Source organism: Talpa europaea, assembly GCF_964194135.1.
Source record: "Talpa europaea genome assembly, chromosome: 10".
Taxonomy (NCBI): Eukaryota; Metazoa; Chordata; class Mammalia; order Eulipotyphla; family Talpidae; genus Talpa; species Talpa europaea.
This window is the reverse complement of record NC_140077.1, coordinates 41,552,981-41,670,286: the sequence shown is the minus strand read 5'-3', so window position 1 is coordinate 41,670,286 and position 117,306 is coordinate 41,552,981. Positions and strand designations below refer to the sequence as shown.

Genomic DNA, 117,306 nt, shown 5'->3' with positions numbered 1-117,306 from the left:
GAGTCTCCACTAGCAGCCAGGACTAAGTGGGAGAGACCTTGGAGGGTCTCCTGAGGCCAGCTGGTGGGGAGGCTTGGGGAGAAATGAGAGTTTGAAAGTATCTACTCCAGAGAAGCCTAAGCTGGATCATCTCCACCTGGCAGTGAGCTGTTCCATGCATGGTCGGCCCAAGCTCTAGAAGATAACTGTCTCCTGTCTCCATTCTACCCCACACAGGCTCTGGATTGAAAAGATCTTTGTTGGGGGTGGCGTGTGGGTTGGGGGGTAAGGCCTCAGCACCATGTGTGTAAAGAGCCTGGGGCTGCCTTGGTGGGCTGGGTCAGTGGAGCCCTGATTCCCCACTCTGCCAGGGTTGGTGGGACGCAAGGCGTGGGCCTGGGGAGCCTGACCATTTGAACCTCCTCTATCCTCCAGACCCTCCCAGGACCCATCTAGACCACAGGCAGAGGACATACAGGAAGTCTCCTCTAGACTTGAAAACCTGCCAAGAACCACTTGGCTCTGCCCTTGCGTGCCCGGCCCAGCCCTCTACCTTTTCACGGCCGCTACTTGTTCTGCAGTGTAGCTTTTGGTGCTCTCTCCACCTCCAGCTTCACCGTTGGCTGAGGGGGCATCAGTCCCACCTACTTTCCTACGGGTTGTGTGGGTCTCCTCTGTGGGTTGGGACTTGTCACCAGCAGGCTGTGGTTTCTGGTTGAGAGACTCGATCAGGGCTGTGTGAGGCAAGAAAATCATTTAGGGCTCCTGCTCCAGCAAGGCCACATGCCATAGCTGAGAGGCTTGCTGACCTGTGGAGAGGCCAGGGTCCCCCAAACCCAATCTGCTTGTTCAGACGGCAAAGCCACTAGCTCCCTCTCTGACTAGGGCCTTGGGAGCTAGTGGGATAGTGGCCCATTCTCTTACAACCCAAAGGCCTCAGCACTCAGCAGGGTATATAGATCATTAAAAAACTCAACATAAAAACAATTAATCCTTCAGATTTTTTAAAATTCCAAAGTAGTGTGTTCAATAGATATCCTCTGCTGAGTGCTGACATGGTGAATGGGTTCCCCCACTTAGCAGGACCATCTGATTCAGCTGGTCAGAAAGGCTTCCTGGAGGCCTCTGCTTCACCATGTAGAGGAAAAGGGGTAATGAGTGTGCCCAGAGGGCCAAGAGTAGTGCAAGACTTAGGATAAATATCTGCTATGCATACTACTTGCTATTTTTTTTAACATTTTCAAATGGCTGGCCATGTCAAATTGCTTCAATGTTCAGAGTCCATTAAGGGCATTAGCTGTCACCCTCAGACAGATCATGATTATTTAAACCCAAGTCCTTGGTTCCTGTTGTTGAGGAAGGGCCCAGACTTCTGGCAGAAATCCCCTGTGCCCAGGCACAAAATGAGTTTTGAAACTCCAGTGAAGTTTCTGCTGAAGGTCAGCAGCATGGCCAGCTGGTCCCCAGTTCCCTTCAAATGGACCAGGAGTTTGCCAGACTCAGGTGTTGTGCTGGGTGTTAGACACTCCTACTGCGGCATACCTGGGTCTCACCCAAAGGGCCTGCAGCAGGGCTCATGGGGAGCTAAACACTGGCATGCAAGTGGACCCTGTGCCCTGAGTTACTGCTGTCTTATTTGCAGCAAACTCATGTACTCCACTAAGTCAGCAGCTGGAAAATCCAAATGCAGGAGCGGACAGTCTTATCACAACCATTCCCATTATAAGGAAGAAGCTGTGTGTCTGATGAATGGACAAGCTGGGTGGTCAGCATTTAAATTCTAGGTTGTCTAACTCACAGGACCGTGCTCTTAACTCTGCTGCTACACTGGACCACTCAGGTCAGGCAAGGGGAGCCCCTTTTAAGACAGTCATTCCAAGTATAGAAGTTAAATTCAGAAAGCCCCATGTTTCAAATCTTAGCTTGGCCACTTCCTAGCAGCATGACCCTGGCTGATCTATGAAATCTCTCTGAACTTCAGTTTCCTCAAAAGGGGGCATAAGAATGAAATGAGATAATGTGGGTAAGCACCTGGCATGAACCCTGACAGAGTACTCAAAGTGAGTAGCTGCTAATAATATGACCTGGGTCGATGAACTGACTGGCAGGGAGTCTGATGACCAGGGAGGGGGGGATCCCCAAGATGGTGGGGGCTGAAGTGCTCCAGGCTTAGGAATGCAGTCTCAGCATACAGTAGGCTTTGGATCAAGTGGTAGCCATGAAATCTGAGGTCATCCCAAACTCCAGGCCTAAGCCAAGCATCAATGGAATGGCAATGGAAGAAACCAACAGATGAAGAGATGCTGATCAAGATGGGACAGTGGGTGGAATTAGCTTGCTGGTTTCCGAGGGCTTTAAATGAAGTTTATTTCCATTTCTCTGGTCCAGGTTGAGCTGACAAACATGAAGGACACAATGACCAGCGATCCAATTGCCATGGAAACCCAGGAGCATCAGTCAAGGGATGAGCCAATTCTCCTCAGTACTACCTAGGGAAGATTCTGGAAGCTTCTCAGGACAGTTACATGGAGTCAGGCACTCTTAATTTCCCTGCAGAAAGCCTAAAGGGGAGAAGTTGTGCTGCTGGTGACACAGAAGGTTCCTGCTTGAGTTGGCGATGAACAATTTCTGGTTGCTGATAAGTAGGTCTCTCTTGAGGTCTGGACACCCCCTCTGCCAGGGTTGGATGTGACTTGCTCATTGTGACTCACTGTTCTATCCCTCATGGCACAGTGACTGTTAGGCAAATGTCACAAAAGAGTAGGAGCTACAACAGTTTAATGTGGCTCTGGAGTTAGACAGACATAATTGGGTTCAAATTCTGACCCTTCTTCCCAGAAATGTCAGCAGACATTTAAAAAGAAGGCAAGGGTCTCCCTTGTGGCACAAGGGGTTAAGACCCAGCACTATAAAGCTATCTGCAACTACTGCAGCACGAGTTTGATCCCTGCCCAGGGAGGTGACCCACATGGTGCAGCAGACCTCTTCTGTCTCACCTGCTGTTCCCCTCAGCAGTGTATTTCAGTGGATCCACCTGTTCTGCTGCCCACTCTGTCTCTGGTGAATCCTCTCACACCTCGCACCTCTGTTCTATAACCCAGTTCTTGTATGCATAAATAAATAAATTTAAAAAAAAAAAAAAAAAAAGGAAAGCAAATCGCAGAAGAGACCAAAGCTGGGGTGGGAGATGGGGCACCTGAGAGAGAGTGAGAGCATTTCCATGACCCAAGCCACCACAGTGGCCCCTCCTCAAACTCAAACTGGAGGGTAAGACTACCTGGATTCAAAACTGGCTCTGCTGCTTGCTGGTAGGGTCATTTTGGACAAGGTAACTTAGCTTCTCCATGTAAAACTGTTCTCCCTCGGGCCTCCCCGGTGGCGCAGCGGTTGAGCGCTGGGTTGCGAAGCTGCCCGCAGCCTCTGCAGCGCCGGTTCGCTCCCTGGCTGCTCCCTGGCCACCGGAGGAGGGTCCCACATGGTGCGCAGACCTCTCCTGCCGCCCACTGCTCCCCTCAGCAGTGTACTTCGGTCCTTCTGCCTGCTCTGCTCCCTACTCTGTCTCTGGTGAATTCTCTAACCCTCCTGCGCTTCTGACTGTACCCAGTGCTTGTATGTATAAATAAATAAATAAATATTTAAAAAAAAAAAAAAAAAGAACTGTTCTCCCTCAAAAAGGATGAAAAGTAAACGAGTAAATGCATATAAAGGACTTAACACAATGCCCAGCAAATGCTAAGTGCTGTTACTGTTATGTTTGTTTCTTGGCACTCTATATATTCGGGTGCTCAGCATGAGCCAGGAAGGGGAGGCCAGAGTAGGGAAAGGGCCTGGATAGGAGTTAGAAAGTCTGGTCCCTTTGCTAATAAGTCATGTGATCCTGTCAAGTAATCTTATTCCTTAGAGAAGACATGATCCCTGCCCTCAGAGGGTTCTTCTGAAGGGTAAATAAGATTGAAGGAAAAAAGGTGAACGGAGGGTTGAGCACATAATGTAAGGCTGACTTGAACACATAACCCCACTCTGGCCCTCACTAGCACTAGGACACTCTCACTCCTGCTCTGAATGCCCCAATCTCTCAGCAGCTCCTCTCTCTCCTGTGCTGGCCTTCCCAGTTTGGCCTTCTTGACTTAGCCTGGAGCCCAGAGTCAGTCACTCTCAGAAACTTATGCAATCTGAGTTGCCAGATCATCCAGGTCAACCCTCTCTTTGTATGCTGGGGAAACTGAGGCCTATGGCTGTTCTCATCAGCTCCCTGGAAAACTTGGAACATTTTACTGTTGTTGCTAAGCCTCACATTAAGTCAGTTGCTACAAGGCTGCTAGGCTTTGAATAGAAACTCCTAGAAAGAGACTGACTGGCTCCACTAACCTGGCTTTGTGACCTCTAGGCTTAGGGCCTGGCTACTGCTCCATAGTACAATGTCCAGCCCTTGGGGCTTCTCTGTTCCACTTCCTGCAGCACAAGTTTTAGTCCCCTCACATCCTTTACATTGTTAGGACCTTAAACCCTTCAAGGTTACTCTGAGCTTCCTCCCTAACCCTTCCCTCTGTCTGTCCTTCCACTTATTTACGACCTATGCTCTGGATCCTTCCCCTTTCTTTTCTCAATTTGTCATTTTCCCACATGGCCTCTGCAGCAACTAACGTGCTCCATGGCTACCTGGCCACTACGACCTCCTGGGACTGCCTCTTCCTGTTAACGCTCCACCTCACTCTGTTGCTTCCTGTCTTTGCCCATTGACTAAGGACGGATGTGGTTCATGGTTGTACCTGCAGTAACATTCTCTACATGTCTCACATTTCCCACAGTGACTTCAGCCACACACAACTCCAATGAACTTCATGCTGACAATTCCTCTGGACCATCCCCCTGGCACCTTGTGCTCTGTCCATCTCTTCCCATCCACATTCTTCAGTCTCTTTGTGGTCACATGGCTTGGATTCTGTATTCTCATTTCTCTTCAGTATCCCTCACACAATGCTTGGTACCTCCTCTCTGATGACATTATCTTCATTCATACTGCCTTATCTCACACTTGAATAACGCCTAACCTACTCAATGCAATTGTCTCCCAAGTGGTTTCCGACCTGAGTCTCTCTTTCCTCTCAATAACCTTTCATGCTATTCTTTAAGAATAGTATCCTGGGTCTCCCCTGGTGGCGCAGCGGTTGAGCGCTGGGCTGTGAAGCTGCCCACAGCATCTGCAGCACTGGTTCGATCCCTGGCCACTGGCGAGGGTCCCACATGGCGCACAGACCTCTCCTGCCGTGCCCGCTGCTCCCCTCAGCAGTGTACTTCAGTCCTCTGCCTGTTCTGTTCCCCGCTCTGGCTCTGGTGAATTCTTTCACCCTCCCGTGCTTCTGACTGTACCCAGTGCTTGTATAAATAAATAAATCTTTAAAAAAAAAAAAAAAGAGAATAGTATCCTTATCTTCTTCCTGCTATCAAATTGTTTTTTCACTAACTACAGAATAAAGAATATACTGGCCTGGCAGGAAAGGATTTCCACAATCTGGCCTCATTTACTTTCCAATATTAATCCTCTCTATACTCAAATTGCTACCTGGGCAGCCTCCAAATCTTGCCACACTCAATCTCCTTGTCCAAAACTCTTACAAATTTTAGACTCCATGTCTATTCCCCATGTCTATTTCTCCAGCTCCCCCATTTTCCTTGAAAGCAGAGATCATACGCTGCCTCCTGTCCTATTCATTTATACCTTCCTTCACTGTGATCTACCACTACTTTTATGTTCTTGCTATGGCCATGATTATACAGCTTATAATGTTCAAGACTGTCCTCTAACCTTCCACCTCCAGCACTCCAACACCTTACCAAATTGTGAGCCTAAGTCTATCCTCACATCGTTGGCACCTTTAATCACAGTTATTGTCCTATGGCTTGAGGTATTACTTCTTCTGTAATTTTGTCTCCTACTAGACTGTCAACTTCTTGAGGTGAAGGATTTGTCTCACCAATGCTACTATATCTGCAACTGCTACTATATCTTAGGACTGAGCAAGAGGACCGTTTAAGCAAAACAGTCTGTTGCATCAAACAAGTACTCTATAAAGTGCTCAAACCTCAAATATCAAGTGCAGACAACTACCTAATATTTTAAAGCAAGATTTCCTAACCTGAGGCCTAATTAACCCCAAATCCTTCTCAACTTAGTGAAGGGCTGCAGATGGTACAAGGTGAAGTTTACAGAGAAATAAGGTATATACTCTCTCCAGAAGAGCATGAAGATGACAAATATGTACAGATGGCTGCTCTGCCTGAGCAAATTCCAGTGCTTGAGCTCCAGGAATGACACCCATCGAAACCCTATTTCAGCATATGACTTAGTTCATAGGGAAACCCCCAAGCAGGTTACCTCCTGCCAAATACAAACTGAAACCCTCTCTAAGAAGCAAATGTGCCAAAGACCAATCTGTAGAGTCCAAAGGGAAGATCATTCAGGGGTTCTAGGCTTCTGTCAGTGTTCTCCTGTGTCAATTTCATAATATGTCAAGGAAAGCTAGTAAGGTGACTGTTCAGAGTCAGAGAACTTCCAGTTTCTAATGTGTAATCCTGGGCAAGTCCTTGCTTCGAGGCTATTTCCTCATTTTTTTTTTTTTTTTTTTAATAGAGGCATGCTTTTATTTATTTATTTATTATATTTGTTTGTTTTGTTTATACATGCACTGGGTACAGTCAGAAGCGCGGGAGGGTGAGAGAATTCACCAGAGCCAGAGTGGGGAGCAGAGCAGGCAGAAGGACCGAAGTACACTGCTGAGGGGAGCAGCGGGTGGCAGGAGAGGTCTGCGCACCATGTGGGATCCTCCTCCGGTGGCCGGGGAGCAGCCGGGGATCGAACCGGCGCCGCAGAGGCCGCGGGCAGCTTCGCAACCCAGCGCTCAACCGCTGCGCCACCGGGGAGGCCCTATTTCCTCATTTATAGAACAATGATAATGATCTTTGCTCTGCCTCCTGATAGGGCAGGTCAAGTAAGAAAATGGATTTGAAAGAACTCCTACACTGAAAATTCCAGTGAGTATTATTGTTATTCATGTTATCTGCGGCAATCCTCTAGTTCTGCAGACAAGCTCAGAAAAGATTCTGTGGCAGCAGTCAGGATGAAAGTCAGCCTTTTGATTCTGAGCACCTGTTATAGGCCAGATAACTTGCCAGGTGGTAACTGCTGGCATAAATCTTGTATGTAATGGACTACCTCTCTTCCCCCTCCAACTTGTAGTAAGAAAAAATTCTTTAATCAAAGTCGTTATTTCTCTCAGAACAAAAAACATTGCTTTGAAGACTTGGGTAAAAGAAAAAAATTCCTGGGCAGAGTAAGATGATAGCTCACTATTCCCTCCCTGGTCTGTAAGTGTTCAGTTGAGAGCTGCTTAGCAACCTAATGCTGTTCAGCAGCCCATATGGCCTAACACTGATGGGCTTTAGGGGGCTAGGATAGGTGGGAGTGTTTAATGTCAGTCTCCAACAAGGCCATCCGCTCCGAAATCTCACAAACTGGTGAAAAGGCTCCAGGAGAGTGGGAGCAGCCAGGTGCGAGAACAGACCGTCCAAGGTGATGTGGAGTGGTGGTAAAGATAGGGTCTAGTCTCTAGCGGGTGGCCCCTGACCAACTCAGGGGAACGTGTGAGGGAGTGAAGCGGTGGAGACACCTTTCCTGTCAGTCCGAAGGTCGGGACTTTTCTTTCCCTCTCTAGAACTTATTACTCCATCTGAGGAGTTATGTTTATTTTCTTGAACTATAATTTTTCCCAGGCCGGCAACTGACCCTGGGCGACCGAATGGCCCCTTGGGAAAAGTAGTTCAATTTCTCTTCCACATAAATTCCCCTTGTTCCGACCACTAATCCTTCTCATTCTCGGGAACCCCAAATCTCAGAGGGGGCTGGGAATCACCCACGAAACTTAAGTAGTGACCGCCGGGGTCACCAGACGCCCAACATCCCGGAGAGGCGTGCGAGCGAAAGACTACATCTCCCAGCAGTCACCGCGCACCTCAGTGCGCAGGCGTAGCCGCGCCTCGCCACCCCTCCCCCTCCTCCAACTGCTCCCGTCGGTCCGTTCCCGTATTCCCCCCATCAGTTCTAATGTCCCTTCTGTCTCTCCGGTACTTATCACTCACTGCGAGCTCGCGGCGTCGGATACAGCCGCTGCGCCTTGTCCAGGAAGCGGAGCGCCCTTTCGGTCTGGTTGCTCTCGATGGCTTTGATGGCGATGCTAATACAGCGCTCGGCTTCATCCTTGTTAGATTCCATGGCGGAACCAGAGCGCGGAGCCAGGGAGGGGGAGGCCGGGCGAGCGAAAGGCTGCGCCAGCCGCCGGCGCGTCGCGGGGCAGGCGAGCGCAGGCTGATGACATAAAACCCTCCGCCCCTCCTTTCCCGAGATCGAGCGGAGGTGAAAGCACTACCGTATGTCTTCTAAAAGACGGACATCAAAGAGCTGGTAGTAAGGATGGGTGCATGCCCACGTTCCTGAATCCCAAAGGGTCATGTTAAGGGTTCTTAAAGTTGATTAGACTTGCAGGTTCTTGTTAAAACTCTTCTATGTTTGAGACGAAGATAATCTATTTAGTCAAAAGATATTTATTGGGCCTCCCCGGTGGCGCAGCGGTTGAGCGCTGGGTTGCGAAGCTGGCTGTGGCCTCTGTGGCGCCGGTTCGATCCCCGGGTGCTCCCCGGCCACCGGAGGAGGGTCCCACATGGCGTGCAGACCTCTCCTGCCGCCCGCTGCTCCCCTCATCAGTGTCATTCGGTACTTCTGCCTGTTCTGCTCCCCGCTCTGGCTCTGGTGAATTCTCTCACCCTCCCGCGCTTCTGATTGTACCCAGTGCTTGTATATTTAAATAAATAAATATTAAAAAAAGATATTTATTAATTACCCACTACTTGTCAGTCAGTGGGGATATGGGTGGTGAACAAAACAAAGCCCTTGCCCTCATGGAGTTTACATTTTAGAGCACATAGGGAGATATCCAATAAACAGATATATTCAGATAGGTATACACGCTATGAAAATAAAGGAAGGAAAAAAAAAAGAGTGGGAGGTGCTATTTTAAATAGCCTGATAAATCTCTCAGAAGCTTTTATTTTAATTCTGAATTCTGGAGAGATAGTAGATATTCCAGATGTATCTATCTGGAGGAAGGGTTGCTCAGACAGAAGGAAGAGCAAATGCAAATGCTCTGAAATGGAAATTTTCTTGGTGAGACAGGATCAACACGGAGAATACACCATAGAGAGCGTGTAGGAGTCCACTGTGGAGTGGAGTTTAGTTCTGTCTAGCTTTCATGTCTGCCACTCCTGAGAAAGCAACCTTGTAAAGTTTGCAAATGGCCCACATTGCCAAATCAGTTGGTCATTTAAAAAAAAGATTTATTTATTTATTTATGCATACAAGAACTGGGGTACAGGCCAGAGGTGCTGGGGTGAGAGGATTCACCAGAGACAGAGAGTGAGGAGCAGAACAGGCAGAGTGACTGAAATACACTGCTGAGGGGAGCAGTAGTCTCAGGAGAGGTCTGCTGTGCTATGTGGGTAGCTCCCTGGCTGCATGGGGATCGAACTTGTGCTGCAGAGGCTGAGGATAGCTTCACAGTGCTGGGCTTAATCCCTTGCACCACAAGGGAACTCCTCATTTGGTGGCCTCTCAAGTGAGAGTTAGGGGGCTACTTCTATAAGTCATGTGAGAATTAATGATAACTTGGATAAGGGTGGTGGTGGAGGTAGTGTCCATCATCCCCTTTTCCCTTAGGTATGCTGAGGCCTACAATTCCATTTCCTATCATGAGACCTCCCTCTTCTCTGGCTGACCACAGGTATGTTACTTTATGAAGAGAGTATAAAATAAGGCCTGTAATTTCTTTATGTTAAGGAACTGAACTGTGATTTTCTAGCTCCTGGCTGGTGAGCCCTCCTTTCCTGCAATGCATATAAATGACAAGATCTTATTTAAATTGTGAATATGCAGCCAGTCATTTGGCTAGATTGGCAGGGTCTAGAGCTTTAGGCATCTGGAGAGGCTGGTATGGAGAGGAGTGGGGAGGGAGAAAGGGGAGAAGGGAAAGGGTGGGGGGCAGGGGAGGAGAGAGAGAGAGAGAGAGAGAGAGAGAGAGAGAGAGGATGTGGGTGTGGTATGACCTCTCTATGCCTTATTTTTGCATTCTTTCTTTGTCTCCACTCTATTGCTGATCTGGGTCCCTGAACAATTTCAGTTTAAAAGGCTTTGTTGTTTCAGAAGGGATTACATACTAAGCCTGAATGCTGGTTTAACCCAGTCTCCATGTTACCACTCCCTACCTTTCTTATAGATTGTAGTCAAGCCGGGGGTCTTCTTTATTGTCTAGAGACATTTTGACTTTCTTTGGGTTCTTCTAAGTCCTAAGACCAGGAGGAGAGCCACACTCCTGCTCCGGTCATGTTAGACATTATGGCTCTTGGTCTTAAGAATTTGCTAGAATATGGAACTGGCATGTCAGGAATGACCTGATATTATAGTTTCTGAAGTTCTTATGTTATAGGGCAGCCCCGATATTGAATGGGTTGCCTGGCTGTGGGTTCTCACCTGCGCGCTTAAAAGGGACTTATTAATACTCCACTACAGGCACACACAAAGAATTAGCTTTAGGACATCCTTTCCCCCCTAACACTTATAAGATGTCATGATTTTCATCTCATGAAAAAATCAGAAATTTCTGAAACAGAATCCTTAGTTGCCACCAGGGAAATCTAGAAATCACAGGGAAAATGAATCTCCACATGAATTTCAATATTTTCCTCCTAGAGATGAAACCACCCTTGTCTTAGGTGATCATCAGCTTTCAGATCTCTCTCCTTTTGGTGATATCAAGAATTCAGACTTACTTTAACATACTTGAATGTCCCATTGTCCCCTCCCTATTTAGATGCCTACCTTCCTCTTTTCTCCTCTTATCTTTTCTGTCTGTCCAAGTTTAACTTGTTCTTCAGGACTCAGCTTAAACTCTATGTCCTCTGTGAAGAGGAGATATGAATGTAATAGTCAGATAGCTATACTGAAAGGAAGGCACTGTGTAGAGCTGTAGGGATTCAGAGGTGCAACATGGATAAAAGATAGGACCTTACATTTGGGAGCTCACAGTCTAGTACTGGTATAGATACTAAAGGAATTAGGGAGCAGTGTGGTTAACTACTGATAGAACAATGGTGATTGTGTGTAAGTTCCAGAGGAGGCTCAGAAGAGAAAGCTGTTAGTTGCGTGTGAAGGATTGGAAAGGATTTCTGGGCGAGGTGACATTCAAGCTAGAGTCTGAGGCTAAGTTCCATGACCTTTCTCTCCCTGCATTAAATTCCCTTTTATAGCCCTTAAGCCTGGCCCTTCCATCAATATACCCACTTTTACTCTCTGCACAGTTGGTGCCCTTGATTTGTTAATCTGTTTACCTCCTGTCTTCTGCTAAACCAAGATGGAGATCTTGCCCTCATGTGAGGTTCCTTGTGGCCTACGCAGAAGGCCTAATGCCTAATATGGGCTCAATACATATTTGTCAAATGAGTAGAGTAAATGAAGCCCAGAGACAGGTTTTTCTTTCCCAAACTCTATATCCAGAGTTTTCCCGAGCTGGCCAGATGGATAGATTCCTTCCTAAGACTTAAGGAAAAATTGCCAAGCCAATGGAGTATACTCCACTTTCTGTCCTTTACTCTTTTACTCCCTGCCTCCGAGTATGACCCAGCTCCAGGCTCTAGAATCTCTCCCTGAAGAAATTACCCTATTGATTAAACTATGGTACATAATGGAACACTATCCAGCTGTGGGTTGGGAATGGGCTTTCCAATTAATGCCTTTTTATTGTAAGTTTGATTTTGGAACCATGTGAATGTGTACCTATTGAAAAAAAAGCTTTCACATTAAGGATGAATATTCTAGAGTGTGAGTGACTAGTAGGTAATTGAATTCTCAATTTGAGATTCAATAATAGATTATTTGTTGAAAAAGCACATTGCATATTTCTCCTTAGTAGCTCTAGATCTCCTCTCTCTATATACCCCTCTCTCCCTTACCCCCCACCCCCAAGAAGGAGCCCTTGACAGTTCGGCAGGGCCAGAGGCTGGGAGCTGGAAAGGGCTTGCAGTCATTTCTACCAAACATGTCTGTTTCATGATATCCCACCAAATACAGGTTCTCTGATTCAGTCTTTTCACTTTGTTGGTCTCCATTCTCAGTTCCCCATTGGGGAAGAGATACAACTGGTCTATATTTTATCCAGATTGAAAATTTTCAGCATTTTATAGTTGGGAAACTGATTCAGATTTTATGTGTTCATGGCTAGTTAAAATTGGGAGAACCGAAGTTTTCAAGGAGATTCCCAAACATATCTTCACCCTCTATCCCTTTCGTGGGTCCAAATTCATCTAATTACCTACTAGATAATTCCACCGGATGTCTCTCCAGCACTCATCAACCTCTGCCCAAACCTAGTTCTCTTCAGACTCCCAATCCCATTGAAGAGAACCACTATACACCATTACCCAAACAGAAATCTTGAGTTTCATCCTTAATTATTCCTTCTCCCTTATCCTTATTTGGTTTATGCACCCACTTTTATATGCACCCACTTTTACCCTTCATGCTTGAGATAAACATCTTTTAAATCTGTTCACCACTCCAACTCTGAAGCCTTTCTCCTGACCTGGGCTTCCAGCACCTGTTAACTAAATTATTTCAGTCTCCAACGTGTATCTCAATTCATCTATGATATTGAAGGCAAAGTCATTTTTCCAAAAGCGCATCATTTGCCTGCTTAAAACCCTTCGGTGGCTCTTAATTTATTGGCATAAAGTTGTTCACAATATTATTTTTAAAACTGCTACATTATTTAGTTATATGCACTGTCAGTTCCTAATAATTATTTTTGCTCTTTTTTTTTTTTTGGCTTGGGTTTTAAACTATTGTTCTTTTTCCAGCTACTGAGCACATGCTTATCTTATTGTCAGCGCATCTTCTAGAAATAATTATGGAGTTGTTAAGTTTATAAGTTCCTTAGCTGAGTCCCACACATTTTAAAATTTAAAATTATCACATTCAGTTTTAAGTATTTAAAAATTTGCACCATGATTTTCTACAACCTATGAGTTATATTTTAAAATGTCCAAATTTTTTTTTTTGTCATTTTTTTTAAAGTGTATGTGTGAATGAGTGCTAGCTTCAGTAATTTTTGAGTCACAAAAATTATTTCCTGGGCCTCCCCGGTGGCGCAGCGGTTGAGCGCTGGGTTGCAAAGCTGCCCGCGGCCTCTGCGGCGCCGGTTCGATCCCCGGCTGCTCCCCGGCCACGGAGGAGGGTCCCACATGGCGTGCAGACCGCTCCTGCCGCCCGCTGCTCCCCTCAGCAGTGTACTTCAGTCCTTCTGCCTGCTCTGCTCCCCGCTCTGGCTCTGGTGAATTCTCTCACCCTCCCGCGCTTCTGACTGTATCCAGTGCATGTATAAACAAAACAAACAAACAAACCAGCAAACAAATAAATAAAGCATGCCTCTATTAAAAAAAAAAAAAAAAGAAAAGAAAAAAAAATTATTTCCTAATCTATACTGGCTACTCCCTAGAATTTCAGTTCCCAGAAGCATGCTTTTGACCCTTGGAACTTTGCACACTTTGGTACCTTCTGCCTGGAAACTTGCCCTTCCCTCCCAAGCCCTCATTGTCAACTCCTACTCAACACTCAGGACTCAGGTTTTTGTTTTTTTTTTTATTAAAAAGAAGTCACTTCTTGGGCCTCCCCGGTGGCGCAGCGGTTGAGCGCTGGGTTGCGAAGCTGCCCGCGGCCTCTGCGGTGCCGGTTCGATCCCCGGCTTCTTCCCGGCCACCAGAGGAGGGTCCCACATGGCGCGCAGACCTCTCCTGCCGCCCGCTGCTCCCCTCAGCAGTGTACCTCGGTCCTTCTGCCTGCTCTGCTCCCTGCTCTGGCTCTGGTGAATTCTCTCACCCTCCCGCGCTTCTGACTGTACCCAGTGCATGTATAAACAAAACAAACAAACAAACAAATAAAGAAAGAAAGAAAACATGCCTCTATAAAAAAAAAAAAATTAAAAAAAAAAAAAAGAAGTCACTTCTTTTCTAAGTCTGCCTTGAACTTCCAAATTTGATTATCCCTTTAGGACTTTGCTCAGTACCTGGCACATAGCAAGTGATTCGCAGAGTTGTAGAATGAACATAGTGATGCATTGCATACCCTCTCACTTGCTGGTAAAAATTCCCATTTTCTTAATTAGAGTCAAATATATAGTGTTTCTCTTTATGGTCATGGCCCATCTCTAGCTGTTCATCCCACCCTGCCCCCTGCCATCCAACTCCCTGGGAGCAAGACTGGGGCTAGGCTGAACTCACGCAGCTTCTCTGGCTCTACTCCAGGCTTGTGAGCTTTCTTGCCAGCAGGTGGCACCTGAAGCCTGAAACTAAACCACTGCTCCTGCCTTTTCTGAGCTGTTTGTTGGGGGCACATAACCCTGCTTGGGCTGTGCTAAGGTTGGCGAGGAGGCTCTGACTGGAGGGCTAAGGTTGGAGAGGAGGCTCTGACTGGCTCCCAAGTTGCTGCACCTTCCTCCTTGTCTGATAGTGGTGATTCCTGGACTTCTCCTTTGTCACAGAGTATGATTTGGTTCAATGTTCCAACCAGAGCTAAAACTGTGTGGAGTACTAAAAGCTATTAGGATGATGTTTTTGAAAATTATGCATGTTCGTCAGCCCCCCGCACCCTGTTTTAAAAAAAAGATTATTTATACATACAAGAACTGGTGTATAGGCCAGAGGTGTGGGGGATGAGAGGATTCACCAGAGACAGAGTGGGGAACAGAACAGGCGGATTGACTGAAATACACTGCTGAGGGGAGCAGCGGGCGAGTCAGGAGAGATCTGATGCTCCATGTGGGTAGCTCCCAGGCCTGGTATTGAACTCATGCTGCAGTGCCTGCGGATAGCTTCATAGGTTGCATCTTAACCTCTTCCACCACCAGGGAGGCCCCCTTTTACTCTAGGTCATATTTTCCCTGCTCGTCTTCTTGGATGATGCTGAGCCCAAGGTCAAGAGGTTTGAACAGTCTGGGTCCTGAGTTTCTTCCCCTTCCTGTAGCCGAATGGGCTAGAACTGGAGTAATTTTTGCGTAAAGCAGTAGACAACAAAAGTAGAGAAAAACTAAAGGTATGTGGGGATAATTTATGGAGGTACCGCTAGTATTACTTTTATATTGTCCAAGAATTATTTTTATTTTATTTTTTAAAAAGATTTATTTATTTATTTATTTATTTATACAAGCACTGGGTATAGTCAGAAGCTTGGGAGGGTGAGAGAATTCACCAGATCCAGAGTGGGGAACAGAAGAGGCAGACCAACACTGCTGAGGGGAGCAGTGGGCATGGCAGGAGAGGTCTGTCGCGCCATGTGGGCCCCTCACTGGTGGCGGGTGCCGCGGACCAGCACAGCAGTAGACGATGAGGCCACCTCAGGGTTGAGAGAAGCGTGCAGGGTGGTCAGGGCGTCGGTGAAAGAAATGACAAACAGACACATTTCAAGAGTGAAAATCTGAGTGTAATTTTCTTTGAGTTTGTGACCAATATATATACGTTTTCCAAAAGCACAGGGACAATGAATATCAATGAAATCAGCTTGCTCATGGGCTCAGTCTATCACCATCAGGGAGGTGATCTACATAACAAGCAATGACTTTTATAGAAGAAAGAAGGAAGTTTAGAAAGACAACAAGGGATTAAAGTTTGTAGTTCTAAAAAGACGGGATAAGATTTTTAGCATTCTTGTAGTGGTTCCTGGTGGTCCTTATCTTTTGATAAGCTTCTGTCTTTTCAGGGAACTTCCGCTGTACTTCCTCTGCTTCAGGGTGTTATGCTGTTCTCCCCCTGCATGCTGGTTGCCCAGCCGGACCTAGGGACCATGGTGAAAGCCATTCCTAAAGGTCACTGCAGGGGGAGGTGCAGCAGGTATGTAGGGTTTTGCTGTTCTCCCCCTGCGCGCTGGTTGCCCAGCCGGACCTAGGGACGGTTAGCCCTAAAGGTCACTGCAGGGGGAGGTGCAGCAGGCGGGGATCGAACCGGCGCTGCAGACACTGCAGGCAGCTGCGCAGCCCAGCGCTCAACCGCTGGGCCACCAGGGGAGGCCCCCAAGAATTATTTTTAAATAACCTTTTGGTGGTAGACTGTTCATTGCTTGGTCTGAAGCAATGAAAAGCAGTGTCACAAAAAATTACAATGAGTAACTAAAGTGTTGTTATGGGTGGGCAAGTGGGCCTTGGAAGACAAAAGCGGGGCTACTACTCTTGTCTGGAAGACCAAGGGGATGGTTTCAGTCTTGAAGTAGGAAGGGAAGATTTTTTTATCTAGATAGAAGAAACAATTTGAATAAAATGCACAAAGCAGCCATTTATATTTCCAAATCACCCCAGCCTACCCCCGAACCCCGCCCACTAAAATCCTCTCTAACCTACTCATACGCTATCTTGCTCAAGGACTTCCTTGGGGGACCCTGGCCTACTCTGGGTGACTTAGCATGTACCCACACCTGTATACTTACTCTAGTGTGCCGGTGTGACCCTCTTGTTTTCTTGAGTACCTGTTCTTCCTGTACTTCCTCTGGAACACCTAGAGGCTCAGCTGGAATTCCATGTGAAAGGTATCCTTGTCCCTAGGTTTCAAGATGTAGTAGGTAAGCTCCTTACTCTATCATGCTATGCTCTTTCAGCGTCAGTGAACCCAGACCAATCAACAGATCTCTTCTTGCACAGGAATGGATGTGCCACAAAGGCTGTGAATGGGACTTCTCTTTTAGGCTAAAGAACAAGGATCAGGGAAGAGAGAGATTTTCGAATTCTGGGTCAGTCAAATTCAAGAAAAGCTCGCATATTGCTAATCCGAAGAACTACAGCAGTGAGCAAGCACAGGTACCAGGAATATAATCCCAAGAGTGAAAGATTGATGAGGTAGGTGAGGGGCAAACTCCTGTCACAGAGAACCCAGTTTGCTCCCAGGAAGGATGTTAGAAGTGAGTTTGTTACCTTGCGCTGGAGACAATGCTGGGGTTGACACGGTCCCTGTGGAGCCACAGGTACAGATCCAGGCTTGTGCTCTGCTCTGGCCAAAAAGCATTTCTTACCAACCTTTCAGGGAGCACTGAGTTTTTGGTGTGATGGTTCCATTATATCAGCCTCAAAACACTGTCATGCCAAGGAGTGTTACCTAGAGGTTCTGGAAGAGAACTGAAGGAGAGGCTTTTGGGCCTGGACAAAAACCTAGACTCCATTAATCTCAACCCTATAATGTCATTTTACAACTGAGGAAACAGATGGGAAATTACTCCTTTGCTCAAGGCCACACTGACTGTGGCAGAGTTGGGTTTATCATATAACAATGATTGTTAAAAAAGGTCCATCATACCAGATGATTCCTCATATACCCCACTACTCCATCTTATCATGGAGCATGAGGAATCAAGGACTAAGCACCTACACCTAGGATGGAATGTAACCTAAACTGCACCGGGACAACCCCAGCACTAACCTCTAAATGCCCTTTTTGTTTGTGCCTAAAGGCCTTTCAATGGGAAGAACCAGACTCTGGTAAAAAGAAAACAGATTTGCTGCTAGGAGGACCACAACCCACTGGAGAAGTGAAAGGAAAAGGGCCCAGAGGATCTGAAAATAAAGGAGACAAGAGTCTTTGGGAGGGTTTATTGCAAACTGTTATAATTAAAGTGATATTTTACAAGTGTTTAAGCAGAGGGCAGAAAGACTCTGAGCCAGGTCTCTGCTTCAGAGGCACACCCCTGGAGGGGACGTGGCACTTGCAGGGAACATAAACTCAATCACTGGTGCTCATTAAGCACAGAGTTGAGATGGAATCTTCTGAGGGAGCCTGAGAGTAAGAGATGAATAGAAAGAGCCATGGAGCAGCTGCTTTAAATTCCCATCTTGTTCTGTTTCCATTGTGCACATCACTTTCCCAGAGCCAGACTCAGAGCCACCCTGGGGAAGGACACACATCCTTCCTCTTGCCCAGGCTTCCTGCCAGCTCAGGGTGCCTGGGTCATTCTCATTATCATTCATCACAGACTTCCTCTTGCCTGCCAGAGGTTTTCCCAACTTGTAGCTTGAAAACACCAGCAGCAGGAAAAGCAAGAAATGTTCTTAATAAATCCAGAGCAAAAATGAGTTGAGAACTGGATGTTTCCCAGGGTTGGCTTGTCTGTGGATAGTTCCCTGAATTCTTTATCCACAGGGTGCTTCAGTGTGAAATGCTGCTGCAGGTGCCAGCTTTTAGGAATTGTTCGTATTTTTGAGATGCAATGGAGATAATCAATGGGCAGAATCAGAACCTAGCAGAACACTGGAACAGGGCAAGGGTGGAGAAGGGAAACTGGGGGGAGCCTGAGACCATTCCCAGGGGAAGTGAGCATTATTTTTCAAAGTAGCAGCAGGAAAGGATGTGCCAAGTCTCTGCTCAAGGGGCAGGGTGCTTGGGGTTGAGAAGGCGGCCCCTCTTGCAGTTCTGGGTTAATGTTTGGGCAAAGCAAAGTCCCAGGCGGTTTCCTGTGCACATTTCCACATGGCTTGCATGAGGCGGGTGAAGCCCATGTCTTTGGGCTTCTCCAGGCCTCTCATTAGTCGTTGCTTCATGATGGAAACAAATTCTTTATTGCTCAGCTCCCCATTGCCTAGAGGAGGACAAAAAAAAAAAAAAAAAAAAAAAAAAAAAAGAAAAAGAAAAAACAAAAACAAAAACAGGGATAAATGAAGATCTTGGAACAAAGACAATGAGAACATTTCATTGCACCTACAATGTGGGCTCCATAGTCCAGAGAGCTCTTTCACAGCCAAATTCAATTCTCTTGTTTTAAAATGGACTGCTTTTCTCTTTCCATGATGTTTCTGACTGTAAATCAGTGACAGTTTAGTTGAGTATGATGAAAGTTGAATGAGAATGTAGTATATGTCAGATCTTGTAGTAGGTATTGAGAATAAAGAGAGAAATAAGACTTGGTCCTTTGGAATTTTCCCAGATGAGAGGAGAGACAAGTCCATTATTTCAACAGTGTGGTAGTGCCATAGTGGGATAAACAGAGGATGCTATTCAGGCACATAACCCACACTGGGGGTCGTACAAGTACATATCAGTAAAGGCTTCCTGGAGGTGACACTTAAGTTGAATATTAAAGGATGAGCAGGAATTGGCCAAGAAAAAGGGATGTAAGATGGGGGAGGCATTCCAGGCAGTGGTAGTAGCATAAGCAAAGGTACAGGCAGGAAGCAGCACAGCTACGGGCGAACTACAAGTGGTTAGGTGTTGCTGGACATACAGAAATGGGATCATGGCAAGTAAACTAAGGAGGTAAGCAGGAGACAGATTCCCAAAGATCTTATATTCTCCATAAGGGTTTGCGCCTTTTCTTTTAGGTAGTGAAACACCAAGATGTAGTTAAAGTTCGATTTCAGACATACTTCTCTTGCAGGATATATATGGATGGAGAGTAGTACAACTGGAGTATGGCGCCAGTTAGAAAACGAAAATAAAAAATCTGGCTCTAGATTAAGGCCATTTTCTCATGGTTTCCCATCCTCCCTCTTCAAGACTCTTGGATCTTGAAGAGAAATTGAAGAAGGTCTGGTTTAACCAAAGGTTATCTCTCAAGTAACCACACCAGCAGTAGAGGATAGTTACCCTTTGACCATATGCCCAGGAGTAAATGGTAGCTATTACTGGGGGTGCATAGACCTCTACTAATGACAGGATTTGGCAGAGAATGGAAAAAGAATAATTAACTTCTATGGAAAGTACTTAAAAACCCAATAGTCCATGTTTTCTAGCAAAAAAAGAAAATGGGCAGCCCCAGAGATCTTCCACAGCAAGATCAAAACAAACAAACAAACAAGCAAACCAACAAACAAACCCCTTCTCCCCCTTGTAAAACTACCCTATGTTACTATAAGTCAAGCAAGTGGCTATCCTTGGGAGAGAAAGGGTATGGAAGGCAGCATGAGGGGGACCCTGTGGTCTGATAATAAGATGTTTCTGGATAACCCTGGCTACAGAGCATTCAGTTTTTAAGGGTAGTTACAAGTTTATTAACGTTTTAAAAGTTCATAAAATGGTACACTGGCTGAGCTGAAAAGCAGTTAATCATATGGCTTACTAAGAATGTGATTAAAGGAATGAAAAAGGTCTCAAGGTTTTCAGTATTTTGTATAAAAAGAAGCTTAAGATGAAAAATCTAAGGTCATTCACTCAGACTATTATGAGAGTTGTTTCCTGCTGCTGCAAGGCCAGAGCTGACTAGTCTGAACAGCTTCTGTTACCTACAAACTGGGAATATAACAGACTGTCGTTCGTGTGCATGTGTGATCTTGAGTACAACTCTAAATTCTGTGATGAACAAGTCTGTTTTAAAATCAGAATTCTTTTTTTTTTAAAAAAAGATTTATTTTTTTATTTACACAATAGCAGGGGTAAGGCCAGAGGCACGGGAGGGTGAGAGGAGTCACCAGAGAAGAGTGGGGAGCAGAACAGGCAGACAGACTGAAAGCTGAGGGGAGCAGCAGGCACGACAGGAGAGGACTGCCATGCTATGTGGGAACTTCCCCGACCGGCCAGGAATCGAACCCACGCTGCAGAGGCTGCGGACAGCGTCACAGCGCTGCGCTCAACCACTGCGCCTGAAAATCAGAATTCTCTGTCCCTTGCAGTCTGACCTAAGATCCGGCATTGGTAGAAATAACAATGGCTTTTACATTTAATATATACTTCCTTTCTCTATAGATTAAAAAATAATAAGATGTTAAATGATTTTCTAAAGGTGACAGATCCTCCTTCTAAAAGACTGGAAAATCAAATAGTTCTTAGGATTACCTAGAGAAAAGGAGAACTGTGAAGCTGGTTGCCTTTATTCCCAATTTTATTTCACAGATCCCTGTAGCATACTAGTTTCAAAAATTATAAAAATAAATGCTTCGTGGAAAAACTCAAAATAACCCACCCCATCTGTGAATGAAGGCCATCTCTATGTCCTAGATCTGAAGTCTCTTTTGATTCAGACCTTGGTTTGTAGGGGTGGGCTGGAGATTTAAATACTCAAATTCAACTTAACTCAAGTAAGTTAATGAACACCTGTTATGTGCAAAGTACTATCCAAGGTCTTCTGTGTGAGGGTGGGGGGGGGTGCACGGGGGAGGGTGGTGGTCCAAAGGTGAATAGGACTTGTAACTACCCTTACAAAGCTCACCATTTGGGAGGTTAAATCACACACACGGAGAGAGAGTGTAAATTAGCAACACAGACATATTTAACTAAGTTAAGGAATGAAAAAAACACTGATTAATTATTCTGAGAACAAAATAGACAGTTTCATATAGATGAGAGATTTTCAGCTGGTTCCTGGAGGAAGATGAACAGTGAATCCTGGTTCTGAGACTAATACAGAGGAAGTCAGCATAGTCCTGGTTCAAATCCTAGTTTTGTCATCTTCGACTCCCTTTGTGATCCTGGAAAAATTACTTAACCTCCCTGAGTTTCATTTCCTTGTGTGGAAAATGTGGTTAATAATAATTTCTGTATCAGAGGAATAAACAAGCAGCTTAACATAGTGCCTGGTTTATAGTATAATAGGAATAAAAATATGTGAGCCTTCATTGATAATAATAACAATGATTATTAGTATTCATCAACTAGATATTATTATTATTATTGTATCAGTTAACATAGCTGGGAAATAATGCCAGAGCACAACCAAGATCTCTTAAAATGGGCAAAACTACAGTGATCACAGACACAATAGATCACTGTGTGGAGCTGGAATGCTAACAAGGAATGTGAGTGATTAAAATGTGTCTTGGAAGGTGGCAATATCAGTACCATGCTCTGAGACATTCAAATATTCAAGTGCTTTTTCAAAGCAGCAGGCTGAGTTTAATACTTTTGTTTCCATTTTTAAGGTCCTTATGGTTATAAATTATTTTAGGCCTACAGGCAAACTGGAATTCCAAGAAGAAATGGAAAACACAGACCAGGACCCAGGAGTATACTTCTACATGTCGTGATGCTGAGGGTTGAGCTATTGATACAGAAAAGGGGTAAGCTGAAGTGGTAGAGGCTAGTACACTGGAGCTGTCTGTAAGCCTCCATTATAAACAATGTCTACCTCAAGAAAAGTAAGACTTTGCTTTCCTGTCTGATTCCAGAGGGTCCCACTCACCGTCACAGTCAAAGAGCGCAAACACCACATCACACACGTGGTCTGAGAGTTCCACTTTAGCTACTGTCCTGGCCACCTGCTGCATGGTCACTGAAAGAAAGAAAGATATTGAATTAGCACAGGACTTTCATTTTGGGAAGGCTAGATAAAACTACTCAGTCACAATAAAAGCTTTCAATTGTATTTAAGTCATATTTCAGAAATTGTATTAAGTCATATTTAAGAAAATGATAATTTAATTTTTAGTCCTTTTCTACTTCAGGTTCCATTCTATTTTTTTTTTTAACTGTGGCTATACTTTAGGAGGTAGCTATAGTTAATTAAGAATGACTGATATCAAGTTCATAGAGACAGAAAGTATACTGGAGGTTATCAGGGTGGGAGGAGGAGGAGTGTGTGGGGGTGGTTAGTGGTTAATGGACATAGATTTTCTGTTTAGAGTGATGGAAAAGTTTGGAAATAGTGTGACGGTTGTACAGCACTGAAAATAAATAAAGCCACTGACTTGCACACTTAAAAACAGATAAATAACATATTTTATGTTATAGATATTTTAGCACAATAAAATATTATAGAGTTTAGCACAATAAAATATTATTATATATTATAATACATAATAAATATTATATAATATATAGGCTTTTGTGTAGAGTATGTGGTGGGGACTTCTCTAATAAATCATTACCAGAAGAGTGCCTTAAAGAAATAAAGAAAGCCTGATATTACAATAGTCCTGGCATTTCCGCCCACTGGAAAGAATATGATAATAAAATGTCAAAGAATTAATCAGGCAATAAGAGGAAGGGGAGGTAGGAAACAAGGAGGCCTGTCTGAGTACATTAAAGCTTCATGAGTCAGTTACCGATTGACAGATAAACATACACAGATGAGTTTCTTGCCCCTCCTTCCTACAGATTTCTCACAGGCCACTTGTTTTTTTTCCAGTTGTGCCCCAGAGGATCAGCAGGTCCCCATATCTTACTAGCTCAGTGTGCAGTCTTTTTGTTTTTCTTATCACAGCAGAAAAATCTCTCTCCTGCCATTTTTCTCTTTCTCTGCATTTACTGCAATCATTCGAGAACTGGGTTCTCAAGAAAAACAGGTCAGGAAGGGCTAAGCAATTTCTATGGTCTCTCTCCCAACTGTCCTCAAATCTGATCTAGCTACATCTGTAATGTATGATACTGCTCATAGACATTCTCTTAGGTGAGGTAAAACTCAGAGGAAAGAAAAGAATTTCTATTTTTAGTTAGCAATGAATTGTTCTCTGTAAACATTAAACTAGATTCATCTAGAAGCAATGTGAACTCAGAGTGCCTTCTCTGTTTATGTCACACCTATAACCTCAGTTCTTTCTTGTCATTTTTTCTGTATTTGATTTTTCACTTCACCTCTGTCATCTCAGTGCCCCAATATCAGCAGATATAAATACCAGAGCAACGCAGAGAAACAAGGTGGAGCAGTAGAAAAACTGAAATCACATGACTGGAATTCTTATCCTGATTCCATAACCAATTTGCTAAGTGACCCTGATAGAGTCACTTAATCTCTTTAGATTTAATTTTCACAGATTCAGATGAAGGGGCACCACAAGATAACAGAGGATACTTATTAGTATAAAGAACAGTTTATTGGTGTTTTCTAGAATCTGAGAAATAGTTGAGGATCTTGTGTGACAAAGGGTAGAGGAAAGGTTTATTTACTACAGGCTGAGCTATGCGTTATAGTTCAAAGTCTCTGAATTAACATTCATGCCACCTTTTTCCCCAGGATATGAGTTAGGATAAAGCAGGAATCAACATTCCTTGGAAATAAAAGATTTGAGCAAAAGAGATTATTGTGGTGGATGGTCATGAAATGTCTGCTGCTGGAAGGAGAGCTGGGGAATTTATAAGGTTGTTGAAGTTCTAGGTTTTGGAAACTTAGCCTCATAGGTCCAGACACTTGATTTTCTCAGTTGATTCAGGAAGAATTGATTCCTCCTACTAAATTGCCCTAGGAAAGGTACAAAAATCAGAAGGCCGATTTACAACAAGAATAATACAGGCATACCTTGTTTTTTTTGCACTTTGCAGATATTGCATCTTTCACAAATGGATACAATTACTTCATGTCTGTGTCACATTTAACTAAGGTATGTATGTTGGGTTTTTAAAAAAGATACAATGCTATTATACACTTAATAGACTACAGATGGGTTAAATTTAACTCATATATACACTGGGAAATTTAAAGAATTCATGTGACTTGCTTTATCACAATATTTGCTTTATTTGTAGTAGTCTAGAACTGAACTCACAAAACCTCTGAGGTGTACCTGTAATTGCTAAGAGAAATAAGGTGATAACGGATGGCTATTACACTTCTCAGTAGGAAAATCTACTAAGGAAACTCACTTCACCTCAGAAGACTGCAGCAAAAATAGAATTGATTAGAAGAAACTGAATGCTCTCAAACTGTGATTGCCTCCTGGACTGACCTTTGTGACCATAGAAATATGTCCTGAGAAGTGGATCAAAACCTGTTTACAGTACTAGATAAATAGGAATGATTTTTGTTAACTATTCCTTTTCCTGCATTTCACATCAACCCCACACTTCTGTTATAACTAAAAACAAAGCCCTTTTTCTTACCCCAGTTCTTCCATTCTCTAAGGGCAAAGTGCCTATTGACAATTCCTCTTGATGTTCTAAGTGCCCATCCTTCTCCACATAAAGAGAAGCCCTTCCTCTAGATAAACCGTGAACTAATATAATATCTAAGGATGTCAGTGAAAGCTCTTCACAATTTTTAAAAAAAGCTCTTAAAGTGGTTTTTAAGAGATTGTTGAATAGGGACCCCTGGAGGCCATTAGCAGGAATGGCCTCATTACAAATGGACAGAACAATTACAGTTATGTTCCATTTCACACAGAGGACTCTACAGGAAGAAAAACCAGGGCTGCTAAGTCATTGTTTCTCAAATCACTGGGATGTTACCAGCTGATAAACAGTCTCGCTGGGGTGCTCTTTCAAGTCCAAGATCCTCAGATAGGTTCCCAGGGTATGAATCATAGGAGTGGAAGAAAACATTTAACTATTGATAGTTGGTGAGCTGTCAATCTAGGAGTGCTTGGGGCAAGTGGGATGACAGTGGATTACAAACCAACTGCTTGACAGCTGGTCTGAGAACTGGCTCATTCATATTGCTTCCACATTGCTGAATCACAGTATCATAATTATAGCAAGCAGAATACTGCCCCCGTGGCCCTATCTACCCTGCCCCCCATTTTGACTTTTCTCCATGTAGACCAGTTGTTGTTCCTGGAATTTGAGCCTCCCCTATTGAAGGTTAGGAAGTTGTATTTTTTTTTTTTAACATGAAAGATGTGTAATCTAGGGCAATGACATCACCCTAGAGAAGACCCAGGTTTTCAAGGCTTATGTATTCCTTTTGTATGAATCTGGTCCAGCTGCCTGAACAGAAGATGGACATGAAATTGGAATTTCTACTAAATTGGAATAGGGAAGAATGTGTACAAGTGGGCTCAATTGGCATTGAGAAATATGGTACCATCTGGTTTTTTGAAAAGTCCAGGCAAAATCTGTGCTGTGCCAGGGCCTCAAATTACTCTCTGGCAGCATAGCCCATAAATGGATAATTCAACAGTAGAAGGAATCAGATACTGAGTTTGTGTGACTATGATGTCGCAAGTTGCATAAACTCTATTTACCACAGTATTTGAACAGAAGATAAGGAGAGTTCTGGAGTGATAGAAGCTCAGATATCCACTTGGAATCAGAAAATCTTTTTTTATTTTTTTTTATAGAGGCATGTTTTATTTATTTATCTGTTTGTTTGTTTGTTTGTTTTGTTTATACATGCACTGGGTACAGTCAGAAGAGCGGGAGGGTGAGAGAATTCACCAGAGCCAGAGCGGGGAGCAGAGCAGGCAGAAGGACCAAGGTACACTGCTGAGGGGAGCAGCGGGCGGCAGGAGAGGTCTGCGCGCCATGTGGGACCCTCCTCTGGTGGCCGGGGAGCAACCGGGGATCAAACCAGCGCCGCAGAGGCTGCGGGCAGTCTCGCAACCCAGCGCTCAACCGCTGCGCCACCGGGGAGGCCCAGAATCAGAAAATCTTAAAACTGGAAGAGACCTCAGAGGAAATGTGAAATTCAGAGAAGTTAAATAACCTGTCCTGGGCCACACAGCTAGCTGTAGTGGAGCTAAGTCTAGAATCTAGGTCTCCTGACTGCCATCCCCAATGTTCCTTCCCTATATGCACTGGGTCCACTTGATCCCATATGTGGATAACACTAGTTCCCCCATGAGCCTGTCACTGTAAATAAAAGAGCTTAGTTGGAAAAAAAAAAAGTTAAATTGTGGAATACTCAATATTAGTGGGGTGTGGAATACTCAATATTAGTGGGGAGAGATGAGTAGTTAACTGAATAGTTTGGGGTATGAGCAGAGAGCATTATAGTTGTCTTTTTTTTTAAAGATTTATTTATTTATTTATTTATTTATTTATACAAGCACTGGGTACAGTCAGAAGCGCGGGAGGGTGAGAGAATTCACCAGAGTCAGAGTGGGGAGCAGAGCAGGCAGAAGGACCGAAGTACACTGCTGAGGGGAGCAGCGGGCGGCAGGAGAGGTTTGTGCGCCATGTGGGACCCTCCTCCGGTGGCCGGAGAGCAGCCGGGGATCGAACCGGCGCTGCAGAGGCTGTGGGCAGCTTCGCAACCCAGAGCTCAACTGCTGCGCCACGGGGGAGACCCAGAGAGCATTATAGTTAGACCACAGATCTTACTGCCCTAAACAGTGGGAGACGTTAGCACTCCCTTGGAACTTATACTGATAATTTCAGGGACAACTTTATTTTTTTGTGGGACCCTTGCCGGTGGCTGGGGATTGAACTGGCGCTGCAGAGGCTGTGGGCAGCCTTGCAACCCAGCGCTCAACCGCTGCGCCACAAGGGGAGGCCCTTCAGGGGACAACTTTAAAGGTTTATTAAACCAGTGAAAAGCATATGAAACAAAGGTGGCCCAAGCTGCATTTCCCCAGTTTCCTCAGCTACACAGAAATAGTCACGAACAAGGTGACCCAGTTTGAATCTGTCTCTTCCTCTTGCAAAGGTGTTTGGAAAGGTGATATACCAAGTTGGGTCGACAGTCTCTAGCTGTGTGATCATGTGATTATTCTTGCCTTGCAGGATTGTAATGGAGAAAATCAAAAGCTGGCTTGTCTGCCAAGGTTAAGTGGGGGAGACATTTCTGTTTCAGCCCTAGAAAGGTTGTGATACAGATGTCTTAGTTTCTTAAATCCATCCCTAAATAGCTTTGGGGGAAAGGTTGGCCATGGGGAAGGATTTTTTCTTAAAAAATACCTGTCTTTTCTTTTTTATCTTCTTCCAAGATACTTTGACTAATATATTTCTTTTTTTTTAAAGATTTATTTATTTATTTATTTATGCATACGCGAATGGGGTACAGGGCAGAGGTGCGAGAGGTGAGAGGATTCACCAGAGACAGAGTGGGGAACAGAACAGGCAGACTGACTGAAATACACTGCTGAGGGGAGCAGCAGGCGAGACAGGAGAGGTCTGCTGTGCCATGTGTGCAGCTTCCTGGCCGGCCGGCTTCATAGTGCTGTGCTTAACCCCTTGCGCCACTAGGGAGGCCCCTTGACTAATAAATATATTTCAACCTGATTCTCAGGTGTGAGTGGGTGGAGAGGGAAAAGGACTGCATTCAGGAGAATCAGCAATTTAAGGAGCTGAGAGGAATGCAGTATACTAACAATAAAAATGAAAACAATTCCTTGCTCAGAAGCACGATGCTTCTGAGCCAAAGGTAGGCTGACTCCCTTTATGTGTTCAGGCTGCCTGACATTGTTGGTTCTGGTGCCTAAACCTGGTACATGCCTAAATGCTCCGAGAAGCCACAGAGAAAAACATAGTCGGGGGTTCTGAACTTTAGAACATCATACCAGATGAATGCTTTAGTGGATTTATGTGCTTGATCTAGTACAAACTGACTTATAGTAAGATTTACTGTCATCACCCTGTACTGTATATAGCTTTATTAAAAATCCTCATCACATATTGCCCACAAAGGGCAAGCATTCTTTTTCTTTCCTTTTTTTATGCTGTGCTTTTACTGCTTTGTGACCCGTGGCAATAGACTAAAACTTTTTTTTCCTTTCAGAGTTTGCTTTCTATTTTATTCTATTTTTTTCAACATGTCAAATGACTTTACCATATATTTTTTTCCTTAACACCATCCCTTACATCCCCTTGTTCCTTTCCCTTCCCCCTCCTTTTTTTACTTCAGCACCCTCACGGTATTGATTGATGTCCGCTGAATTCTGAAAGTGTTCTACGTTATTGAATTGTCTACTGTGTAAGTGTCCAGTATTTGTTTTTCTTGTTCTGACTTGCTTTACTACACAATTCTCTCAAACTCCCTCCACTTTGTTGAACATGGCTGCATTTCATTCTTTCTAATGACTACATAGTGTGGATTTACTATGTCTTCTGGATCGAATCTAATCGTCTTTCGATGGGACATTTAGGCTGCTTCTAAGTCCTAGTTATTATAAATAATGCTGTTATGAACACTATGGAAAATATGGATTTTTGTGTTGATGGTTTCATATTCTTTCCACATATGAAAGGGCAAGCATTTCTACATGCACTGTTAGGCAATCAGTGATTTCAGCTGACATACCAGAGGGTGATCACAATTTAGTAGGGAAGCCATGTAAACCATTAAGACTGAGAAATATAGACATGTTAATAAATACATGCGGACTGCAATGGAACAATCTGTATTTGGTGGGAGGTACACATTGGATCTGAATTCTAAAGGATTAAAGAGACAGACTGCTCCACGCATGTGAATCTAAGATAATGGGTGATGTGGATGGGGGTGGAGGAATGAGTTTGAATAATGTGCTGAAAGCAGGAAGGGATGCTAATGCCTGATTAGACAGCTAGAACAGAAGGTACAGGGCGGGAGTGGGGTAGGGAGAATGAGAACACCAGGATAGATTTCATAGCGGGCTAGGTCTCCTGCAAGGAGACCCTTTGTAACAATGTCACGTCTCATTTGGAGACCAATTTACTATATTAACTTGCTTTTTCCTCCTGGACTTTAATGTTTCCTTTTTTTTTTAATTTTAAGAAGTTATTTTTCATCTGTTTAAAAATTCAAATGGTATAAAAGAGCTTAAATGGTATAAAAATTCAAATATGAATAAAAGGGCTCTCCCTGCCAACCTATCCCCCAGTCACCTAGCTGTCCTGGGGCAACCAGTAGCTCCGGAAATATTTATGGATATAAAGTAAAATATTCCTCACTTCTTCTCACAAAATGGTAGTATGCTAAATATGTTTTTGCTTTACTCATTTATCAACATATCTCAGAAATAATTCCATACCAGTACATTAACAGTTCCTTTTTAATAGTTGTATAGTGTTCCACTGATAGGATATACCATTATTTAATCAGTTCTTCATCTAGTCTAACCTCAATTTGTTAACTTTTTTTTTAAATGGAAAGGAACTTTAATACAATTAGTGTGCAACAAAGAGAAGGGAAATGTTTATTTTTTACAGAAGTAATGTATTATAAGAATCAATATGTATACATACTACATTAAGTTCATTGGTAAAAGTATAATTTTATTCTTCACCAATCCATAACCTCACTTCTGAGGAGACACTTCCTTTTATTCCCCCTTTCACAAAATAACTTCTTTGGTGGTCTATAGTTATCAGCTTCAACAGAGTCTGCATCTCTGATTGCTAAAGTGAGAGCAACTGATATATTTAAACTTTGCTTGCTGACATTATAGGAAAGACTAAATATTCTCTACCTTTACAACGGTCTTATGAAACCATCAGAGACTTCTAAAGGTAGTAAACCTTGAAGCTTCGCCCCAACTCCCACCCCAAAGTAGCAGAGCTTGCAATAATTTCTTCAGTTAGTCTAATTCTTTTCTAATCCTTTTCTCAGCAGGATGTAACATTGGTTGATTTTGTCCTTGTTTATCTATTTATGTGGATGTTTTGGTGGTTTATCTTATGCTCACCCTCCTTTCTCTCTCAATGGTAATCATGACTCCCTAAAGCAGCACTCTTCTCCTTGGGGCACTTTTATAATTTTATGAACTCATAGTACATTCAAAGCAAAGCAGTTAGGTCAGAACCAATCTTTAGAACTGCTAAGTGACTTAACACTTGAAAAGATAAATCAGGTCTCTGCAGAAAGAGTACCTCATAAAGCAAATATTTATTTCAGAATTCGAGCTGCTATGCCTACATCATGAATAATTTTACTTTAAAAATTGATGACTATCTTAAATGAATGGACTCTTGGCCAACACTCCTCTTTATATATATATGTTATTACAAAAATGCAATGATGAAAAAAAATACACTGATGAAGTGTAGGGGTTTCCCTCTCACAAACTTAAAAAATTCACAAAATAGGAGCTGTTATCTACCATAAGCGCCTCTCCACATCTTTTTTTTTTTTAATTAATTTATTTATGTGTATAAGAGCTGGGGTACAGGCCAGAGATACAGGGGATGAGAGGATTCACCAGAGACAGAGTGGGGAACAGAACAGGCAGACTGACTGAAATACACTGCTGAGGGGAGCAGCAGGCGAGACAGGAGAGGTCTGCTGAGCCATGTGGGTTACCTCCTTGGCTGGGGCGAGGGGGGGTTGGGGGGGTGGGGGAGTGGCTCTAACTTGTGGTACAGTGGCTGCAGATAGCTTCATAGTGCTGACGCTTAACTCCTTGTGCCACCAGGGAGGCCCCTCCTCACATCTTTGTAACATTCCTATCTTCTCCTTTCATGCTATGGCTGGCTGGGGGCTACTGGCCCATAATTCTTACTGTGAATGTCCCCCTTTTTTGCCCTCACATACTAACTCTGAGTCCCCTTATACAAATCTCTTGGTCTTTCTAGCAGCAGAGGGTTCTAAAGAGAACAGTAGTATGGAAATCAGTGAACCTGAATCTCTGGTCTTGTTTTTGTGTCACACTGGCTGTGATTTGAGCAAGTGATTTTCCTTCATGTGTAAATGAAGTAGGAAAAAACAATGAAGTAAGGGTTTTTTAAAAAATGATTCATAAGATCCCTTTCAGCCCTAACATTTTATGATTGCCATGTTGTTAGTTTTTAAAATAAAATGGCTTAGCTCAGTTAAAATGTTCATATCTTCAGAATTCCTCAAAGAATAAATCTAAACGTGAGAGTTTCTGGAATTACGGCTATTGTGGGCAGAATTCTGAGGAAGTCCCCAACATTCCCACCCTCTGGTATAGACACCAGGCATATATCTGGTATATAATATCCTCTCCTTGAGTGTTTGACAACCGGCAAGAAAGAAGACCTCAGTCCTACAACTAAAGGAAACTGAATTCGGCCAAGAATCTAAATAGAGCTTGGAAGGGGACCCTGAACACCAGATAAGAATGCTAATCTGCTGACACCTTCATTTTGCCTTGTTAAGCTTGTAAGCAGAGAACCCAGCTATTCTGTGCCCAGACTGACTTAAAGAAATTGAGATTATAAATAGGTGTTATTTTAAGTTGCTAAATTTGTAGTAATTTGTTGTGCAGTAAGAAAACTAAGAAAGGAAATTATTGAGGGTTGGGGGAATCCATATGGGCTTCCTCAAATCATACTTTATATAGAGCTGTGCTCATTTTAGCTGTATCTCACAGAACCATCATCCTTCTGCAACTACTGTACCAGGCTCCATAAATTAGATCTTACAGAGGCACTAGGCAAGGTCTAATTAAGTTTTAAATTTCCTAACAAGAAAATAAATTAAAACTGTCACCCTTCTTTTGGGAATTTAACCACCTTATTCTGATTTCAAATGTATCTGATAATTTTAAGTTCAGTTCATTTCCACACAGATTTAGATATAACGTTAAGCTATAATATGTCCCTCAAAACTCTATGTTCAGTAAAAAACTGACTTATTTATAGACACAGAATTTCAAATCTGGAAGAACCCGTGGAGAATTCTAACCTGGGGGGTCAGAGAGATAGTGACTTGCCCATGGTGTCAAGGAAATTAGTAGCATGGGATAGTGTTACAGTCCTATCATTCTCCCTCTGCTCCTAGGCTTTTGTTAGAGCATTTCACCATTCCTCTGAGATGTGACAATGCTTAGAATTAACCCACTCATTTATTTAACATTAACTGAACATCTACCATAAATAAGGACTTGTTTTAGGCTTTGAGAAGGACACAGCGATGTGGAATACATGGTTCATATCCTTGAGAATTTACAGTCTAGTAGAAAATGTGAGTGCTGAGGATACTTGAGGTACCAACAGTGGCTAGATATTTTTAGGAGCAAAGAACTTAAATAATGATAACAACTTCTGAAAGCAATGATCCCAAGAGTTCTTGAATGCATGATGAAATTTAGGAGAAATTAAAAGTTCCTATTCTGTGCATTAATAAGTATAAATAAGTAATAAATAGCATAAGCTGAAATCTTCTAATAAGAATCTCAAAAGTGACTAAAAAAAGTGGGTATTATTTCCTAAGAGAACAAAAAGCAAGCTTCACCATATCCTAGGATGACTTTTAAAAAAATAACTTTTTGTGGGTTTCCATATTGACATGGTTGTTTCCAATCCACTTAACAAAATAAGTAGGAACAGGAAAGTCAGTACCTAAGGGTGAAAACCAGAACAGACAACTGGGTATGGGTATAATTTCAGTGTAGAATATTAATATAGTATTATCTCATTTAATTTTCACAATAACCCTGAAGCAAGTATTCTATTATTTCTACAGATCAGGAAATTGAGGCTTTGGGAACTTAAGTAATTCGTTTAAAGTGATAAAGCCAGTGAGTTGCAGGGATTAACACTCAGGTTTGAATTTAAAACCAAAATTTATGCTTACACATTTTTACAGTGTAGCAACTTGTCAAAGATGATTATTTGGAATCGGAGTGTTTGTTGTATGCTAGAAGTGACCCCATCACTAATTTTGGATTCCTCCAACAGCCCAATAGGGACCCAAATGCCAAAATACAGAGATTCCTCTGTTCATTCAAAATTATCAAACTCAAATAATTTGAAAGCCACAAAGGTTTTTAGAGGTTATCCATGTCATTCACGTCATTCCGGAGATAAAGGAAAACTGAGATCATTTGATGATATCACTGGTGGTTCAGAAAAAGTACTTGAGGTTGCAGACAGCATCCTGTAGGCATTGCCACATATTTTATTTTTTAATCTTTTGGCTTGGCAGGTAAATTGCACATATAGAATGACTATAAATAATTAAAGACAACGATATCATAAATAATGATCTTCAATGTAAGTAGGTTTATGCTGGGGTGTGAGTACTAAAAACTATGGACTATATTTTGTGATTATCTTTCTATATTGTAGTTCAAAGTAAATGGAAGACACAGGGGACTACAAGTTTATCAGTCTATAATACCTTGAGGTGCTTTACAATGGGCCTTTACTATACCTAGATTCCTTTTGCTCTCTTGGCAGAAATAACACAGTTAAACAAGTCAGAGCTCATTCTAGAATTCCAACTCAAATAATTCTAACTTTGATGTCATCAGGGAAAGAGTTGTGCTAAATTTTCCATTACCTCCTTCAGCAGACTAGGTAAATCATTCAGACAGCCCTTGAGAGGTTATATATCTAGTTTTATGCCCTGTTTGTGTATAAAAACCAAGAGAATCAATCAATTCTTAAGAGCTAAACAAAAGAGATGATCTATAGTAGAATATACAGTGTTTCATGGGGAAATATTGTTTTAACAAATGATTGGAATTCACCTAGGACATTTCATTCTTGCCTAAGATTAGAGCTGTCATTCTCACATGGACTAAAGAAATATCCTTAGCTTGGCATTTTTACTCTGCAGGGGTTGGATCATGTTGTAATATGGCAAATCTGCAGTTGCTACTTGTCTGGCTTCTCAAACTGTTCTAAGGAACATTAGCTCTGTAAGTTGCTAAAAGATGTTTTGGTACAAACCAAGTTTGGGAACTATACTGCTCTCTTGGAGATTAATAATGCACATTAGCTTATTAAAAAGTTGGCAGGAATAGTGCTGCAGGAAGAAATTTTATAACTTGGCACTTTCCAACTTGAACTTTTTTTTTTTTTTAACCCACAGATCCATTAACATATTGCATTATACTGTTTTCTTCACAATGCTTTTTGGGAAATTCTGTGCTAACTTGTGTCTAAAGACAGGTTTGTGAACTCTGAAATAGCCAAGGAAGAAATAGTGCCAGGGCCTCTAAAAGGTGCCAATTTCTGATGGTCTTTTTGGTAAAAAAAATGAAGACAGCTGAGACTAAGAACAGCTAAGACTAAGAGAAGAAAGCAGACTTTACTCCTACCCTACTTTTTCCTTGCCCCAATATGGCAAGGAAATGTTTAATCAGTACTTAACACACAACACTTGAACAGCTTGTATAATCATATTTCTCCCACATTAAACTGTGAGCTTCTTGATGGTAGAACCCTGTGCCCAGCAGGGTACCTAGGCTACTGGCTAAGTAAAATGGAGGAACCACAATGAAACAGATTTATATCATCAACTTCATAATGGAAAGAGCTGACATTTATTAAGCATCCACTGCATGCTTGATACAAGGTTAAAAGCTTTATGTAGATTTATTCTTACAATAACCCTATGAATATTATCCTCATTTAAAAAACATAGATGTAAAATTCAGATGTTTCCCAAGGCTAATCAAATAACAAATGAAGCTAAGATTCAAATTCAGATAATATGACTTCAGAACCACTGCACTTTAATTCCTCTCTTCAAGATTCATCTCAGTAGTAAAATTCCATCATTCTGTGGCCAAAAAATTTATACAGGACTCAAGCAAAAATCACTACATTTCAACTGTCAGGATGAGGAATACTTAAGAGCAAACCAACTCTTTGTTTCACTGATCTTTTTGTATAGTCCTTTTGATCTCTATTTTGTTTATTTCCACTCTTTATTTCTGTTTGTTTACTAACTTAGAATCTTTGAGGAACTAACTTGTTTGTTCCTCTTTTTTTTTTTTTTAATTATTATTATTTTTTTTTCAAGACCATGTCTCTCCTCGGGGAGGCACAGCACTAGCAAGTGCGCGCTGCATCCCGTGGAGAGGGTCAATTTTCGGTCACAGCGTCAAGAGCTCCTGGTTTGAGTCCCAAAAGCCCTCTTTGAAATGACCCGTGTTTGTTCCTCTTTTTCAAATTGCTTTAAGTGTAGCATTAATTTGTTATTTGGGATTTTTCCTGCTTTTTATTTTTATTTTTTTAAAATTTATTTATGCATGCAAGAACTGGGGTACAGGTCAGAGGTGAGGGGGATGAGAGGATTCACAAGATAGGGTGGGGAACAGAAGAGGCAGATTGACTGAAATACACTGTTGAGGGGAGCAGCGGACGAGACAGGAGGGGTCTGCTGGGCCATGTGGTAGCTCCCTGGGGGGGCTGGGATCGAACTCCTGCTGCAGAGGCTGCGGATTGCTTCATAGGTTGCGTCTTAACCCCTTGCGCCACCAGGAAGGCCCTTTTCCTGCTTTTTAATGTGGGCCTTTAAACAATATGTTCCCTCTTTTTCTTTTTTAAAGATTTATTTATTTATGCATAGAAGAACTGAGGTATGTAGGTGGTAAGAGGATTCACCAGAGATAAAGTGGGGAACAGAACAGGCATATCTACTGAAATACACTGCTAAGGGGAGCAGTGGGTGAGACAAGAGAGGTCTGCTGCACCAGATGTGGGTTAGCTCCCTGGCTGAGGATCGAACTCATGCCACGGCTGTGATAGCCTGATAGCACTGACTTAACCTCTATGCCACCAGGGAGGTCCTGTAACATGTTCCCTCTTAAGACTGCTTTTGCTGTATCTCACAGATCTGGTAGCTTATTTCCTCATTTTCATTACTCTTAAGGTATTTTAAAATTTAATTTCCTCTTTCATCCAATGGTTATTAAGCATATTGGATATTAATATTCATGTATTTAGGGTTTTGTTCTTGTTTCTTTTTTTTTACTCTTTATTTATTTATTTATGCAAGCACTGGGTACAGTCAGAAGCGCGGGAGGGTGAGAGAATTCACCAGAGCCAGAGCGGGGAACAGAACAGGCAGACTGACAAAATACACTGCTGAGGGGAGCAGCGGGCAGCAGGAGAGGTCTGCACGCCATGTGGGACCCTCCTCTGGTGGCCGGGGAGCAGCCGGGGATCAAACCGGCGCTGCAGAGGCTGCGGGCAGCTTCGCAACCCAGCACTCAACTGCTGCGCCACCGGGGAGGTCCTCTTGTTTCATTTTTTAATAGTTGATTTCCAGTTTATTCTACCATGGTCAGAAAGAGTGTATCATTTGGGCCTCCCCATTGGCGCAGCGGTTGAGCGCTGGGTTGCGAAGCTGCCTGTAGCCTCTGCGGCGCCGGTTCGATCCCCGGCTGCTCCCCGGCCACCAGAGGAGGGTCCCACATGGCGCGCAGACCCCTCCTGCCGCCCGCTGCTCCCCTCAGCAGTGTCCTTCGGTCCTTCTGCCTGCTCTGCTCCCCGCTCTGGCTCGGGTGAATTCTCTCACCCTCCCGCGCTTCTGACTGTGCCCCGTGCTTGTATAAAAAAATAAAAAAATAAAAAAATCTTTAAAAAAAAAAAAAAAAAAAAGAAAGAGTGTATCATTTGACTCTGATTTTGTAGTTTTACTGCTAACTGACTTGTGTCCCAACATATGGTGTATTTTTGAAAATCTTCCACGGGGACTTGAAAAAAAATGTGTACGGAGCTATTTGGTTTAGTATCTCTTTTTAAGGCTACTGTTTCTTATTTATTCTCTTGGTGATCTGTCCACAAGTGGAGTAATAAAATCCCTCCATATTAATTTGTTGTAGTTAATATTTTTACAACCTTTTTAAATTGGAAATCTATTTTATCTGATATACATATAGTTGTTTTTGACTTTTTTTTGATTGCCATTTGCTTGTAGAATTGTCTTCTAACCTTGTACTCTGTCTTTGTTGGTAAGATGTGTTTCCTGTAAACAGCAGAAGGTTCAATTTGTTTTGAAATCCATTCAGCCACACTATACCTGTTAACTGGTGAATTTAGAACTTTTGTATTTAAAGTGATTATTGAGACTTTTTAAGTTTGTCATTGTCTTTTTTTTCCATCTTCATTTTATGTTTCACTTAGATTCCATTTCCACTCTCCTGCCATTCTCTTTTTGCCTATCCAGTTTCTACCAAAAAAAAAAAAAAAAAAAAACCCCAAAAAACAGTGGACAGTTTAACTGGTGTTTCCTTATAGGTTACTTTTTTTTCTTCAATGTTTTTAATATTCAGGAGTTTTATTATAAAGCATCATGGAGTATATCTGTCTTGTATCATTTTGTTTGGAACTCTTTGGATCTCTTGGGTCATATGGTTTGTTTCTCAGGTTGAGATGGTCTTCAGCCAAGTATTTATATAAATAAATTTTCTTTCACAGATCCTCTGGGACCCCCATGATATGTCATTTTTCTTTAGGTTATTCCAAAATGTTCCTGTACTATTTTCATTTTTTAAAATTCTTTTTTCTCTTTGTTGCTCTACTTGTGTATTCGTTGACATTGCACTTTCAAGTTCACTAATTCTCTCCATTTCTTGTGTTTGTCTACTGTTGAGGCCCCCTATTTTATATATATATATATTTTTTTTTTTAATTCAGTTAGGATATAGTTTAGATTCATTAGTTCTAGTTGTAACAGGCTTGTATTTTCTCAGTCTTTATTCTGTTCCTAGTTTACATCATTTTTTTTTAATTCAGCAAGCACTATTATAACTGTTACCTTACATCCCTCTTCAAGCATATTCTGCTAAATTAAGAGTTCTCATGGGCTTTTAATTTTTTCTTCAGCATTTGTGATACATTTTCTGTCTCTTCATAGTTTTGTTGGGTTGTAATAGGGATAAACTTTCAGACTTCTGTCTTTGCACCTATTGAGAAGGGCAGAGAACTGGCATCGGCAAGGGGGTAAGACGCAAAAGGAACTTGGGCAATAGAGCACCTGAGGGACGGCCTCCAGTGAGCAACAAGGATTTAAGCTTTCTACTACGCTTTGGGCATCAGAGTTGTTGGTCATGGGGATCCATAGGATTATTTCCCCCAGACAACTCCTTGGACTAAATAACTCATATAGCCTTGTGCCAGCCTCAACCTCTAGGCTATGGGAGTACTAGCTGCAGCAATGGGTGTGAATTGTAGTTGAGAAAGGAAACAAGACAGGAGCTGTTCTCTTTGCTTTCAGTACAGAGACTTACCCTGTGGTGCTTGCTCCTGTTGTTAAGATCCAGGTGCTTAAACAGCATTCAGCTGTTGTCTTGGTTTTGGCTTGGGTGGCTGTAAGGCAGTTATTTAGAATATCACAGCCTCAGGCAGGAAATAATAGCCTATACTATGAGGATTCCTAAGTGGTTCATGCTGGCTCCAACTGTTCTATATTGGGAGCCTCAGGCTCAAGTAATTATCACTCTGCACCCCTATTCCTACAGTGCACCCTCTATCCTGTATGCAAATTCTCTATACCCCTCATCTAGTATAGTGCTGGGTCTCCAAAGTCCCAGATGTGGATATGTGCCCCTGCATCAACAACTCTAAGGGGGGGCTCCTTCCCACTGAGTTGTACTGCCGTCACTGCAAACAAGTTCAATTACAGTTTTTTCTACCTTCTGGGCCATTGCTCTTGTTGCATGGTTTCTTTTTTGTTTGTTTATTTCTTTTTGCAGGTGGGGAGCTGATTTCACTTTATTGCATTTTAGTTATGCATATATGGAGATGAGTCCCCCAGAATTGTCACTCTGCTACCATTTTACTGGACTCTTTAAAATTATAAGTGCTACAGGTAGCAGGGTTTTGTTTGTTTGTTTTTTTTTTAATAATGATGTGATTAAGAATCTTAGGATGATATCTGGGATAAGAATTACCCAAGAGGGTCCTAAATCCAATGATAAATGTCCTCACAAGAGAGATACAGATGAAAGAAACAAAGAAAGGTGAGGAAGGTCATGTGACAACAGATGCAATGATTGGAATTAAGCAATGACTAGATCCACCAGAAGCTAGAAGAATAAGGGCGCTGTCTCCCCTAGGGCATTTAGAGGCAGAGGTTTGTGGCCTTCCGAACTGTGAGACAATAAACTTCTGTTGTTTTAAATCACCAAGTTTGTGGTAATTTGTTAGAATAGCCCTAGGAAATGAATACGCTTACTTCGCTCTATTACTTTGCAGGGATCCAGGCTAGTTTCCTCTACATGTCTATCATTTACACTCAGGGAATCCAAAGTTACACAGATAAACAACATTCAAAGAAGTCAAAACAAATGCCAAATAGCATATATCTCAAAGCCAAACACATTTTTTGATATCAGCTATGACTATATAATTTGTGCCACTGCCTCTATTAGCAAGGATAATGAGGCATGGACGATATGGACAGTAAACATCCCGGAAAATGGCCTGAAGCTATATAAAAGACACTGTATCTTTTTAACAGCTAGGTTGCACTTTGCTACTACTACCCTGAAACATTCTATTTCTTAAACCCTATAATTTTAACACAGATAGTTGAGTCATCCTATATAATTATTCTTTAAGGAAATTCTAATATCTTTAGCTGGACTTTTCAAAAAAGAAAAGGTATGATAGTATAAAAAAGAGCTTATTAATTTTACTAAATAATGACTTCAAATATTTGATCTTTGGATCCACAGATGCCATCAAATCTTGTTTGAGGAACAGAGTGATATAATCAAAGTGTTCTGGAGAAATGACCTTGTGGTGCTACACACACATATATATCATCTCCATGGTATCATCAATTTTTTTCAAAGGATTCTATAAAGGTTAGAGGAGGTATTTCTTTTTTCTCATTAAACTTTATTTTAATGAATCTCAAAATGTGACAAATTTCTGGTCATTGTTTCCACTAAAAAGTACTGATTTTAAAAATTAATAACTTAAAACTGCCACACATACGAAAAAACAAATGGCTCACAAAACATTCTCCTTTCTTTCTAAAGGTTTGATGATGCAGTACTATCATTATCTAGTCTTTTACTATTAAACTTAAAGGATCAATTGAGACTAAGAGTTCTGAGACTGTTCTTCCACCATTTTTAAAACTGGGATGTCAGGTATTGAGGGTAACATTCATTCAGCCTCTGAGCTTCCCGGGCAGTCTTGGCGACCCTGCCAGCTCCAGCTGCCTTCTTTATCCTCTGCTTTGATAACTTCCATAGCAAGCGACTATCTCATATCATGAACAGCAAAACAATCCAGAAAAGGGTGGTCAGAGAAGTTCTTAACACACATGGGCTTGCCAGGAATCATATCAATTATGGTAGCATTACCATATTTCAAGGAATTGGGGCCATTATTCTAATTTTTTTTCCTGGAATGATCCATCTCCTTCAGCTTAGCAAACTTGTAAGCAATATGAGTGGTGTGACAATCCAGCACAGGTGCATATTCAGCAATTATTTGGCATGGAAGGTTCAGAATAATCACCTGAGCCAACTGCTTCCATTGGTATATCACTTTTGCTGTGAGCAAGTCATACTGACATGATGAACATACATAAGTTGCATACATAAGTGCACTATGCCCTAAATACTTTTAGCAAGACTCTATTCTAAAGTTCAGTATCTGTTTTCTTCTCTCAGTCCCTTCACAGTCAGTTTCTGCCTACTCACCCTCAAGAGGCAACCTTAATTCTGGTATTTTTTCACCATAATTTTATTTGTTCTAGAATGGAATTATACAGTGTACATGCCTTTCAAAGTTTCTCTCAGCTTTTTTGAAACCATTCATTTGTTGCATGTATTCCTTTTTTTGAGCAGGAATCTATTATAGTAATCCTCCACAATTTATACATTTTTCTGTTGGATACTAGCTGTTTCCACTTATTGGCTATCGTGAATAAAGCTGCTATGAAGATTCTTGTGTTAGTCTTTGAGGACATGTATTTTCATTTCTCATGGATAAATCATTAGGAGCGAGTTGTTCTGAAGCTTTATCACAAGAAAATACATCTGCTGAGCTTGGCCTCCCAGGGTGAAATGTGAAAGCTCATAAAATGTCAACAGAGCAAAATAAATCAAAAAACAATGTCATGAAAAACTCACATACTGTTAAGGAGATGTAGATACTCAATAGTTTACAGATTCAATGTTTACACCTTCAAGAAAAAAATTTTGGGGTTTCATTACCTTTATCAAGAGATGCCCCAGCCATATGGTAGAAGCTCAATGCAGTGTCCACATCATTAATATTCTTTAGGAAAGTAAAGAAGTTCTCCACCTCCTGAAAGGTCAGACCCTAAAAGAAGAGCAACAGCAAGGTAAAGTAGGAACCTGTAATAAAAAGCAGCACAAAATGCAGAAAACCAGGCAGTTATTTATGCATATAAATGAGATATTATTTATGCTTTGTCTAGAACAGAGACTGAATCAATTAGTTAAGGAACATCAAATTTATACATAACAGGGTTACCCTAAGTTGGCTAAATGTTTCCCCTCACATGTAAAATTTGACAGTGATGGCTAGATATCTTTTTTTTTTTTAAAAAGATTTATTTTTTATTTATACAATAGCTGGGGTATAGGCCAGAGGTGCAGGAGGGTGAGAGGATTCACCAGAGACAGAGCAGGGAGCAGAATGGGCAGACAGACTAAAAGCTCTGCTGAGGGGAGCAGCAGGCAAGACAGGAGAGGTGTGCTGCGCCATGTGGGAATCTCCCTGACCGGCCAGGAATCGAACCCATGCTGCAAAGGCTGCAGACAGCTTCACAGCGCTGTGCTCAACCTGCTGCGCCACCGGGAGGCCTGACGGCTAGATATCTTTAACAAAAATATTTCTAACAAGGCCCTTTAATTAGGTCATGAAATAGACTATCATCAGCATCCCAGAAGCCTCCCTTCCTTTGGCAACATGGTCCTTTCCAATCACTATCTCTTCTTCCCCCCAGTAGTAATCACTCCTTTAAATTTGAGGGGATTCATTTCCTTGCTTTCAAAAAAATAGCATTACTTTCTACCTATATATCTTTAAACACAAACAGTAACTTAATTATGTCTGCTTTTGAACTTCATAAATATAAACATGCATTCTATTATATGTAGTGTCTTTCTAAGATCTGTTCACATTTTTATGTATGTCTTAATTCATTTTTATTGTTATATATATATATCCATTGTGTGAATATAACACAATTTAATTATTCCTTCTACTTGGGTTTTTTCCAGTTTTTGGCAATTATGTAGAACAGTGCATCTATAAGCATTCATTGATAACTACTATGTAACAAATTCTGTAATTATAGGCAGTGAACTGGAAGTCCTATATTAAATAACTTTCCCTTAACTTGAGGTTATCCTCTTGACCTTGCCTTAGAGCATCCAGAAGTGACACTCATTCCTTATAAAGATGCTCTAGTATGCTTTCTAATGTAAGCACTAGGGTAGAATCAACCTTAAGAGGACAATCCCACTGGGCCAGAAGAACAGGTTCTACAATATCACCTGCTTGTAGATAGATACAATAATATCATCTTCCCTTGCCTTCCATCAGAGAACATGCAAAGCTGTAAACAACTCAAGTATTCATTGACAGATGAAAAGATAACAAAATGAGGCATATATATAATGGACTATTATCAAGCCTTTAAAAAGAAAGAATTACTGACACGAAATACAACATGACTAAACCTTATGCCAAGTGAAATAAGCAAGTCACAAAAGGACAAATACAGTATTTATATGAAGTACCTAGAATAAATTCAGAGACAGAAAGTAGAATGATGGTGCAGAAAGAAGGGGAGAATGGGAAATTATTGTTTAACGGATACAGAGTTTCATTTTTGGAAGATGAAAAAAGTTCTGGAGAAGGAAGGAGGTGATGACTGTACAACACTGTGAATACAACAATGCCGCTGAACAATAAAAAATGATAAGATGATAAATTTATGTTATATATTTTTAAATCAAATTAAAAAAATGTGAAAGGTTATTTACATTGTTTTTAAGGTCTGGATTTCAATAGGCAAAGGGAAGCATACAGATCTGAGTTATTCAAAGGGTTTTAAAAGACTAAAATGTTAATGTAAATTTCATAAAACAGAAAGGCATGGCAGAGGAAATGCTTCCTTTCCTGATAAACAATATCCATATTTGTTAAATTATCATGAAACATCAAATGCTACAGTTCAAGACTAGTGTGCTTATGCTGGAAATTATTTAAGCACACAGAGAGAAAAGGATTTGAATGGGTCTAGTCATTCGATCATTGAGAAAAATAGTGAAATACAAGTCATATTATGTCATTATTAAATCAAACTATGAACACTTTGCTTCTACTACAGAGACATAATAAAAATATTTATTGAACATTTACTAAACCACTCAGCGCTATGCCAGGAACAATGAGGTAAATAAAACTGTACTGGATTTGAGCCTTGCTATTATAGAGCTTTCTAATTTAGATAGACCTTATTTAAAGAAGTCAGCCACAATATTCTTATTTCTTGGTAACTACCTTGTTAAAAAATCCAGAAGGTTATAATTAGAATAAAGCTAGAAGAAGATTTAACATGAGGTTGTGCTGGTAAAATGGAAAATGAAAGGAAGGACATACTTATTGCAAGTTGAATCATTCAGACTAGAAGCTGGAGCTTATGCACAACCTGTTTACAGGTGACTTGACCTACACCACAGGAGTCAAAAGGAACTATTCGTCTCTTAGGCGTGGAATTGACATAGATGGAGAGATTGGAAAAAGAGGAGTCATTTTATTCTGTAACCAACTGTGCAACAAACTGGTTATCTACTGTACCTTTGGAAAGATGAGCTTATATAAAACTAGGTTCTAGATAACTAAAAATGAAGATAAAATTAATAATGCTTTGTGGACAGTAGAATCATTTCATGTTCTTAAAAATGAATTTAATATTAGGAATTTGTTAAACAAGGAAACAGAACTGTCTTTCAAATTGAAAAGCAAACGATAAAATGTTGAGGGGAAAAACACCCATTACCTTGGGTGAGGCAACAGACTCTTAGGTAAAAACACAAAATGCACAATTTATAAAAGAAAAATACTGATAAATGAAACCTTAGCAAAATTGAAAACTTTAGTTGCTGCACCTCCCCCTGCAGTGACCCTTAGGGCTAATGGCTTGCGCCACGGCCCCTAGGTCCAGCTGGGCAACCAGCACGCAGGGGGAGAACAGCAAAACCCCCTGAAGACATACCTGCTGCACCTCCCCCTGCAGTGACCTCTAGAAATCCCTAGGTCCGGCTGGGCAAGGAACCAGCGGGCAGGGGGAGAACAGCAAACTCCCTGAAGACATAGATAAGACGGAAGCCTGTTGAAAGATAACGACCACCAGGAGCCACTACAGGAATGCTGTCCGCATGGAAACTTATCTCGCCTTCTCAAGGCCCACAAACTTTATTCTAATACAACTGTCTCTCTAAAATCTTTTCTCTTTCTAAAATCTTTTCTCTTTCTCTGTCTATAAAGGTCATTGATTGCTAAATTAAAGAAACATATGAAATCTAGTAACAAGGATGACTCAAATGAAACACCACTAAACCTTGTGTAACAACAAAATTGTTAGTTCAACAATTGCTGTTATATGTTAAAATTCCTTAGCTTTGATCCTTAATGAAAAAGTGTTATTACATAAAAATAAGTGCACCTGTTATAATTAATAATAATTAGTGAATTTAGTGGTTAGCTAAGAGAAAATTTAATTATATAAAACAAAAGACAAAACCAATGGTCTGACTGCTTAGGAATGTGCCTAGATCCAAATGTAACTCTGGACATAAATCACTGCCTTGTCATTGATAAGTAAACCTATGAGCCAACTGGTTTAGTTCACTGATAACCGATCCTATGCCTTTAGAAAAACATATATATACTGGTCACCAACTTAAATAAAATTACACTCAGATTTTCACTCTTGAAGTGTGTCTGTTTGTCATTTCTTTAACCGAATCCCTGACCACCCTGCGCAGTCTCTCAACCCTGAGACGGCCCTCATCGTTCACTGCTGTGCAAGTCTGCGGCATTTAGTGCTTAAGGAAACTGAGAAAACAGACAAATCAGAGATGGACAAAATATTAAAAATCACATTATCTGGTAAAGGATTTTTAAAAATTAAAAAGATATTTCAGTCGACACTACCAACAAGATACATGAATGGCTAACTATATGAATGATGCTCGGGATTATCAGTCATTAGGAAAAAAGCAAACTAAAATAATGAGATACCACTACACAACTGTTAGAGTAAATGTAATAAAAAAGACAATAACAAATGGTGAAGATGTGGAGAAAATGGAACTCTCATATACTGCTGTGGAAATGTATGCTTTCATTCTTATTGTGCTACCCGCACTATGGAAAAGCAGTTTGGCAGGAATCTCAAGAGGAATGAAAACATAGGTCCACATAAAGACTTGTGTGCAAATTTCATTGTAGTATTATAACCACCAAAAATTGGAAACAATTCAAATGCTCATCCACTGGGGAATGAGTAAACAAAATGTAGTATATCCATACAAGGGAATATTTACCATTCAGCAATAAACAGTAATATACTCTCAACATAAGTATTAGTAAGCAACAACATATGCTACAAGTAAAAAGAAAATCAGACACAAAAGATGATATTATCATATGATTGCATTTATATATAATGTCTGGCAAGGAAAATCTACAGAGAAAGATTTATGGTTGTCTGGGGCTAGGGCAGAAATGGGAACTGACTGCAAACTAAGATGAGGAATCTTTTGGGGTAATGAAGATGTTGTAAAACTGAATTGCAGTGATGATCACAACTATAAATTTACTCAAAATCATTCAATTGTACACTTAAAAAGGGGGAATTTTATGGTATATAAATTCTGCCTCAATAAATCTGTTAAAAAATAAAAAGCAGTTGGAGTAGATGAGAAAGGGGTAAGGGAAATTTAGCTTCCTCTAGAGTCAGATGTAAAGTCAGATATCTAGTGCTGGCAGGCCATGGATGGGAGCAAAACACTGTAATGAATGAGCCCTTTGCTTGTTTTTCATAGCAAATCCCTCTGCAAATCCCTCAGGACTCCTATTGCTTGAGTTCTTTCTATGGCCCACTGAAAAGATAAAATAGTCTCCTTCTTTTCTTCCTTATATGCTGTGCTTCTCACCAATCTTATCTATCATCTGCACAATCTCCTGTTTAGTTTTTTAGAAGTTTTAATTATTTTTACACCTGGTAACATATGAATATGGTACAAAGTGTTATACAGTATAATGCACTTGTTCCTTTACTCTTCCTTCTAGTCTCCCTTCCTACATGTAGTCACAGTCATCAATTTCCTGCGTAGTTTTTCAGAGGTGTTACTATGCCTGTCCTGCTCCAAAAAAGCATTTTCCCATTGCAAACCCCAGACTTCTCTTCAACTGGTATCTGGCAGCAGGGAGAAAATTAGATTAATTTCCATTCATACATTTCTACAAGTATCTAATCTTCCTGCTCACAAAATAAATATCACTGAGTTTCCACTGTCAACTGTACAGATCCCAAACTTCTTAGTCTAGTATTCAAAGGCCTCCCAACTTTGCTTTCACAATTTACCTTTCCAGTTATCTTCTTAAGAACCTATAGACTAGAGGGCCTCCCCGGTGGCGCAGCGGTTGAGCACTGGGTTGTGAAGCTGCCCGCAGCCTCTGCCACGCCGGTTCGATCCCCGGCTGCTCCCCGGCCACCGGAGGAGGGTCCCACATGGCGCGCAGACCTCTCCTGCCGCCCGCTGCTCCCCTCAGCAGTGTGCTTTGGTCCTTCTGCCTGCTCTGCTCCCCGCTCTGGCTCTGGTGAATTCTCTCACCCTCCTGCACTTCTGACTGTACCCAGTGCATGTATAAACAAAAACAAACAAACAAACAAACAAATAAATAAAACATGCCTCTAAAATAAATAAATAAATATTTAAAAAAAAAAAAAAAGAACCTATAGACTAGAGTCTAGCAACACTGGTCTTCTTGTTTCCCCAAAAACCTGTGTGCTTATTCAAATCATGGGTAAAAGGAGTGGCAATAAAAAGACTCTTTACTAGGAAGATTGGGGACTTTGGGATGAGACAGATCCGTCTTAGAATACTGGTGCTTCTTTCTGTGTGATCTCTTGCAAATAACTAAGCTCAGAAAAGCAGTTTTCATTTGAAAAAATGGTGATACCTCCCACCATGCATGAAGTGATGATTAGGGAGAAGATAAGTGAAATGTGTAATAGATAGAAGGTACTCAGTAAGTGCCATGTCGATGCCCTAAGTGAGTTGGCAGACTTGTTACTACAGAACCAGTGGTAATGAATTTATTTGATTTAGCTCTGAAATATACTTTCCATTTCTGTATGTGTAGGGCATTAAGGGATAGGAAATAAAGGAAAGGTTAGGTATATGAAATTCATTGTGAAGAAAAACAAAATAGGGGAAAAATAACCACAAAATTAAATTTCTTCATAGTAATTCATAGGTGAGTACTCCTTTGGGGGAATGCAGGTTTCAATGCTTATCAGTAAAACAAATTTAATCAGTCTTTTTAGTTTAATGGCCACACCTCACTATATGACATAGTGACTTTGGTGGGCACTTAATAATTGGAGTTGAGAGTTTTTTGAAAGATATGCTAGCAATGTTTCTAAATCTGATATTCCATGATGACCACAATGTGGTTCAATTCTCAAGTATCTGGAAGATTAAGCCCACATGAACATTATCCACAGGTAATATTAAAAGTTAATAATCAAATAGTTTTAACTATTTGATAAGTAGTAACCCTACTTAATGGTTAGCTGCAGTACTGACAGGTAATGATATATACAGCAAGTTATGGGGGCTAGGGCTATAAGTGAAACCATGTACAAAAGCAAATATCTATAACCTCTACTTGTCAAAAATCCTACTCTACTTATAAGGCCTAGTTCAGATTATACCTCCTCCAGGAATTCTTTGTTACTTCCAATCCTTTTCACTGGTGGTCCCCAAAGATTTCACATCTTTAGTTTAGACTTTATATAGAGTTGAGTGACTTGCCTTACATTATAGTTATCTGTTTAATATCTATCTCCCTCCACTATCAATGTTAAGTTCTATGAGGGCAGAGACTTAGTTTTGCTCATTACTGTATTTCCAATATTTACAAGAGTGCTTGGCACATAGTGGGTTTTCAATATATACTGACTATGAATATGAAATTATATAGTTCATGGCATACTTTTTTTTCTTACTAGACTACTACAGTCTATGTATTTCTTGAAGCTAGGTGATGGGGTTTTGGTTTATCTCTTATTTTTCTCAGCATACAGTTTAGTCTTGCACATAGCATTGTTTATCATTGAACTGCACTGTAATTTTCAATTCATCCTTAAAGGGACTTGCTAAATTATTAAAATTAGCAGCTTCTGTATTCTTTATCATAGAGGATCACCACTGTGAATTACATTTAAGAAGCCTCAGAAAACTGTTTTTTGGTAGTTTTTTAAAAAATTTTTTTTAAGATTTATTTATTTATACAAGCACTGGGTACAGTCAGAAGCATGGGAGGGTGAGAGAATTCACCAGAGCCAGAGCGGGTAGCAGAGCAGGCAGAAGGACCGAAGTACACTGCTGAGGGGAGCAGCGGGCGGCAGGAGAGGTCTGCGCGCCATGTGGGACCCTCGCCCGGCAGCCGGGGATCGAACCGGCACTGCAGAGGTTGCGGGCAGCTTCGCAACCCAGCGCTCAACCGCTGCGCCACCGGGGAGGCCCTGTAGTTTGTTTTTGTTTTTGTTTTTTAATACAAGAACTGGGATACAGGCCAGATGTGCAGGAGGGTGAGAGGATTCACCAGAGACAAAGTGGGGAACACAAGAGGCAGACTGACGAAATACACTGCTGAGGGGAGCAGCCGGCAAGACACAAGAGGTCTGCTGCGCCATGTGGGTTTCTCTGTGGCCGGCTGGGATCGAACCTGCACTACTACAGAGGCTGCGGACAGCTTCACAGTGCAGCGCTCAACCACCCGCGCCACCAGGGAGGCCCAAAACTGTCTTTCTTTTAATAGGGAGAAGCCTACCATTTGATGAATGGAAGGTAAGGAAATTTTAAAGTTGAGTCAGATTTGGTCTACAAGAATTCACAGAAGAAAAGATATTGGGGGGGAAGATGGAGAAAATATGGTAGAGGTTAGGGATGTTTAAAATAAAGCCAAAACAGGGTGCAATAGTGGTGCAAGGGGGTAAGTCTCAGCACTATAAAGGTATTGGTAGTCACTTCAACACAAGTTTGACCCAGGCCAGTGAGCTGAACCACATGTCACAGCAGACCTCTCCTGTCTCGCCCACTGCTCCCCTCAGCTGGACATTTTAGTCAATTGGCCTGTCCTGCTCCCCAATCTGTCTCTGGTGAATCCTCTCACCCCCTGCACCTCTGGCCTACACCCCAGCTCTTGTATGCATAAATAAATAAATCTTTTAAAAAATAAAGCCAAAATAAACATGTTCCCCATTAAAAAGAAAAGAAAACTGTCTTTGCCAATAAGAAAAATGGCAGTTACAGCATGGATTATGGATTATTTTTCCAGGCTTGGTGAATTCCCCAATTCTTCAAGCTATTACTAAGGGACAAAATTGCAAGGGACACTGATGAAACATGGTTCATCCAGAGCCATAGCTTATGAGCTTAACTGTACATTAGAATTCCGTGGGGAGCTCTTTAAGAAATAGTGATGCCTGGATCTATCCAGTAAGCTTCTGATTTAATTTGAAGAGAGTTCTAACAATCACATTTCTTAAAAAGTCCCCAAGTGATCCTACTGAGTGACCCAGGTTGAGAAGAACTGCTTTAGAGTAAGTGTATAGTAAGTGAAATAGCACTTTGCTATGGAAAAGGCAAAATCTGGAATAGAGCCTTGAATTGTAGTCCAGACTGGGTGTACCACTAATTTCTCTTTCTGTCTGATTCTATCTTCTCAAAAGCAAAATGAGATCTAACAAGCTGTTAGAAAGACAGAAAAAGAAAAATGGCCACAAAGCATTGCCTGGGCATTAAATAATATGTAAATATTTATTTAATACCTTCACTAGGAAGGATCTTCAGTCTTCTAGGTCTAGTTTGATATCTTGACAGAACCCCACACAGAAATTGATTAACATGGGTGAAATGAAAACTTATATTTTCATTTAACAAATCCAAAGTGGAATAAAAGAAGCAATTAGAAAGCAGCTGGTGATTCCCCTTTAATGAGAAATTGTCCTGGGCCTCCCCAGTGGCACAGCAGGTTGAGCACAGCGCTGTGAAGCTGTTGGCAGCCTCAGCAATGCCAGTTCGATTCCTGGCTGGCCAGGGAGAAATCCACGTGGTGAGACAGACCTCTCCTGCCTCACCCGCTACTCCCCTCAGCAGTGTCTTCAGTCTGTCTGCCTGTTCTGCTCCCTGCTCTGACTCTGGTGAATCCTCTCACCCTCCCACACCTCTGGCCTGTACCCCAGCTCTTGTATAAATCAATCAATCAATCAATCACAAATAAAAAAATAAAAGAGGAAAGTGCTCAAGACAAGGGTTGTCTGTTTACATTTAAAAAAAATAAATGAGAAATGGTCCTAAAGAGATGGACTGGCCACCTTAGGAGGAAGGCCCTTGATTAACTCTCATTTTAGTTAATTGCTATGTTCACAAACTATTTAATCAACATGAGAGGACAATCAATCTCAATCTCCTTGCTATAACAGGCCAGAAATTCTGGGCGAGAAGTAATTAAGCTCTCTAGATTTTTTATCATCTGACAAAATTTGTCCTTTCACTTTAGTGTTCCTTCAAATCCTAAATTAATTCCTGCCAATGCTAAAATATTCCTTCAAGGAATACAGAATGTCTCCTACACTCAATTTGTTGTTTTTAAATATAAGTTTACAATATACATGAGTTAGCCTATCATGATAATTATTTTAAGGTCAAATCTATGTCTGAACCAAACTTCAAAAATAAGTATGATCTAGGTAAAAAAAGACAAAACTAGTAGGCAACTATAAGTTAGAGACATTCAGCAAGGGAGGGAGAGAGAAAGGGATTAAAATAAGGGTGGGGAGAGCACAAGAGACTATGGTGATGGTGCATGGGTGACTTGGTGGTGGGAACTTTATGGGGACTACACCTGAGAGGATAAATCAAACATTGTACAAAAATGAACAATGATGTAAAAAATATATATGTAAATAAATATTAAAAAAACCTCTAATCTAAAGAAAGGAATGTTTCTTAATATAAACACTATACTTGCAGCACAGGAGTTAAAAATCTACCTAAATATTTGCAATTAATTTTTTGAAATTATAATTTCCAACAGATAAGCTGGGTACCAGGTAGTACTGTCAAAGTGCTCTCTGGGAGAGAAATAATGTCCTCTGTCACTCTCAACTAATGATGAGTTGCCCTTACAACTAAGGGAACACCTTGTGGGGAGCAGCTAGACTGAGTTCAGCAAAGACGCCACTTTCTCCCAGAGTACAGCCTGCCCTCACTTAGAGCTCACAGCTTGGTTCAACTTGCATGAACAAGAAATCTGGGGTGATCTGGACTTTGCCCTTTTCCTCACGTACTGCTCCTTTTTTTTCTTTTCAGGTACCAGAAATGAATTAGTTATAATCCTTAGTTCATTATATATTCTTTGTAATAACTTTAAGTTCCCATAGTTTCTTTTCTTCCTTTGGTAAAGATATTTACCTTTCCATCTTTGAAGTGCTTCTTTAGCTGCTTCTGCATGGCAGTCAACTTCTTGGACTGCACCCCACTGTATGCCAACAGCATGCCACCAAACTGCCTCTCAGTAATTCTCCCATCCACAGGGTCATGGCGTTCAAACTGGAAAGGAAACAGAAAGAGTGTTCTTGGAATAAAATGGAAAGTATTTTCACATGAAATGTAGAATAATCAACTGTGTTAGATGGTAAAACATAGTTGATAGGATTGTATTTTCAAACTACAATTTTCAGCAAGATTTGAAAAAATTAATCAGAAATAGAAGGCCTAAGTTTTTATTTGAGCTCTGCCACTAACTACTTATGACATCAGGAAGTTACCCAATTATTCTGGGCCTCACTTTCCACATGAATAAAACAGAGCTTCTATAACTTATGTATGTTCCAAGCCAATGTTAAAGATCCACTCAAATCCATGAGTAATAATTATTAATATGTGCTTTCTGGACCATCCATATCCCCTTTACTCAGAGAAAACGTAAAAGCTAATTATTATCAATTTGATCAATCATACATATGTAAAGTCAAATCAGTTCTTTAATCTGTACTTAGTATTTGTTATACATTCAGATCTTTAAGGATGTGAAAGAGTATGGCATTTTCAAGTTTTCTCCAACAGTTAACTAAGTTCTAGACCATCAATAGAACTTGAAAAAAATGCGTAGTTACCACAAAAACTACTGGAAAATCATTAAATATATTTAAATATGCAGATGGAAAGGTTAAGCATAAAGACCTCTAGTTAATCTAAATAATCCAGAAAACCAAGATTTTCATTTAAAAATGGAGACAAGAAAGTTATCTCATTCCTAGCTGCAGTGTTAATGATACTTACAAATACATAAATAATAAAATGACTAAAAATTAGCCCAGAAACCAATTAGAAAGCAAAATGATTTGAAGATAAAACTTCTTTATGGATTTAATGGAAAATAACAGAAAACTTAGATTTCTACATGGAGTATATATAGATGTGAGACATTGCTAAGTAAGGTCAAAACAATAAACGTTTCCTGAATGTCTATCAGTTATCTGGCACTGTGTTAGTCATTGTGGGGTAAGGGAAAGAAGGAGAAGATTCCATTTCGATCCTCAGGGCCTTCACCTTCTAGTAGGGGATAAGACTGTCTTTTTTTTTTTTTTTTTAAAGATTTATTTATTTTATTTATACAAGCACTGGGTACAGTCAGAAGTGCGGGAGGGTGAGAGAATTCACCAGAGCCAGAGCAGGAAGCAGAGCAGGCAGAAGGACCAAAGTACACTGCTAAGGGGAGCAGTGGGTGGCAGGAGAGGTCTGCGCGCCATGTGGGACCCTCCTCCGGTGGCCGGGGAGCAGCCGGGGTTTGAACCGGCGCCGCAAAGGCTGCAGGCAGCTTCGCAACCCAGCGCTCAACCTCTGCGCCACCAGGGAGGCCCGGGATAAGACTGTCTTAAGGCAAAAAATAAGGATGCATTCAATAGAAAAAATTTTTTTTTCCAATTTTCATTTCCTAAGTCAGTGTGATAAATCGATATACACCTTAACTTGTTTTCTCACTGGTGAGATTCAAGAACTATATTTTAACAACAGCAACCATCAACTGAGCATGTAATATGGGTCAGATACTTCACTCATAAATTTTTTCATTTAATCACTATTACAACCCTACGGAGCAGATATTATTAGTTTAATTTTATAGGTGAGAAAACTAAGGCAACTTGAAGTTACATGAGGCAGAGCTGGGATTCAAATTCAGCTCTCTCTGGATCCATTGAAATATATTTCAATTTCACTTTCATCCTATAAGAGAGTACTGCATTATTTTGGATACTTATACAGTCACTGGACTTAGTCATATTTAAGTGAGAAGCAAAACTATTTCCAAAGAAATCAGCATCATCAATTTTAAGTGAAGGCCTCTTTTTAAACTTCAACCACTCAGCATGTTTGCCAAGCATCACTTTTACAGAGCTGATTAATTTTTGACAGTACCAAAAGTTTTCAGGATTCAATTTAAATTTGATTTATGGTTCAATTTACCATCCTGAAATAAAATGGAAGACTGATAAAAGTTTTGCAAACTTTTTTGGGCATACTTTCTGCAATGTTTAAATCAGATTTTTACTGAAATGTGGGGAAAAGCTGGTGATGCCTAGTTTGTCTGTGGGCTTCCTCAAGGCAGGCAAAACAAAACTGATCCTTGCTCTTCATGCTAGGCTTTAATAATTTAGCACATTCATTTTACTGTTATCCTGGAGATTTCACAGGTACAGAGAAATCCCATGTATTTGAATTAGATGAGTTTTAAGTGATATCCTACAAGACAGATTCAATTTCTCTTCATAATGTAGGCAGCAGCAGCAGCAGCAGCTAGCTCAGGACTTGGGAAACGTCTGTATTCCTCTGTTCTCCACAGGGGCTTAAAACCCACTTCTGTTCTTCTGTTATATATTTTAAAGATAGTAGAGACAATTTCTAATGGAGATCCCCAAAGTAACAATTCCAGTGTTCAAATTAGCATTTTTACTAATGGTGTTTGAAAACATACTTTTTTTGGTAATGTGTTCTATTATTGTTGTTATTATTTTGATGTGAGTGGAACCTGAAAGGGCTTAAAAATGATGAAATTGAGCACTATGCAGCATGACCCACTTTAACCTTTACTACTAACTGTAATTTGCACCTCTGGTTCTTCTGCGGTAAGCTGCTTTATTTCTGAGGTCTTTAACATGATTGGAAGAGGAAGGGGAGAGTTGTCTCTCTCAATACAAAAATGCTAATGGAAACCCACTTGAACTAATGTGTCATTCACTCAACACTTATTAATTGACAACCAACTATGCTAAGGTTAGGGAGCTTCATAGTTTCTCAAGGACCTGTATTGGAGACGAATTTTCAAGGGTAATAATTAGACATCATGTGTCCCTAGAGCTGAAGTGTGACACCCACAAAACCCAGTGGGTATGTTAATGTGTGAATGAAAACCTCACTGTCCTAAGTGGTGTTTTTTTTTTTTTGGAGGTGGTATGGGGGAAAACATAATTCATTACGAAATTAATACAATGCAGAAAGCTTTTAATGGGATGTCTGGAAACAATTCAAGTGACTGACTTGCATTTTATCTAGCCAAACACTGTCCTACTTCAATGACAATTAAGAAATTCCATTCTATTTGATCCTGTGCCACAGAAATGTGTGCATTTCCACACACTGCATTTCTACCATTTGCATCGCTTTTGTGTCTAGGAGGACAGCTGAGAGGCCCAGCATTTTCTTTTCTGCAGCCATTGCCACTTTTTCAAATGTACACAAGCTGCTGGCTTCCTGTTGTTCCCCAGGAGGCTGCAGGACAGGCAAAGGTGGGCCAGAGAAAAGGAGCCAAAAAACTGTAAGATTTTTCCTGCCTTTCTGTTAATACAGCACCTCTTGTTCCCACTCCTACTCCTCATAGAGAGAAGGAATAGCCTTTGGAAGGACAGATGGTCTACCTATAGACCATGATTTAAGGAAGTTGAAAGCCAGGAGGAGAAGATAACGTGTTTCATGACCAGAAGCCAAAATGTGATCAGAAAAATAGTAAAAGGAAAAAGAAATCAGTGTTTGCAAGTGGGCCCTGATTTATTAAGACTTTGGAGGTTAATATATATCAATAAATGCAAACTTCAACCTCTCTTTCATAACAATTGTCTTTCAGGAGACTTTTTCTATCATCTAGAATAAATTCTCCCCTTATGCAAGTATTTCAGCATGATCATTTCCCTGACAGGATTTTTCTAGTTTCTTAACTTTACAATGCAAGTAAGCATAGTATTCTCAAGCCACTGAGCTGAACACACCTATGGCAGCATGTGGTTTTGGGGATCTTAATCATACCACTGCTACTACTACCACAAGACTTAGAACAACTGTCTATTATGCTCATACAAAAAGAAAAACAACTATAGGCAAAGTTCTCTAGGGCAAGCCCACCTAATATTTATGACATACTCAGTTCATAGTTTAAATATGGATTCCATGCTTCTACAATTGGCATGGGGCATCCAAGAGTCTCAGGTTAAAGTGACTGGAGCTTGAATTTTCTTTTCTTTTCTTTTTTTAAGATTATTTATGCATTCAAGATCTGGGGTACAGGCCAGAGGTGTGGGGGGTGAGAGCATTCACCAGAGACAGAGTGGGGAACAGAACAGGCAGATTGACTAAAATACACTGCTGGGGGGAGCAGTAGGCAAGTCAGGAGAGGTCTGCTGCACCGTGTGGGTAGCTCCCTGGCTGGGGATCGAACTCATGCTGTAGTGGCTGCAGATAGCTTCATAGGTTACATCTTAACCCCTTGCATCACCAGGGAGGCCCCAGAAGCTTGAATTTTCTTGCTTGTTAAATATCAGATACATCTTCACTGTCCACACTAACATGGTTGTATTTTTACCAACTGGTGAGCTGATGATGGTTCAAAAATTGGAAAGAAGGCTACATAGCTTGGTGCCCTTGGCTGGAGGCAAAATAATCACTTATGTCTAGGACCACAAGATTATACATTACCAAACTAAACTGCTAGACTTCTACTTCAAATCCAAGATTTCTTTCTATTTTAAAATTGCTTTTAAGGAAGTTCAGGTTGGTGATCAAATTAAGTGAGTAGGCTAACTTTCCATTCTGATAGTCAAAACTCTGAAAATTACAAGGTTGATACATGAACATACCATAGGATAAAAAATCATGGTATATTTAATTGAGAATACTGGATAGAAAATCTTTAGATCTAAGTAAAGGGTTTGGTAAGTTTTAGTTTGACTTCATGGAAGATATTAAAGTGAATAAGAATACTGGCTTTAGATTAGCAAGGTTGGGTTAGAATTTTGGCCTGAACATATATTTGCTGCCTCTATCTCTCTCTCAAAATATTATACACTTTTTGAAGGAAGAATCTATGCTTTGCATTTTTTGCTGCATAATACACAGAGCTGGAATACAGCATGTGAACAGTAAATAATCTTGGTTTACAGACCAAACAAATGCCTCATTTATAACTCACCTACCAATTTCATATTTACAACCTAGTAGGAGCATATAACACTTTCCAGCCCACACTCTTGAATACCAAAAGAGTGCCATCTTTAGAATTGGCAATTATTCCCAGCGGAGAGGAAAATCCCAGTTACCCCTAGAATTTCAAGGATATTAGCTGTGGGCTCTGCTATGAAGCTCCATTTGCTCCTTTACATGAGTTATAAACAAAATTTCTCAATTTGCATAACTAAGAGAAATAATAAAAATAGATAATCAACAAGCACATAGGAGGATGCAAGCAAGATAGGCAATGCTAGATGGCCAAAACAATTTGTACTCAAAATCTGAACTATTCTGGAGTGATAAATGAGGTGAGAATGGCAGGTATATATACTCTTGCATGTAAAAACCACAAAAATCCATCAGTAAAGTTCCCCTTCTTCTGTCATTTGGTATAAGAAAACTACCATATCATCAATTTCCATAAAATTCAAGTCATGGTAGATGTCAAAAAATCATTATAGTCTCACTTTAGTCCATTAGGAAAATGAGAATATTTTGATCAAGATGCAGAGATCCATCTATCTTGATTAGAAGTCTGAATGGTAGGATCTATAGCCATCTGAAGATATTTGTAGGAGTCTTTTGTTGGTCTTCACTCACGAAAATTCTAACATGGTAGCCTATGAAAAATTCTTTATGTAGCACCATACATAGTCTCTGTTCTGTCTCTGAAAGGATTAGGGTATTGTCCCTGCCTCTGTATCAGAAATCTTGATTATTTAGGGAATATAAATGAAGTCAGTATAGTACAGTAGCAAGAATGTAGGATTTGGAATCAGATTGACTTGGGTTTGATTTTTCTTGGCAACTTACCAAATGCAAACACTTGGAGACTTTATTTGCCTTTTCCAAATCTTCTTTCCCTCATTAGTAAAATAGGTATAATAACAACAGTACTTTCCTCTGGAAACTACTGTGAAGGTTAAGTTAGATATTGCACATGAAGCAATCACCCTAATTAATCTTTTCTAAGGTGTGTATAATTTTTACATTTTAGTGATTCTAAAATCAATATGCTTTTTAAAATTGCTGTCAGCTTGAGCAGCAGTTATGAGGGCAACACTGCCTTTACAACTACATCAAAGCTTCCCAATCAGTGACTTGGAAGAAATTCCAGAAAACAGTATATTCCTTTAAGAAATACTCTTGATGGCTCAAGAACAAGACAGTGTGGAAAAATACAGATGTTCATGATTCTGAGTCAAAAATAAATTCAGAAAAGTTGTAACCTGAATGTGAAGAACTTATTTTGCTTATAATCTCTTATGTATGTACAAAAATGACTTTTAATAGAAATCTAAGCCCAAAGGAGTATTTTAATAGGTATTAACTAAATATTTTTATAAAGAAAGTATTTTGTCATGGTTTACTTAAAAGCATCTTTTCTTTCTGTGTGATACATAAAATAATGGTGTATCTTACCAAAGTCTGTGTTTTAGATCCAATTAAATATGGCAGTACAATCCCTGGCACATACTAAGTGCTTAGTAAATATTACGTGTTCCTAATAATGTTATTACTAGTAACAATAAACACTGCCTATAAATAATAATAATTTGGGAGTAAAACTTGCTCTTGTAACTTTAGCTCTCTTTAAAAAGAAACAAATTTTTTAAGGGGGTTGCAATTGTATGGGGAATATAAAAATAAAATTTATTTAAAAAAATAAAAAGAAACAAATATTTTGTCCTCTACAATGACAATGCACAATTAAAAATTGAGAAAGGAAAGAAAAAATACAACTAAGTAATTCTCTTGTTTCCTCTACTCGTCACAAGAACATTTTGCAGGTTTATGAGAAGAGACAAAAGGAACCAGGCACAAATGGAACTATATACAGGACATGGAAGATTGGATTATAAACTCTCTTTCCCTATAAAAACTGGAGATCTGCAAAAATTTATGGAAAATGGTGCTGTACAAATAAACTATACACCCTGAAGTTACTACATGTGGGTCACAAATAAACAGTTGGGTTGAGGAATAATAATGGTCAAAATATTTGTATTTATTCACTGTTGAGTCCCATAATTACTTTTGAAATAGGTGTAATAGCTATTATTTTCATTTATATCTGAGGAACCTGAGATTTGAAGTGCTAATGGAACAATGCCAATACCACAACACAATCTGGTAGGTTTGAAAATTACTTTACATGGATGTGTATTACTGGCATAATTACAGCCATAATAAAATTGCACAATATTTTTTTTACAGTTAGTAATTTAACAAGTTCATGACTAGAGGCTGATTTTAAAGATCATGTAAGTATGTATAGTCCTAATAAATGTGAAAAATAAAAAGAAAAGATAGGTAATTACAAAATACACGCTAATTTATAGTCTGGAGAAGACAGCTTTGTTAAAAATAATTATTGCTTGATGTTTTCTACAAGAACAATGTCATATATACAAGGTACAAAAATATCAACTGTGGTTTAGTTAGAAAAAGAGATGTGTTCAAGGAATCCATCATGACAACTCTATGCTTCACAAAAGCTAGATTAACAGAGAAACATGGTGGTAAAACTGGAACAATAAAACAGTTAAGTTCATAACTCTTTGGACCCATAACTGAGGTAAAAATCAAGTTGCGTATTTTCAAATTTCTAGCTTATTTGCAAAACTTTAAAAATCTGTATTTTGAGGGACTATTTGTAAAATCAGTAACACACTATTTTTTTGGTCTTCAAACCTCAAATCTCAGTTTATCTCACTTCTTTAAATGACAGCTCTGTTTTTCTTTCTTTCTTTCTTTCTTTTAAATTTATACAAGAGCTGGGGTACAGGCCAGAGGTGCGGGAGGGTGAGAGGATTCACCAGAGTCAAAGCGGGGAACAGAACAGGCAGACGGACTAAAACACACTGCTGAGGGGAGCAGTAGGCGAGACAGGAGGGGTCTGCTGCACTATGTGGGTATCTCCCTGGCTGGCCTGGAATCGAACCTGCACTGTAGTGGACAGCTTCACAGCACTGCAGTGGACAGCTTCACAGAACTGTGTTCAACCAGCTGTGCCACCGGGGAGGCTGCTCCTTTTTTGATTGGCTTAATCTTATTACCCATTTTATTTCTGACCATTCAGAAAGCCACTGCATAGGCAATGGCTCATGCTTATTAGTTGCGATGGAATTCGTTAATATTTTTCAATATGTGAAAATTATATTGGAAACTGCCAATTTTTAGAGCAGAAAAGAGTGAAAAACAACACACAGAAATTAGAAGTTAGATTAATATGACTAAACAAATAAAAGGAGTATCAGGAGATTGAAGCTTAGCAATATGTGGCTCACCAAAGCTTTAATATAGAAAGTGGAAAGGAGTCTAAACACAGGGAGGTAAAAAGCAAAGTACCTAGCAGGCAAGACCTATTAGCATCATTCTCCTTCCTTCATTAAAAAAACAAAAAAAGATTCCCCCCCACCCAGAATAGGAAAATGGAAAAAAGTCATCAAGTTCTTTTATAATGGCATTTGTGAAAAATAGAAAGAGAACTTGTGTTCAAGGTTGAAAATCAAAAATAGCTGTCCCTGACTGCCCAATTAAGTTTTTTCGTGTATCACTGAATGAGAGTATGTGTTAAATCCCTCGGCATTGAAGTTTTTTTTAAGTCATCAAGCAAATTAATATTGTTCTTAAATGCAACCTTTTTATTTTATTTTATTCTTTAGAGTAACTTGAGAGACAAAGAAAATTCATTTCAACTATAAGGTACCTTCTCATTAGGAATGTTTCATGCTTAATTATATGGGTTTCTTCAACATGGTAGTTAATCAGAATAACCTAAACTATAATACTCTGAAAGTCATCCGAAGTTCATTCATTTTCCATGAGTTCAGTGTTCACACAGTTTTTTCTATAAAGTCTGGGCATGTTTTCAGGTCATTATTTTTAGGTTTTTTTTTCTATTGGTTTTAATGTTAATGAAGGTAATCGAAAGTGCCTGAAGGAGGAGGCTGGTTGCTAGGAAGTCAACATGAATGGGGTGGGGGTGGAGGGGGAAACCTTTCAGTCTCTTCAATCAATTGCCAAGGCAAATGAATTAATCATGCCTAAGTAATAGAGCCTCCATAAAAGCACAAAAGTAGGGGCAGAGAGATCCTGGTTTGATGAACTTGTTAAGATGTGGGGAGAGTGGTGCACCTGGAGAGGGCATGGAAGAACTGCCTTTTGTCCAATGCATCTCTTTCAACAGGTTGATCTTGAGTTATATTCTTTGTAATAAATCAGTGATGTAGGGGGTAAACTGGCTTCCAGAATTCTGTAAGCAGCTCTAGTAAATTAATTGAGCTTGGAAATCTCTGATCTATAGCCAGTCAACAGAAACACAGGTAACAGTCTGGGCTTGTGGCTGACATCTGACGTGGCGGGTGGCCTTTGGGGATTGAGCCCTCTACCTGTAGAATATGATGTTACCTCCTGGTAGATAGTGTTAGAATTGAGCTTAATCAAGTTGAATTCTCTGACACCTTGCTGGTATCTGAAGATTGCTTGTTGGTGTGGAGAAGCACACACACTCACAGTAGAAGTGGGTCCAGAGAAACTCAAGGGAAATGGATTTAAAGACTAGATATAATACTGAAAACAAAGATATTATTAATTAGTCATTCTCAATTCCATCCCTTTACTACAATTCAAATACCCAGCTTTTTCTTTCTGGCTGCCATGTAGCTGGGCGGCAATAAAAGACTCAGATTATCTCAGATTATACATGCTATCCACAGCTTTGTAATACCAGAGAGCAGTGACACAAACATAATCAGTAGGTTAAAATTATCCTAGCATTGTCAGTATAAATGAAGAGGGGAAGTTAATCAGTATATTAAATGAGAGTCAACCTACTGAATAACACTAAAATTATGCTACCATGATAACATAATAGGAAAATCACACATTTTCTGTCATATTTACCAGCAAATATTGGCAAAGAGAGGTAGGTATCTCAAATATTTGAAATTATCTAGTAACTAGGATTTGATATATACTAATTACATTAATTTACTAAAATCATGTAACTTTTACTCTACTCAGAAGATCTGTCCCATTGAGCCCTCTGGCAGATTGACATGATGACTACTGGAAATTAATTAGGTTTCACTAGGCAGAGTAGGCTCCTGGGCATAGACAAAAAGTATGTATAAAATATGATAGTTTTGGTGAGTTAATGATTGCATATTCAAATAAATGAATTTAGTGCATTCATTGGAACAACCAAAGATGCACACTTTACTATTTTTCTTTGGCAGAAATTGAATGCAAAACCACATTAACATCACATTTGAGGTTACACATACTCACACATGAGGAAAACCAAAGAGATCCCCCCCAGCTACCGGTTATTATAACTTTGTCAGAGCATAAAGATATACACTAAACATAACTATAAAACTTAATTCAGGGGGCCTCCCCGGTGGCGCAGCGGTTGAGCGCTGGGTTGCGACGCTGCCCGCGGCCTCTGCGGCGCTGGTTCGATCCCCAGCTGCTCCCCGGCCACCCGAGAAGGGTCCCACATGGCGCGCAGACCTCTCCTGCCGCCCGCTGCTCCCCTCAGCAGTGTATTTCGGTCCCTCTGCCTGCTCTGCTCCCCGCTCTGGCTCCGGTGAATTCTCTCACCCTCCCGCGCTTCTGACTGTGCCCAGTGCATGTATAAACAAAACAAACAAACAAACAAACAAATAAATAAAAAAAAATGCCTCTATTAAAAAAAAAAAACTTAATTCAAATCTGTAGTTAGCATGAAAATAAACCACAATATTCTTTAAGACAAGCTGTGGAGATATTATACTAGAAGAGTTTAATTAACCTTTTTTTATTTAAATATTTTATTTTATATAACTCTTACATCTTTTTCCATCTTTGCGCAATGTATGCATTTTCATTTTGGTTATATTCCCCATACAATTGCACCCCCCCCCCTTATTTTGACTCTAGTCCTTCCTTTCCCCACCCCTCCCCCTCACCCCCCATAGTGTGTCTTTGGTTTATAGTTGCTTGTTGATTTTGATTTTTACTTTGTATTGATTAGTCTTTTTCCTGGTCTCTTATTTAGGTTTTCTAAATTCCTGCTATGAGTGAGACCATCCGGTATTTTTCTTTTTCTTTCTGACTTATTTTGCTGAGCATGTTCCCTTCTAGCTCCATCCATGTTGCTGCAAACTGCATGTGTTTATCTTTTTTGAATGCTGAGTAATATTCCACTGTGTATATGTACCACATCTTCTTGATCCAGTCATCTATTTTTGGGCATTTGGGTTGTTTCCATAGCTTAACTATTGTAAATAGTGCTGCTATAAACATAGGGGTGCAGGTGCCCTTTTCAGTTAATGTTTCTGTGTCCTTTGGGTAAATACCTAGGAGTGGAATTGCTGGATCATATGGATAATTAACATTTCTTGGTAAAGAAAAAGCTTTCATGGATTCTTTGAATTAAGAATAAGGCGAAGGGCCTCCCCGGTGGCGCAGCTGTTGAGTGCTGGGCTGCGAAGCTGCCCGCAGGCCTCTGCAGCGCTGGTTCGTTCCCCGGCCACCGGTGAGGGTCCCACAGATCTCTCCTGCTGTGCCCGCTGCTCCCCTCAGCAGTGTGTTTCATCAGTCTGCCTGTTCTGTTCCCCGCTCTGGCTCTGGTGAATTCTCTTACCCTCCCGTGCTTCTGACTGTACCCAGTGCTTGTATAAATAAATAAATAAATCTTCAAAAAAAAAAAAAAAAAGAATAAGGCAAAATCATCAGTGCAATTTCCTAAATGTTAGAAAAAGTACAGCATTACTTTAGATCCAAATTTAAAAATTAGTCTCAATCAAAGTCAATGTGATACACATGCTTCATAAATGAACCTATATGGAAGTTTGAAAAAATATTATATTAAACATCACATTGAGAAATATCTTTCCACTCCAGCACAATGCATTCAATGTGCATCATGTATTTTTTAGTAGATATACTAGAAATCACTGATTTGGGGTTTATATAATCTAATCAACACAATTGTGAAGTTGGCAGTCTTCTGGAATCTTTTAAAGACTGCAAAGAATATCAATAGACCACGGGACAGAGATGTCAGAAAGCTCAAGTTCACTGACTCTTCCCTCACTTCCTTTTCTGATAGCTAAGGTGCAGGAGACACCAGCAATCTCTAGGAAGGTGCTCTTCGAAGCAGTTCAACTCTAAGCACCAAAACAAACAGGCACTAAAATGAGCAAACAAATGAAAAAAATCTTCTAGAGTGCATAATGTGTGCCAGGCCTTGGATAGGGTGCTTTCTTAGGAAGTCCTTACACCTCTGTAAGGCAGATATATACCATTTGTAGATAATCAATTAAGGATCCTAAGGTCAGAGGTAAAATATAAATATGGATCAACTTTTAACAAATCCACATAACATTATTGTATTCTAATAATTCTTTTTACCAATATTTATTGTGTATCTGCTCTGCAAATACCTCCATCACTGTATTTTATTTTTTAACTATACTGTGTATTAACTAACTCCCCAGTTAGAGTGTAACTTCTTAAATTCAGTATTCAGGGTCTATTTGCTTCTATATATCCATTATCAAACATAATGCCTAGCACATATCTAAGTACTCACAAATTTTCATTTTTTATCTTTGAAAAATGACTAAATTTTACATTTTTGGTTTTATTTACTTGTCTGTTAGGTAGGCTACAAGATTTTAAGGAAAGACTGGATAAAAGGAAAGCCCCAAAATGAATTCTTGGCATTATTTTATGTTTTTTTTAATGCTAAAAGGTTATTGAAGTAGTTTAGATTTAATTAATCCAAGTGGCTTTAATAAGAAAAATAATTCATGATAATGTTGTAGTTAGATGGATATGTAAGACATAAAGAACGTGGGTGGGGAAGGAGAGAAGACATTCTATTATAAGAAAAAAGAATGAGAAATGAAAAAGATTTGACCAAAAAAAAATTATTTCTGTGCTTCAATTGAATTCAGAAGATAAAATCCTGATATATGACCCTCTACAGTGACATTTGCTCAGAGCCTGAGTTCAATAGGCTGTAATGCATTATTTATTCACAAATTACTGCAAAGTTGGCTCTGGTTCCTAAGGCTTTGTCTAGACTGCCCATACTCCTGTAAGGCTGCATGGCAGGCTAGAGTCCATTTTTATTTTTTTAGATTTATTTATTCATACATACAAGAACCAGGGTACAGGTCAGACGTGTAGGAGGGTGAGAGGATTCACCAGAGACAGAGTGGAAAACAGAACAGGCAAACTGACTGAAATACACTGCTGAGGCCCATTTAATCAATTCTTTTAATGATTTTGGAATATTCAAGTTGAAAACCTTTAAAGATGGAAGAAGAAACTATATATTTATTACCATACGTATTCTGTGTTATAGAGGCAAAAGTGAAAGAATAAAAGTAAAGGAAATCCCACTGGACATTTCATTTCATTTCCTAATTAATTTTTAATTGAGGTAATATTTGAATACTCCCATCAGGTATCACCACCACATTGCACCCACCACCAAATCACCCATTGTCCCCCACCATAGTCCACTGCATGTCCTTCCCTCTTTATTTTTACCCTTCACCTCATTTCATTTCTCTGATTTAATAAAATGGAGAGTCAACTCTCAGCTCATCTTTGAGTTTACATAATAAAAATCAGTCTCCTCCTCCCAAATATCCCTGACTAGTAGGATAAAAAGAAATCTGCTTGCCAAGAGTGCTCTAGTTCCAGCAAGTATTTGACAGAAAAGCCTTCTTGCCTTCTGGTCTCCTGTTGACCAGGAAAAGAGCAAGTGCTTGTCTCTCTATATGGTTGTCTACATCGCAATAAGACATTTAATTTTACTTCAGCACTTTAAAGACATGAAGATGTCTGTAAAGGGTAGGTGATTCTAGGATATCTTTAGGAACTTTTAATTATGTGGTTGTAGTTATAATTTTTTTAAGGTTCCTTTAACTTAAATATAATCCTCTTATTTTATTTTTTTAATTTTTTTTAAATAATAAATTTTATTTTTATATTCCCCCATACAATTGCAAACCCCCCATTCTGACTCCAATCCCTCTTATTTTCTTTAAACCTCTACTCTTATTGGCAGGTGAGAATAATTAGCATAGCTCTTTTGAAATGTCTCCACATAATCTTTCTTCTTGACTGAACAAATCTAGTTAGCTCCAATAATTTTTCTTGAAGATTGGGAATACAAGATAGTCCTGCTCTCTTTTGAACTACATCTAATTTGCCTTCAGATAATTGATATTTATACCTTCATAAAGTGTAATAATCTGATTGGTTATTCGACAAGCACTCAAACCCCAACACTTATAAAAAAAGTCATAGCACAGATAGGAATTCTATTAGATGATACTCTTTCAGTTTCCTTATTGTATATTCTAGAAAAGGTTTTTTGTTCTTGTATTTCTTTTTTGCTTTTCTTTCACATAATGGCAGTTCTTTTTTCCTATTCCCCCAAATTAAAATTAAACAATCTTTCAAATAATTCTCTATTACCTTTCATTTTTGACTGACATCCTATTTGCTATAGTCTTCAAGAAATCAGTGAATATATTAACTGGAATTAGATTTGACACCTGTCTCCACAGAATTCAACTTGATAGGTCTTGGTAGTCTTAGATGGCATTTTTAATAACTTCAAAAGAGATTTTTTAAAAAAAAAACCAAGTGCATATTTTAAGTCATTACCTCAAATTCATGCTTTTTAGGTTCTCAAATATAGACACAAGCATAGAATAAAAGAAAGTATGACCACAGCTAAGAGCATTAAATCATTTAAAAGTAACTAACAAGGATTCTTAAAAAGAGAAATTAAATAGCTAGTTTAGGCAGGCTCATCCTATAAATACAAAAGACAGCAACAACAGTGTATTTCTTCTAGTCCTAAGATTAAACATGAGGAACAAAGGAAAAACATCATGCAAAAGAAGTTACACTGCAAATATTCAAGAAGTTCAGTCTTTTTCAGTTCTTAAAATTTAGAACATTTTGTTTTTCTGTAGACTCCAAATAATTCAGATACAGAAACCTCATCTCAGATTAAAAGTAGTAATATAGATAAAGAATAGAAATAGTTCAGCATAAAGACAGAGTTGGATCTTGATTCTACTACCATTATATAGCTCTCTAACTTTTATCTTTTTGAGTTTCAGTTTCTACATCTTCAGCACAGGTATTACATATCATTAAACCCAACTGGATTGGTGAGAGTTAAAACAAAAAAGGCATGTGACACATCAAATTTCTGGCTCACAGTAGGCAATCAATGAATGTTCATGGTCTACGTTCCTTCTTTCCCTTCTCCAAATTAAATTTGACAGTGTTGTTTTCACTCTCAGAGCTACTGTGGTGAGAGAAAGAAGCATCTCAATGGAGTAAGTCTTTCAGATATGAAATTGTGAAATAAGTAAGTAAAGATATAAAATTGGCATGAGAGAGAGAAAGACACTTATGAAACCCACAAGAAAGTTAAGATACTATTAATCATTTCTATTTTTTCTTGGCTATGATGATGAGATTATATTTCATACTCAGTGAGGTGAGGAATTATTGAAACTTTGAAAAAATGAAATTAAAAGTGTTTCATAAAAATGAAAATTGCTTCCACCTTCCAGGTGTTTTATCAGAACACTGTTTCACAATGAAAGGTCTCTCAATCATTCATTCTATTATTATTATTATTATTTTAAGATTTATTTATTTATACAAGCACTGGGCACAGTCAGAAGCGCAGGAGGGTGAGAGAATTCACCAGAGCCAGAGGAGGGAGCAGAACAGGCAGACTGACAAAGTACACTGCTGAGGGGAGCAGTGGGCGGCAGGAGAGGTCTTCGCGCCATGTGAGGCCATGTGGGACCCTCCTCGGGTGGCCGGGGAGCAGCCGGGGATGGAACCGGTGCTGCAGAGGCTGCGGGCAGCTTCGCAACCCAGCGCTCAACCGCTGTGCCACCGGGGAAGCCCTCAATCATTCATTCTAGAGGACCTGTTTAAGTGCCTGCTATATGCCAATTGCCATATTGAGTGGCAGAGGGTATGCAAGAGAAGGTAGAAGAATACGCATTAAAGGCATCATACATAATAGGTGGTGTTAGGTATATACTATCATATTAGTTTGCTAGGGTTACCCCAACAAATACCAACTGGGTGATTTTAGCAGATATTAATTTTTTCACAGTTATGGAGGTTGGAGATGCAAGATCAAGGTGCAGGCAGAACAGGTTCCTCTGAGGCTTTTTTCCTTGGCTTGCATTTGGTTGCCCTCTTACTGCCTCTTTACATAGTTTTCTTTTTGTGCATGAGTACCTCTGGTGTTTGTGTGTCCAAATTTCCTCTTCTTATAAGGAAACAGTAAGAATGGATCAGGGTCTATCATAATGGGATGACCTCATTTAAATTAATCACCTCTTTAAAAGACTTGTTTCCAAATACAGCCCATTCCAAAGTGCTAAGGGTCAGAGTTTCAGCAAATTATTCTGGGGGAACACAGTTGAACCCATAAGAAACATAATTTCTCTCAAACATTACCACTATTTTACAAATGAGGAATAAGGCTCTGAGAGAACCTTACTCTGAGAGAACAACTCATCAAATGTCACCTATAGAAAATGGGAAAAAATTCTAACCAAGGTTTCATTATGAAAATAGTAAAGCCTTTGCTCTTCCTACCATTTGAAAAACTACCTACCTAGTTCAGAAGACACAATGCTGATTCATAGAACATTAAATATGGGGCTACTGATAGTATAAGTAGGGACTTACTCACTGGACTTGTATCATTATATGGTCTCTGGATTTATAAACATTGATAGAAAACTTATTACACATTAGGCTAGGTTCTTCCACAAGAGTCTATTGGTTCTTTTATGTGAGGAATTGATGACTGGCAAACAGGAAGAGTCTTAGTGTACTTGGTCCAAAAGATGAGCCGAAGCTGAAGTCAAATAAAAGAGGACTTTTTTGAATAAATTTCTTAGGCACAACTTTTGTATTATGGGTACAGTCTATATACTGATATTCCACATATGAAATCCCTAATCTGCTTTAGTTTTTTATTGTATAGTTTTTTTTTTTTTTAAGATTTATTCATTTTATTTATGCATACAAGAACCGGGGCACAGGCCAGATGTATGGGAGGGTGAGAGGATTCACCAGAGACAGAGTGAGGAAGAGAACAGGCAGACTGACTGAAATACACTACTGAGGGGACCAGCGGGTGAGACAGGAGAGGTCTGCCACGCCACGTGGGTATCTCCCCAGCCCGCTGGGATCGAACCTGCACTGCAGAGGTGGCACAGTTTCACAGCGCTGTGCTCTACAACCTGCACCACCAGGGAGGTCCTTTATTGTATAGTTTTTAATTGAAGTAATTTTGGGATACCCCCAGCAGATAATTACCACCATAGTGCACCAACTACCAACTCGCTCTTTTTCCACCACTACAGACCATTGTGCTTCCTATCCTCTGTTTTTCTCCCTCTCCTATCCTCTCCCCCATTTGGTGCTTCAGTTCTATGATCAGCTATCAAGGGTTAGTTATTTTTTTAAATTTTATTATTTTTTATTATTATTTTAGATTTTTTTTATATCATTCATTTTATATCATCTTCATTTTTATACAATGTATGCTTTCTCATCTCAGGTATAGTCCTTGTGAAATTCCCACCACCAATTCACCCATGTACCATCACCATAGTCCCTTGTGCTCTTCCCACGCCTGTTTTGATCCTACTTCCTCCTCCCCCCCTCCCCTGCAGAAGGTCTCTAGTTTATAGCTGCCAGTTGATTTTGATTTTTACTTTATTATAATTACTTTTTGTTCCTGATCCAAGGGTTAGTTTTTAAGTTTGTCTTCATCTGACTATTAGCTTAGTTATTTTATATTCCACATAATAGTGCTTCATAATTTTCTATCTCATTGGCAACATATACAATACATCAGTGGGCTTTCAGTTTTATGGCATCTCAGGATGGACTAGAAAAGCCCCATGCTCTGTATCATGACATTCTAATTTGTGTGTCCAGGAATGAGTGTTAGGTTAGACTGTGGTAAGGCTGGCACCTGCTGTGCTATGGATGACTCTGTATTGTTATTGAAAGGTTGTTAAAAGTACCTTTTTATCTTGTGCTTTATGTTGTAGTCTATATTGTGTTAAACTGTTATTATATTAGTTAAATAACTGCATTCCCAGACTATGTTACAATATTTCCAAAAAAACTTCACTCCAGGTCTATATACCAGGAACCAAGGCATATTTTAGAACCTTAGAATATATATACCAAACCTTATAAAAAATTGTTGGATTCCTGAAAGCAGGAGATAAAACTCTCATGTGAAAGATATCTGCCCTATGCCAGGGGGAAATAAACCAGAGAGTCAATTGTGGAAAAGTAAAATATATAAGGAGACTAAAGGAAGGTAAGAATTGTTTTAACAAGGTCTGCTTGAACAGATTTCTTCTTCTTTTTTTAAAGATTTATTTATTGATACAAGCACTGGGTACAGTCAGAAGCGCGGGAGGGTGAGAGAATTCACCAGAGCCAGAGTGGAGAGCAGAGCAGGCAGAAGAACCGAAGTACACTGCTGAGGGGAGCAGCGGGCGGCAGGAGAGGTCTGCGCGCCATGTGGGACCCTCACCCGGCGGCCGGGGATCGAACCAGCGCTGCAGAGGCTGTGGGAAGCTTTGCAACCCAGAGCTCAACCGCTGCGCCACCTGGGAGGCCCTACAGATTTCTTTTGACCTTATTCTACTCTGGTGATAATACAAACTCCATAAAGGTAAGCTGTCTCTCTGTTCAACTTAGTATAAAAACACTTAGCCCTAGTCACTTTTTTGGGTCTTCATTTTCCTATAGGGGTTCCCAAGTCTACACAAAAATAAATATATAAGCCTTCCTGCTATTAATCTGTTGTAGGTTAATTTTTAATTCCATGCTTAACCAGAGACCCTAGGAGAGTACAGGAAAAGTTTTACCTCCCCTATACTATATAAATCCTATACATACACATACGTACATACATACATACATATGTCTAAAACACCACTTTATTATGGGGGTGAGGAAAGCCTTCTTAAGAGGCTGAATTGTGGATATACATGACTGTTTCTTTAAATTCTCTGAATATCAATTACACCATTCAAAAAACTCAGTCATCTGATTTTTAGTATTTTCTGTACGTCTAAAGTATGAACATTAAAAAGCATTCTTATCACTAACGAGAATTCAGTTGTGATTTTTCAAGCTGTCTCAATTGAGTTAAGTGGGTGGAAGAGGTGGGAGTAGTGTATTAGAATCCTGAGAAAAAACTTGAGTGCAGATAAAGTGCTTTGTTTCTCCTATACTTTTATGAATTTTTAGTCATAGTATTAAATGTTTTGAAATTTAAAATAATATTAAAATAAACATATGCTTTAAAAAAGAGGTTGGAAAAGTCCAGTGTAAAAGAACTCTTTAAGAATCTGAAGAATTTCATAGTTTATTTCCAGACAAAAGGCATTTGATGAATGTTTTGAATTGAACAGAATCAACAGACAACTCAAAATGCTTTTAATTTAGTAAATATACACACAGAAACAGTTATGTTCTTACAGAATTGTGTTGAGGAACTGAACAGTATGATGGTCTAAAATTTAAGTAGAAAAGTAAATCCTGAAACTCTGAGCACATGTAATTTTATTCTGACATTTTGTGTTTCCTGATCTTATCACCTTTGTAAATATCCATAGAAATAGAGTTAACTTATCGTCCCTCCTCATTTCCGCTTCCTGGTATCTTCTATACTGTAAATATAAAACTGGGGATACACGCTCAGATCGGGGACCGCTCTGACTACTGAATTTCTTTCTCCTCAAGCTGGTTATCCAAAGACAACTAGATTTTCAATCTAGACTTTTTGGCTTTCAGTCCCAGAACAACCATACTCCAACACATTTTCAGAGAACCATTATTTTCCTACCTGCTATAAGGTGGTAGCTCACCGAGAAGGTTCAAACCATTCAATTTTCACAGTTGGAGGCAGACTGAAAGAATGCTTACAGTGCAGGCCCTCCCAATCCAGAGGCTCTGTGTATATGTGATGGACATTGTCCCACTCCCCTGAAGTCCAAGGAATACTTACCTCTAGCTTCAGAACATCATGCTGAAGTTTACGCTGAAATTCAAGGAAGTTTTTGATTGTCAGTTTTCCTTTAAGATCAGCTCCAAAAAAGTAGGTTGTGAGGGCCGAACACAAGCCTGACTTCAGGGTGTTACCAGTAGTAGGCCGATCTCTGTGACGCATACCCATACTGGTTTGGGAGCGAATGATGCTTTGAACCTAATAGAAAAGTAAACCCCTATCAGGAAAAACATTCATAGTGGAAAGATATAGAAGAGTAAGAACAGTAACTGACTACTGACTGTTTACTATTTATCTATACTCTTTTCATGCTTTCAGTAATCCTATAAGATAAATGTTATGATCATTCTCATTTTACATATGCAGAATTAGAGACATGTGAGTTAAAAGACTTGCTCAAGGTCAAGTAGCAAGCAACAGAACCAGCATTCTAACACAGACACCTGACACCTTTAAAATTGGGATGCTGTTTAAAATCTCTTTAGAAAATATGTTAAGACTCAAAATCTTTCTTACAAAGATAATTATCAATTTCAAAGTAAAACCTTCCATATCTCAAGAGACTTTAAAAAATTTCACACTTTTCACTGATGTCCAATTGTGACAAGAAGGCAATATACATAAAGGTAAATACTTTATAGCTAAAAGAGAGAACACATTTATAGGAATGGTACATGAAATAAATAGTTGGAATGAAATAATTTCCCAAGAAAATTACTAGTTCAACCTTTGAGAAGTCTTCAATGAACTCTCTGAAAAAGGATAATTTTTAGGACTAGCAATTGTGGCCTAACTATTTAAGTGAGGTTTTTGAGGTGTATCTGTGATTGCTATAGCTTAAAAAAAACCTAGTTCCTGCAGACTGTTTGTTTTTACCACTTTACAAGTCAAAAAAAAAAACAAAACAAAAACCCAGAAAAACCAAAAAAACTATTCAGAATAATTAAAATTGGGATATGTAAATTATAAAGGTATGTTACATAAACAATAATATAGTCTTGTGGATCATGATTTTGAATTGCCAAATTAGAAAAACATAATATATCAAAACCTAAAATTTGTAATAATGGATTTACCTTATGCCCTTTTTTTTTCTTTTTTAAATTGAGGCAACTTCAGTTTATAACATTGTATTAGTTTTAGGAGTACAGTTTTATACTTCGAGACCTGTATATACTGTACTGTGATCACCACCAAGTAAATGTCTTTTACTTGTTATTTGTGGCCATAAAAACATTTATTTGAGATAACTTAAAAGTCTCTGGCTCTATAAAGAGTAGAATAGTATAATGGAATACAGATGGCAAGACAGGAAACATGGGGTCTGATTCTGTTGCTCTGTAGTGAAAGCAATAATGAGGCAGATCATTTAACCTCTTCAAGCCTTACATTTTTCATTGGAAAAGTTCAGGATTAAAGCTCATTATTCATAAGTGTGCTTATAATTCTACGTTAGTATCAGAAGTTTGCTTTGATTATGATTTTTTTCTGAGTGCATGTTTTATCATCCAAATAGGATTTGCTGATGTCTGTTTCTCATACACATGAAACCTTGAAAGACAGGTATATAATTATTTAAGTTGCAATTTTTTAAACTTTAAATGGACATACAAGATAATTAGAAGAATGTTTCATCTGTTTAAATGCAATACACAATGCATAGGTGTGAGAATTAATGGATTTTCTTTTTTTAAAAAAAATAAAGTTTATTTGTGAAGAAGAACTGGGGTATAGGTCAGAGGTGGGGGGGAGAGGTGAGAAGATTCACTACAGAGTGGGGAGCAGAAAAGGCAGATTTACTGAAATACACTGCTAAGGGCAGCAGCCAGCAAGACAGGAGAGGCAGCTGTGCAACAAGTGGGTTAGCTCCGTGGCGGGGGATTGAACTCAGGCTAACTCAGGCCATAGTGGTGATAGCACTGAGACTTTAACCCCTAGGTTGCCAGAGAGGCCAAAAAGGAGTGTTTTTAGAGAATATTAATGCTATAGATATTCATTAATAATTAATAATAGCACAATCCAAATGTCTCATTTATGTGTAAACTAAATTTAAAAACTTCTAAAATTATATATCATGACATTCTGTGTATATGTGGGAGGCAGATTGTTTTCTTAGATTTTTGTCATTTGGGAAATATTTCCTTAATATATTTTTATTTAGACAACTTGTTAAGGGTGTAAAGTAGGAATCAATCAAAAATATCAATTCAATATTAAGTGAATACCATATACTACAAATTGTAGAGAAAATCAAGAGAAATACAAAATATGATCTCTGAAATAAAATTTCATTCTTTTTCTTTTTTCACTTCTCATTATTTCATAGTATGGCCTTGAGAATGCAGTCCAAGAAGGTATGAGATTTCAAAAATATATATTTTGCTAGGTTAGTTCTGTTTCTGACCCACTATAAAATGGGCTTAAAATAAGTGTTATAGGAAGTTGATTAATGCTTTTTTAGTAATTTGTGTTGATGCATGATCAAAGTAATTTCAGAAAAAGATGAATAAAAGAGTAATATCAGCTATTATATTGCTTCATGAAACATTAACTTTGAAGATAAATGTTGATGAAGTGTATGAGGTCCTCATATTGGTTCTATTTAACTTTTAAAAATAAGCTTGACAAATGCAATGTCAAAGAAACAACTCTTTCACCAGGGAAATCAGAGCAAGTTCAAATGTCTGAAAGCCTAGCGTATACTTTCAACTTAATTGTAATTTTTTAACAAGAATGAACAATGTAAAAAGATGAAGCAGAGAAATTTATGATGAGGGCAGTTCACTAAAAAAAAGCTTCTTCCTACATATATATTTTTTCCTTTTTTGAAAACACTTCTGACAATCATAACAATTTTATCTGCAGAGGTACCATGGCTTCCAATTACAGAAAGTTTATGTAAATGTATTTTCTACCTAGGATTCAGAAGAAACTATATATCCATGACTGCAACCCTACTATAGTCAAAGGCATGGCTTCTCTTATGGAAATCTTTTCGAAACAAATGTCATTCATCCTTACATTCTGCTAGATATGAAGTATCTGTATGATAAATTTAATTTCTTACATTTAGAATAAAAAAACAAAAATCCCCCAGCTGTTAAAAAGTGGAGAGATTTTGAAAAATGATACATCATATACATCAAAAATTGGATAGCACCTAGCATCTGAATATATGGAGCAAAGTAACTCCAAGGCACGTGACAATACTAATGTATTAAAAGGAATCCTTCAGGATGACTTGCCTGCTCAAACTCTTCCATGTCTACTTCTCCATCACCATTCAAGTCAAACATCTTAAAGGCAATTTCAAAATTTCTCTGAGGAGCTGCAAGTAGATAGGGAGGAATAAAGAAAGAAAGGAAGGACAAAAAAAAAAATTTAGAATTTTTAGTCCTTATTTAGGCCTTGACCAAAAATTAAAAAATTATTCAAGAAAAATAGATGATTAAATATTAAAATGTAATATCAAGTCACCGAAAGCCTCCGTATTTAACAAGGTCAACTTTTACCATGATCAGTAAAGAGCATTTGTCTATTTTTGTTTCAACACTCTCTCTCTTAAGTACTTCAGCTTTGCTTTCTTAGACACCATCATCTTTTTTTTTTTTAAGCTTCACCCTTTGTAGTTTGCTTAACATTTAAATATTTAAATTAGCTCTCTTATTTTTCTTTAGGTGAAAAGAATTCCTTGCCTGTTTTTTTTTTACATTTTTTTAAATAATAAATTTTATTTTTATATTCCCCATACAATTGCAACCCCCTTATTTTGACCCCAATCCCTCCCCTCCCGCCCCCGCCCCCCTAAAAGTGTCTCTGGTTCATAGTTTTTTGTTGATTTTGATTTTCACTTTCTTATAGTTATTCATTTTCCTGGTCCCTTATTTAAGTTTTCTAGATTCCTGCTATGAGTGAGACCATCTGGTATTTTTCTTTTTCTTTCTGGCTTATTTCGCTGAGCATGATCCCTTCCAGCTCCATCCATGTTGCTGCAAATTGCATGTGTTTATCTTTTTTGAATGCTGAGTAATATTCCATGGTATATATGTACCACATCTTCTTGATCCAGTCATCTATTTTTGGGCATTTGGGTTGTTTCCAAAGCTTAGCTATTGTAAATAGTGCTGCTATAAACATAGGGGTGCAGGTGCTCTTTGGAATTGATGTTTCTGTGTCCTTTGGGTAAATACCTAGGAGTGGAATTGCTGGATCATATGGAAGCTCTATGTTTAGTAGGTCCAGAAATCTCCACACAGCTCTCCATAGTGGTTGGACCAGTTTGCACTCCCACCAACAGTGCAGAAGAGTTCCTTTTTCTCCACACCCTCGCCAACATTTGTTGTTGCTAGTTTTTTTAATATGACACCATCATCTTAACTGTAGAATATTAATGTTGTTCTGTTACTTAAATACACCGTTATTTATTCAAGATGAAAATCAACCTGAGGTGAGACATGATGTTGCAAAGTAAGAAGCTGAAATTCTAAGTCTTTGTCTTGCCTTTTAAAAACAAGCTAGCTTTCTACTTGTTCTTTCTAATCTCTCCATTTTAAGTAGAGCCAGGAATTCTGTGGATGCTGTTATGCCAACAGATTATTAATTATACTAGTTTACTCATTAGCATTACTGCCTTGTTGTAAGGTAGAAAAAGCATACTGTTAGCTACTCAGACTCCTATTTCAACCATGTCAGCAAGGTACACAAATTACTAAGCAAGATATACTTAAATGTTAAAACAGAGCTTAACTGTAAAGGCAAACAAACAAACTAAAAAATGGAAAACTTGAGAAGATTTTTTTCCCTTAAGTAAATGATGAAAGTTTGTCAAGCCTTCTTTAATATTCTGAGATCAAGCAAAACATAATTAATATACCTGTGCATTAGAGTAAAACATAAAAGAAATAGCTCTCTTTCCTTATCTTGCAGAATATTCTGGTAATAAAAACTAAAAAAGCCTCCATTGGAGCTTCGATTTGTGTAGCTATAAATTGATGTAATGTATGTAGAGAATAAACCAAAATAAAATATCCCTTATATTGTAATACTATTGAATTAAATTTTCAGTTTAATTCATTTTCAGCTAGTTAGCTAGGCTGGTAAGCACCTGGTTTTGAGTTCACTGAGTGAATCATGTGCCTATCAGTTTCCAATTGTCTGCCACATTTGATATTGGCTTTTAACAGATGCTCTTCTTTAAGCCAAAAGTACAATAGCTGGGAAGGATGCAGTCGGGGAATTAGATTTTTGTATCTTTATTGCCACTTCTTACATTTTTCCTGTCTAGGTGTTACCTTTTACTGATTAATTACTATGTGCCAACTACTGAGCTAGGTAATTTAAAGCTGCTGATTATTTGATTTTGTACTCTCAATTCTGAAAGTTTTCATTTCTTAGTTTTTTAAATCAGGAGAAAATTGAGGCTCAAAATCATTAAGAATAGGTGAAAATCACACAGTTAATATGTGGCAGAACTGGTAAATGAACCTAGATAAATGCTGACTCAAAGTCCATATACTTTTCATTATGCTCCACAGCCTATAATATGAAGACAGAGGTACCTACAATAAAGAACACATACACTCTATTCTGATGTTTTGACCTAGAAATAAAACAAAATATGACTCACTGGTTACATCATTCTCTGCAATAACTGAGAGTTCCAAGTTGTGCATCTTAAGGACATAGCTGACATCAAAGAAATACTGCATATGCCATGCTCAGTGGTTTAGATTCGACTCTACTGACTGGAGATCTATAGACAACTGGAGATCTAGATTCACTAAAAGTTTTATGTACGGCAATGATACAATCAAATAGGCATTCATAAAGTAATGCTCTGGCTACACCATGAAGGATGAGTTGGAAAACAAGAATTAGCTTCAGATTTTCAGATCAAATCACATGTCATATGTTTTTAAAAATTCAGAATATTCAGGAATGCATTCTCCTATTCTCCCACAAGTCTCATACTTGGTTACTTCACTTATATGTATTATTTGCCTATTCCTTGTAAAGACTTGAGACCGTAATAGGTACGCCCTGAAAGTTTTAAGTAGGGGAATGACACAATCAAATAGGCATTCATAAAGTACTATTCTGGTTACACCAACATGGATGAACTGGAAAACAAGAATTAGCTTCAGAGAAGATAACAGATGCTCTTGTTGAAAGTGCAGGATAGTGACAGGCGATAGAGCCAAATCGTGGTCCACAAGGAGCTGGGAAGGCCTTGGCTATTGGCACACACTTCTGTGGCTGCAGGGTCTTGCCAACGGTATGCATATGGCAGTGGAACTTCTGCTTTGGTGAGTAAGCAACTGAGTCCCCGTTCATCTTTAAAGAAGCTTCTGTGGCTTAATCATCAAGTCATATTCTTAGTTTTTTTTAAGATTTATTTAGTTATACAAGAACCAGGGTACAAGCCAGATGCGCAGGAGGGTGAGAGGATCCACCAGAGACAGAGTGGGGAACAGAACAGGCAGAACAACCAAAATACACTGCTGAGGGGAGTAGCGGGCGAGACAGGAGAGGTCTGCCCCACCATGTGGGTTGCTCCGCGGCCGGCGGGAATCGAAAAGGCACTGCAGAGGCTGTGGACAGCCTCACAGCGCTGCACTCACCTGCCTGTGCCACCAGGGAGGCCCCATATTCCTATTTTCAAGGACCTTATACTACTACTACTATATGTGGTGAGGTTCATGCAATTCATATAATCTATGTGTCAACTTATGCTTCATTACTGGAAAGACAAGGGAGCCAAGCAAAAAACTGAATTATAAGCAGGATTAGTCCTATAAAATGTCAAGGAAAGATTTCGTGATGAGTTTAAGATAAAACAAGATGATGACCTCATCTTTGAGAATAATGGTATAAAGATGCAACAATAATCTGATAAACACTGACAAAGTTTAAAAAATGTCAATAATGTATGTTTTCACCAATATTACATATAGTCAATTAAATTTAAGTGTCATCTCAATAGCTAATTTTGAGGCACAAATAGTTTTGGGTAGACTATAGATTTGGTAGTCAAATGAGAGAATGAACAATAAATTGCCCCTTCAAAAGAAATAATCAACTATTGGGTTGTCAGAAAAGTCATGATGTAAAAAAAAAGTGTCGTGACTTTACGCCAACCCAATATTATCTTTATTGAATTTTCTTAGAGTACTTTATACCTTTGAGAATGGTATAATATTAGGAAAGACTTGACCTCATTAACCACAGGGCCAACCTGGGGGAAAGATATCCCAGATGCAACGTACAGTCATAATGCCTACACTCTGTACAGCACCTATACAAACCCATAAACTGATTGACCAGTCTGTAGTGAGTTATAGGGTATCCAGACCCCACTAAAATAGGAGAGGAGAGGAGTTAAGTTGCTATTCCTAAAAGCACTTATTGGAAGGATCCAGTTAGAAATTCTGTCCATAAAGAAAAAAAGTTAGAAACTTAATGCATATTCTTAGAAAAGACTTGAATTCATATTGACTTACTTTTGCTTTTATTTGCAAGATACTAAGATAATAAAATTGTAAGAAAATCACTGTGAGCTTATTACCATTAGATATAGGCTCTGCAATGGCAACAGAGAGCTCTTTATTCTTTGTTGTATAGCAACTGGCAAGGCTTTAGTTGTACAGACACTCCTTACTATTGCTTTTCTACCGTTTGCATTTTTTTCTAGAAAATATATTTGAGCCCTGATTCTAAAATAAAAAAGATCTATAATTTCACACTTAAATGAAATAGTTGATGTCTCTAGTTCACAGAACATAGCTTTTGAGCTGTATCTCAGCCTTAGCTACTAAATGACCTTCAGAGAGCTGCCAGAAGCAGTCTTTCATATAAATTGCTCTTCCTTACACTGTTATTTGACAGTTGTGCTACAGGAAGGGTATTAAGTGCCAGAGATGTCAAAAAGCTTGGATTCCCCAAGTGTTCCTGGGAGATTCTAAAGGCATACATCCTAGTGCATTATCCTTGCATTAAGGTCACTTCCCCCCATAGGAATATATTTTCTTTAAATGCACATTACTATTTTTATGCCCAAATTACATATGTCCATATGATAGGACCCCTGAACTTCTGTCTTCAGAGATCTTTTTAAAAAATCACCTGCCTGATATTCACTTCATTATACTGGTTTTTCATTCCATCCCATGTGCTCAATAATAGCTAAAGTGGAAGCTTATGTCAAAATATTGCGTTTTCATAGATAATTAGAACTAGCAGCTTTAATAAAGAGAATGGATTTTTGTTACTTAATCCATGCTGATCTGAAAGACTCTCTTAACATGTGACTAGGTTTGGTATGCACCTGAAAGTTGTTTTTCAATTTAATAATCAAATGGAAAAAAAGTAGCTTATTCTAATAACTTTTCTAGTTTTCATTGTGTATTGTATTATTATTGTTATGGTTTTCTAAAAGATTTAGTGATTAGATTTAGTGACCAAAGACACTGCTGAGGGGAGCAGTGAGCAAGGCAGGAGAGGTCTGCCGTGCCATGTGGTTTTCTCCCTGGCTGGACGGGAATCGAACCCCCGCTGCAGAGGTTGCGGACAGCTTCACAGCACTGTGCTCAACCCGCTGCACCACCCGGGAGGCCCTTATTATTTTTAAACAGTTTTAAAGACTAGGCAGGATGTACAAGGTACCTGGAGCACTATAAAATTTTAGGATGTATTATAAGTAACTATTCAGAAAAATTCTTAGATATTTATTTAGCCAACAAATATACACTGAGTACTTATTATATCAGATACTGTGCTGTATTGCTTCTCCAGAAGGGGCAGTGATTAGGTGAACCATGCCATGACAACCACTATTTCTTGCCTTGATTTCCTTTTTTGCACCCTCAAATTCCCCAGAACAAGTATTTTCTAAAATTGTTCTAGAAAAGGTAAGCAACACATGATGAACCCTAAGCATAACCAAATACTATTAATTTGTGAGTTTTATGGAGAGGTCAGCTATATGTAGATTTTTTTGTCTATCTTATTCTAGTCCAGTTTGTAAGACGTAAACAATGTGGAAAAAAAAAACAAAACAGGGCTTAGAGACCACAAGATTTTTAAACACCACCAATTATTGAGGACTGAATTTCTACAAGCATCCACAAAACAAGAACAGGACAGGGTTGGGCCTGAGAAGGAAAAGGACATATCTGGGTCAGACGAATTAAAATATTTTTAGAGCAGCACTGTTACTTGGATACAATGTTAGGTACTTTGGGGATAACAAGTCAAATGACAGTTTCTATTTAAAGGTATTTAGTGATATTGTATCTACTGCCTAAACATTCATCAATTAGAAATTCTTTTTTTTTTTTAATAGAGGCATGTTTTTATTTATTTATTTATTTATTTGTTTGTTTTGTTTATACATGCACTGGGTACAGTCAGAGGCACGGGAGGGTGAGAGAATTCACCAGAGACAGAGTGGGGAGCAGAGCAGGCAGAAGGACCGAAGTCCACTGCTGAGGGGAGCAGCGGGCGGCAGGAGAGGTCTGCGCGCCATGCGGGACCCTCCTCTGGTGGCCGGGGAGCAGCCAGGGATCAAACCGGCGCCGCAGAGGCTGCGGGCAGCGTTGCAACCCAGCACTCAACCGCTGCGCCACCGGGGAGGCCCCTAGAAATTCTTTTGAATTAACAAGTATTTTCCTGCAAATATATCCTTATTAATTCTTTATTTAATTAATTTAAAATAATTTAATTAATTCCTTATTTCCACAAAAATGTGATTTCCCCCTTCAATTAATTTAACTCTTTTTATATTCCTATATACCCCCTATAAACATGTGCAAGAAAAAGTTTAACCCTAAATTATATAGTTGTACGTTATTACCACAATCAAAAATATGATTTTAAAAAGTAGACAAAATGACAACACAATTATAACAAAAAAGTGTATACTTACTAGAAAGAACAGTTGTAAGGAAAATGTAGTCTGAAAAGGAAATGAGTCCACATTCTCCGAGGGTGTAAAAGATACTGCCTTCATCAGCAAATTTTTCTCGTTCCTGGGCAATTTTCTATTAAATGTACGGGTTTCACCAAAAGATAAAGAGGAGATATAATAGTGAATAAATATTAGAGATGAACCATCATTTACCTGATAGTTTTATGTTATTTCTCATAAGCAATTCTCTGATGGCCATTCCAAATTAATGGATCCTTTACAGTTTATAAGATGAGGAAAATAGTAAGACAAAGACTTTGTTCCAGCACTGTCATATAAACATTGGAAACTAACTTCAATTTTATGACTTCCCGACATTTAACATATACAAGCCTACTTCAGGGCTGGTTATGTTTTGTAGTTTTAAAAACAATCCTTCTTCTATAGAGGCATATAAAGTAGAAAATATTTCAAAGTAAAGAAATGAAAAACTAAAATGAAGTCAGCTCTAATTGCCCAAGGAAAACATACTGCTAATGATCAAAATGAAGAAGTAACTATTTCTAAGGCCCACACAAAAGCTCAGAAAACTAATTTCTGGAATACTATTTTAAATTTTATTTTATGATCCCAACAAGTTTAGTTTGGGAATGAAGAACAGCTTGCAGAGTAAACATCTCTGAAATATCATGGCAAATCAGATATACATGCTAGGCAAAATTTCAGCTATTTGAGGAAACTATACAAACATTTAGCTTTTACTCTAAGTATATATTCATTTTCTTTGCTCTGTAAAGTTCACAGAGAGAGTAAATTCTCAGCTTCAGTAATCGCCTATCTGGTAAATAGGTGTTTAGGCAACTAATCCTGTATTTTGAAACCTTTGCTAGACTATAAACTTAGTGGTGATATGATATTGAAGATATTATAAAAACTGAAAAGGATCCACCAAAGAGCTAGACTTGCAACTAATTTCTGTAAGTTCTGAGCCAATAAAAGATATTCAAGGAGTTACTGTGAGTACCAAAAGAAGAAACAGAGGTTTTAAGAACCCAAACCAGCAAAGCTCAAAGTAATAATGTCATGCAAGCACAAAAAAGCTGCATTGCAAGCATAACCTCCATAGGAGTATCAAGAAAACTAAATCAACAAGCACCACAACAGCATCCAGGTATACACAACTATCCAATAGGTTACCTCTGTCTGATGGAAATCCCATCATATACCACAAAGGAAAGAAAATTGGTTAACCAATTAAAAACACAAGTACCAAATGAATCATCATGATCACCTTAGTAAACCAATGCAAAATAGCCTCTACTAGATATTTGCTTGTTTGGATAATACAATAACCATGGAAATGTAAAAATCCACAGATGGTCAAAAAGCAGTACTATGAATTTGAGAGCAGGTTCTACTTAGGAAAGGGCTTGTCTGACTTAACCTATGGCAGACCAAAGGAATGGTCCTGCTTGACAGCATTTGGAGATTACTTTTTTTGAGCTGACAACAGAAATAAACACATAGTCTGATATATTCAGATTAAGGTTAAATAGATCCTATACCAAACTTAATCTTCTATCAAGAGATTAAAAAAAAATTTCAGGGAAAAAAGCTATCAGATGATAACTATAACAGCAGTGTTTTTCACTGGGAAGTTAATGTTTTAATTTCTCAAAGTAAGAGAACAAGTGGCTACATTTTTAAAATTACCCAAGATACTGTAAAAGCAAAGCATATGAATAGGAAAAAATACACAAAATAAGAACAGGCTCCCAATGGCACAGCACTACTAGCCAGAAAAATAAATGTGTAGAGAAGTTGAGTACTTATATTTATATAAGTACTTAAAACGACAGAGTAACATTATGGGGAGATTACTGATAAAATAGTATTTATTTTGTAAAGAAATAAAATAAATAATGTATTGGGTGCCAAAGATTGAAAAACAATCTAGGGACTGAGTGAAATGACACAGCTAAGTCAAAGAAGAATATGTAACATTTTATTTCCTATGAACAGACATTTTCTTACATACCACAGTAAAAATTCAATAGTACTTAATAGACAGTAATATATAAACTACTGTCTAATCTACAGTCTTTTTAAATAAACTGATTTCTTTTTTTTAAAAGATGTATTTATTTATTTATGCATACACGAGTTGGGGTACAGGCCAGAGATGTGAGGGGTGAGAGGATTCACCAGAGACAGAGTAGAGAACAGAATAGGCAGAGTGACTGAATACACTGCTGAGGGGAGCAGCAGGCAAGACAGGAGGGGTCTGCCTCACCATGTGGGTTGTTCCCTGGCCAAGGATCGAATTCGTGCTGCAGAGGCTACAGATTGCTTCATAGTGCGGTGCTCATGCCCTTGCACCATCAGGGAGGCCCTAAAACTGATTTCTTTTATAGGCATTTTCCCCCTACTTCAGGATGTAACCCACAATCATAAATGGCATTTGACTGTCAAATTTCTTTAGTCTCCATTAATCCAAAATAGCTTTGTTTGCCCTTATTTTTTCCTTTTGCAGTTTATTATTTTCAATTGTGGTAAAATTCACATAAAAAACCCACCATTTTAACCATTTAATTATATAATATGCCTTTAGGTTTGACTTTTTTCACATAACATAATGTTTTCTAGGTTCATCCACTTGTAGCATAAATCAGTACCTTATTCTTTTTTATTGTCAAATAATATTCCATTGTATATATACCACAATTTTTGCATCTAGTCATACACTGAAGGATGTTTGGGTTGTTTCCATCTTTCATCTTTTGTGAATAGTGCTAGTATGCAAATATATGTACAAGGAATTGGTTTAGTATCTTTTACCAATTCTTTTGGTACCTAGGAATGGAGTTGCTGGTTCATGTAGTAATTCCATGTATACGCTTTTGAGAATCAACCAAACTGGTAAGCAAACACCATTTCTGAACTTCAGGAGCGATGTGGAGGCATATTCCAAGTAAAATGTAATCTTCCTTAATTGATAGTAATGTTCATTTTCTCTGTCTCAGAGAAAATGTTGTTTTCACTAATATTTATGTTAACATGTATTCTGCTATGAAAATTTATTGTAAGGATTTGTGTTTAATTTGAGCAATAAAGTCAATATAAATAATATAATAAATTAAAACAAAAAATTCCCTATATACAAGTTAAAAGAAATAGAATATATTCCATTTCTATCCTAAGGGCAAATAATGTGAGATTAAGTAATATATTAAAATATCCATTTGGTAAAAAAATTTATATTTAAGGGCCTAAGAGAAAACTTGTTTTATATTAAAGTTCCTACACTAAGATCTAGCAATACTTCAGTATATATGCTGAAATTTAAACAAAACTGGTTATTTTAAAAAGAGACTGCGGGCCTCCCTGGTGGCACAGGGGGTTAAGACACAGCCTGTGAAGCTGTCTACAACCACTATGGCATGAGTTTGATCCCCGGCCAGCCAGGAAGCTACCCACATGGCGCAGCAGACCTCTCCCAGCTCGCCCGCTGCTCCCCTCAGCAGTGTGTTTCAGTCAGTCTGCCTGTTCTGTTTCCCACTCTGTCTCTGGTGAATCCTCTCATCCCCACACCTCTGGCCTGTACCCCAGTTCTTCTACAAATAAAAAAAAAAGAGACTGCAATTGTTGATACCTTACCAAATATTATGCTATTTTTGCATCACATAGGTTACCTATCAAACTCTAGTGCATCACTTGAATCTTTGAAATTAAGGCTGTGAAAGCAAATGCAGATCCAAAGATCAAAATAGCACTTTTATTCAATTTACTGACAAGGGTTACCTCTTTTTGGAAAACAAAACAATGCAAAATATTTCAAAGCAATGTGTCACTGAGTTAAATGAATTAATTTTAAATTGTTTCACCGTTTAATTGCATGGTCTAGTTCTAGATCTTATTTGCTACAAAGTTTAAAACATAGCTAGCTATACCTTCACTATTACTAATCTATTCAAATGATTGACCTCAATGAAAGGCAATACCTTTTACTTGAAGTAAATACCTTCATAAGGATTATGATATTGATTTCAATTGTACCATATCCTGAAAATTTTTTATTTTAGATAAGTAGACTTAAAAATAAGCAGATAAATACTTAAAAATAATCCTGTACATGTGTAATTGATATACTTCTCAGTGAGTTTAAAACCTGAATTGTTTTTAACAGAATGGCTTTGTGCTAATGTACTCTCACTGGTTATTGACCACTCACATAAATGTACAAAACATATGGCTAAAGTTGCAGGTGCCATCAGGAGCCCTGGAATTGGATGTGATTCAAACTCAAACAGACTTAAAACAGATACAATTCAAACACATTTGTACTCACTGTGCTCAAACAGCAAATGCTAACTGTTGTAGGACTGACCTAAATAGGTCTAATAATTTTACCTTCTAGTGCTCAACTGGATATAGTCAAAGTGAAAAATCCTATCTAGGAATTTAATGTCACTATTTATTCTAGTTAGGACCACTTCTCAAATTCTAACTTTTGAAATGAACCTTATCTACCAAACAGAAGTCGATGGACTATGCTGGCAAAATAGATGCTTGTATATCGTCCAGAACTTCAAGACATCTTAGAATATAGAAAATCTGACAAAGAACATGCCTTTATTATTTAAATTAAGGTACCATCTTTTATGAAATGGAAATAATTGCATTTTTTTAGTGTTAACATTTCTCTATACTGCTGAAATACATTTTAAAGTCTATTAAAATCTTTCAAATAATAATTGAAGTAGTATTTGAAAAAGCAAATTATAATAACATGCTTCTTCCAGAAAGTGAAATTTTGCTAAATCATTTCTACCTAGGGAGGGGGTTAGGGGAGGTGGGAATGTTAGGGAAGGTGAGAACGTTAGAAGAAAAGAGAAAATTCAGCAATTTCCCCATGCAATTAATCCTTACATTTCATTGTTTAGTTGTTGCATAGATAGATGCCAAAGCTTTGGTAAGAAATCAATCTTAAACAGTCACACTATTCCCAATGAAACAGAAAATGCTGCACAGTTTAAATATGAGCTATTTTTCTTCCCTCATGCCTAGTTGAATTTGCAAAAAGGTAAAAATTTGGTGCTATGTCAGATAAAAATTAAATAGTTTCTTAATTTATGATTTCTTCTCCTGACTCAGAGTTTCCAAATTTTTCAAAGGCAATATTGCATTTGAGACAAACAAAAACATAAATTACTGCGCAACAAACTGTGGGAGGTGAATGCTTAAGATACTGTAAACTTCACTCTGCCAAAAAGCAATTCTCTTTTCAGTCCCAATTCTAACCACCTTAACTCTGAGAACAACTCCAAATACCTAAAATGCAAATGTTTTTCTATTTCATTAACTAGATGTCTATAGAGAAAATGAATACAAATGGAGATGCTTAAAAAAAAAGTGGCAGATTTGATTAAAGAAATGATAAAAAATTCAAATCCCACAGAAGTAGCATTAAGCTCAAGGAACTGATACAACTTTATTGAAATGATTTATTTCAGTCCTCAGTAATTGATGAGGTGTTATCAAAACCCTAGAAGGGGAAATCTTCAATTCTATTATTCTTGATCACATTATGCATGTACACTTGCTTGCAAGCAACTCTGGGTGGATCTGTGTTTTACCATTATTCACTACCTGCTACCTAAATATAAAAATTTAGTGTTTAATTTTGACCACTCAAATAAACAGATGCTGAAAAAACTGTCTTGAAAAGAACTGTTTCAGGCAGCAGTCTTGATTTTGGTCACAGAGGTTATAAAAGATTTCCCTGTCAGTTCATGAAAAACAAGTTCATGTACAAATTATGAAAAATAAGTTGCTATATTATTTCACCCTCTTCCATTTGAAAAAAATTATTTAAAAAAAATCACATCATAAGAAAAAGAGTTTTCACTCTGAGGATCACTGTTCACATCCTTGATTTACCCATTTTTAATAACTGTCATCTCCCAGGAAACTCTTTAGGTGATGAATTTTAAATTATTTTTAAAATGGACTATTTATATGTATCCCTTGAACTCCACTGACCATTAAAGACATAGCAAGAATTAAGAAATTGTAGTTTGCATATTCTATGCCAGTCATTGTGTAACTCTATGGTTAGATTAATATGTAATTGGGGAATTTTTTACTTAAATTTAGAATTTGAAAAACATGCATTATGGCAAAACAAATATGCAAAGAAAGAACTATCTCACATATTATCTGTAACCAAAGATCATCAACAGATGTGTAGGCTAGTTGAGAACCCATTTTTATCAGAAATAAATTGTTTTGAGCAGTTTTATAGAATGTTATTTGTGTAAACTAAAACATGGTAGGTGCTTGTGCTAAAACAACAAAAAAAAGCAAGTTAGTCTGGAACCAAGGCCTCACATGTCAAAATGGATTTTAAATCTTGTTTCAAGAAGGGAATGCTAAACATGAAGGTGTTAATAAATGTAATGGTTAATCATGTTTATGCTTTCAAATCAACAATGATTTGACCCCAAATTCAAACACAACAGAATCTAAAATAAAAAAATGTAAAGACATCTTAATATAAGTTTAAATATTTGGGAAAACTAAGCAAACTAAATCCTTCTGGAGAATACTTAATGAAAATACCACTTCTTTCTTCAATCTGAATAATCAAGCATATAGGTTAAAGCAACAGACTTTAACAGTGGTGGAAGTCAGAGACTGGAAAGAGATATTATGGGTACTCCCCACAGCAATATAATAAGTATTTGATACTATTCCCAAGCTGCATCTGAAGAACAGCATTCTATGCTACCAGAAAAACAATATTAATCCAGCCTTTCCACAAATAATAGGAAATTAGCATGCAAAGGATAAATCCTTGTAAGGATGCAAGCAAGAACGTCGTCTTCTATAAAGCGGTTGCTTACTGACCCTTGGAAGCTTAAAGCATTTATACTAGTGTCACCAAAATGAGTGATATTTATAGAACTCAATATAGACAATTCCCTCAGAACCTATTCTAAGGAAAAAAAGAGCTTATTGCTTTTAATATAAAAGCTATTATTAACAAGATAGCCTTAAGAATACAGTAACATTCAATTTTGAATCTGATCAAGAATGGCTATTACCTTCCACAAAGTCTAAAGAACACTGATGCTCTTTTGTCAAATATGGTGGTTGACAACTCAACACTGCAAATTCCAGAGACTTCCAAGCATTTACCAATTCCTATATCTTTACTTAGTTCTTTAGTAGGACATTTATCCAAGGCAGGTAATTTTAAATTTTTAAGCCATACAATTAAAAGGTTGAGAAAGAGTTTTTGGCTGCCTCCTGCAAATTGTCCTGCCGTAATTAGGGAACTGGAAATAGTTTTTCTCAATCACAGGTGTTATCATCTCATATGATTTACTTTTCTGAGCACCCTGTATGACGCTATGTTATAACTATCCCAAAACAGAATCTCCAGCTTCAGAAACACTGATAATTGGATTATAAATGAATTATTTTGACAAAGTTATTTAAGTATCTGTTGGTTTATATCAGAATGCAGTTAAAGACAAAGGTAATATAATCTATAGTAACAATAATAGGATGATTGGTTTAAGGGTTTGCTAAGGAGACTACTAAAAATATATCCCATTTAAAAAACAAGGAAGTACAGAAAAAAATTTCTATAAAGTGCACCCTGTGATTTTCATTAAATGTCATTAATTATTTTAAATAAAAAGATGTTTCCTCATCTTATAGCTTACTAATTTATATTTTTATTAGGAAATGTAAAAGCAGTACTAATTTAAGCCTTTGAATTTAAAAAGTACTTCTTAGATGTGCCCTTGAAATTCTCCTTTGCCTACCTACAATCTTTCTAAATGTTCTCCTTTCCCCTTTAGTCATTTTATTGAACAAAGTGCAACCAAATAATTGCCTAAATGTATTTATTAAGAAATTTATTAAGAAAAAAAGGTTGTTATTCACTTGAAGTTACTGTTGTTTCACCGTTGCTGTTACAGTTCAACAAGTAATGTGACATCCCAAATAACACTATTTAAATGACCCAATTAACTAACTATCCTTTATACAATATAGCGATTAAAAAAGTTTATTTTGCATGACACATAATACTAAAACTTCCTTTTAAATATTGGTGGGTACTATATTCTCAAGGACTTGTGCAGTTTTCAAATTGTCATATTAAAGATAAAGTATGTTAATTTAAAGTGACAGGAACTGAATCATTCTTACGGGAGCAAAGGAAGGACATGAGCATGCACTGAACCTTTGTCCCTGAAGCATTTCTATGTATTATGGAACATTAGTTATTTAAGGCACATGCTGCTGAATCAGTACCTGCCAGAAATCCTGATCAGAAGATGAGAAAAAGAAAAAAAATTCACATTGTTTGATTATAAGAAAACTTCTAAATCAAATACACACACATCACAAAATACTATATAATATCTAAGGGACCAAATACCCTTACAGGGGTATTTAAACACCTGGAAATAGGAAATGAGGAATATTAAACATATTATCTTCTAAGTACCATAGAAAAAGCAAAACAAAAAACCTCTAATGACTCAGTTTCTTATCTCACCAAGTTAAAACCCACAGAAAAGTTTCACATAACTATAAAAAGAAAACATATGACTAAGCACTTGCATTTTAAAGAAAAAGGAAAGTTAATTTTTCATTTTTTTAATGGACAGTCAAAGCATTTCTTTAATGATAGTGTCTTGCTAGGATGTCTTATTATTTCATGGCTACAATATTTTAAATATTTTTTTATTGAAGTAACTGCATTATAGCATTATATAGTTTCAGGTGTGCATCATTACAAATCAATATCTGTATATTCTACTTTAAATTCCCCACTAAAAGTCCACTTCTATCCATCATACAATTGACCTCTTTTACCCAATTTATCCACTCCCTTTCCCCTTTACCTTGGGTAATCACTAATTGGGTATTATAGTCTAAAAGTTTATTTTTGTATTATTTGTAATATGTTCATTTGTTTTCTTTCTCACATATGCATGTAATTATATGATTTATGTATTTCTCCATTTGACATGGAAATAACAGTTTTTAACTTTACGACAAATTTGTTGCTTAACTACCCACGTTAACACATAGGCAATCACACTCAGATGAGTTCAGAGAATTAGTATCTAAGCTGAGGAGTCCATAGTGACTATTTAGAAACAAGTCTCCTGTAAAATTATGTTGTTCTAAATAAAGTGCTATCCACATTTCTAATAAGAAGCCAGGCATAATGGATCCTGGATTTTGAGGAAGTAATTTAGGCTAATTTAGCTAGGTGTCACTCCAAAACATCCTCAAATATCAAATGGTTTTAAAGATTTTTTTTAAGTAAACTTCACTGATTGAAATAAAATTTGACGTCAATTCACCATACTCCTCAAACCATGCTTAGTAGCATAATAAAACTTCTTGACTAAAAAATATATGCTATTAACAATTTACAAAATAAGACTTGTAAAGGCTAGGACTGAATGTCCCAGAGTATCAAAGGACTTTACAGCACAGAGGTAAGACGAATCACTGTGAACAGAGAATAGCTCAAATATGGGAAATCAAACCATAGGTCTCTCTTCAGTTCATGAACTAGCATTTCAATCCAGGACAATTGCTCATGACAGAGAGAGAAGAAGGATATTTTTTTATAGCTATTTAACTGTGAAGGAAAGAACCATGGGGAGAGCAATTATTCTGAAGCATTTCCTACAAACCGAGAAAGAATATAAAATATATGACAGCAGCTAACTCCTCTCCTAGCTACAATTTGTAGTGCCAGATACTTTACCTATTATTCTGATTTTACAGAGAAGGCAACTGACACTCAGAGAGTTAAGCAGTTGCTTGTCCAAGGACAACTCTACACATTAAGAATGTGGTGGAGCCCGTATCGGAATATAGGATTGCCCTGTATCCAAAGTCACACTTTTTTCATCCTGCGCTATTATACACTAAGATGTATAGTAACCTTCTATACTTATAGTATTATAAAAATAAAACATTTTCATGCAATGTATTTTTCATATTCAATTCAGCATACTTATAATCATTTCTACTAATCATTTACATACAGCTGTCAAATACTAAGATGCTCAAAATGGAAATCCCTTGGAAAATATTTCAGACACCCAAAGGTAGTTTCTCTTAGGTCTTAAAGTATACAAAAGAACTAAAGTTGCTCATGTACAAAAAACACAGGATACTGACAAAATGTTTAAAAAATAATTTAAAGAACTTTGGATAGGAAAGATGGAAAATGAACAAAATTGAGACTAAAAATAAAACAGAAAATTGCAACAGGTGTCAAGGGGTTTTCTGAAATGTTGAATCAGCACCTCAATAGGATTTCTATCCGCCCCTCTCCTAATTTACATTTTCTTGATCTGTAGTGCATGTAGTACATTTTGCTCTTAGAAGATAGGTAATCCCTCATATAACTTACTACACATGTCAACGAGTACTACTACTATACTTCACCTTATTCCAAATTCATATTTTTCCATGATATAAGTAAATAACCACAACTCAGAGCACTAAGAGCACTGCATTATGAATTATTACCTACATTCTTGTAAGTAACATAAAGGAAACAGAAATAAATACATGTTAATTCTGTCATTCAAATTGGATGTATTTATACTCTAGGAGATGTATTTATAAATAATGAAAAAAACTCAATGTGTAGGTATGAGTAGGGGAAAAGGGAACCTGATAGGGAGGAAAGAATTAAAAAATCTATTTTCTGAAAACAAACACATTAGGTAGATTAACAATGATGGACAATTAGCTTCAACAGGAAATTCGCTATTACTTGAAAGTAGCGTATGAACTTTGAAGTTTTTAGAAAAGAGATTACATCAAAAATCTGTGTATTCTTTGCTAGGGAACAAGCTAGCTGGTGCAGCTCAGTGATTTAAATTCTACTTGTCTTCATGTAAGATTATCATTCCCTTATTCTCTTTCAGAACCTGTTCCCTCAGTACATGAAGTAAACTTTCATATGCCTGACTTTCATACAAGTCATACTTTCAAACACTATACACTGATTTCCCTAAGTCTTGCCTTTCCTACTTCAATTTCAGAATTTTATGGCTCAGTGCACAAACATTTGCAACTATAGTCTGTTCAGTCTGCCTTCCAAAGACAAAAGCACTGTCATTATTGTCTCCACAGCAAAGTAGATACTCAAATACTTTGTTTTTATTGTATTTTACTCATTATTTTATAAACATAAGAGGAAATCAGAAAATGCAAATGACACTAATGCTAAGAGATGTAGAATTCATAAATTTAAAATAATTGAAACAATGGTGGGGCTCATTAGTTGTGCCAAAAGCTGCACATTTTTAGCAGTAAGTGGATAGTTGCTAATCAAAACAAAAGAACATGTATGCTCTTTATATATATATATATATAGGTTACCATTAAAGATTTTTATATTTGGGATATCTCTAGGAATGGAAATTCCCCTAATAACATGTACATGTGATGCTCAAGCTACACACATTCAACTTTATTACATGTTTTCAGGTTTACATATGTACAATAGAGGAATTTTCATACTATCCTAGATTCCATCAGTGAACAAAAAAAAATGGTTTGTTAAACTGATTTTGCTATTTGATATTACTGGTTTTAGTGAGTCCTGTCCAAAGAATATGTGATTGACTAATTGATTTTTTCCAAGTCATTAAGCATTTCCTGGTCACCTCCTGTGTGCCAGGCTTATGCTGGATTCTGAGTGACACAAAGAGAGGGCCTGACCTGCTAAAGACTGACCTGAAATCAGACCCTGACATCAATGTCTGAAGTAACCCTTCACAAGGATATGATACTTTAAACATACATAAACCAGAGATACCAAGGATAGGATAGAAGGTGTGGCTATTCCAAAAACAGAGCTAGAACTCTGAACCTAGGTCTCCTAATATCTAATTCAATGCCCTTTCTTTCTCTTAAAGCATATGACTTTAAAATTAGGATACTCCAGGTGAATGCACTATGCCACCTGAATTGGGAAAGGTTATTTTTACATAGGTAGCCTTGGCTGAGAGTTCTCAAATCTTGAGTCCATTCACTCTTCCCACTTGTGCAAAAATATGTTAGCACTTATGACCTCACCTTACCAATATAAGGAGATTTATTCATGATGCAGGACTGATACATTCTGCAACATCACTTTCTACTAACCCTGACCACTACCCATTTAAAAGCCATTCTTTTGTGTTCCTGCCTTTTCCAGCCACTCCATGACTTTCATTCTGATTTCATTCTCTTTAAGCTTTAGAGAGCGATTCCTGGCTCTTCCTTCTTTACGCTGAACTTTCTTCCTCCTCATTAAAATTGAACTTATACTTTTCTTTCTGGCCCTGTGTAATATTTTCTTTTTCCTTTCGAAGTATTCAACCTGAAAGGGAAAAACATGTTCAACTGACTGCTTTATGAGATAATGAAATTGAAAGTTTCATTTTCTATACTTAAGAATGATTTATTTTATGAGTCACCCAGGTATAAAGAATTGCAAATTTTGTGTGGACTTCAAAATAAAATACTAGCAAGCACTTCTGTAATTTTCTAATTTTGATTAATAATATGTACTATAAAGTTTGAGGAAGGTCAAATTAGATAGGTGGTTTTATAAGAAATGCAAAGATAATACTTGGGGCTTGTTAACCATTATGAATGGCTAACATAAAATTCAAATGCTAACATACATTGAATGAGCCCTTCATATATATATTAGGCAACCAATGATTGTACCTTACATGAAAAAATACAGAAATACCTGCTTGTTTCCTTCTATAGAAGCATCTGAAGGTACTTGTAGATATCCCAAACTAAGCAACATGCTTTTTCCATTAGATAAAGAGGCAGTCAGAAATTTCTCACATGTAATTCTAGAGGAACTTTAAAATCTTCTAAGTAACCAACAGAATATATATGCTAAGTGTCACTGTTTTCCTCACCTTTCCATCAAAGCGTTTTATTATATACTGATCCAGGCCCAATTCTGTAAAAGAAAGAAAAAATACATAGTCACTGATTATAATTCAAGTGAAACATATACAATGACAGCTCTCACTCATCAGGCCCCCCCCCCCACCCCCTGCAATCATTCAATCAAATATACTAGATGGCTTAGCTACAATATTATCCTCAGGCCATAGGAATTAAAACTTTGTCCCATTTTCAAACCCAAAGTGTCAGTGCTAAAGGATACCTAGCTTTTAGCTTACATATAAAACAGTCAGTCTCTGGGAGGATAAAGAGGGTAAGTTCATGTGCAAAGCTTTAACAGCAGAGTCAAATTAGAGCTCTGCACCCTTCACAGGATGGCACCCTTTTCATTAACATCAAGGTGCTGCATTATCTCTATAAATAAAGTGAGGGATATAGTTTAATTGTAAAGCATATAGTAATATTTTGTGTCAAGTTAAAAAGAGGGGAGTTAAATACAAAAATAAATTTTACAATACACCTAAAAGACCATCTTAATTAACATTATCTTTTAAAGTTGGGTTAAATAATAAACATTTCCTTGAGAATAGCTAGCACTGAATTCTAAGGCACTATATAAGTAAACATGTTAAGTGCTCTTGAGGGCAGAGAATTTTTTTGTCTTTGACTATTGCTTTATCCCAAAACTTGGAACAGTACTTGGTCAATAAATATCTATAAAGAAAAAGTATATCCTGGGCCTCCCTGGTGGCACAAGAGGTTAAGACACAACCTATGAAGCTGACTGCAGCCGCTGTACCACAAGTTCAATCCCTGGCCAAGGAGCTACCCACATGGTGCAGCAGACCTTTCCTGATTCGCCTGCTGTTCCCATCAGCAGTGTATTTCAGTCAATCTGCCTGTTCTTCTTCCCACCCCGACTCTGGTGAACCCTCTCACCCCCACACCTCTGGACTGTACTCAAGTTCTTGTATGCATAAATAAATAAATCTTTTTTAAAAAAAAAAAACAGTAAGTATATCTCCTATCTTTTTTTTAACAATATCTTTCTTTTTTTAAAGATTTATTTATTTATACAAGCACTGGGTACAGACAGAAGCATGGGAGGGTGAGAGAATTCACCAGAGCCAGAGCGGGGAGCAGAGCAGGCAGAAGGACCGAAGTACACTGCTGAGGGGAGCAGCGGGCGGCAGGAAAGGGCTGCGTGCCATGTGGGACCCTCCTCCAGTGGCCGGGGAGCAGCTGGGATCGAATTGGCGCTGCAGAGGCTGCAGGCAGCTTCGCAACCCAGCACTCAACTGCTGCGCCACCAGGGAGGCCCTATATCTCCTATATTGAGTAGTCACAATTTAGTTAGAAAGACATATGTATATGATAATTAACACCAAGGGAGCACACAATTAGGGGGCACTGTGGGAATTTTTAGAATAATCATTTCCAATTATACTTAATTTTTCATGCTTAATTCCTTAGTTCTTTTCTTTCAGTTCTTAATATATTTATGTTAGTTCAGGCCCTTATCTCATTATGCCCATATTATAACACTGATTAGATTACTGCTGTTCCCAGAGGAAATTCTTTACATTTATGTTTCTACACATTTGGTTACACAGTTTAAAATCTATCTCCTTATCTAAAATCTAGGGATCATTGTGGCTTGGTTTTGTTTTTTCCTTTGCTTTGTAAGGAACCTATTTTAAATATAATAACATAGACAGGTTCAAACTAATAGGACAGAAAAAGATGTATCATGAAAACTAAATCAAAAGAAAGAGTGGTAACAAACATCAGACTATGTAGACTTCAGATCAAAATACTTTAGCAACAATAAAGAAGGGGTTCCATTCATCAAGAAGGCAGACTAATCTTAAATGTATAAGCACCTAGTAAGAGAGTTTCAAAATATATGAAGCTAAATTGCCAGAACTGAAAGGATGTATAGACAAGTCCACAAAGTCAGAGATTAATGCCCTTCTTTCAACAAATGCTACAGAAAGTAGAAAAATCAGAAAGGATATGGAAGACAGTAGGCAGGCCAATGGTTGCCTAGGACTTGGGAGGTAGAACTAAGTGGGAAGGAGGCATTACAAGTAGTGTGAAGAAACTTTTGGGGGTGATGAATATGTTCATTATGTTGATTGGTGGTGGTTTCATTAACATGCAGTTACAGGTAAATCAAGCTTATCAAACACTTTAAATATGTCCTATTTATTCTATGTTAATTATACTTCAATAAAGCAGTCAAAAAGAAACAGTACAAATCATCATAGATAAGACTGATACATTTTAAAACATTAACACTGGCGGGCCTCCCCTGGTGACGCAGCGGTTGAGCACTGGGCTGCGAAGCCTCTGTAGTGCCGGTTCGATCCCCGGCCGCCAGGCGAGGGTCCCACATGGTGCGCAGACCTCTCCTGCCGCCCGCTGCTCCCCTCAGCAGTGTATTTCAGTCAGTCTGCCTGTTCTGTTCCCCACTCTGGCTCTGGTGAACCCTCTCACCCTCCTGTGCTTCTGACTGTACCCAGTGCTTGTATAAATAAATAAAATTTAAAAAAATTATTTAAAAAAAAATAAAACATTAACACTGGCAACTTCCGTAAATTAAAAATTACTATAAACAAAGATTAAAGACAGATCACAGATTGGGAGACAATAACAATTTCTCTCCATTACATTTCAATATAGAATATATAAAATACTAGTCAAAAAGAAATAATACAGAAAAATATACACAGCAGATAAACAGGCAACTCATAGAAATGGCAATGTGAATAGTCAAAGTAGCAGAGACAATAAGTCTCAATAGTTGCTAATGAATGCAAAGCAAAAATCATAAAGATACAATAATTCATTCCCATCCATCTGCTAAAAACTTAAGCTGATGATACCAAATATTGGCAGGAACAAAGAGTGGAAACTTTCATACATTCTTGGATAGAATGCAAATAATTTTAACTATGGGAAATCAATTTGGCAATGTCTAGCAAATTTGAAAGGGATGTATCCTATGGGTCAGCAAGTCCAGTTTCAGTTAACAACAAATGTTGGCAAGGATGTGGAGCAAAAAGGAACTCTCCTGCACTGCTGGTGGGAGTGCAAAATGGTCCAACTACTATGGAAAGCTCTACTAAAGATAGAGTTTCCATATAATCCAGCAATTCCACTCCTAGGTATTTACCCAAATGACACAGAAACATTAACTGAAAAGGGCACCTGCACCCCTATGTTTATAGCAGAACTATTTACAATAGCTAAACTATGGAAACAACACAAATGCCCAAAAATAGATGACTGGATCAAGAAGATGTGGTATATATACACGATGGAATATTACTCAGCAATCAAAAAAGATAAACTCGAGCAATTTGCAGCAACATGGATGGACCTGAAAGGGATCATGCTCAGCGAAATAAGACAGAAAGATAGAGAAAAATACCAGATGGTCTCACTCATAGCAGGAATTTAGAAAAACCTAAATAAGGGACCAGGAAAAAGACTAATTATAATAAAGAAAAAATTACAATCAACAAGCAACTATAGATCAGAGACACACTACTAGGGTGGAGGGGAGGAGAAGAGGGGATAAGAGTCAAAATAAGGGAGGTGGGAATTGTACGGGAATATATAACCAAAATGAAAATGCATACATTGTGCAAAAATGAAAAATGATGTAAGAATTATATAAAATAAAATAATAAAAAAATCTTTTAAAATTAAATAAAATTCACTGACCACTTAAAAAATACAATTGAAAATAATTTCTTGAAATTATGCATCAGGAGACTTCTGGAAGAGTGCTCACCACAGTATGGTTGTAAATAGTAAAACATTGGCATATTAGATTATTGTTCTCAAATATTCACTTTGTTTTCCTTGATCCCTGTGGAAAATCACTTGTTCTGGGGATTAGCCAATGAGCTTTGCCATTGCTTTGAACAACGGGATGCTAGCAGTTACAACATAAACAGATCCTTAAAATGGACTGGGAGGGAGGCTATTTTCTTATACCTCTGCCATCACTATGAGGATATATCCTGGATAAACCAGTGGTCTAAGAAGGATGAAAAACATAGAACAGACAGACAAATTGGCAAACAGAACTATAAAGTAGAAGTGCCCTGGTATCCCAACCAACCAGACTATATACAGGGTATGGCAAACTAAGATCAACAGATCAACACCTCAAGTGACCTGTGGATGCATGAAATAATGCTTATCGTTTTATGCCATGGACATTCTGCAGTTGTTTGTTACATAGTGATAGTTATTTTTTTCATACACTCCCATGTTTATTATAGTACTGTTCACAATAGCCAAGAGATGGAAACAATCTACGTGTACATCAACAGATGACTGGCTAAAGAAGATATGGTATTACATATGATGTAATAACGTTCAGACATGAGAAAAAAGGAACTCCTGCCATTTGTGACACCATGGATGGACCATGGATGGAACATTATGTTAAATGAGATAAAATAAAGTCAAATACTGTATGATATCCCTCTTCTACTTTATAGTATAGGGCACTTCTACTTTATAGTTCTGTTTGCCAATTTGTCTGTCTGTGTAATCTAAAAATAAAAAAACCTAGAAATAGAAAAAACAAGGAACAGTGGTTACCAAAGCCTAGAGGTGGGAGCACTGAAGAGATGTGTAAGAGCACACTTGCAACTAGTAAACAAATAAATCCTGTACAATACAAAGATTATAGACAACAAAACTGTACTAAAACCTTGAACTTGTTCAGAGCCCAGATCTTAACTGCTCCCATCACTAGAATAAATAATAAACCTGTGTCTCAATAGATGTGTTAGCTAACTCTACAACAGCAATCATGTTACAATATAAATGTACCAAATCATTATGTCATATGTCTTAAATGCTCACAATGTAATGTCAATTTTATCTTAATTAAAAAATAATAAAAAGTTGACACTAATGTCATAGTGGTAGAGTAAAATATACCCATTTATATGTGTGTCCTTATCTCCTTAGGTATAAAATAATTTTAGGCAATATTTTTAGTATTCTAACTCTTTTAAGTATTACATGGGTCATAAATCAAGGTTTCTCATTTATTGCAAAGACTTAAGCTCCATATGGTTATAATCCCTCCTTGAAACAAAGAAGGATTTCAGTAAATATTTGCAGAGCTGCTCACAAATGTTTGCATGCTCTCCTGATAGCATCAAGGGAAGGAGATGAGGACCTTTCATCTGTCACACTGACCCTCCCTTGCCACACAACAATAACGGATAACAAATTGTCATGGGTTTGTCAGGAAAACCTAGAAGAATACATGAATGCATTTCTTTGTTAGTTATATTAAGTCCTTTTCTTCTTCCTACTTTACGGTCTTGTTGTTTTTATAATTTACCTGAGATTGCTGTTCAGTGTGTATATATACAGGGTAGTTACAGTTGAAGGTTTTTGTGACTGCACAAGAGCCACTGGTGCTCTCTCCTTCATCAATTCTCAGATATGGATTAAGGTCCTAGGAAGATCAATGTCCAAAGAGTCTTTATTGACATTCAGTGATGATTTGCCTCAGATTTTCTCACAGCAATGACATTCATAGGCTTTTCCTTTGGTATAATTTCTTAGAGACCAAGTGAGAGATTACCTCTGGCCAAGAAATTCTCTTCAGAGGTTATATTAAAACAACAACAACAAAAAAAACCAACTTTCCCCAGTATGAGTTCTTTAATGTTGACTGCGGTAAGTCCACCTGCAAATGGCTTTCCCAAATCTATCACACTCATAGGATTTCTCTCCAATGTGACCACTTTGAGGCTGGGTCAGGGATGAACTAAGGCTGAAGGCCTTTCTACATTCATTTTATTCACAAGGTGTCTTCCCCAGGTGACTCATAATGTACTGATTACAAAAGAGTTGCCACAGAAGACTATCCAATATTCTTTTACACTCAAAGGGTTTTTCTCTGGTGTGGATCCTATTATGTCAGGGGAAAAAAGGTAAATGAAGTCTTCCCACACTCTCCTCACTAGGACTTTCTTTTGGAGAACTCTTATGTTTGGAGAGAAAAAAACTGTTGTCACAAAAATCCACAGACTTTGCACTCAAGATTTTCTCAAAAGCAGGAAATATTATTTTGGACAAAAGCAGCACTGTCACAAGAGACTTTCCTACATTCTTTGCATTCTGGAGGTTTCTCTCCAAGGTGAAACAGATTTTTCTGCTGTACTGGAAGCACACATATGACTTCGCTACGTTTAAATCCTTATATGCTGACTGAGATCTGTTCTTTTGAGAAAGGGTTTCTCACATTAATTGTAGTCACAGGGTTTCACTTCAGCATGAATATGCTGGTATCAAACACCACACCAGTGTTCCCCAAATCCTTCCCCCATTCCATCACTTTAGAGATTTCCTTCCAGCATATACCAGGGTAGATTTATCTAGTACCTATGAATTCTGTTCTACTGAGACTCTCCTGTGATGCTCTTGAATGCAGAATGTCATGTATCCCCACATCATTGTGTTCAGAGCTCATCACCACTAGGGAGACTCTCCTTGTGGACTCAAATGCCCTGTCAGTATTCTGATAACCCTCACTGTTCCCTGGCTCACTCAAAGAGGAATGCCTGGAGACCCTCTGAGCCGACTATCCAGGGCAGCTGAGAAGTAAAGGCTTCATGATCTTTGGTGTGCTCTCATGTAAGCGGAATTCGACACACAGAAGCTTCTACTGGTGATGGTGGCACAGAAAGTCCTCCACACTCAGTGCTCCTGTGTAGCTCCCTCCTCCCACTACCCCATACATAAGGGGAGGCCTGGGGCTAGGCAAGCCCAGAGCTGACCAAGCAATTTTCCCAACCTTCCCTACAAATGCATGATTTCTCTAACACACAGGAGCTGAGCAATTCACAAATGAGGCCTGGCCTGTTTCCCGTCCAATGACCTTCTCTCTTCTCTGCTGCTTCAAGCTGTGGTCAGGTTCATGCTAAACCTGTATTCTCTTACATGATTCGCATAGTAGTGTAAGTGCACTGCCCCAGCGGCGTTCTCTGTGGCTCAGCCAGCAGAGTCAGACCCCTGCAGGGTCACACATATTGTGGGGGGTGAGCTTTTTGGGTAGAAAGGTCTTGGTGGTTCAAAACTGTGATGTTCTTATAGAAACTCCCTGCACAGAAGGTGCACCCTCACCCTCCATCCCATGCCAACAAGCAGGGCCACACCTCCTCCGGGTTTCCTTTTCTGTGTCTGGAGCTGTATCTATTTTCTCAAGCACCACAGGCTCCCTCTGGCTCTTTTGCCTTGAGCAACTCCACGTAACCTAGAAACTATAAGTCCCAGCAAAGATACAAGTACAAAGTTCTCTAGCATCAAGGAGTTCCCACTCTTCCTGAAAGTAGTACATGAATACATCACCAAAGGTCACACAGCCCTGTGCTCTATTCATCAGTCCAGACTCCAAGACCTACTCTAACATGGTGCGAAGTCAGGCTGCCACCTGTGGGCTGGGGTGATTGAGCGTGGGCAAAAGGCCCAGAGGACCACACATTAATAGATGATAGATAAACTATAATGAATTAAATACTGGCCTGTTTATAAATATTCATACAAATGAAATTCATAACTATGTAGCAGTGAAAAAAAAAGTTACCAGTATCAATAATTTACATTCACATATGTACAAATATAAACATAATATTTAACATATAAAAAATGGGAAATGTAGCAGCCAGAATAGGGTCAGTTATACTGCAGGAATAACCTTAAACTATAGGTGACTTACAATGAAGGTTTATATGTTCATGCTACGTATCTATCACACATTTCCTCTGTCTATACTCCATATGGTACATAACTTTGGAAGCCAGGCTTATGGGGTAGCAGTTTCTATCTGGAACATGGGTGATTGAAAAAGAACTTAGCAAATCACAAACTGACTCTTAAAACTTTTGCGTGAATATAATGTATATCATTTCTACTCAGATCTCATTGGTTGGATCTTAATGGCTAGGTTCAATGTCAATGTTAGGGCATAAATATAATCATCCTCTACAGACAATGAATATACATTAATGTTAGTCTTCAACAGGAATAATAAACACAATTAAGTTAAGGACAGGGAGTATCTCTAAAAAGAAAGGAAGTGAAATGAGGTTTCAGAGAAATGCATGGGGCTTTAGCTATAACTGTTAAGTTTCATTTCCAAAATAGTTTGAAATAAAGATGATAAATAAATATGGATAAGAGCCAAAATTTGAGAAAACTGAGCAATGACTATAACAGTATTTAGTATTATTTTCTATATATATGGAAAAAAATTCTCAGTCCAAGTTAATATCTATATGTAAATTGATTCTATTTCAGAGACTGAAAATAAAGGAAGGAGAGGGAAATGATGAGAAAGGAAAGGACTTCTCACATTGTCTTGCTTTCTTGTGCCTCTGTCATCACTGAGATATATCCTGGATAGCTCCTAGCACCTTATCTGCAGAGCTCTTTGTCAGGAACCGGGGGCAGAGACCAATCTATATGTTTCTCATTATTTCATAAGCGCTTAGCAAATTTTTTCTGCAAATAGCCAGCTAGTAAATATTTTAGGCTATGTGGACCACATATAGTCTCTATTGCAACTCTTCAACTATGCTGTTGCAGCATGAAAGCTGCCATAGCCAATGTATAATAAATGAGGATGTTTAAGTTCCAATAAGAATGTATTTATAGACACTGAAATTTGAATTTCAGATGTGACAAAATATTCTTTTGATTTTTTAAAATTGAGGTAACACTGGTTTACAAAATTGTTTATGTTTTAAAAGCATAGGACCTTTCCCTTCAGCTGTTGTCACCACACTGCATCCACCAGCAAAAAAACCCCACAGTACACCAGCATAGTCCATGTGCATCCCTACATTGTTTCTGCCCTTCTCCTCCCGCTGCCTGTCTGGTAGCCTCAGTTCTATAGTCAGTTTTCTATGGTTAGTTCTTAGTTTGCCTTTATCTGACCCTTTTTTTGGTTTCTCTATATTTCACATATAAGTGACATATATTTCACCATCCAGTATTTGTATTTCTCCCTCTGATTAATTTTGCTTAGCACAAACACCTCCAACCATCCATGCTGCAGCAAATGGCAAGTGTTTATCTGTTTTGATAGTTTAGTATTCCATTGTGTGTGTGTATATGTACACACTCCACATCTTCCTGATCCACTTCTGTATTTGGGCATTGAGATTATTTCCATATGCTGGCCATTGAAGTATTGCTGCAATGAATGTGGGAATGCATGTTACCCTTCAAATTAGTGTTTTTGCATTCTTTGGGTAGCTACCTAGGAGTGGAAGTGCTGAGTGGTATGGCATATCAGTTTGGTTTTTTTTTAATTTATACAAGAGCTGGGGTACAGGCCAGATGCGCAGGAGGGTGAGAGGATTCACCAGAGACAGAGCGGAGAATAGAACAGGCAGACTGACCAAAGTACACTGCTGAGGGGAGCAGCGGGCAAGACAGGAGGGTCTGCCCACCATGTGGGTTGCTCCTAAGCTGGCGGGGATCGAACTGGCACTGCAGAGGCTGCGGACAGCTTCACAGCGCTGCGCTCAACCATCTGTGCCACCAGGGAGGTCCATGTATGGCTTTTCAGTTTTAATCTTTTGAGAAACCTCATACCGTTTTCCCAGGGAGTTGAACCAGTCTACATTTCCAATAATAGTGTAAGAAGGTTCCTTGTTCTCCGAATCCTCACCAGCCCAAAGTGTTTCCTCAGAGAAGTCAGAAATAGGCCTCATAGGGTTTCCTATAGGTTATCTTCTTGCCCCTAGCCTGCTTCAATATTCTTTGTTTTGAATTCTGGAAATTTCATGTCTATATGTCTTGGTGTAGGTGTCTTTATATTAGATGACCAGGTATTTTTTTAGCCTCATGGACTTGTATATTTAATTCCACCCCCAGGTTTGGGGAAGCTTTCCTCTATTTCTTTGAATAAGCTTTCCTCTTATTTCTTTGAATAAGTTCTCTGTTCCCTTCTTTTTCTCTTCCCCTTCTACAATATCCATTAATTCTTACATTGACTTTCTTCCTGGAGTAGGATAACTCTGTTTTTCATTTTCCCCCTCGTTTAATCTTTCTAATTCACCTGATTCTTTCACGTTACCATCTTCAGGGTCATTGTTTCTATCTTCCATTTGGTTCATTCTACTTCCACGGCACACTCCAGAGTTTTTAAAATTCCATTGATCTTTTCATGTACTGCACCTGTTATTTTCTTATGTTTTTTATAAAGACTTTATTCTATTTAAAAATATAACTTATTTATAATTTATTTATAATTAATTTTTATATATATCACAACATTGTTCATTTTTGTACAATGTTTGCTTTCTCCTCTCAGGTTTAGTCTCCATAGAATTCCCACTACCAATTCACCCATGCACCATCGCCATAGTCCCCTGTACTCTTCCCTCTCCTGTTCTGATCCTTCTCCCTCTCCCACAGAATGTCTCTGATTTATAGTTGCTTGTTATTTGCTTATTTGAACCTTTAATTTTCTCTCATCAACTTTATTTCTTAGGAAATAACTTTATTTCTAGGAAATACATTTGATTTTCTGAGTTTTCTTGCATATCTTTTATTAGCTTTTTTGTGTTTTCTTCCATTTCTTTGAATTTCTTTATTATGGCAATTTAGAACTCTGTATGTGATAGGAAGAAAGATGTTCTGTGTCTTTGTGATAGGAATCTGGAGATTTGTTCTGTGTGAAGACAGAACAGTCTTCTCTTGAAGACTAAAGGTGCCATATGTTGTGTTTTTCTGTCTGCCCATTTTGTAGCTTTCCATTTACTGTTTTTTTCCAGTGTCCTAAAGGTGCAGAACTTCCACTTTTCCAATAGATGGCACCGTGTATGTGGTTTTTTTTAAAGCTTTTCCTGGCATGGGCCTCCCTGGTGGCGCAGCGGTTGAGCGCTGGGCTGCAAAGCTGCCCACTGCCTCAGCAGCGCCGGTTCGATCCCCGGCCACCAGGTGAGGGTCCCACATGGCGTGCAGACCTTTCCTGCTGCCCGCTGCTCCCCTCAGCAGTGTACTTCAGTCCTTCTGCCTGCTCTGCTCTCTGCTCTGGCTCTGGTGAATTCTCTCACCCTCCCGTGTTTCTGTACCCAGTGCTTGCATAAATAAATAAATAAATAAATAAATCTTTTAAAAAATAAATAAATAAAGCTTTTCCTGGCTTGATGGTTCAGTCAGGGAGAACTGATCTGCAGCTGCTGAATTCAGGGGCAGGGAAGGGCCTAGAGAGGCTTGAGTCAGTGATGAAATTATATATGAGGGTGATTCATGTTTATGATGATGCTGACAACCCTCCTCTTTGGGTTTCCAGACCCTTATTTCTACTGAATGTAGGCTGCACTGTTGGTGCTGCTTTTCAGGATCTGCTCCAAGTTCCAAGGAGCTGGCAAAGGGGAAGCATAGTTTTGTATCCTGTCTTCTTCACTGGGGACCTGGCCCAACTGGGACCATCCAGTTCCTCCAAATGTATCATCCCTCAATTAAGGGTGTACGTCCATGTTAGTCAACTCTCCTTTCCCCAGATTTACCAAACATGGGAAAACAACTCCAAGATTTGTACTATAGGCTCCTGCCCTAGTTGCAGTAAATAGGTACCTTTCTTTATCTTGTGATACATTCCTAATTATTGATATGGTATGCAATTTCTTATTGAAAATGAACATTCAGTAATAAAGATATTATAATAATTCTAGAAATCATATTCTCAGGAGTGCTGCCCAGGATTTGGTGTTATAACTTATTGAGGACTATAGTCATAACTTCACTTAGTGATCATTCAAACTATTTTTGCAGAGACTGTACTCCTTGTCATTTGTTGTCATTGTAGTTTCTGTTCTATTATCTAAGCATTCAACAAGTGATTTCCTTAAATGCAAGCGTGAAAAAGGATGAAAGAACAAAACAAAAAACACCCCAATACTCCTAGGCCCTGCAGACTGGCTCTGAGCTAGGGTTCTCCTTTGATATTTAGTTAGACCACTGTAATTTTCACCTCATTCTTGCTTAGAGCACAAAGATCAACAAGAGATAAAAGTCTACTCAAGTCTTTTCCAAGCATGCGTCTGGCTCTGCACATAGTACTCTGATTCCCAGGTATATTCAGTGCCCTTTCAAAGCTTTTATTCCTTGAAATTCTTCTTCATTCTCCTTTATCCTTGGCTTTTCATTTTGCTGCTTGTCCCATCTGCTGCCTTCTCTTGGACATATATTGCTCATATATGTCTGCAAATTTCTTAAGTAGATGACACCTGAGAAGTCACTCCAGCTTGAGATGGGTCAAACAAAAGGAAAACTTAGAGCTGGAACCCCCAGGAACTGCCAGAAGAGTCAGGTTTTGAAGAACAAAGTTTGTACTGTTCTCTCCTCCTGAAGTCCAGCCAAACATCCCATCACCAGTAAGCCACACTGGCAACATGGGCTGCTTTCTCCATGGCTGCTACTACACTGGGAAATAGGGCATGGTAGGCAGACCACAACAATTTCCTATCAAAATTTAGCAGACTCTTTCTTCATTAAGCACGTCCCTGATTGCTATATGTTTCTGTGTGTTTTTTTTTTTTTTTTCAATTACTTTCCAGAGTTCTGACAAAGTTGATTGTGTTTGGTTTTGGCAGATTAACTGTTGAATCTATGGAAGTATTGGTTTTTAGAGCTCTGTATGCCATCAATTTTCCCATGATGTCTTTTTTTTTTAAGATTAATTTATTTATGCATACAAGAACTGGGGTACAGGCCAGAGTTGTGGGGGGTGAAAGGATTCACCAGGAACAGAGTGGGGAACAGACCAGGCAGATTGACTGAAATACACTGCTGAGGGGAGCAGCGGGCGAGTCAGGAGAGGTCTGCTGCGCCATGTGGGTAGCTCCCTGGCCGGGGATCAAACTTGTGCTGCAGAGGCTGTGGATAGCTTCATAGATTGCGTCTTAACCCCTTGTGCCACCAGGGAGGCCCCCATGATGTCTTTAATATACATACATATACGTATATCTCTTTTATAACTGTTAATATAGCTACATTTACCTTATAATAGTAAACCACTTTCTTTCTTTCTTTACATCTCATTAGTCAGGTAGTTGCCTCTACATGAAATAGCCTTTCCACTATTCTTTGTTTATCTAATGTTATTCAAATTTAGATGCATTCTCTAGAAAGTATTCTCTAAATTTCCAGATAGAGCTAAGCGTCCTCCTTATTTATATTGCCACAGCATTTTCTGTTCTTTAACAAACTGCCTGAAATTACCTGTTACTGTCACTGTCTCCCTCAGTAAAAAGTAGCTTGAAATAGCACTTACAAGTGTAATACATTGCTTTCAGAAAAATTCTCATTATAGGAAATGGATTTCAACTGGAGAGGTACAACCTCAACTTTTTTCCCTGGTTAAGCATTGCCACATTAGATTGTAGGCTCCACTATACTTATTGCATGTATCTATAAAGTGTAGGCAATACATAGAAAGAAACAAAGTGGAATATAACAAAATAAATACCACAATCTCATTTTTCTCTTTAGCTACTTACGTTCTGGTTGTTTTTCATTGGGCGTTATGGATCGCACAAAATCTTGTGGAGTCATAAACACTTCAGATTCACCAGGCTCACTGATTACTTTCAAGGTGGCAAAATACCGGAAGATTTTGTCTGGCGTGGAATATGCTCGAATCCTATTCTCATATTCCATCACCTAAAGTTAGAAATTCAGAATGTTACTATATTGTGAAATACACATTATCATGTATCTTCTTATTTTTTCATATTTCAGTAGATTATTTCATATTTCTATTTCGGAACTATTCACATTTCAGTAGAACATACTCATGTAACTTTTGCTTAGAGTTTTTCAAAGAATTTTCCATTTCTTATATCATTGAAAACTAGCAAAACTGAAAATTGTTATATGAGAATTAAAATGATTTCAGCAATGGGGTATATTGCCATATATAATATGGTAGTCTATAGGTTCTTAAATACCAAAAGAAAATATCTGAAAATCAAGTAAAAAGAGATTTCTTAGTAAATTTCATGGATCTCCAGTAAAAGTTAAAAAAAAAAGACAAAAATTATGATTTTTCTCCCCTTTCTCCCTTACTACTATAATAGGAACAACAAAAATGGAAATGGACAGAAAAGACACCAGAAATAAACTCACACATATATGGCCATTTAAATCACAACAAAGGAGCAAAGAATACACATTGCTAAAAGGATATTCTATTCAATAAATGGTGCTAGGAAAATTGAATATCCAGGGACAAAAGAATGAAACTGGAAACATATCTTATACCTTATGCAAAAAAGTCAACTCAAAATTGAAGACTTGAATGTAAGACCTGAAACCATAAAACTTCTATAAAAAATTATGGAATGGCAGCTCCTTAACAATTATCTTGACAATAAGTCTTTACTTTTGGGCACTGACACCGGAAACAAAGAAAAGAAAAGCAAAAATAAACAACCAAGATTACATGAAATTAAAAAAGTTCTGCATGTCAAGGGAAACCATCAACAAAATGAAAAGGCAATCTATGGAATGGGGGAAAATGTTTGCAAGAGGTTAAAATTTAAATATATAAAGAACTCATGTGATTCAACAACAACAAAAAACAATGCAATGCAAAAATGGACAGAGCATATGAAGTAAGACATTTTTGCAATAGGATCATAGAAATGGTCAACAAGGACATGAAATAGTACTCAATATCAGTAATCATCAGGGCAAAGCAAATCAAACCATGATGAGAAACCACTTCCGTCTGTTAAAATAGCTTTCATAAGAGACAAGAGGTAATTACTGTAGGCAATATGTAGAGAAAAGAGAACTCTGTGCACTGTTAGTGGGAATGTAAATTGGTATAGTCACTATGGAAAACAGTATGGGGGTTTCTCAAATAACTAAAAATAGAATTAATACATGATCCAGCAATTTCACTTCTGGGACATAACCAAAAGAATGGAAAGTTAGGTCTAGAAGAGATATTTTTATACCTATGTTCATAGCAGCTTTATTCACAATAGTTAAAATGTGGAAGCAATCCAAGCATCCATCACCAGATGGATGGATGAACAAAATGTAGGATACACATGCAACTGAATATTATTCAGCCCTTAAAAGGAAGGAAATTCTGACATGTTACAATTTAATAAGCCTTATTTATATTTAGGTGCAACAAAAGGGTCACATAAATACAAATACTGTATGATTTCACTTGTATTAGTTATTGAGAGTATTCAAAATCATAGAAACAAAAAGTAGAATTGTGGTTGCCAGGGATGGGAGGAAGGGGATAATAGGAAATTATGTTTAATGAGTATAGACATTAGGATTTAAAATATGAGAGAATTACAGAGATGATGGTGATAACTGCATAATATTATGAATATACTTAATACTGCTGAAGTGTACACTTAACAATGGCAAGGAGTTACCTTTTATGCTATATGCATTTTACCACAAAGGAAAAAAGAATGGAAGAAAAAGAAATGAGAAACCCTGAGAGAGAAGAGGTTGAAGTAATGAACAAAGTATATGAGAGTAGTTAAAAGATACCTACGATAGTTTGTGAGTATCCAAACTACATTTAACAGAAGTTCCAAAAGAAAAGAAATGATAGTGAAGCAATGTGTGAGAATTTTTCAGAACTGAAGACTTAAAAGTTTTAGAGGTGATAATAAAATAAAAAATAAAAATAAATTTTAAAATCAATAAACAATAAAATGAAAGAAGCAATCACAAGCTAACAATAAAAATATGACATGAGGGCCTCCCCCGGTGGCGCAGCGGTTGAGCGCCGGGTTGTGAAGCTGCCCGCAGCCTCTGCAGTACAGGTTTGATCCCCGGCCTCCTGGGGGAGGGTCCCACATGGCACGCAGACCTCTCTGCCGCCCGCTGCTCCCCTCAGCAGTGTATCTCGTCCGTCTGCCTGCTCTGCTCTCTTCTCTGGCTCCGGTGAGTTCTCTCATCTTCCTGCGCTTCTGACTGTACCCAGTGCTTATATAAATAAATAAATAAATCTTTAAAAAAAAAAAAATGACATGAACTAGGTGATATGATTGTACTCTTTTTAAAAGGGTTTTTTTTCTTAATTAAAATAAAACACATAAAACAACCAGGCCATGTAAGGGAGTGATGAATAGTAAATTCATGAGTCAGTCTACTTCTGAAGAGTAAGAGAGTAAATGGAATTGGTAGGAACATAGAGCAATATGCTTTTATATTCATTTCATTTCTTTTTTCTTAAAGAAACAAACAGAAAAATGTTAAAACGACAAAAATGAATGGTGGTACATCAATGTTTAGTATGGTGATACGTAATTTTTCTCTGAGTATTTGAAATATTACATAAAAATCAAGAGAACATAATAGAACAAAAGCAAAAGCATAGATGAAAAGTGAAGATGTTTAGCATGTAGACACTGAAGCAGTTTAGAAATGCACAGAAAGAAATAAAAATTATTTCACACATAGATTGAAAAGTTACTAGAGCTATGGAGGTTACTAACTTGGTAAATTACACTAATACCTTAATTTTTTTCTGTAAAATATGATATGAACATATGCTGTACAAAAAGCTAGAGTAGAAAATGCAAAGTTCAAAAATAAACTGGATTATTTTAGATCTACTTTATAAAATGGGAAACGACTATAAATGAAAGTGGCAAAAGCAAAGCAAATGTGCTCTTCAAATTCACTCAGGGTAAAAGAATAAATATATCTTGATGAAAACACTGGGGTAGCTGATAGTATGATCCATAACTTTTGTTTAAATTCACCTCAATGAGAAATGGATTGGGTAATTAAGAGGATATATTTAATAACTTCATCCAATTGAATAAACAGAAGATCCAAGTTTCCTCAAAGGTAATTATCCTGCAAATGTGTACCCCACACACAATATATAGCATTAACTTAAACTATTTGTTGCATTGATTAAGCTATATTTTAGCCAGTGAGAGCAATTCCCTGAATTTTAACCTTTTGATTTTTCTATCACTCATGTCTGCTTAATTCAAATATCCAATATCATAGGCATTATAGTAATTGAACTAAAACTTTTTTGAGGTAGAGCTACATAACAGCAGGTTGTGTTAAAGACACAAAATGTTGACAGTCATTTGAAGTTTATGCTGTCTTCAAAACTGATTGTTTCTGAAAATATTTCTGTATTTCTAAAGAGACTTTATTCTATCTTTATAATTGGTATCATGAACCAGTAATACAATGATTCGATCTAACATATAATTTTTAACATCTAAAAGATCTGGAAAGCAAGAATCACCTTAGGTAGCTGAATTAAAAGAATGAAGACAAAACATGCTAATCCTGGTTACCAATCCTAGATTCTTCTCATATCCACATTAACTTCATATTCCAGAAGTACATTTGCCTTAGAACATGATGGAAGATGGCAAAGATATAAATAACATCAAAGAGAATGGGAACCATTTGAAATACATGAAATACAAAAAGAGACTCAACTGCATTGTTTTACTTTAGGATTAAAGTATAGATTTGATTATTTTATAACAACGTGTTCCTTACTTTTCTGTCTCTAAATCCAGAACGTTTCTTCTTTTTCTCTTCTGGATAAGACTCAACACAAAGACCTTCAGCCTTTTTTTCTTGGTCACAAACTTCCCCTTCATCTTTTTTCTTTCCTCTATCACCAAGTTCAGTCTTTAGGTTGTTTACCGATGGTGGAGCTTCTGCATAGGCCCTGGATATACCAAAAAAAAAAAAAAAAAAAAAAATCACAAAAAACAAAAACAAAAAATAAATCTATATTTATCAAGAAGATTCATCATATTAACCAAATATTTTCAGATACAGTTTAGCAGGCGCAAAGGTAATGAAATTTGAAGAAGTTCTTCAAAAAATTAAAAATAGAGGGCCTCGCCAGTGGTGCAGTGGTTGAGCGCTGGGCTGCAAAGCTGCCTGTGGCCTCTGCAGCGCTGGTTCGATCCCTGGCCGGCCGGCGAGGGTCCCACATGGCGCACAGACCTCTCCTGCTGTGCCCGCTGCTCCCCTCAGCAGTGTATTTCTTTGTCAGTCTGTCTGTTCTGTTCCCTGCTCTGGCTCTGGTGAATTCTCTCACCCTCCTGCGCTTCTGAGTGTACCCAGTGCTTATATAAATAAATAAATAAATCTTTAAAAAAAAATTAAAAATAGAACTGTATTGTGAAACAGAAATCCCTTTTGGTTATATGTCCAGAAGAACTGAAATCAAAGTCTCAAAGAAATGTTCGCACTTTTATTAATAGCAGCATTGTTCACAATAGCGAAACAAGGAAGTAATCCAAGTGTTCACTGACAGATGAGTGGATAAAGAAAATGTGTTATTTACACTCACTAGAATAATATTCAGCATTAAAAATAAAGAATATGACACCAAAAACGCAAGCAACAGGAGCAAAAAGGAAAAGCAAGATTACGTCAAACTAAAAAGCTTCAGCAGGGCAAAGGCAACAATCAATAAAATGAGAAGAAAATCTATGGAATGGGAAAAACTATAAACCATATGTTTAATAAAGAGGTAATATTCAAAAATATAAGAGAAACTCCTATAACCCATTAGCAAAAAACAAATAATCTGACTTAAAAATGGGCAAAAGAATTGAATAGACATTTCTCCAATAAAGATATATAAGTGGTCAACAGGTATTAAAAAAGGTGTCAAACATCAATAATCACCAGGGACGTGCAAACCAAAATGTCAATATTACCCCACACCTAGTAGAATGATTTTCATGGAAAAAAAAAAAAAAAGGAAAAGATAACAAATCTAGATGATGGAGTAAAGGGATCCCTGGTCTTCTGTAGGGGGGAATGTAAATTGGTACAGTCATGATGGAAAACAGTATGGAAGATTTTCAAATAGCTAAAAATGAAATATCATAACTCAACAATCCCACTTCTAGGTATAAATCCAAAAGAACTGAAATTAGGATCTTGAAGACATATCTGCACTCTGTTTATGCAAAACATTTACAATAGCCCAGACACAGAAGTAACCTTAATGACTGTCAGTGGAATAATAAAGTAGTACACACACTCACATGTATACACATATGTGTATGTGTATGTATTATGCATATGTGTATGTAGTATTCAGCCTTAAAAAAGAAAGAAATCCTGCCAATTGCAATAACATGGATGAACCTAGAGGACATTATGCTAAATAATATAAGCTGACACAGAAGGATAAATATTGTATTATATTACTGGTATGGTGAATAAAAAACAGTAAAACTCAGAGAGGTTGCCTGAAATAGTGGTTTGTGACTAACTGGTAATAGGTATGAAGGGCCTTTGTGAGATGATGGAAATGTTCCATATTTTGCTCTGGGGGTAATTAACAATCATATAAACATTTATGGTAATTATTGGGTCTACTTTCTTTTACATATATTGTTCAGTACAAGTGATATATAAAACAAGAAAAAATATATAGCCATTTTGAGGGAGCCAAATATAATGATAGCAGCTTTTTTTACAACAGGATTAACCATGTTGAAAATTTAAAAAACAGCAGTGTCAAGAGTCAGAAAAATAATATCTACTCATTTTAAGAAATGAGATCATGGTTCACTACTCTTTCTCTTCCTCCAAGGTAAGTTTAAATAACAAGTGAAAAATTATCACATGACACAAAGGAATTTAAGATTCATTAGTTAATTTCATATGGTCACAAATTTTGAAGCTTCAGAAACTTCTAAAACTACTACTGCCATCCTACACCATTATTAAAAATTTTCAGTGGGGAAATGGACAGATCCTTGAAGCGTAATACAGTTGAGCCAAGAACAACATGGGATTAGGGGCACTAACCCCCTTGCACAATAGAAAATCTGCACATAACATCACATAGCATTTTGAGTGAACCAGCAACACTTGAGCTCACCACAATAGCAAAAGGAGGTGGCTATGAAATTATTACAATAGTACAGTATACACTGCAATTAATTTTATGCAGTTATGATTTAATACTGCATCTTTACATTTGTTTCTGTTTCTCTAGACTGTGAAAGGTGCTATGTATGGTCTATATTTGCATGTATAACTTTTGATAAATTTTAACTTTTTATAATAGATTTCTATATACTTTGTAAATGATGAAAATAGACTATTAACTACACACATACATACATTCATGTATTGAATATACATCTAACTTTTTTTCATTTTTTATATTTCTAGCTATTTGATCATCTGCAAGGTTCTTTTGTTTTTGTTTTTTAATTTTATTGAAGTACCACTAGTTTCCATTGCTGTTAGTATTCTATAAGTATAGGATCTCTCCCTCGCCAAGAGGGTAGAAATGTAGACTGGTTCAGCCTCTATGGTAAAAGTATGGAGATTTCTCAAAAGACTAAAAAATGGATCTTCCAAACAACCCAGTAATTCCACTCCCAGGTATCCAGTAGGAGAATACAGAAACACTAATTCAAAAGGAAGCTTGCAGTCCCATATTTATTGCAGCACTATTTACAAAAGCCAAGCTATATAAACAACCTAAGTACTCAAAAACAGATGAGTGGATGAAGAATATGTGGTATATTACATAATGGAATACTGTGGTATATTACACAATGGAATACTACTCAGAGATCAAAGAAGATAAACTCATGCTATTTGAGGCAACATGGATGGATTCTGAAAGGGGTTATACAAAGTGAAACAAATCAGAAGGAGAAAGACAAATACTGATATTGTCAGCTATATGTGGAATACAGAGAAATCAAAGTTTAACTTAAAAATCGGTCCTTAAAAGCTGACCATAGAATTGAGGCATCCAGAGAGGGAATCTTGGCCACAGAGTTATGGAAGTAGATCCACAGAAGCTTGGACCTGATTCCCTTGGGCCAAGTTACCACAGACCTGTTTGTTATGCCAATATTCTAGACGTCTCACTAGATTGTCCTGCTTCCTGACAGGGCCCTCTCCCTCAGGAATGTGCCCACCAAGGTCCTAGACTCATTTTGGAGCTGCTCAGCTCCCTGCCTATTTCCCAGAAGGCTGTCCTTTTAGTCCTTCTGGCCTGTGAAACCAGTTTATAATAAACTCTTATGAAAATATTAAAAGAGAGAAATTTTGATACAAAGTTAAGTCAGCAGTCAACTGTTTTCAGATAACAGGCACAACTGGAAAAACAAAAGTACATGCAAGAACAAAATGCTCAGATAACACACCTCTTCCACAAAAGACCAGTGCTTGCAGTTACTGCAGATGCTCCCAGGAAAGCCACTACCATTAGTCGTCGCCTGGTCTGCGGAGGCTGTGATCCTGCATGGTACCATCGAGAGTACACAGCCAATTCAGCCAATGCAGCAAGTGACTTAAGACGAAACATCCTGTGGGCAAAAGTAGAAAAGTTACTCTTAATGTTAATGGTAGGGACAATGATGTCGGTGGTAGTAATGATGTTTAATAGTATCAATATCACCAACACTGAGTATTGATCAATGGCAGACAGTATTCTAAACACTTTGTATATATGTTATCCCATTTAATCCTCAAAGAAAACATGTGAGCAAAGTACTGCTTAAAAATCTGATCTATCAGTCAAGGTACAAAGAAGACAAACAACCACACAGCAATTTGAACAAGGAAAGTTTAATATAAAGTATTAATTACAACAGGGGATTAAATACTAGAGGGTAAAGAGAAAGCAGATACAGAGAACAAACAAGGTATCTAGGGCACCAAGAAAGGAATAAATCTGTAAAAGGGCCACCCCTTTTCAGATTTGCTAAAATGGAAATACAGTGACATACCCAAGAATATGCAACAAAAGAATCTGCACTGAGATAGGACTGACTTCAAAATCCATTTTCAAACTAGGACACTTTGCTGTCCCCTACCTTGTAATACTGATACTGCTTTTGTTAAGGTAACAAGTTTTAATGAAGTCGTTCTTACAACAAGGTCATTGGAAGCCTTCCTTCTCATCAGATTCCTTGACTTAAGATTTATAATTCAACTATTCCTTTAATTTTTATTTTATATCACAAACATCTATATTAGGTCACGTTACTGTTCAATAAATATCCACTGTCACATCTCCTAGTCAACAGGCAACTACTACTTTCCCACTCTTTTCTTCTTTGGTCTGTTTTCTCATATGCCTTGCTCTGACTAATGTAATGTTGACCAGTTTCAAGAAGTGCTTTTAAGAAGTAGTT

The 117,306-nt window shown here is 38.3% G+C and overlaps 2 protein-coding genes across 5 annotated transcripts in view; both read right to left on the bottom strand.

The window, feature by feature from the left end:
* The window catches only part of DNAJB12 (DnaJ heat shock protein family (Hsp40) member B12), a gene marked incomplete at its 3' end in the record, with an annotated part of 15,717 nt that extends 7,366 nt beyond the window's left edge, over nt 1–8,351 (bottom strand). The window contains exons 1-2 of the mRNA XM_084246129.1: nt 8,116–8,351; nt 533–713 (exon numbers count right to left, since the gene is read on the bottom strand). Of these exons, the coding sequence (XP_084102255.1) occupies nt 533–713; nt 8,116–8,248 (314 nt within the window). The 5' untranslated portion in view covers nt 8,249–8,351. The remainder of the gene's footprint in view (nt 1–532; nt 714–8,115) is intronic.
* Nucleotides 8,352–18,300: 9,949 nt separating this feature from the next.
* MICU1 (mitochondrial calcium uptake 1) lies at nt 18,301–116,474 on the bottom strand (the record flags this gene model as incomplete). Of its 4 annotated transcripts, none has more annotated exons than XM_084245375.1 (12): nt 18,301–18,685; nt 22,217–22,306; nt 41,481–41,589; nt 52,017–52,154; nt 72,211–72,408; nt 75,456–75,538; nt 82,133–82,247; nt 94,365–94,538; nt 95,098–95,141; nt 108,649–108,811; nt 112,667–112,841; nt 116,314–116,474. In XM_084245375.1, the coding sequence occupies 12 exons, from the start codon at nt 116,472–116,474 to the stop codon at nt 18,525–18,527; spliced, it is 1,611 nt and encodes a 536-aa protein (XP_084101501.1). In that variant the 3' UTR covers nt 18,301–18,524. The 4 variants fall into 4 exon arrangements, with proteins under 4 accessions (XP_084101501.1, XP_084101504.1, XP_084101502.1 ...); XM_084245378.1 differs by lacking the exon at nt 94,365–94,538 and adding an exon at nt 90,443–90,454; XM_084245376.1 differs by lacking the exon at nt 94,365–94,538 and having other exon boundaries at nt 95,092–95,141.
* Between the last annotated feature and the right edge of the window lie 832 nt (nt 116,475–117,306).